Source organism: Harmonia axyridis, chromosome 1, assembly GCF_914767665.1.
Source record: "Harmonia axyridis chromosome 1, icHarAxyr1.1, whole genome shotgun sequence".
NCBI lineage: Eukaryota > Metazoa > Arthropoda > Insecta > Coleoptera > Coccinellidae > Harmonia > Harmonia axyridis.
The window spans coordinates 32,915,904-33,027,286 of NC_059501.1; the positions used below are offsets into that span (position 1 = coordinate 32,915,904).

General features: G+C 33.7%; 2 protein-coding genes and 1 pseudogene across 2 annotated transcripts; 1 reads left to right on the forward strand and 2 right to left on the reverse strand.

Annotated features, from left to right (window-relative positions):
* Positions 1-15,561: 15,561 nt before the first annotated feature.
* Positions 15,562-16,105, reverse strand: LOC123685154 (annotated as a pseudogene).
* A 2,131-nt stretch (positions 16,106-18,236) lies between these two features.
* LOC123688763 (ATP-binding cassette sub-family B member 6-like) lies at positions 18,237-42,878 on the forward strand. The gene is made up of 12 exons (XM_045627419.1): positions 18,237-18,588; positions 18,963-19,155; positions 19,209-19,384; positions 27,923-28,160; positions 30,597-30,772; positions 31,316-31,521; positions 33,302-33,506; positions 40,343-40,521; positions 40,693-40,807; positions 40,872-41,012; positions 42,159-42,280; positions 42,332-42,878. Exons 1-12 carry the CDS (start codon positions 18,583-18,585, stop codon positions 42,438-42,440), a joined length of 1,866 nt encoding a protein of 621 aa, XP_045483375.1. The 5' UTR covers positions 18,237-18,582; the 3' UTR covers positions 42,441-42,878.
* A 13,099-nt stretch (positions 42,879-55,977) lies between these two features.
* Positions 55,978-111,120, reverse strand: LOC123688810 (serine protease filzig). The gene is made up of 5 exons (XM_045627482.1): positions 110,756-111,120; positions 68,509-70,734; positions 66,561-66,932; positions 60,994-61,229; positions 55,978-57,106 (listed from the first exon to the last, which is right to left on the reverse strand). The coding sequence occupies exons 1-5, from the start codon at positions 110,835-110,837 to the stop codon at positions 56,942-56,944; spliced, it is 3,081 nt and encodes a 1,026-aa protein (XP_045483438.1). The 5' UTR covers positions 110,838-111,120; the 3' UTR covers positions 55,978-56,941.
* Between the last annotated feature and the right edge of the window lie 263 nt (positions 111,121-111,383).

Below are 111,383 nucleotides of genomic sequence, written 5' to 3' on the forward strand. Positions count from 1 at the left end.
GCGGCTGCCGTGGGCGAGAATTTCATTTAAATTGACGATAATGCCTGTCCACAACGTAGTCGTCTGGTTAATGAAGCGCTACAAACTCATGCTATTGATAGGATGGACTGGCCAGCTTGCTCTCCAGACATGAATTGCATCGAACATGTCTGGTCTGAGATGTCTAGACAAATTGTCAACCTTAGAACAACCGATCAATAACCTGGAGGATCTTTCTAACGCTTTATGGGATGTTTGGACGAATTTTCCCAAAATTTTATAAATCGTTTGATCGAAAGTATGCCTCGTAGGGTAGAATGCTTGAGACGAGCTCGTGGGGGACCAACTAGGTACTAGCTTAACCGAAACTTCAGCCTTCTTGTGGTTTCATCATAAATTTTTTATGTTATTCAAACACAGAATTTTGAGTGTTCCTAATAAATTCTTTTTTTCTCTCCAACTTTCCATTTTTTCATTCTTTTCTCAAGTGAACCATATTATCAACTGAAAATACTCTGATATCTGACTAAATTTATAATCTTGGAGCGAATATTTCAGAAATAAATTTAGAACAAGTAAGTGATCCCTATCAATTGTTGAGCAGTGTATTTCAAATTCTTACATTTCTCTCTACTAATACATTTTGTGCTAGAAACCTTGAAAAATAAATTTCCACTATGAGGTTTCAACAACAAGAAGAGGAATGACTCGACATGTCTGAGATGGTATTTGCATTTCTCCATCAAAGGAAGGCATGTTGAAGGTCTGTAATAGTACTTGATGGGTTTCTATTTGGAGCAAATATTTGATGAAACTCAGAAATCAAAGGAATTCACGCTAAAGTAGATGTAAGTTACCTACCTACACGGATCACTGGAGCGAGTATGGGAAATCATGTGGAGGAAGAGGTGATGCAGCAGACATTAGGAGAGCAGAACTCGAATATAAGAAGTTTGAGGAAATTTTCATCGAGTATATTTTTGCATCTTCCTCCTTCGAAAAGAGGAAGAAAAGACTTATAATTAGGAATATATTATTTTCTTCCACTTTTCAATATTCATTACCTAGTTATCGATATTTTTAATGATATTGTAACAAATTTCAAAGAAAATTATTCAGAGAAATCTGCAATCAATATAAACTTGCAACTTAATGAAAAAAAAAAAATAAGAGGAATTGTGCTAGATAGATCCAGAAATTGATAATTAAGGAAGAATGGGAATTTAACTAGTTGAGGGGAAACACCACCACGTGAGTGCTCAGGTCAAAACGAAATTGGAGTTATTTCTTCTTACAAATCACTTATTTTTATGTGGTTTTCACATAATTTCCTTGAACAACGATCTACATAGAAAAAAGTAAATATTTTTAATTTGCGAATGAAAAAAAGAAAAAAGTGAAATTGATGATATGTACTTTGTACAAAGCACAAAGCACTGATATATTTTTGAAATATTGGTGAAAAAATAACCTACCGAAAATTACTACAAAAGAGGTGAAAATATAATTTTGTCGTAGTACAGAGCTGCCCTCTACTTATTTTCTTCTAAAAACGATTTGCAATATTATTCGCAATTTCTGTTAATTCTGGTGGTGTTAAATCGACTTCGTTAGATATAATTCACGATTTTAATGCGTAATTGTAAATTATTTCAAAATTCGGAAGGTACGATTCAAATACAAAATCAGTAATCTGTCAATTTTCGTAACAGTCCCACCAACTGCCAAGATACAATACTAAAGTCACTATCATATATTATTTGAATTTTTCATTGAATTTCGACAATATTTCACAAAACTTGACTGAAATAGAGAAAATCTCGTCTAATACTCGTTGCAGAAGGCAATTCCAACTCTCATGCGTCCGAAAACTTCGCATTCGTGTTGAAATAGGAGCCCATTCTGCAAGTTGTTTTAGAAAATACTATTATGATTCACTGGGTACGTAATAATAATATGTGACTCTCTCAGATCTTTCGTCTCTCCCTCATAATTATTTCAAGTTACATTCTCAAATGAAATGTTCAAAAACGTAATTTTGGAGATGTTTTGGTTCAATTTTTGTTTATAAGGTTAATTCCCTATCTTATTGTGTAACGGATATGATTTTCATAAAGTGTTGCTTGAAGCTTGGGAAAGACGTCGAATAATCGTCGAGAAGTCACTAGGTGAACCATAGTGTATTATTTGTTCTCTAGAACCGAAATAACTTCCTTGAATATTACCCTGATAATTTGAAGTTTTTAATTGTTTTTGTTTGGGAGTTACCGACTATAAAGCTGGACAGATTGCCATAATCGTAGTCAGTGACGGTTTCGTCATTACTCTTGTCTTGTTCAAATCCGTAAATATTTCTTCAATTTATTTCAATTCATTTTATTCAGTCATCTGAACACCAATCCGAAGTCAAAACTTTCTGGTCTGTGGAATGTTACGAAAATTCGAAATGTGAGTGCCTCCCCCCTCTTTATTGGGATCTGCTCTGTTGTTTGCCGAGGAAAGCTTGATGTTCTTTCCCCCATTTCCCATCGCAAACTTTAGAAAATTAATTATAATAGAATTGATATTGTATATTTCTAAAATGTTCGTAAGTCGTCCATGTGGAAGTGAATAGAAAGCCTTTTTATAATCAAAATATTATGTATATATCTATGTTCATTATGGTATGAGATCGAAAAGTCACCAACTCTTCAAATTGAAAATTTCGGAAAAGCACTAATTTTTCCTCGTTCATTGGTGCGCCTATTGGACCTTGAAGACCAAGAAACTATCATGTCAATGTTATGGATTAATTAATCAAGAGAAGGGATGCTGATGATACGATTCTAGTGGAATTGATTATTTTACTTGAAAAACTCAAATTTTAATCTATACGCCATACGGAAACAAGCTCATATTTCCTGAAATATGAACTGTTTCCGTATGGCATTGGTTACCTGTAACCAATACGATCGTATTGACATTTAGCATGTTGATATAAACGAATAACTTCAAATTTGAGGGTAAATTTTGTGTTTGTGTTGCATTTTCTACTGCTTTGATTTCCTCCTAGAATTCAATTAATTCAAATCAACATCCGTGGGATGTTCTTTGTCCGTATTTGGTTTGTTATTTTGGTTAGTAATGAATGCTCCATTTTATGAACATGTGCTCAAACAAAATGTAGACCTCAAAATCTCAAACAATCTTTTTAGAATAATATTGATTTAGCTCTAGCGGATACAATGTTTCGGAAATGAATATTTCTCCTTCCATATTGGACTTCTTCATATCCTTAACATATCAAATTGGGATCAAAATCTTCCCGGAAAACTCACGTGAAGAAGAAATATTCCTTCAGTTTGAAGTGAATAGAACCCATTGTAGAGCTCTTTCGTCCAGAATGAATATATATTGCTTTTCATTCTTTCCCTTTGGCTCAACGCCTCGGTTTTCATATGTTCCGAAGGATTTAGGATGCGTTATGTTGTACCCGATAGGACTCAAGACAGGGATCAGGGAAAGCACATAGCTTACAAAGCGAAATATATGCGACCCGGAACTTCTTTTATAGAAAACGAGAATATCAGGGATGTGATGGATGTTATTCCTTCGTATAACAAACATTTCCGGAGGATGAATTGCAATCTAGGACGTCTGGATAATTCAATACCTGAAAGCTTTGTTCTCTTCCTGGATGTAACCGTTGGAATTTTCTGAAGAAATGAATGTTTTTGAACGCTCTTTCGCCGACCAAATCGCTTTATCATTAGATCACAATGTCCGAAATTTTTTAAATTTTGAGTAGGTAATAGGCTCGAACTCAATTTTTTCGATTTATTGAGGACGAAACCACCCTCAAATTCGATTCTGTCTTATCGTTCGGCCGATTACAATAGTTATTTGTTTTACTAGACAGCAAAGTACATTGATTGCCGCGATTGATAGTTTATAGGCACTCAATCTACTTTGCTGCCGAGTTGAACATATAATCTTTTCTCCGACTCTTTATAGTAATATACAGGGTGGCCACTTTTTTAATGGGATTGTATTGGTAACTTTTAAACCATAACAGTTAGAAAGTCGGTCAAATGGAGAAAAAGTTGCATGCATAGAAGCATTATCAAGCAAGATCGAGATTATCAGGGCCAGTTATTGAGATCTCATAAGAAAAGTAAATTATGTCATTTTGATTTTTCTTTTTTTCCCACTTTATTTCAAATATCATCAAAAAATGTCACAGGAATTTTTTATTCGACAGTAAATTATCCTCAATTTGACGTAATCAGATTTCGTTTCCAACGTTTCGTACTCTCTGGCACACCCTCAACCTCAATTTTTTCAATACGAACCTGCATATTTCATGACATTTTTCGAAATAACTTTTAACGCTGAATTCAACGATATATCAAACAATGTCATTCAAAGTAGATTTTCAGGTGATTTTGACCCTTATCCAATTTTCTTTGGGTCGGATCTGTATTACCATTATTCAGTTTAATTGACAACATGCAATTTGCAATAAATTTCGATAAGAAAATCAACTTACCCATCTTGAACTAAATGGAACATATTAGAATCAAAGCAAGAAACCAGTATACTGGTTTCTTGATTCGTCTTTTATAATAATCATTTAAATATTTCAATTAATAATAATTAAACGAAAGTATCAGTTAACGAAAAAAAATCAGATGATTATTCGAAAGTAAATGAAAATTAATGAAGTAAGTGTTTGAAATGTCCACCATTTTGTAAAATACACTTTACGGTTCTGGAACCCATACTTCTTATACATTTGCTTGTTTGGTCTCCTTGAATACCTTTCAAAACATTCTCAATTTTCTCGCGAGGTATCACTATTGTTGTATTTGTCATTTGTTCGTTGAAACAAATTACAGAATCGAACTTTATTTTGAGATCATTACGATATAATTTTTGCAAGGCTTGGTATTCAAATTTAAAATCATTGTATTCGCGTCTGTTGACTATTTTATTAACAGCAGTTTTTGAAAAATTCCATTCACTGGCCACAGTTCTCGATTTTTTTTCTGGGTTCGATTGAATTTGGGTCAGAACATTGATATCGTTAATAAACTTGTTTTTTCTTACATACACACCATTAAATTTGGATGAGGGTCAAAATCATCTGAAAATCAACTTTGAATGACATTGTATGATATATCGTTGAATTCAGCGTTAAAAGTTATTTCTAAAAATGTCATAAAATATGCAGGTCCGTATTGAAAAAAATGAGGTTGAGGGTGTCCCAGAGAGTATGAAACGCTGGATACGAAATCTGAATACGTCAAATTGAGGATAATTTACTGTCGAATAAAAAATTCCTGTAACATTTTTTGATAATATTTGAAATAAAGTGGGAAAAAAAGAAAAATCAAAATGACATAATTTACTTTTCTATGATATCTCAATAACCGGCCCTGATAATCTCGATTTGTTTGAACTGCTTTATAATGCTTCTATGCATGCAACTTTTTCTCCATTTGACCGACCTTCTAACTCTTATGGTTTAAAAGTTACCAATACAATCCCATTAAAAAAGTGGCCACCCTGTATACTGCTCCATAAAAGTTAAGGAAGTTCAGACATTTTGAGACAAAAAGTTTTCATTTTATTCACATTTTTTTGAAATATGAGAAATCTTTTTATGTTAACTCACTTATCGTGATCATTTTTTTGCCCATTCCTTTAATGATTTCACAGTTTCAGTTGAAAATTTATTTTCAATTTTTGTAGTACATAATCAGTTCCCTCAAAAAATTGAAAAAATGAGGTTCAGTAAAGATTATGGCCTCCTCGAACATCAATCACATCTTGACAAGGCTTTTGCATATTCTCGATAAGATTGTTGAATTAGCCTTGATAAATTTCTCTCCAGAGTTGCGGTAGAAGCCGTCTGAGTTCTTGAAGCATATGAGGAGCTGGTTGGTGAGAATGTAAAGCTCTTTGCAGCTGATCCCAAGTGTATTCAATGGGATGGTCTAGTGACCGACGGGGTACGACCAAATGCGAAATACTATGGATTTTCAGAGCTTCATCGACAATTCTCTCACGTTGGGGTGGTGCATTATTGTCCGAAATAAGAAATTTAGCCCAATACCAGCATGAAACTAAGGAATGATATTGTCAATGACTTGCTCCATGTGAACCTGCGCATTTATGGTAGCATCAAACAAGAATAATTATGTACATTCGTTGAAACAAATGCCACCGTAAACACGCATGAACTTCTGAACCGATCTGATTTCCGCTGATTATACGAAAATTGTCCATATCTCGAACTTATGAAATTTCTGACAGTTTTGTGTAAAAATATCGGTATAATTATGGACAATGATAGCTCAGATGTATTTACTTCTCCAGAAATAAGGGAGGAAAATATTGAGCAATTTTTTTTGCCGGAGAAGTCTCCGATAAAATATGAAGGAGATTATAAACGATTTATGAATTATTGCAAGGAGAAAAATGCGAAGACTTTTTCGGAGAATATATTACTAGCTAATTTTTCTGGATTATATAAAACGATGAAAAGTTCTACACTTTGGTCTGTATATTTCTTTTTGAAGGTAACTATTAATCTTAAAAATGGCGTAGATATGGGAAAATATTTGAAGTTGCAGGCATATTTAAAACGAGTATCCGAAGGCTACAAGGCGAAGACTTCCCGAGTTTCCGAAAAACAAGATACTCGTATTACAAACTTTTTACTGGTTGCCCCATATGATGAATATCTATTAGCAAAAGTAAGTTTTAAATGAGATATTCATTAAGTGAAAATACTTATATTCCATTCTTTTTGGTTATATTGATTTTTGGAATTGTGTGTGCATATCGCTGCTACGAACTATTGAATTGAATTGAAAGTTAGAAAATATTGAAGATATGAACAACGAACTATTGGTATCCTCATTCTACACGAAGACGGAGAATTCGAGGTCTCTTTTAAGAATGGAATATTCAAATGTTGGAAAATATATTATGAAGCGATTCAAACTGATATATGTTATCAGTGATTGTAAAGAGAACGATATATGAGGAAAGAAAAGGTGGCCAATTAATTCAAAATTATAGTAATTTCACTAAACTAAACTGAAAATATGTTTTTGAATTATTTTTAAAAGTATTACGTAATAATTATTGCTAATAAATGTTTTATTCCCATTTAGAATAATTATTTTGCTGCCTTGACAGGAAGATTAATACTTTGCTGCTTGATGAGTGTCCGTGAAATCAATATTTGCTCTCAACCGGAAAAAAATTAACTTTTGAACAGAAGGACCCAGATACTTGAAATTGACACTAGTAATAACATTGATCAAATTCATCAGAAAATGTCATGGAACTTTTATTGGTTAATCTTATATAGTGCTTTTCGTATTCCACCAAAAATCTTTTTTTCTGTGGTATGACGGTCCTTAGTATGCGAAATCTTTTTCTTCAGAAGTTGACCTATCATTACCGACTTCGAAAGTAACTCGAGAAATATATCTGATTGTAAAATATTCATCTTCAGTTTTTTTAACATGTGCCGCAGAATTTTGCCAACATCATTGTCGAAATCATTAAAATCCTTTTTCTCTCTCTCATTTTCTTGATGACTGTGGAATCCTTTGTCAATGTTCGATTTAATTTTTTTCAACGTCTCTATAACTCTTCAAACCAATTTTAAAGGTGAGATGTGGAAGATGAGCACAACTCTCACCAATAAGAGCAATCAAATTCCCACACGACAGCACGTGTACTATTTCGGGCAATGAAGGTGACCAAATCAACACATACTATCCCATATGACGATCAATTAGCATACTGGGATCTATTCAAATTTTTTTCTTGGTGGCTGTTTTCTAGAACTGAAGGCGGTTTGCTTGAGAGCTCGCCCCACTCGCGCAATTTTCGCGTTCAATTGCGCTCTGTTTTTGGTAGTGCGAAATTTCACTCACAGCGAGTAAGTTTCGCGAGGACGTTTCGCTAATGTAAATGCAGCTCAATGGTCTCTGAGTTTCATTGTAGCAGTAAACGTGAAAAGAACCGCGATAGTCACCAGCGTTTAATGGACTAGTTTAGTGATGTTGATAATACTATATTCGACACGATAGAATTAAAATATAGAGCAAAACTGATAAATCAGTGAAAAAATTTTGAAAATCCATCAATAAATGACCGAGAAATAGATTATTTAAATTTACGTATTTTAGCGCGGAACGTCTTTGGTCTGTGACGTCACGGCTCTTGCCTATGATCGCTACACCATAAATTACGTTTAAATACTTAGCCGCGCCAAGGTTCTCGCGCCGTTTGTGGTTGTACAGTGTAGTTTTAACTCGAGTTTTGTTTTTATGTCACCATAATGGAAGAAGGCTTCGTGAAAGGACAAACTGACAATTTGCCTAAAATAGATATATTCGCAGTGATGGAGTTTTTTTCTTCAAATCCATCTTATGTCAGTGCAGAAATAAAAGGAGTTAAACTTTTCAAGTAAGTATCTACTTTTGAGTTTGCTTCATCATGGTTCAACTTATAACGATGATTTATTTAAAAAACGTTTCATAAACAGTTTGTAGTTGAGTACTGGTTGTTGAAGTCTATCAATGGCAAAACATATTTATGTGAGGAGTAAAAAGTAAAAAGAGAAAAAAGTAATATATATGAATGTATATAGTAAGTTATTTCAGCCATCGTGTAACGAAGAAAACACGACACGAACGGCACAAGTGATTGTACACCAATGAATTCGTAAGCACTCTGCGTATACCAGTCGTCTAGTGTGTGACGTCACGGCACTTACACGTACTATGAAATTATACTTCAGGAATGCTTTGTGGCTATTTTCAAGTCAATATTTTTTATCTCAGATTTCAACATTTTCACTTCCAATTCTCATTTAAAACCATTATGAATAACCTTAGTCTTGTATCACTATATTTAACAACCTTAACTCTTTCAATTATCATAATTTCTTCATGGAATTTGCTGTGCTTGTGTCGTAAATACAGGGCCGTCGCTAGAGAGGAGGCAGAGTAGGCGGTTGTCTAGGGCGGCATTTCAAGCTTGATCAACAAAAATCACATGTGTAGAAATTCAAAGTGCCGAATGAGATTTGATTTGGTCAGCTACAACAGGAACAAATACCGACAAATTTAATTGACATAAAAAAACATCAAAGGTGCCGCATTATGTATTATACTCCATCCATATATCGCGTAATCCCATAACACATGCACTCATCAGACTTTTTACTTTTTGGCGTCTGCTTTGCTAAACGTTGCCGATTTTTATTGCCACTTCAGACGGCTTCTTGGTTATTTTTCTTTGCAATTCTCCAATCAGAATGTTCCTCATAATCGCCCGCTCATGATTTCATCATAATTTATTATTTTTTCTTCAATTTCAACGAATTTCACAAATGGTTTTTGTATCGAATTCACTAATCTGCAACATCTATTCAAATTAAAAATAATTCTTCATTCGGTAGTTTTATCAAATCATATTGAAGAAAAAAAATTGAATGTTTGAACGTTTTATGAAGTCGAAATTCAGCAGAAGGATATGAAACCTGAATTCAATATATATATTTCATCATCTAACAATTAAGTTGAGTACATTTAATATTCATTACATTCCACGTTTCCCAAATACTCTTTATTGTTATCTAAGAAAACAAATTCACCAATCCAACTAAGAACAGGCAGGGTCAGCAGAAACGCTAGAGCGGGCCCTGGACCCCGATTATTTTGTTAATTCTTAACATCCTGCAGAGTTATCTTCTGTTAGGGTGGCAAATTGGGTCTCTGTCTAGGGCGGCAGTTTGGCTAGCGACGACCCTGCACGGTAAATATGCGTTAAAAATGTTTTGAAAACAGGATGCCCGTTGAGCTAGATTTATGATGAAATTACTCTGACTTCAATATGTTGCCTTTTATTCGAATAATATCGATATTAAATTTTGAAGCCTTTGTAAATTATTTTGACTTTCATACATCCTTATGAAAAATAATTTTCATGAGAATTTTTCAGAATAGCTCGAAAGAAAGTAATTTTGCATATCATTTTTTCGAATGTTCGAATTGTTGAAATTTAACAAAATGTACAGAATTCCGCCCGAGAAAATACGGAACTTACAGAATATGATATCCCCATTCCTCCACATTATTCACAAACAGTTTGCGCTTGTAAATTTAATATTCTCTGCAGCTCGGTGCGAGAAAATTTCATTACGAGATAGTGAAAATCTCAATATTCTCCCCCTCAGATAGACATAACAAAGTTCAGCGTCCCTTAGATTTTCCATCCGCACTAAATCTTCATTCAACAAACCCTTACACTTTGCTTTGCTCATTTAAGTTGCAGGTATCGCAAACGGCCTGTCTGAGGCCCTACCGGTAGTCATTAGACATGCATGATCTAATTACCCAAGGCTTTCTTGGGAACCCGCAGAATGCTTTTAGACAATATGTCTTTATTCGGAGGGTAGATAAATCTCGTTCAGGATGATATTAAGGATGTGGCTCAGGCGGAATTTGGAGCTGAAAAGGCAGTATCCGCTTGATGAAAATCTTATTTCCTAAATGTGATTTTTGAAGGAGCGTTGGAAGAAACACTGAACTCGAGGTTAGTTGGCTTGAATGAGTCATTTTATCAGTATTCGTGGAAGCATTTCAAAACATTTATTTTTTGATATTCATTACAATTTTGAATTGATTAATTTTAGGCACTTTTTCTCACCTCATATGAAAAAGTTCATTACAATATACAAAAATCTGAGGTTTCAAAAGTAGCTGCTGAGACACGTTAATTTAAATAAAAAAAAAGTATCAGGTGTCAAAACTTTGCTTCCGCCGTTTTGCAATAGATGGCTGTAGCGGTAAATAGTAGTCGAAATAAATAGATCCTAGATGTCTTACAATAAGCTTATGTATTTGTGAACATAACACCATCGAAATATTAATGGATTTGTATTATTTTTCGGTAAAAAGGTGGAACAAAAACACGTGTAGCAATAGACTAATTGCTTTAATACACTCTCAACTGTTGGAACTACATAAATGAACAAGAATGACCGTTTGTTAAAAGTCCCGCAAGTAGCAAAGATCCTACCCATTCTTCGTCTGTTTTGAAGCCTGTTCTCCTCAATTTCTGGGATGTTTCAACAATTTGATGAATATAACTTTCCATCGAATCGTGGTCCTCTAACCTGGCAGAAATCAGGGTTCTCAACAGTCCTATCTTCCTGCTAAATCCACAATCATCGAAAAGGTTTCTCAGTTTCGTCCAGACCTCTTGGGGAGTTTTCGCTTCCCTAATGTGGGTATCTAGAGAAGGTTCCAGCGTCAGTATTAATTAAGCCTTCGCTATTGACAACAACACTGTGTCAGATTCGCTGCCATCTATGCACTTGTTTAGTCCTTCGAGCACTAGCACATTTTCTATGGCGAACGCCCATTCTTGGTAATTCTCGCGACCAATTAATTTCGGCACAGAGGCAAAGTAATTCACGGCCATTTTAGTTTTTTAAAAATCACGTCTTGCTACACAACTCTGTTAACTATTGATCACTTGTTTCACGAAAAATTAAAATGTTTGCTGATTCACGCACCTGGGCCCATAACCTATTATTTTTCGGTAAAAAGGTGGAACAAAAACACGTGTAGCACTAGACTAATTGCTTTAATACACTCTCAACAGTTGGAACTACATCACTGAACAAGAATGACCGTTGGTTAAAAGCAGGGGTATCATAGAGAAATATATATGAACACAGATGGGTTGAACAAAGAACTTCATAGTTCTTCTTTAGAAAAAGAATAATACATTTTTGTTATTTTCAACAATTTGTGTCTGCATCATAAAGTTATTCTCGATTAAACATACCAGCTCACGAGCCAAATTCTCATCATTTGCAAGAGATTTCAATTTTCTGCTTCAATATAAAGAAATCTGCGGCTGAGGCTCATCGAATGCTCTCAAATACCTATGGTGAGGCCACTATTAGTGAAAGAACGTGCCGAGAGTGGTTGAAATGCTTTAAAAACGGCGATTTTGACGTCGAAGACCAGCATGACGGTGTGAAAGAGAAGGTTTTCTAAGTTGCAGAATTGGATGCATTATTTGATCAAATTCGTGTCAAAAGCAACAAGAATTGTCAGGCTCATTGGAAGTGACGCAACTAGTCATTTCAAAACGTTTGAAAGTCATGAAAATGATTCAGAATCAAGGAAATTGGGTGCCATACGAGTTGAACGGCGTTTGTTTGCTTGTGAACAGCTGTGTAAATCTTCATCTCTGTCAGCATGAAGCTGGGTTGACATGGGTAGTGCATGGCGATCGTTGATTTATACTCGAAAATGGTATGAGGTTAATTCGTATTTCAAGAACGTATTTGCCAACTGTATGTTGTTTCTTCGTTGGCAAAGGGGACTCCGACGAGCCTTAATGATTGCACGTGTCTTTCAGTGTCAATCTGAATATTTATGAGTATGATGCGGCACCTTTTTGACGAGAATACTGATTTTTGCTAACCCTTTCTGCCAATGCTTTTGCATTTCGCTGTTGCATCGTATTCCCAAAGTGATCAACATGATCGAATTACCGTGAAAACATCACAAAATAAAAATATGAGAATACATCGTTATCTTTTCCTGCAAAATACTAACTCAGAATTCAAATAAACTGGATCTGATCATTTCGAATACGCTTACTGGTAATCCTTTCCCTCAAAGCTATGTTTGGAAGGAAATTGTTAAAATGACCGCTTCATACTATATTCATGTAACTAAGTAATGGAATTACATCTCTATTCCTGGCATTATAGAAGCATTATCAAGCAGTTCAAACAAATCGAGATTATCAGGGCCGGTTATTGAGATATCATAAGAAAAGTAAATTCTGTCATTTTGATTTTTCTTTTTTTCCTACTTTATTTTAAATATTATCAAAAAATGTTACACGAATTTTTTTATTCGACAGTAAATTGTTCTCAATTTGACGTAATCAGATTTGGTATCCAACGTTTCGTGCACTCTGGGCCACCCTCAACCTCATTTTTTTCAATACGGACTTGTATATTTTATGACACTTTTCGAAATAACTGTTAACGCTGAATTCAACGATATATCATACAATGTCATTCAAACTTGATTTTCAGGTGATTTTGACCCTTATCCAAATTTCTTTGGGTCGGATCTGTATTACATTGAGGTACCTTTAGTTTAATTAACAACATGCAACACATTTCGATGAGAAAATCATCTTACTCATCTTGCACTAAATGGAACATATCAGAATCAAATCAAGAAACAAGTAATAATTATTTACATATTTCAATTCATAATAATTAAACGAATTATCATTTAATGAAAGAAAAATCGAATGATTATTCGAAAGTAAATGAATATGAATGAAGTAAGTGTTCGAAATGTCCACCATTTTGTAAAATGCACTTAACGGTTTTGGAACCCATACTTCTTATACATTCGCTTATTTCGTCTTCTTGAATACTATCACTATTGTTGGATTTGTCATTTGTTCCGTTCAAACAAATTACAGAATCGAACTTTATTTTGATATCATTACGATATAAGTTTTGCAAGGCTTGGTATTCAAATTTAAAATCATTGTATTCGCGTCTCTTGACTATTTTATTAACAGCAGTTTTTGATAAATTGCATTCACTACAGATCCGACTCAAAGAAAATTGGATAAGGGTCAAAATCACCTGAAAATCAACTTTGAATGACATTTTTTGATATATCGTTGAATTCAGCGTTAAAAGTTATTTCAATAAGTGTCATAAAATATACAGGTCCGTGTTGAAAAAAATGAGGTTGAGGGTGGCCCAGAGAGCACGAAACGTTGGATACCAAATCTGATTACGTCAAATTGAGAACAATTTACTGTCGAATAAGAAATTCCTGTAACATTTTTCGATAATATTTGAAATAAAGTGGGAAAAAAAAATCAAAATGACAAAATTTACTTCTCTTATGATATCTTAATAACCGGCTCTGATAATCTCGATTTGTTTGAACTGCTTGATAATGCTTCTATACATGCAACTTTTTCTCCATTTGACCGACCTTCTAACTCTTATGGTTTAAAAGTTACCAATACAATCCCATTGAAAAAGTGGCCACCCTGTATAATATTGGTGTAATTGCTACTAAGCTACAAATACAATTGTCTTGAAATATACTCCATAATTTATCAATATTAGCTGAATTGCTACAAACCTCAGAAATTTGTTCTTATTGAAATATTAGAGTTCATGCTAACATAGAAGTTCTGTACTTTCCTTAAGTACAAAATTCATGAAATTTCAATGTTGCATTGTTTTGTGTCGTGATTTTGAGCCCGCCCAGAAAATGATTCCTTATTTTTACAATCAATCTGGAATGTATTGTAGCCCGAACAAATTATGACAACGTATAATATCTTAGATTGATATTCCTCAAAAAAGCTTTTCTCCAAAGCAAAATTGACTTTTTTTCTTCGTCGTTTAAACCTCAAAATCGACCTGTATTAGTCAGTACAGAAATATTAGCTGTGTCCTTCTAAATTTATTTGATCATTTGATCAAAATTGGAATTAGTACACTAAATTTCTTCACTATAGCCCATTGATCCTGATTTACAGAACTATTATTACTATTAAATCTTGGTTTTTGAATTTGATTTATTTTTGTGCGATAAATACTATAAGTGATTGATATCAATAATAAATTCAATATAATGATACAGGGTGATTCACCGCGATGCTCTGTTAGACGTTTATGGAGAATTAATCATAAATTTGTGGTGAAAAATGAGTGTCTTTTCAAATCTCTAAAACTTCTGGTTATACCGGATTTTATTATTATCTAGGGGAGACAGGGAAGGGTTGATACAAGGGGAGGTTTGATACACTTTCAAATTTCCCGTCTCGGTTCTTCAAAGAAGGCGTTATCAAAGACAGTGCCTCTATGAGTGTGGAAATAGTGTCTGTTGTTATCTACCAACGATCCCATCACGATTAATAGTTTTTAAGCTTAAAGTGTGATTTCTACTTATTCGGTGTAATAATTTGCATAACAAACATAAGGCTTTATATTTTTATGAACAAAAAATAACGAAATTCATTACTTTATTCTTGATGCGCATTTCATTTAGAGAAAAGTCGCCAGTAGTACAGATCTTCAATCGAATATCATAATATGTTCACATCCTATATTTTCTAAATTTGTCTTCTAGGGAGGTTTGATGCAGTAAATCTCCCCTCAAAAGAAAAATTTTAAACAGAAATGCAAAAATAAAAAAGTGTATTTGATGACTTGTATCCTGAGGACGAAAATGAAAAAGATCCATTTTTTGATAAACGAAAATAATGAATTGCAGTAGTGCAACCTAGGTCGTCATCTTCATCAGTGAATGGAGCGCCATTCAGGGTGTGCAAGTGTCAGTAGAAAAATAAAAATGTTCACGCGAATTATGTAAGAATTAGGTAGTGTTATGATAATAAAAGATAGATTTCTTATTATTACTGATACCCTATTTCTTATTGAAACATTTACTATTGATATAATATGTATTATGTTACTAATTCACCTAGAGACAGTTAGTGATGATCTTTCTCTGATTTCTCAGATTCTCCATCATCAGAACCATCATGAGGCCAGAAAGTTGATTGTATCCAATGCAATATCTGGGTGAGCATCTTTGAAATATTCCATGGTCATTTCACTATATGGAATAAGACTGTTCAAATGGTCCAATTCCTTTTGATATTGGGCAATATTTGCATTTGATTCTTTTTTGAAGGCCTCAATAACTGCCTTGATTTCTTTTTCTACAACATCAATTTGTGAAGGAACAGTATCTGGTGGGTAGGGTATTTTCAATGCACTATACTGTTTCTGGAACTCTTCGACCATTCCTGGTACATGAACTGTTGACTTATAAAGGGACCAATCAATTACTGGTGGATTTTCTGGGTAAGCTAAAACCCTTCTCAAATAATTATTAGACTAAGCTTTGAAAGCCTGATAAATTGGGCGTTTGTGCTCTGGTACTCTTTCAGCAAGTTGAGCCCAATTTATAGAACTTTTCACTATTCTTTTTGCAGCCATGACTACACTTTCTTTTTAATTCGCCAATATTGTTATATAATTCAAAGTTCCAGCTCTCTGTCTAGAGGTTACAGATTTGATGGCAATTGTATCAAACCTATTTTTTAGTGTATCAAGCCTCCCATGTATAGGAACGTTTGAGGCATTTTGTAACGATAATTTCAACAACTCATAATCAAGGTTGAAATTTTTATTTTCAGTTATTGAATATTGCTAAACGTTTAAGCGAAGTCTCAAAATTTCACTTCAAAAATAGGAGAAAAGAAAATAAGAATTTTGTAAAAAATGTATCAACCCTCCCCAGTTTCCCCTATATTTTATTCTTTCAGTTAATTCTACGAATGAAAAGAAAGGGGTTGCCTAAGCAAACCCATACCTTAAATGAAAACTTCAAGAGTTTTCGAAGATAAACGTGAAATAAGGAAAAAAATTTCTAACAATCTGCAACTTCTGGCAATTTGAAAATTTTTCTGGTCTATCAATTTTCAACAGTCCCAAGAAGAAATAAATACAATTCATGAAATTTAAAATTTAGTTATCGAAACACCGTATCTTTTTTCCGGGAATTACAGACTACTCCACTCAGTTCCAAATTGCGGTTTTTCCTTATTTCAACCGATAACTCTTGAAGTTTTCATTTTAGGTATAGGGTTAACTTAGGTAATCCCCCTCTTTTTATACATGAATCGAACATAAAATTGACTGAAAGAATAGAAAATATAGGTCGTAACTTGAAAATCTTGAGTTTTGATTTGTAAGTTCATGATCTCCCCATAAACACTCGGTATATTTTTGATCCAAACCGCAAAGAGTCCTATAATTATAAGTAAGTAGGTATTGACTGGATTGAAAATTGAAAAAGGGTTTTTCGAAAAAAACTTTTTCTGCAAAAATATTTGAAAGAATATGAGTCTTCCTCGCTACCATTCCATCCAATTATTATTATTTACTTATTATGAGTTTCTACCCAAGTTATGGTAGGAATATTGCTGGAATTATCATCAAACAAACCATCTAATGATGCAATAATATACTGGGTATGCCATTTGAAATAAGACATCAGTAGTCTGTTTTCGGTATAAACGGAATTTGTAGAAATCTGAAAATAACTTAGGCAGAAATATCATAGTCTTAAACTCCAATATTCGAATTTTCAGCACAAAAATAATTGGTTTTCCATAAACGTCTAATAGGTTTTCGCGGTGACGCATAACCATCCTGTATAGCGAGAAAAAGGAATCGTACAATTTGTATTACCTTTTTCTTGATATTCAGAAATTCAGAAGGATTGAAAATATCAAAACTTAAAATTCACTGAACTTAAAATTCACTGTACCTAAATACACATGAAATGTGATTTATTATTATTTCATTGTTGTCAGCTAGTTTATACAGATTTACAGTTTATACAGGATTCTGATTATACGATCGACTTGAATTTATGAGAAGTTATTTCAACTCAGTCGGATCTTCTACTGATGAAAAATTCATTAATTTTCCCCAATATTCAGCTTGAATTTTTACAGTTCTGGTGACGTATTAACATAAAATTCTGCATAAGTTTTGAAATTGTTAGTATACGTACATATAGAACTCGGGTAGATCTACTGTCACTCGAATATATTTTTTTTAGGTAATATAGTTTTTGAGTTGTTCTGTTGGCTCTGAAAAATTAAATTTAGAGATGCGATCAACATAAAATTTCGAATTAAACTTGAAATTACAAAATGAATATCAATGAAATATTTCATCTTGATGAAATAGGAACGTAGTTCACAAATAATTAGAATAAAACGGCCATATTATCGGAACTCCAAGTGGAAATTTTCTCATTGACGAACTCAATTGTGTTATTTGACATCCGAAACTACCCTGAAAATTTCATTTTTTTTAGGTTTCCCCGTTCGAGATGTACCTACCGTAGTTGAGGTTAGACCGGACGGATATAATTGAATTTGACTATAACAATGGAGTTGAACCATGACGTATTAGACCATTTTCGGCTCAAAATTTTGAAAATGACTTCTTCAAAACGGTTTTTTTTACAGCCCTCTAATGATGGATATGATGATTATTTCAATAAATAAAATAATCTGGCGAATACTATGTTCCTGTCACTTCATTAATTGAATTCGAGTCTATGTTCCTGTCACTCATTCATTGATCTTCTACTCGTATTGAATTCTGCTTATATTGTTTGAATATGATCCTCATTGTATGTAAAATAATTGATGATAATTACGCAATGTTTATAGAACGAAACAAAAGTCGATGTAAAATAATGTAGGATACAATTCGAGATTATAAAAGTCTAGTCATTCTAAGTAGCAATGAACAAACGGGAGTATGTATTTGAAATTAAGATCATTTGTTATCTCTCTACTCACATTGTGTAGTGTATCATCAATTGTTTATTTATGGATCCACGTTAGTGAATACTGAAAGTCGAATGTATAGAGTTGGCGTGAATTGATTTCTGTGTATATGAATTAAGAGCACATATTGTTGATATGAGGGTAAATATTTTCCTTATATGAAATTTATCTATTATTAATTAATTTTCATTTGAATATTGGCTTGTCATCTTGCCAATAATTTATTGACCGAGATATTTTCCCACCAACTAGTAAAATGTGCTAATTTTGTATTAGATTCTATTTTTAAAGTCCTGTACAACTAGCTCTTCCACATTTTTTAATTGATTCCACCTTATAAACTGAATTTATTTGAATATAGAGTTGAATTCCAAATTTTTATTTTATATTCTCTTCAAATTCAAATATCAATCGAAAATGTTTGTTATTTTACATATTTATGTGCCTTAATTGAAGATTTGTAGTTTTCTTTTTGGAAAATTTATATTTTCATCCCACATATTCTCATTCCTCAGAGATTTGAAACCAACTTAACAGAGCCAGCTAAGTCTACATGGAGTGGATTCTGGGGAAAAATAAAGGTATTAACACCTTTTTTATGGCCGAAGAAAAGTTACATTTTACAAATAGTTGTGATTATTTGTTTCATTCTATTAGCTCTTGGGAGAGTAATAAATTTATTTGTTCCAATTTACTCGAAATTGATAGGTAAGTGAATCGTTTTCATTGTATTTCTTCCTTTTATTAATCTTTTTATGCAGTTGACAGTTTGAGCCCCGAAGGAGATCAACCTGCCAAACTGAGATGGGATCTGATCGTGTATTATGTTCTTTTCAAGTTCCTTCAGGGTGGTGGAGTTGGAGCAATGGGCGTATTGAATAATCTAAGAACATTTCTATGGATAAAAGTGCAGCAGTATACAGAAAGAGAAGTTGAGGTCAGTATGTGTTTTATCTGGATATTAACTTGAAGTCATGAATCAGGTGTTCAGATGATTTTTCAATTATCGCAATACTATATGAGTATGCCTTTATTTCGTGAGCTTAGTTTTCTACTTGCAATTTAATTGATTTTTGGATTGAATATCGACGACTGAACTTCGGTTTCTATAGAGACAAGCAAAATAATAAGATGTTAATTATAATGGTACCAAGGCGAAATTAAAATTGAACAAACTACCTTTAATGCTGAGAAAAATAACATTCCCTTAGAAAATCTTATGTGAAAACTGCAATGTGAAAAATTCCAAAAGCATGACCTTTAATTAAGACTGGATTAACAATAGTAGATTTAGTTTATTGTTCTTTATATTCACATACGCTGATAATAATCCGGGTTAGGTCATATATAATTCATCATAATCTGAACATTTGATTTCGTAGATATCAGATTAGAATTCGGAAGTGTTTTCTTCAGTGTTTCTTCAGTTTTGGGGGTAGTTCTCAATGCTAGTTTCATGTTGACTTTCATTTTTAAGAGGTGATTAGTTTTTGTATCTACTTTTACTACCTTATGATTCTTAGAATTTTTTTATTTTTATTGAGATTTTCTCTGTTCAACGGAACCGTAAATAGTCATATATTTAGTGTTTTAGCCCTTTTTAAGTTATTATGATTTTAGTTTTGGCAACGTCGCGCATTCTGGGAATTCGAGACGTATGTTTTATCAGATTAAGTAAGATGTATCGGTTCATCGGCGGTCGGAAAGAAAAGTTAAAGGTTGTTAGTATAAAGTTTTCGGTGTTTAATATAACGGTTTTGGTTTAATTAACGGACATTTTGAATATATTAGGATTACAGTTCATTAGAAGGTCAGTTTGCATTGTATAAGTCCCATTTTGTTCCATTTCAATCCTTATACCCTGTTCCTTTACTTCCTTATACAGTGCGGTGCTGTTTGGAATAGCAGAGAACAGTTTATATTGGTAAGACAATTTATAACATCATTTTATTGGTTCAAATATAGGGAAAATGCAACATTTTTTGGTTCTTCGAGCACGGGTTTTTTGAACTTTAATTCAAGTTTCGGTTACATTTATTTAAGTTTCAATCGGTATACAGAGTTTCGGAACTCATTTTCATTTCATTCCTAATTGTATTCGGAAATATTAATTCAGTTTATTTTGTTCGTTCATACGGTATTGAGCGAAGTAAAAACGTGCGGTAGTTTTTGTATTTTTTCAGCGGTTATCAAATACGATTCGAGTCCCAGAGTAAGCCTTGTTGCCAAGCGTACACAAAAGTATTCAATTCACAGTTTAGACTCGTGGGGTTAGTTTTCGAGTATTCTGCGCACTTGACTTTCAACACAATGGGTGGAACGTCAACTGAACGGAAAATTAAGATGCTTATTGCTAAGAAAGAATCTTTATTTTCGATACTGCAGAATTTATTGGATTTGTCAAAATCATTAACAAGTGAAGTAGCTAAAACTAAATTTTTAACAATGGTCAGTTCAATCAATTCAACAAAGAATGACCTGCTGAAAATAATAGACGATATAACAGAGCTCAGTTTTGAAATTAATAATGAGTTTGAACCAGATTTCAATATATTCAGAACGATTGATGAAATGTGTTGTCACATACAATTTTCAGCGGCTAAATTAGAACGAGAACAAATTCAGAAAGATGTTTCTTCGGTTAATGTTGATTCTCAGGGAAGTTTGGGATTGATACGTAATCTTCCTACATTACCGAAGATTGAATTACCGGAATTTTCGGGAAATATTAGAGAATGGGAAACCTTTTATTCTATATTCAATAGTTTGATACATGAAAATAAGTTACTTACGGATACTGATAAAGTGAATTATTTGGTAGGTCGTTTGAAAGGATCTGCGTTGACTATTTGTTCTTCGTTAGCTCCTACTGGAGAAAATTATGAAATCATCTGGAATTCGCTTGTGGAAAAATATCAGGATAAGCGCGCTCTTGCAACTAATTATCTACGCCAAATTTTAGAGTTCAAATCGATACAGGGTGAGTCATCTAAGGGTCTCAATATATTTTTGGAAAAATTTGATTGTGCGGTACAGGCTTTGAAAAAGCTTAAATTAGATGATATGTCGGACTTCATTTTAATGCATCAGGCCCTTTCTAAGCTTGATTCTGATACGGTGAGATCGTTTGAAATGACTATTAGGGGTAATGGAATACCTACCTATGAAAATTTGATTAAGTTTGTGAAGGAACAATCGAAGATTTTGGCTCTAAATCAGCAATCAACCATTAGTAGAGGTGATAGCTATAAAACTCGTAATTCGAAATCCTTTTTTGTACATCAAAATAATTCTTGTGTAGGAATGGATCGGTCGAATATATGTATTTTTTGTAATCGGAAAAATCATTCGTTGAGTAAATGTGATAAATTCAAACAACTGTCGCCATCTAAACGATATGCTATAGTACGAGATAACAACTGGTGCTACAATTGTTTATCGCCAAATCACGGGGTGAGAGAATGTCCTTCAGACAAATTATGTTCAGAGTGTTCCAGAAAACACCACTTCCTATTACATTTAGGACGTATACGGGGTGAACTGGAAAAATATCCAAATTCGAAATCGGATTCGAATACAAATACGTTGGTTTCAACAAATAACAATTTTTGTGCTACTGCTATGGGTGATCGGGATACTCATACGGTTTTATTGTCGACGGTTGTGGTAAATGTTTTGAACGGTTCGGGTGGTTTGAAAAAAGCTAGGTTTTTAGTAGATAGTGGCAGTCAGGTTAACTTACTTACTTATAGGTGTTGTAAGAAATTAGGATTGAAATTTTCACAATGTTCAACGTCAATTCATGGGGTTGGATCTAATTTAAATTCAATCAAAGGTGTTACAAGTATTATTGTTTCGTCTAGGTATGATTTTACTAAGAAATATTCTATTGAGGCATTTTTAGTAGATAAAATTACGGATAAACTTCCAATAGCCAAAATTGATCGCGGTGTTTTAAAGAATTTTGGAAATATACAATTGGCAGATGAAAAATTTGACGAACCGGCTGAAGTTGATGGCATTTTGGGGGCGGATCTTTTCGCGATTATTGTGGGTAATTCGGTACCCTCAGCATCGGGATCTCCAGTGGCGGTACAAACGGTATTTGGTCATATGATTATGGGAAAGGTTCGTAAGTTAGAGTCAAAGGGGGAGTTCGGTGTATTCTTCAGTTTAGGGGAGGAGTGTCGGTTAAATGACTTGGTTAATAAATTTTGGGAGATGGAACAAGTTCCAAAGAATATTTTGCCGGACCCAGCAGAAGTAATATGCGAAAATTTGTTTTCGACATCTTTTAGTAGAGATTTTGAGGGACGTTTCACGGTAGCGCTTCCTTTTAAGAATTCTCCGAATACTTTGGGTAATTCTAAGACAACGGCATTGATTCGGCTCTATTCATTAGAAAGAAGGTTGGCGAAATTTCCGGAGTTTCGTTTGAGTTATAATGAGATAATGAAAGAAGCAATTCAGTTAGGTTATATGCATTTGGTTGAGGATGAATATTTAAAAGATTCAGAACCTGCGTATTACATTCCTCATCATGCTATTGTTAAACAAGGTAGTTCGAGTATGCCAATTCGTGTGGTTTTGGATGCTGGTGCATCATCCGATAATGATGTTTCGTTGAACGACATTTTACATGGTGGTCCAGAACTACAAACCGATTTATTTTCTTTATTGCTGAATTTTGGGTTGTTTCGAGTAGCGATTGCAGCGGATATTCGACGAGTGTATCATCAAATAAAATTGGTTGATCGTCGATGGAGGTTTCAAAGATTGCTTTGGCGTTTCAGTCCTGATGATCCGGTTCAGGTATTTGAATTTAATCGTTTAGCGTTTGGGGTGAAATCAAGTCCATATTTAGCTCTTCGTACTATAAAGCAATTGATAAAAGAAAATGGATGTAGTTATCCTTTAGCAACGAAAATAGTTTCGACAGATGTTTACATAGATGATTTGGTTTGCAGCATTCCTTCGGAAGAGGAAGCATTCAATGTGTATTCACAATCAGTGTCATTATTCGCAGAAGGAAAATTCGAGTTAGTTAAGTGGTCTTCTAACTCTCTCAATCTATTGAAGTTGATTCCTAATGATCAACAACTTGTAAATTCGGTAACATTTAAAACAGACACAAAAATTTTGGGTATGTACTGGAACCCGGAGACTGATCATTTAAAATTTTTCTTTCAAGTTCCAGATTCAAAATGTACGAAGCGTATAATATTGTCCACTGTGGCTCGATGTTATGATCCATTGGGACTTCTTGCACCATTTATATTACACTTAAAACTTTTGATAAAGGAATTGTGGAAACGGACTTTGGGTTGGGATGATGATGTAACGGAGGATATATCGAAAAAATGGTCAATATTGAGAAAAGAATGGCAGATACTTGAGCAATTTCAGTTTGCACGAAATTCTGGTGTTGTGACAACGTCTCCTATTATGTTGATTGCTTTTGCAGATGCGAGTAAAGATGGTTACGGTGCGGTTGTTTACGTGAGAACAATCGGAGATGATGGTAAAATCGTTGTTAATTTATTATGCGCAAAACCTAAAGTATCACCGACTAAATTAATTACAATTCCTAGGTTGGAATTAGCTGCGGCTGTACTTTTATCCCAATTAGTAAAACGTGTTACAGAAGAGTATGAAAAACGAATTATCATCTCGAAAATAATAGCCTTTTCAGATTCTTCGACGGTTATTCAATGGTTGAATACTGTATTTCTGAAAGACATATATGTGGCGAATCGGGTATGCCAGATAAAAGAAAATTGTCCAAAAGCACAATGGTTTCACATCTCCGGAGTAACAAATCCCGCTGATATTTTGTCTAGAGGTTGTATTCCGTCACAATTAATCGATAATCCTTTATGGATGTCCGGTCCAATTTGGTTTCAATCTTCAGACAGAGATTGGCCTATCACTAGGGAGACTTGTTTAAGAGATTCTGAAGAAGAAATAGAGCAAACTGGGTGTTATGTATCTATTCAAAATGAAGCGAATGAGTCGTTTTATACAATGTTTTCGAGAGTTTCGTCGTGGATTTCTGTTTTGCGGATTACGGTTTGGGTACTTAGATTTTTGAAGAAGCTTCCCAAGAGAAAATTTATTATAGCAGATGATTTGAAAAAAGCGGAGATCGTATTGATAAAAATTGTTCAGAATAAAGCATTCGGATCGGAAATAAGGTTATTGAAATCAGAAAAAGAGATCTATGGAAAATTACGCAAATTGACTCCCTTCATCCAAGATGGAGTTCTCAGGGTGGGGGGGCGATTAGAAAATTCTTCGCTCAGGTTTACTAGCCAACACCCTATTCTACTTCCAGGCAAAGATCCTTTTACAGTTAAATTAATTCAATACTATCATAAAATAAATCTCCATACTGGTTCTTTTCTTTTAGAAGCGTTGTTGAGACAAAAATATTGGATAGTGGGTGGTCGTAATGTTATACGACAGCAAATACATGCCTGTAATCATTGTTTTAGGTTAAAGCCCAGAAATAATTATCCTCTGATGGCGAATTTGCCTGCTTCAAGAGTGAATCCTACAAAAGTGTTTTCTCAAACGGGGGTAGATTACTTTGGACCGTTCGAAATATCACTCGGTAAAAATAGAAAGACTCAAGTATATAAGGGATATGTTTGTTTGTTTATATGTATGAGCGTAAAAGCAGTTCATTTGGAACTCGTCAGTTCATTATCTACGGATCATTTTTTGCAAGCCTTCAAACGGTTTATATCTCGAAGGGGTACTAATGTTCTGTATTCAGATAGGGGCACTAACTTTGTGGGTGCTAAAAAAGTTCTTCGAGAAATTAATGAATTTATTAATTCGGATCAATTCATAACTTCTTTTCAAAATGAATTAGCTTTGAATGGTATGGAGTGGAAATTTAATACAGCCGGGGCACCCCACATGGGCGGTTTGTGGGAGAGCAATGTTAAATCGGCTAAGAATCTGATTTATAAGGTAATAGGTACTCAAATTCTAACTTTTGAAGAGTTCAGCACTCTTCTTACGCAGGTGGAAGCTTTATTGAATTCACGTCCTCTTTGTCGTCTGTCATCAGATTCAAGTGCACCGGAAGCATTAACACCTTCACATTTTTTGACAATGTCACCATTAAAATGTATTCCATCGCATGATTTGTCGGATATCAAGTTGAATAGGCTTGATCGTTTTCAACTGATTGACCGGATGGTTCAGGATTTCTGGAAGCGCTGGAAATTACAGTATCTAACGACTTCACAAACTCGGGAGAAATGGCATTTGAAATGCTCAAATATTGAAGTTGGCACGGTTGTCATATTAAAGTGTGAAAATTCGCCACCACTGCATTGGCCATTGGCGTTGGTCACCGAGGTCCATCCCGGAAAAGATGGTATAGTCCGTAATGTAACGGTGAAAACGAGTAAAGGTACCTATACACGACCTGTAGTAAAGGTATGTCCTTTACCGACCCAGTAGTCAGAAGAGTTGACTACTATATATATTTTTTTTTGGTAGGTTAGTTTTTGTTTCTTTTTTGGTGAATTTTTGTCTAAGAGGGGATGATTTTGACAAGTTCATTATTGAAAGGTATTTGATTTCAAAGTGACTGAAATTGAGTTTTCAGGGCGGGGGGTATGTTTTAGCCCTTTTTAAGTTATTATGATTTTAGTTTTGGCAACGTCGCGCATTCTGGGAATTCGAGACGTATGTTTTATCAGATTAAGTAAGATGTATCGGTTCATCGGCGGTCGGAAAGAAAAGTTAAAGGTTGTTAGTATAAAGTTTTCGGTGTTTAATATAACGGTTTTGGTTTAATTAACGGACATTTTGAATATATTAGGATTACAGTTCATTAGAAGGTCAGTTTGCATTGTATAAGTCCCATTTTGTTCCATTTCAATCCTTATACCCTGTTCCTTTACTTCCTTATACAGTGCGGTGCTGTTTGGAATAGCAGAGAACAGTTTATATTGGTAAGACAATTTATAACATCATTTTATTGGTTCAAATATAGGGAAAATGCAACATTTAGCATATTTTCATTGAAATTTTCTATATTCAACGGAATCGTTAATAGTTGTGAGCTGGTCGATCAGTTAATGAGAGGCAGGAAGTCTAGTGTGGAAAATATCGTTTTTGAAAATGATTTCATCAAAATTTTAACCAGTTGAAATAATAGCATGCAGAAAAATTTTAATGAATGAAGAATGAATACAAGTTATCAGGTGAATAACGATAAAAATTCGAACACGGACTCAATACCTAATTTTGTAACTGATGAGATCAACTCATTTTTTACTTTCTTTCAGCATAAAATAAAATTTATTTCCATAATCTATGTAATACATACAAATAAAAAAAGAAAATGGTCAAAAATGTAAAAAATTAATCAATTATCAAGATCTGAATAGAAGAATGTTCCATGAATATGGTTCAATATCTAGGTACAATAAGTTTATATGTACTGTTTACATTCAATTGGTCTTAAAATTTTTCTTCAAAAATAGTAAACATTCCAAAACGTTTAGTCCTGGAAGCGAGAGCATGAAATTATTTCCAAAATGACGTCTACATAACTCTCTTTATCTTAACCCCAGTATGTTTCTGCAGAAGAAATGCTTTTTACTCTCTATATCTTAACCCCAGTATGTTTCTGCATAAGAAATGCTTTTTACTCCAAATGATAAGCCTGTATCTCAGATGTGGAACAACTTATTATATACGAAGCATTATTAAGCTTTTTGCTGAGCTGATTTACACGATTATTCCATCTGAGATTGAAGTCTAAAGAAATTCCCAGAAATTTCGTTGATGATAAACATTTTACCTGGGTATTATCTTCAGTTATTGACCGAGGATATAAAACCTTAGACCGAATTATTCGAAATAGCACGCAATCAGTTTTAGAGACATTCATAATGTAATTTATTTTGAGTGCACAAGGGATGTACTGAATTGAAAGTTAAGTATGCTCAGAACTCGAACCAAGTTATCCGCAGCGTAGGCATAATCAACAAACAGCAAGAGGTCTCGATCATTGATATACCTACATTAGGAACAAAAAAGGTCTCAGACTGCTTCCCTGGGGGACTGCTATGTTGACATATCAGTCCTCAGACATAGAAACCTCTCTACCATTATCGATACAAACTCTTTGAATTCTATTGGACAAATAGCTATTGAGTAACTGCAGTTGACAATTGCGTATTCCATTTGAAGAGAGCTTTCCCGTAAGCGTTCATGATTCATGCTATTAAATGCCTTGGATAATAAATCTAGATAGAACCCAATACGACCTTCATCAATTTCCAAAGTATCAACAATATCACAGGACAATTCGTATATCGATGTAGTAGTAATTCTGTTTTTAAGATAACCATGTTGTTTCTTCGAGAAAATTTGAACTTATACATAATTATTAGATAATAATACTTGAACGCTCTCGAGTTAGCATGCTTGATTCTATATTTTTCAGGTGAAACTGTTGGCACATGTCCATAGTCTGTCCCTTCGCTGGCATTTGAACAGGAAAACTGGAGAAGTACTGAGGATTATGGATAGAGGGACTGAAAGTATAAATAGTTTACTTAATATCTTCATTTTCAATATTCTACCTACGTTAGTAGACATTTTTGTTGCAATTACTTATTTGATAATCACCTTCGGTGTTTATTTTGGAATAGTTGTTTTCACAACCATGGTATTATATATAGGTAAGTTTTTTTTCACTTAGGTAAGGAAAATTATTTAGTAATGATTATTGAAATTTTTCGCGAATAATTGTTACTCTTAATTTCCTTCCACTTATCGATATAAAATTTTTATATTTTGAAGTACTGCAAATAGAAGCGCTTGTGTGTCTTTTCTTACAACATTCAGTATGATATGTGAAACGGGTTACAACAAAGTTTCCTAATGCAACCGTTATATTTGTCCACAAACATAGCCTAGCCATCTCTAAAACAATCAAATTTGAGAATTCCATTCAAGGAATTTCTGAATTAGTCTTCCTCTTCTTCATGGATCACTGTTATGCTAATTTAAAATGAATTCAGAAGATTTTGCGCTATTGTATAAATTAGAATTCATGTAAATTTTTTACATTTTGCAACAGCCTTAAACTTGGTTCGGTGATCTGATAGTTGAACTTCAGAACACAATTAACCAATAGAAGAGAGCTATTCATATCATGAAAAAATAACTTATGTTATACTTCCATCAAATATTTCTGGAACATACAGGATGGGCTTTTGGAAACAAAACAGACGACATAACAGAAGAAATAAACTAATTTCGGAAAAATGCTCGGACATGTCGAGTTTTGATTCGGAGGAGACAACTCTTCAGATAAAATTCACATCCTTATCATTTCAGCCCTTAGTGTTCATGCATTGGTTTTATAAATATTCATATGTAAATTTTGAACAACCCTGGTTTTCGCGGCAAGCATGCCGCGTAATCAATCGTATTCATCATTAATTTATTCTATAGTTTCAATGATATTCCTTAACTGTTATACACCAGACATCAAATAGTTATTTATAATACAGGTACAGAAGGCATTGATATTCTGAGTTCAAATAGAAAAAACGAGCCATGAAGTGGGGAGTTTTTGAATGAGCGAGTGTTGGTATGAGCCTTCTGTGTATTATACATTATTTTCTGTAATTCACTAGATTTCCATGAATACAGTTTATTCATGATTTTTTTTCATTGTTGGCAGAACAGTTTTCTGTATCACAAATTCGATAAATAATAAAAAAAATGAATGGTGAAATTGATGCACAAGCTACAAAACGTACGTTCTGTTAACTTGCTTTTCTGGGTGCACTTCATTAAATGAATCTGCTGTACGATTCTAACATTCGTTATTACTGAAAAATAAAGACGCCAGTCTCTCTGCCAAGTAATGAACCATTTTTACCCTTAGTGTTGATGAAAGGAATAAACAGTTATTATTTTGTTGTTTAATGTACGACAGTTACCGATTATCATCATAACCACAGAATGAATTGGTGAAAATGTTATAATTCAAATAGCATGCTTGTACAAAATTTGAATTTGAATATCGAGAAAACGACTGGAGCAAGGTTGACATGGGTAGTGAAGCACAATTCTCAATTTCGCTTCGTTATTCACGAAAAAAGTAGGAAGTCTATTTTTATTTTCCTATCGTATTTGTCAATTGTATGTAGTTTTTTTGTCGGCAAAGGGAACTCCGACAACCTCTAATGAGAGCACGTGTTTTTTAGCGTCATTCTGGATATTCATGAGTATTTCGTATGATGCGGCACCTCTGTGATGTCAATTGAATTTCCTTCCTGTTGTTTATGATCGAATTAAATCTCATTGGGTACTTTGAATTTCTACACATTTGATTTTTGTGGATCGAGGTAACCCAAACTATTGTTTTTTTGACACAGAATAGTTTTATATAGTTGGGCTATATATTTTTGCTGATTGATGTCTGTCAGATTTTCAAACAGTTCACTGATTTCCATTATTTGAAGAAAAAATTCTGAAAATCTGACCAGAACTAGACAGGACTAATGTAGAACAAATATTTTAAGCAATTTCCGTCGAAGGAAAACGAAATTGACTAAAGTCCTTCAATATTTGTTTACGAAAATGTCAACAATGCGTGCAACTTCCCATAAGTGTAGCACGATTTTTTAAACATATTTTCTTAAAAAAAAATCGGAATACAGATGTGCTGAAATGAGCTTTTTTAATTTCCTATGAAATCCAAACAATTTTATGACTAGAGAAAATTAGGTGCTGGCCTTTCTCTGATTTGAATTTTGAGATTTTCTCGAAAATTGGAGGAACTCAAGAAAAAATTCGAAAAGCACCTCCGCCTTCTTCATTAGAATTAAGAGGCGAGCTTCACTTTGTTTAATTTATGTTACTATCCCAGAACTTTTTTTTGAGTTATAAGCGTTAAAGGGAAAAAATAACGTAACATGCGTTAATATATATGGTTGAATTCTTTTGAGAAGAATAGTCCTTTCCTATTCTGTATATTTTTCCTATCCTGAATATTCAAAAATATTCAGTTTGAACTACTTGCTTCTGAGGAATTGACAATATTTTTCCAACTAAAATAAACTCCAATAATTCAATTATAACAAACAATAATGTATTTTCAGTTGCAACCGTCAGTATTACCGAATGGAGAACCAAGTATCAACGCAAAATGAATATTGCTGACAACAAAGCAAAAGCCAAAAGCGTAGATTCGTTGTTGAATTTCGAAACTGTGAAGTACTATGGAAATGAAGACTATGAGGTTAAAAGTTTCCGAGACGCCCTGCTTGATTTTCAGGTATACATCATTGAAATTATGTGTATGTGTATTAGTTGTATTAGTTTTCACCATTCTATAAAACTCTTTAATGGAGTATTTTCAAAAATATTTCGCATTTGACTGCCTATATCGTATGAATCTGTTGGACATATTTGTGTTATTTTTAAGAGGGATTACCATCACTTGACTTTCCGCGTATCAGTCAAAAATTGGGTGCCCATTAAATTCTTCTCTGACGCCATTGCGATGACCAAACTCTGTATGGTGTACGAAGCTGTACATTCACTTCATCTTTTTTCTCTTTACGAAGCATAACTAGAGGGCAGCACTGTACGGCGGTCAATTATTTTTTCACAAAATTACATTTTTACCTTTTTTTTAATGATTTATAGCACTATAAGCGATGTTTGATCATTGCCGATTGTGTTAATACGCTATGCGAAATATTTTTAGTGAATTGATTTTTTGTGTGGCTATATCAGCTATTGTGTAATGTTCTCAAAGTATTAAATATCTACATTATAAAATGATTAAACAACGTTACTATCTACATATCAACAGAAAGCAGAATTCAAATCAACTGTAACCCAGAATATACTGAGTACTACCCAAAATGTTATTATAAACAGCGGACTGCTATTGGGCAGTTTATTATGTGTTTACAAGATTGTGGAGACTAAAGAATTGACAGTTGGTGACTACGTTCTTTTCTCAAGTTATATAGTTCAGTTGTATGGACCTCTCAATTTCTTCGGAATGTATTATAGGTGAGTTATAGTTATTGAATGGAAATAAGGTTATCCATGAAACAAATGATTTTTCGATATCTAATTGCTTATGTTGAGCCTCTGAAATTGTTTCGAGAAAACTTAAATACCCCTTATACAGATTCAATATCAACATTTAAAAATTCAGCGCTTTTTAATTTACGGGAGTTAATTGAAATAATCGTAACAATTGATAGTCACAAAATTTCAACCAAAAGTAGGGAAAACCGAAAGGCAAACATGTTGTTTCTCCTTATTCACTTCGGAATAAGTTGAACTTAAATTTTTACCACGTGGATAGTTTCAATATGAATAATCATAATTCATTATAACAGGATGCCATATTGTGAAAACAGAACATTCGTTATTTCTCGGTTTATCAGAATCTTTGATAGGTTAAGATTTGGTATGATATGGCTACTACTTTTATATTTCTGTTGTGGTATAGAAAAATATGAAATTGTAATGAAGAGGGATTACCACCAGGTGGTTTTCCGCGTATCAGCCAAACTATGGTACTCATTCATTCCCCTCTGGCGCTCCTGCGATGACCAAACTTTGTACGGTGAACGAAGTAGGTATATATTCACTTTATCTTCTTTCTCTTTACGAGGCATATAAGGTAGAGGGCAGCATTGTAAGACGACTTTCACGAAATTATAGTTTTATACCTCTTTTGTAATGATTTTTGGTGGGTTTATTTTTACGAATAGATTAAAAATATATCAGTTCTTTGTAGAAAGTACATATCATAAATTTTTTTTGCTGAAAAAAAGATTTTTTTTCGATCGCAAATTGAAAATATTTACTTTTTTCCATGTAAATTATTGTTTGAAGAAATTATGTGAAAACCCCATAAAAAAACGGTGATTTGTAGGAAGAAATATCTCCAATTTCGATTCGAACTGCGCAGCCACGTGGTGGTGTTTCTTGAGTTTGTAAGAATAGGAATATTGTTTTCCTTGTAGTTGGAATATCTCTCAGGTCAAGACCAAATATTACATCAAAAGTGAAGAAGTAAACGAATTTAAAAAGATTAAATTGGTATGATACATTACTGCATAAACAAAATTAACCATCTCAAGGGATACCAAGTTTTTCCCTTTTTACCCCTCTATGAATGTTGTCCTGAATATTTTAGAGGTCTTTGAAAATCCTATCTCGATCTACATTATTCACATTCATGTTTCTTCTTCAGCTTTGAGGTTTTTGATAAAATAGTCGTAATTATTCCTCTATTCTTGAGTTCACAGTCATATCGAGAAATTAAAAATTTCTGAAGGTGAGCACATATTTGTAAAATCGATTCGTTAAAGGTTAGAAAATATTCTGAGAATTGGGGTATGGTTACTACATTTTCAGAATAAAGAAGCAATAATATTTTCCTGAAATTTGTCAGAACACCAAAGCTGGTGGAAGTTTCTGCTTCTCCATGTCGATTCTTTGTTGTTATTTTCTCCTTTCTGGAGTCTCCATCCTGAATTGATCACTTAGTAGTATATCTCAGATCTTATCGTCTTACATTCAAATGATTTTTTTTGAACGAAATTATAATTTTAAGGGGTTAGATTATCATAATTACTTTTTTTTTCAAGAGTAAATCAAGTACGAGAAGGAGTATTATCGAACATAGCATTATGACAGATTTTCAACTAATATATTTATCCTCATTTTGGAGAAACTTCGATAAAGTGAAGTGAATTTTCTTAATAATTTGTGCCATAGCATTTTATCACATATGAATAACTCAATTGTCTATTCACGTGAATGCTTGTTACAGATCCTTGCAGGGCAATTTCGTTGATATGGAGAATTTATTCGACCTCTTGAAGCAAGAACCTGAAGTAGTGGATGCACCAGATGCCAGAACTTTATCCATAAAGGAAGGAACAGTGGAATTCTCAAATGTTTCATTCGCCTATAATGCAGAACCTATTCTGCGGAATATTTCTTTCAAAGTACCAGCTGGTAAAACCCTTGCTTTGGTAAGCTTAAATATGATATTATACAACTAGTCATAATTTTCATAGTTAACATTTATGAAGATATAAATTTTCAAATCTGTACTGATTCCAAACCTTTTTTTTAGTTTCTTGGTATTTGCTTACTTTAACTGAAATGTTTTGAATTTTCGCTGAAAAATTATCTGTTCTAATAAGTGCTCGTTTCCTAGAGGGTGTTATATAATTCCGTTATGATGAAATATCATGGTGACGATGTCAGCCTTTTATGAACGAAATAAATTTCGAACGAAGAATTTAGAAACCCGAAATTGTTAGAGTTGGCTCAGATTTCGAATACCAGTGTTAGGTACATTTGGGAAAAATCTGACTAGGGGTTGAGTGAAATTTTGTTTTCTTAATAATTTCCAAACTACTGATTAGATCCAGATTAAATTTGCATTTGGGTTTATAATAACAATTATGAAATACCCGTCGTATATTATGTTTAAAATTATACTAAAACTGGGCAAATTAAAAAAACATACTGAATATTTCCGTGAAAGTAGATCGAGTAGTAGATCATGATAGTAGATCTGTACGCGTGCAGCTATAAAATACTAATTTTTGTAAGTTTTATCATACCGGCTTATACGACAACTAGAGTAAATGAGTGCCACAACAACATTAACAAAATAATAGATTTGTTTTGCCTGTCATGTTATCGCACGAGGCTTGTTTCACTGAGGAAGGAATCAAAAATATCATAATGAATAAACATGACAATGCAAAATTCATAGGCCATTAGACCAAGACGATTTCAGCAACATTTCAGTCTCAACGTTTGGGGTGGGATTTTCATCAATGATTTGATGGCAGTAGATGTTGTCAATAATCGTTTAAATGCATATTCGTATAAAAAACTTTCGGAGCATAACCTTTTAGATTTCATTGTTCTCTAGAACTCAATATTGTTGAAAAAAATACTTATATGGCAGATATCAGCACGATGGTGCACCACCATACAAATCCATATCAGATGATTATGAAAATTTTAGTGTTCACAATAGTGAAGTTGGTAACCATATTCTAACTCGCGGAAGCTTTGAAAACATTTAATGCACGTTTAACCATAGACTTGTCATCTTCATCAGATTAGGATTTTCAATATACCTGTTATGTTCTATTATCTCATTAGCCGTTTAATCGTTTTCTCTTTGTACTTTCTACCTACTTAGGTATATAATATTAGGTGGAGCTACGCTCAGACCAACCAATTATTGCATTTCATTAGAAAATTGTGGAAATTTAATTTTATCTTAATCTACCTAGATACAAATTAATACGCAATTACCTGGAAAATTGAAATTTTCAGGGTAGGTGAATATCGAATGCCGTAGTGAAGTAAGTTAACGGGCAGAATGCAACTAGGGTAGGGCTACATAAATGTTGGAACATTGACCGGGACAAGTGGCATAAAAATAGGTTGAAATACCACACAAATGTTTAGAAATAAAGTGTAAAGTCATGATAAAGAGCCATAAAAAAGTCGGTTATAGCTTTTGAGGCCCTTTCTTCAGCTAATAATTTTTTTTTCGATAGCACCCACAGCTTCAGCAATTGTTCAATAGCTGGTTGTTCTGGAAGCCATCGAATTCTAGCTTTCTAGCTTGTCTCTTGAGATTCTTAGGAAACTTTTGATTTCTCCATGGGCTGGTCCAAAAATGGTGAAACACGATACCACCCTGACTTTTTGACGTTTTTCTAGGGTAATTTTCTAAAAATCGCAGTTCCTGTTGCATCTGTAAAGTGATCTGTAAATTCACAGAAGACGTGAAAACTTTTCAGGAATCCAATAAAAAAAAATCATACAATTATCTCGAACGGTTTCCACGGTATGTTCTCTAATTTAAACCATTGAAACTAAGAAATTTTTTGAAAAAGGGGCCTACGTCAAAAACTATCACAGATAGATGATGACAACTGAGATATTTCGAAATCGGAATTTCATGGAGATTATGAATATGATCTAAAAATTACGCGTTCCCATTCAAAAAAACCGAGGTTTTCTCTTTCGGAATAGCCTGTAGAGAATATTTCAAGCTTATGAACAAAGTTATGTCGATTCCGTCGAAATATTCAAGAATATTTGGATCACTTTGATCATAAAGGATTAGTATAGCTGATTTATATGAGCTTCGTATTCTGTTTTTTGTTATTTTGACATGTTCTTCTACAGGTACCCTTCTGTACATAGATTTCGGAATAAAATTATTTGATTTGATATATTTCGAAGATATCGGTTTTCTAGCGGTTCGTCAGAGAAAAACGGCGGAGGAATGTTCATTGCTGTTAAGAATGGTAAGTGCTACGCCATTGATGGACTTCAACAGCGATGCTGAGGATTTGTAACTGCTAATTAAGGTTAATAATGTAAATATTTATCTTTGCTGTGCGTATCTTCCCCTGGTGAAGATTATGTTTCTGCTTCAACGTCATTCGCTCATTTGATAGCAAATTTGAAACTTATTAGCAAATTATTCGTGATTATGCTGTTTTGCTGTGTGGGGATTTTAACTGTCCTTCGATTGCATGGGTGAGTTATAGTGAAGATAGTTTGCTTGAGCCAATGAACATTGACAATAAATACTCAACCTTAATAGATATGTTCAGTTTTTCCAAATTTACTCAATGCAATAATATCCTTAATGGAAGTATTGAATTATTTGACTTTGTAGAATATTTCATTTCATTTGTTTTAATACCCTGTAATATATAATAATTGATTTTTTAAAACGAAATGAAATGCCATTTGTGGTGATGGACAGTCATCATCCCTCGGTCGAATTTTTGTGTAATGTTATTCTTGAGAATGTCCTTGAAGTAAGATCAATAGGAAATTTCCTCAATACTAATCGAAAAATTCTATCAGGGGTGTTAAATAATAAAATGAACTCGAAGAAAAATGAGAAAATATCAAAATTATCGTGATGTGTGGGTTTGAGCTGAGCTAGAAATCAAAGAGATTTGGATTTTGGGGATCTCTTAGCAAAGACTGAGCAAAAATTTTCAAGAGAATCCTTAAGATTTGTTTGTGAATTCATTCTGGCTTGATTTAATATTATTCTTGTTGTTGATCTTGAAATCATTGATATATAATTTTATTTTCTTTTTGTTTTGATCACATGTGATTTGAGTTTATCTCTCCACCATGGTGTGAGAGGGTATGTCTTAGGCAGAGATCGCTGGACAGCCAAACTGATGAGTCCAACAGCGATCTCGGGACGAAACAAAGTAATTCTTTTAAAGAGGGCGCACATACACAAACTTGGCTCTACAATGTCTCGCCAAATCATAAGGATTTTTTCACGCTATCCACTTTTTTTACGTACCTCATGACAAAAGGTGGATATAGAAGAGACCCTAAATATTATTGATGTGTTCTGTGTCTACCATGGGTCTATAAAATACTTACAGGAGTGCTCACTAAGCACATCAATAGGCACCTTAAGCCTACTACTTATTCACACGCAAGTCGTCCAACTTGGCATGCCAAGTTAAGTCGACTATATTGTTCGATGCGATCTCTACATATACCAACTTACTTGACAACTTCTATAATTACTTCAGTACTTCGCTCGGTAGCGCACAGAGATGGTCTTGTTTTATATTTCTCAATGACAGCCACATCATTTTGAGAATCAAGAAGGAATAGATATAAATTGATCGAATGTTATACTGAAAGGAACTACCTTTTATATTCAATTGATTTGTGTTATTTTTCCTCCTCAAATACAATGAGTCTCCTCGTGAACATAGGCGATTATCATAGTAGAACGTAAGTCCCACAACTGAGGGTTCTTGGGGATTTCTACATAATATTTATGTTTATTAATTTCTATTAATGGTATCCAAGATATGTGGATTAAGGTTACGATCGATGAAATATTTCACCTCATCTTCATCATGTTTGGATCAAGACTCAATTTATTCGTATATTTTGTTATGATATCATGAATGAATAAAGGTTCAACGATAGATTCATATCGTTCAGACAATAGGTACAATATCCCTGTATTCGAAAAGTTTACTTTACTCATTAAATATTCTTGTTATTTCGGTGGTAAAATGAACTAATAATTTATTGCGAAAATTCCCATGCTCTCAGAGTTATGTAACGAGCAAACTTCTGAATATAGTAATGGCCGTACTTACGTTTCGAAATTCTCGTTTTGTTTGAATATAGTTCAACAACAACAACTGTGCATTATCTCATATGGAGATGAATATTACCATTATTGTACCTCCTCATATACTTTATTTTAACGATATTCCCCGAGCTTCTACCAAAATTGATAATATTTATTTCAGTTACAAAACTACCTGATGAAACAGTTAGCAAGCCATATTACATTTCAGTCATATCGATTGAAAACATATTCATTTTAAAAAAGAATCGGCATTGGAGGGATTAATATCTTTGGAGAGGAAAGATGAAAAGAGCATTGAATTTCGAATGTTCGAGGGCATTGTAAACCATAATTTTTCTAAACAGGTTATTCTTCAGTTAACGATAAAAATAATATTGGCTTGAAATTTCAATAGAAACAACCTGTCAGTATTTTCATACTGAAACATACATGATATCAATATATCAATGATACCATCGGCAAGCGAGTTAGCAGCAATTTTTCTAATGCACTATGAATAGTTTTTGTTTTTTTTTAGTTTTTTGTTTGGTAATTTGAAAAATTGTGTTTTTGATAGCATACTCACCAAAAACGTATCTCAGAAATAAACAATAATTTGTTAGATACTTTGTAGATTTACCCTTCATTTTTGATCAATTTCTTCATGGTACCCCGAAAAAGTTTGAAATGTTTCTGATTAGATCACTTTACTTCGCCTTGTTCACGAATTCAAACGTTTTTCATTAAAATCAATTCAGATGATTGATTCACTTTGTTACAAAGTATGAGAATCAAATACGTTTGAATTATATGCATTCTGATTATTGATTAGTCGAATTGTGAACCTGAGATTATGGTCTAGATATGTAATTTATACTCTTGTCATATTATGTTTTCTTATTTCAGTCGAACTACACGCTTCGAAATTCTTTAGGTACTACCATTATTTTCCTGACCAATAACATCTCTTGGCCAAATTCTTGCATAAAGAAATGAATCTCGTTTTGTAATTTCTTTAAAAATGAAACAATATCTTAATAATAATCCTTCTCACTTTGTCAAAACTTCACTGATACGAAGTCATCTAGGACTCCGTAACACCATATGGTTTTCGTTGATGGGATTAACTGATTGCTCCTTGTGTGTAAAGGAGAGTTAAACGGATGAAACTATCGTAAATATTCTGTTCGGCTGTATTAACCCTACTGAGTTAAGGACACCTAGGAATCCTACACCTTCCTATGGTTAGAGGGACACCTTCTTATAGGCTCTTCTAGTTTAGTCTCTCTCATCTCATATGGGGAAACAATTGGTCACAAGTTTTCAGTTCGATCGGCATGGGCACCGCAAAATAAGGAGGAAGAAGTGAAATACCATCGGTCACCATGTATTATTCTACAGCGCTATTAACTAGCAAAAAAACAAATCTCATCGAGAAAGTAGTACCATAGGTGTCTCTTCCTCGCTGTCAAGTTATCTTTCTCCACAGACTATTTGATCTGGTTGGTCTGATGTCATATACAACCAAACCTGATGTTATGTACTGATGAAATGTTTGGATCAGTTCAGTTTGGTTAACCCAAGTATTGATTGTCCAGATGAACAATGTATAATGTTGAATAGAAATAATTAAAAATAATTTGACGCAATCAACAGCATCATTATCCACATTAAAACGAGAAATAAAGGCGAACATATTTTGAATGAGAATGAAAATCATTCAGTCACATGTTACTTCGCGAAGAGTTGAATATTGATGTTTTTCGCGACAACTGAACTCTGAACAGAACACAAGTGAAAAACTAAATATTACTCTCCAGAGTAATATTTAGCAAACGAAGCTCAATTCTCAGCAAATCAAAATATTCAGCAAACTATCATCAAAATATATTCAAAAATGCATCAAAAATAGGTTTTAACATTTATATATTTTTGCTAGAAATTTTTCCAACAATATTCTCAATATTTAGATCAAAAATTACTTTTTCCTACAACTGCTATGAAAAGTAGCGTATTCTCCACAGCTTACTCAATTCCAAAACTATGTGTTGCTCATACTGTGGGAAATATTATTCCCCACGGCACTTTGCCAACATCTTGCTTGGTAGACCAATGAAATTGGGCATTTGAGTCGTTTCTATAGAAACGCAATAAATTAGCACATACTGTCGACGAGGGCCATTTTGATTTGAATCAAGTCCATTACTTGAATTATTGAAATATGTGCAGTTGTAGGAAAAGTATAGTGTGCAACATGTGGAGAAAGTCCTCTTCTCGCTTGTGTGTTTGCGGTACTCGCCTTTCAGGCTCGTGCCACAAACTTCCACACTCGCGAGAAAAGTTGGACTTTCCCCACTTGTTGCACAATATACTATTTTCTTTATGATAGACTGACTTTTGACTGATTGGCCTGTGGAGTTCAGTGTTTTTAGAAATGTATATGTGACAATTTCACCAAACCCTAATTTTTTGCTTTTCCTTTTTTTTTGTGCAAAAGTCCACTCGTTATTGAATTTAGTCTGCCGCTGAGTTCATAAGGAAACTGAGTTCTTTGAAGCAAAAACAAGTCTGTAGGACGAGTAGTGTTTTTGAGCAACTCAGTTTCGTTATGAAATAAATCGATAAACTCGTCGAAAATATTGATGTTATTTCAAATGGATCATAGAGCTATGATGAAGTGATTTTTTTCAGGTGGGGCCATCAGGTAGTGGCAAAAGTACAATCATCAGACTCCTCTTTCGATTCTACGATATTCAATCAGGTAGAATTTCAATTGATGGAGAAAAAATTGATGAAGTTACTCAAGAGTCTCTGAGGAAAGCTATTGGTGTTGTTCCACAAGATACGGTTCTCTTCAATAACACGATCAAGTGAGTTTACTCAGTATAATATTTTAATGACTTACGATAAAATACTCAGTTCAACTGCATTTAGTCTAATCTCAAGAAATGTACAGAAACTTCAAAAACTGTTTGATACTTCAATATTATCCCATGATCCATATTTTCGGATTATATTTCTTTCATTCAATATTATTATAGATATAACATTCTTTACGGTCGTTTGGATGCTGAAGAGGCAGATGTTTTGGAAGCTGCAAGAGGTGCTGATATTCACGAGAAAATCCTAACCTTCAGGGATGGTTATGAGACCACTGTGAGTTTAATTCAAAATCAGTAAGGAATTCTTCATATGATGAATCTGTTATTTTCTAATAAAGGTCGGAGAGCGAGGTTTGCGACTGAGTGGTGGAGAAAAGCAGCGAGTTGCAATTGCTCGTACTCTCTTGAAGGCACCGAAAGTTGTGCTCTTGGATGAGGCAACTAGTGCGTTAGATACTCAAACTGAACGGAATATACAGGTAAGTCGATAGTTCATAGCGAATGAGTTAGGGAAACTTTCGTTTTTGCATTTGTAGTTTGAATAATATCTAGTGAGACGTTGGTGTTTGCTTTCACTCTTGTCTTAAGCTACGCTTTCCCTTAAAAAATCCATGACGTAATATCTTTCGCATGAAAGTCAAATGGGTAGTAAGAATTGAAGAAAAAATGATGTTAAGATGGTGACATCCTCCTTTCCTTAGGCAATTTTCTAATCTGTCCAAGAAACTGCTCCACACTGGTTTAAGTGTGTCCCCAGTGAGCGACGTATCGCTGCCACAAGTTATCTAAAGCACGGGGCTTATGTCGATAAACTTGCTGCTTCAAATGTAAATCACATATATTGAGGATAAGATATTGAGGCAACCATTGCTAATCTCCAAATATTGAAATCAGGTGGAGTAGAAACAAGTTCTGCAGCAATGAAATTCTGGCAGTGTATGGTGAAAGCTACGTCGTTTTGCAACTTCAGCCTTTGCAGTCGTGGGAGAATAAACGTGTTGATTATATCCACGTACCTATTCGAGGTCACTGTTATCACTACTACAAACTCTCAAAAAAAAAGGGACCAATAACATGCTTTCTCACACCATTCGGTTACATAGGTTGAAGGCAACGATGTCTCATGGTGCTCTCTTGGGTTTTACACTGCCCAATTCTGCTATTTTGTTGTTTTTTTTTTTGTGAAAATGGGCTTCATCGCTCATGAAAATGAGAGCACATGGTTCATCGTAAATAATTATTTGCATTTGTGCAGCACAATTATACCGTTTGGGGTAGTCAGTTACTTCCAATTCCTTCACACAATCTTAAATTTATAGGTTAAAAGACCCATTTTCAAAATTTTTTTAACGTCTCACCAGAACCACCATATGAAATGGATATAACTGCTCTCTCGTGCTAGGTTAGTTAAAAAAAAAGTTGGGTATGAATGAACTGGTAGAAATACTACTACAAAGAGTAGTAGCACATGTATCTACTAGGTCAGTAATAAGCAAGAAGCCTGCTATTGAGCTTTGTCTTGCGAGCATGAGGTGAAATACCTCATTATCATTAAAAGAACCATGATACAAATGTCCACAATCTTGTTTATTTATGGAAATGTCTTATATGATTCATATTTTCAGGATTCCTTGAATAAAATGTGTTCCAATAGAACAACTATCATCGTAGCTCATAGGCTATCAACAATTGTACATGCTGATGAGATATTGGTAATAAAAGATGGTGTGATTGTTGAGAGGGGAAGGTGAGAATGCAATATTACATCGATGAATATCTAATTGAATTTTTACCACAGGCATGATGATTTAATTGAAGAAGGAGGTGTTTACGCTGCAATGTGGCAGCAGCAATTGACTTCAATAGAGGATCGTATGACTTCAAATAAAATACATGATGGGAGCTGAAACAAGACAATGAGGCATGAAGAAGATGACATGTTATCAATCACGGAAAAGTACGAGATGCATGATATGGTCGAGAAATGATAGTATCATTGAAAATTTGAAATTTAAAATTTTTACTATCTCAATAATTATTTTTTTGTGTCTATGAATTGTTTTCTCTATATAACCTCAATCCAAAAAATCTTGACCACTTAATTCCTAAAAAAAAATAACATGCTCAGTGAGATTGGGAATCAAGTTATATTCAGTTAATTTCACCAAGAATTCAACATATGATAGAAAAAAATCCACAATACAATTTATAATAGTTTCAGAGGAAAAAAGTACAGTTGGTTTATAATATTATGTGTACAACTTTTCTCCCGACGTTTTGCAATAGATGTATGTAGCAGTAAGTGGTAGTCGAAATAAATAAATCGTAGAGGTCTTACAATAAGATTAGGTATTTGAAAACATAACGCCATCGAAATATTAGTCCATTTGTGTCTACATCATAAAGTTACTGTCGATTAAACATGTCAGCGTAGTGTTTTATGAGTTGTTGAAACTGACTGAAACAATCACAGGCGATCGTTATTGAATGCAATTATTGCGTTTGAGCCTAGCATTGAATGACAAATGGCCGTAACGAGAGACATGAAGAAGTAATTTTAAAGTAGACAATGCTCGACCCCATGTTGCGAATTTGATCAATACATACTAGTAAACGTTGAAATGGGAAGTCCTACCCCACCTGCCGTATTCTCCAGACGTTGCTCCCTCGGACTATTACTTGTTTCGATCAATGGCACATGGCCTGGCTGATCAGCGATTGGATCGATTCGTTGATCGCTTCAAAAGATGACCAGTTGTTTCAACGCAGGATTTGTACACAGTATGAAAGTTGGGAGAAAGTAGTGGCCAACGATGGACAATACTTTGAATCATAAATGTATAACCGGTTTTTTCAAAAAGAGCCTCGAATTCCGAAAAAAAAACGGCAGGAACAAAGTTGTACGCCTATGTATTGAAAGGAGAAATTATCCAAAAAAAATATGACAAAGTAGAGTCAAGCAATCAATCTGATATGCTATGAGTAAGAAGACCTTAAAAATGAAGTATAATTAAAAGAAGAATCATAATTCTTGACAACAATCGGTTTATTTCGCTGTTTAATGAGAAAAACACTTTTTCCTGAAAAAAATTCAATGCTAAGTATGCATTTATGAGCTATCCTGTAATATGAGGGTGTTTCTTATAAATAGTTTTCAGTTTTGAAAATTTTCAAAATAGGATTTTTCTTTTTCAAATAGAAAATCAATAATTGATTTCGAATTATCAAGCTGAACATCATTGCTGTCATCGTGATATTCGTTTCATTCTTGCTATACCATCTTCCGAGTGGACGTTGTTGATATTTTTTTAACATTTGATCCTGTCGACTACAACAAATGTTTCCTCGGTTCATCCAAGTTACGAAATGTTTTCAGATAAAAGTTCAGTCATCAAATTCAAATTTTCAATGAAAGTTGACCTTTGTTCTTCGAATGATGCCAAAGGTTTATTGTTGGAAATGAGATTCCGAAAGAGTTAGCGGTCCAGAGCACTCATAATTAAATGCGTCATCACAATCACAAACTTTCCTGCAGTTCCTTCCAATTGAGTGGAGGTTGTAAGACTTGCTCTCATTTTTTATTAAATTCAGCGTTTTATTTTGCTTTTCCAGCCCTTTGAAGAGTTTGACCTTTGAATGGCTGAATGAATGTGGAAACATGCTTCTGATCTATTTAGAAATTAATTCGCTTCTATCATTAGGTATGACGTCGTTTGTATAGTAAATATGAGGCTAATTTAGACTTTTATTTTCGCAATACACGTCATAGTTTATTTTTGGAATAGAGGATTTGGGGAATGTCAATAGCTGAGATATGCTTTTCAAGCCAAACATTGCCATATGGTTGGTATTGAAAACGAAATACGAGACTTCATTTCACTAGAATTTTCCAATGGGGTGTTTTTAGAGGGAAGGTATATGGGATGTTATCATCCATTTCTCGATGTGTTTCGCTCATTTCTGTAATTCACAAAGAATTTTTTATGTTTTGACTCAGTGTTAGACAACATTTTTTGAGTTAGGTATTGAAGTTTTGAGGAAAAAATTATATTTTTCCATTGATACGAGAAATACGAAGTTTGTGTATAAACTCTTAATTATTTTTATCAAAGTAATTGATTCAATTCGATAAAATCTATAATTTTCAAAATTCACAGATATTTAATCTCTGGAACCAAATAGCAGATTTAGCATATTTCAAGTACCTACAAGAATTTTTAAATGATTGTAACATCATAGTGGCCCTTATTACAAATAACTATTCTATATAATCAAATTTTGAAATTGATAATCAATTGTGTGGGTAATATAAACTTTTATTCAACATTTGTGAACGTTTCTCAATCCGTCGAGGTAATAATATTTCAAATTCCACTACTATGTAACAATCATTTATGAAGCCCTTGTATTTTGGCTCAATACAGACATTCTAACAGACATCTGTTAACATGCACTATGATCAGTCTTTCAGAAAATGCTGAACATATCTTCTATCGAAAGTTGTGATGCGTAGGATATGTTCGAATGCTTATGTCAGACTGAATTCTTTATAACTCTTGTCCAATCTGATTGTTTTCTATTATATAGGTTCGCTGAAAAATTCATATGAAAGGCGATAAAACAGATCTGAAACAGAGGCAAAGTGGAATAAAAAATTACAATATTGTAAGAATTCATTTCATAGCATTTTATCGATGTGACCTACACTCATTTCAAAAAGTGAACCCCATGTTTTTACGAATAGAAACGAAATGTATTCAACCTTTTCATATTGTTGAGATGAGCATCTTTTGCACAACTAAGAGGGGAAAAAATAATTGAAAAAATGTTTGGAATATTTCTTTAATGTAAACATTGTAAACGATGCCTAAGAATGCAGTTCTTTCAATATACGTTATGAAAAGAGTCATTCCATCAATCCGTCAATACGCTGAGTGTGAATGAAGCTGCCCTATAATAATCTTTGCTCTATGGCAAAAAGGTTGAACATTTTCAAATATAAAAATTAGAAGAAAAATTTGTAGCTATTAAGAAACTGGAGGGGTACAGAGCAAACTTCGATCTGGTTGTTGATTTGTTGCTCAATCAGCCCTAAGAAATCTATCATTCACCACACCCTACTGGGATCTCAGTTCCAGGAAACTTATCACTGCTTATAATTTCTAATTATAATCCTCAAAAGGGTTATGGCTTTCAAAAGCTTGTTCATCAACACCTCATTACGTTTGACGTTTGATGGAATGGAGAAATGTGCTTTTCAGTGACGAAACTTAGGTTGGCTCACTGAGTGATGACTATCGAGTCAAAAGAGGACACAAGGGTGCAGGAAGAGATACGAGACAACCATTAAATTCTTCCTTAAGGTTTCGGAACCAATTATTATAAAAAAAAATAATGCTCAATAGAAAAATCACACTAATTCTTATAGCAGGTACAATAACAGGGTCCATTACCTTTGAAACATCATTTACCCAATGAATGCAGCTCGACGTAATCAAATGGTATCCTATTTATCTTTATGGACGATAAAGCAAGGTCACATCGCAGGAGAGGTATTTAAGAATGATGTAGATCATATGTTGGATTGCGTATCAAGAAACATTTTCAATCGAAATAATTCATCTAGTGGTCTCAAAGAACATTGGGCTTATTCGAAGGAATGCATAATAATAATATTTCTTTATTTCCTTAAGACAGAGTACACCGTATAGAAAACGTCAAAATGAATATGCATACAACAATAATAATAATACGAAAAAAGAATTAGTAACTGAAACCGAAAATTTGATTTACAAAAGATTCAAATTCCTTAAACAAAAGAGTAATCCAAGTATTCGCTGACACTATAAAAACAGTTCATTAACAACAATTCCTTAATGTCATTCTTAAATTTTCTGTACTCCAAAAATTTCAGTCTCTCCGGAAGATGATTGAACAATCTGTTACCATAGTACGTTGGCGAGTGCTGAAATTTTGTTGTTCTATGTTTTGGAATACAGAGAATATCTTTATCTCTAGTATCGTAATCATGGTAATCAGAGCATTTTTTCAGCAACCTTGAGTTCTTTTTGATATGCAATAAACAATTTAACATGAAAACGCAGGGAAAACTCAACAATCTGTTGGAAATGAAGTAGGGTCTACAGGACTCCACTGGTGAAAAGCCGAAAATGAGCCGCATGATTTTTTTCTGTGCGATGAATGCACGATGACTCAAGGAGGATCCTCCCCACAACACGATGTTGTAGTTAAGGTGAGAGTTGGCCAAAGAATAACAGCCGCAAATTAGAGATTCCTCCGAAAGGACTTGCTTGAGATGTCTAATGGCGAAAAATGTACTACTCAATCTCGAACATACTGAGTCAACGTGGTTCCAACTCAGAACACCGTCAACCTGCAGTCCAAGAAACCTCACACATTCGGTACACCTCAACTCACCCGACGGAAGCTCCAAGATTAACTGGCGAACCATTTCCCACGACTGAAAGTACAAAAGATCTGTTTTATTGACATTCAGAATTATCGAGTTACGAAAACACCAATCAGTGAAACAGCGCAACAAAAGTTCACACCTGGCTGTGAGTTCCATCAGACTTGATGCGGAAATTATGAAGGATGTATCGTCAGCAAGGAAAAATTATCTTGATATGGGCCAACATAGCTGAATACACATTTATCTACATATTCATCAATATGAATATCAATTAATAATAATAATAATAATAATAATAATAATATTTATTAATTCCATAAAATTACACAAAGTAAAAATGGAACAGGTCAGACACAAACATAATTAACTTCCAGTACAGTTCTCTTTAAATTCACAAATACTATATGGCTCACAATTCAGAAGTAAAACATATAGGGCCTTCTTAAATTTAATATGACTCGATAGATTTCTGATATTTAAGGGCAACCCATTTAATAGACTGATTGCCATAAATTCAACATTTTTTTCTCTCAACGTAGTTTTATGTGTTGGTACAATAAGAGGACACATTCTTCTTGTATTATTCAAGTTTTTATATGGCTCAAAATACTGGCTATGTTTACTGACAAAGATTAACAGTCTATAAATGTACAGTCCATAAACTGTAAGTATATTGTTACTTTTGAAGAAACCCCTGCATGATTCCCTATATCCAAGATGTAACATAGTTCTCAAAGCTCGCTTTTGCACAACAAAAAGACCACTCACATATGAGGAGTTACCCCAGAATATTATACCGTATGACAAAATGGACTGAAAATTAGAATAATACACCAGTTTTAGAAGCTCAAGGTCAATCTGATTCCGTAACATGAAAAGCAGGTAACAAACAGAATTTAGTCTTCCTCTAAGTTGTTCTGTATGAGGTCCCCACTTCAGATGTTTATCAACTACAACCCCCAGAAAAACAACACTATCTTCAACCATGACATCTTTGCCTGAGATGTTAATTGACAAAGGATATTGTAGCTTGGATCTTTCACTATAAAAAAACATACACTGGGACTTGTCAATGTTCAAAAGAAGATTGTGGTTACAAAACCATTCTCCTACAGACGTCAGCAATCCTCTAGATTCCTCGGTGGCGGTGGAAACATTGCGGAGTTTTAGTAGATAATTGGTGTCGTCTGCAAACATACCCATTGAATGTCTCACTGCAACTCTAGCCTTTGGTAACCGGTTTATGTAAACAATAAAAAGTGCAGGTCCTGGAATGCTACCCTGTGGCACGCCCATAGATATCTCTCTTTCATCCGATATAAGAAGCTCACCATCCACCTCCATGACAACCATTTGTTTCCTGGATGACAAATAACTCTCAATGAGTCTCAACTGATTGTCTCTTACTCCACAGTCATCTAAAATTTCCAACAGTCTTTTATGCTCCACACAATCAAAGGCCTTCGACAGGTCCAAGAATAGGCCCATGGGAACCTCATCTTGTTCAATGGTCACGAGAACTTCCTTAATCAGCTCATAGACCGCAGTTTCTATATTTCTGTTTTTCACAAAGCCATGTTGATGCACTGAAATAACATTAAACTTATGAAAAAAAATCATTAATCTATTAGTCAAGATTTTCTCAAAGATTTTTGAGAACGATGGCAATATGCTGATTGGTCTGTAGCTATTCGGATCCCCGATAGGTCCCTTTTTGTAAAACGGTTTCACCAAGGCAATTTTCAGTTGATCAGGAAAAATGCCCTCCTTGAAGGAACGATTTATTATAAAACAGAGAGGTGATAGGATTATATCAATCGAGGATTTAACAACCTTCATAGGGATCTCATCATAACCCCAAGATTGTTTATCTTTTAAAGACCTTACCGTTTTCAGAACCTCCTCGTGAGAAACTTCAAACATGAAGAAAGAGTTTTCAAGTCTTTCTCCACTCGTTGTAGCCGTTTTATTCAGGCCATCTGTCAGTGTAGAGGGAAAATCAATGAAAAAGTCATTTAATTCATCTGGCAAAGGAGTATCTTGATTGCTGGAAACAGATGATGAAATCTTGCTCTTCGTGAGGGAATTTATGACCTTCCAGGAGGCTTTTGATCTATTATCGGAGTTCCTAATGATGTTACTGAAGTGCTCTTTCTTTGCTTTGGACAGAAGAAGATCATATTGTTTTTTAGTCGAGTTATATGTGGCTTTTAATTCAGGTCTTGAAAAAGAAATAATATGGAGTATGTCAAGTTGCTTCTTAATATCAACCAATTCAGGTGTTAGTTTAAACTTTCTATTTGACGATGAGGCATTGATCTTTACTTTAGGAAAACAGAGTTCAAAAGTTTCAGAAAATCGTGTATGGAATACATACCAAAGTTGATTTGGATCGCCTGGATGAGTAAAAATATCATCCCAATTTAATTTAGATAGCTCTTGCAGGAAAACTTTGATGGAATCGTCATTTATTATTCTTCTTTTAAGGGTTTTTTCTTTGTGATCATAAACTGAACAAAAAGTTGTGGTGAACTTCAGAGCTGAGTGGTCTGAAATATGGCACTCGATCACCTGAGTTTGGCCCACAAGAGATGTTACCACATTGTCTAAACAACTACCAGAAGAGGGGCGTGTTGGCTGAAGATTGGTGACTTTCAGGTTGAAACATTCCAAAAGTGATACAAACTCACTGACATCCTTGGAGCAAGACAGAATATCTAGATTAAAATCACCCACCAAAATGAATTCTGCTCTTTCCAGTGTACACCGTTCCAGAATTGTTCTAAGTTTCTCTAGAAACAGATCTACATCAGCTAAGGGCTGGGTATTAGGTCTATAAATACATATGATCAGAATTTTTCGATTGTCTAGAAAAACTTGGGCAGCTGAACACTCGATAACATTTGGAATTGAAAGTAAATTGTAATCTGACCTTTCAGTACAGTTGAGTTCTTTCCTACTGTATATTGCAGTTCCACCATGGCTTCCTCTCAAACGGCAAAAGCTCGACACTAGGTTATAATCTACAAGTTTGTATATCTGAAGTTCCTCCTCACACTTCCAATGTTCCGTGATTGCTAGTATATCAGCTTTTTCTTCCTGTGCCATCAACTGCAGCCCGTTCAATGCTGTGCCCAAGGACCTAACATTTTGGAGGATGAGACTGAAGCTTTTAGAAGGCTTTGATTTTCCAACTGCATTGGAGGAAATTACGTTTTCTCGTTTTGTCTGTTCTTCCGAAAAAAATTTCTGTCAAAAGAAAAATCTCTCAAAACAACCCCCTGAGGCCAGAAGGATTCACAAAACACACTCTTGTAAGCATTTTCATTCGGTAAGCCAATACTAAAAGATGAATTTTGTCCAAGAGTGTTAAGTTTCTTTATAATGATATTCTCCTTACCTTCGATATCTTTCAAGAAAGTTAGTATATCCTTTTCTGAAATCTCTTTACCAGCAATTTTACCTACGTACATCCAACGTCTTCGTATTGCACCTTTAATTGTTGAGTTATCCGCACTATTTTCTTTCGTTCCAAAACAAACCTTAGTGTTTCTTGACTGACGTTTTTTATTTCGAACCGTGATCCAATCTTCCATTCTATCAGTGTCCTTAATCTTATATACGGAGGTAGAAATATTTTTATTTGAATCGTTGATATTTATTTCAGGAATCGCCGGAACAGAATTGTTTACGTTGTTAACAATTCTTTTCGGCTCTACAAATGACATTTGCGCCTGCGGACGGTGCTCATGCGCATTACTTCTGTTTTCATGCACCACAGAACTATATGTATTCTTGAAAGTTGTGGCTGAGGCTACGGTATCAGTGACAACTGCAGGTACCTTATCTTGAAGCGTGTTGACAAATTTTTTTGTTGTGTTTTTACCTGATTTTATTTGGTTTTCGAGGATGGTGATCTTATCTTTCAAAAGATTGTTGTTTTCAATTAAAATTGAATTCTTACTCTTTGTTTCCTCCAATAAGAGCTTCAAATATTCAACTTCCGTACGAAGTGACTTATTTTCGGACTTGGCTGAAATTTCCTCTGCTGAAGCATGATGACAGGTGGTGTTTTTTCTATTAGCTGCTTTAACTAGGCAAGAGGGGTGAAAAATATCGTCACACTTGATGCATTTAAGATATTCTCCCACTTTCCGATTGCAATAACTGCAAATTTTATCTGAGTTTTCACTTGAAATACTCGGACTCGCTGAGCGATCATATTGCACATCTTCACACGTGGACATTCTGAACCGGAATGATCATCATTATGAATATATTAGAACCTATATCGCTCAGAAGAATATCAATATGTATATTGCAGTATCTCAATACTCTTTGTATTTTCGAGATTTCATTTGTTATTAATGTTTTCCGTCTATTTGTATTTTACTCTTTGTCCCGTATACAGGGTGTTACCAAATCAGTGCTGCACAGGTACAGAGAATGGCTTTTCTTGAGCATATTTAACCAATGGAAAAACTTGACAGCCTCTACTAGAATTATCCGATACTACTAGAAGAATATCCGTTCACGCACAATTGTGTAATTTATTTTGTTATCAGAAAATTATTCGCAATGGATTGTTTCTTTCAGCACATATTTCGTTAAATTTTGTTATTAACATATCTGTTATTCTCCGTCGCTGTTGAGTACCAACTATCAAATCTCATCGAGAAAGTAGTACCATATATGTCTCCTCTATGCTATCAAATTATCCACCTTCACAGACTATTTCAGCTGATCGATCTGATATTTATATTATCTTAGAACATCATTATCTGTTATTCTCCGTCTCTGCGCTAAGTACCAAATATGAAATCTCATCGAGAAAGTAGTATTATATATGTCCCGTCTATGCTATCAAGTTATCCACCTCCAAAGACTATTAGATCTGATCGGTTTGATATTTATATTATCTTAGAACATCATTATCTGTTATTCTCCGTCGCTTTTAAGTACCAAATATCAAATTCCATCGAGAAAGTAGTACCATATATGTCTCTTCTATGCTATCAAGTTATCCACCTCCGCAGACAATTTGATCTGATCGATCTGATATTTATATTATCTCAGAACATCATTATCTGTTATTTTCCGTCGCTTTTAAGTACCAACTATCAAATTTCATCGAGAAAGTAGTACCATATATGTCTCTTCTATGCTATCAAGTTATCCACCTCCGCAGACAATTTGATCTGATCGATCTGATATCTATATTATCTCAGAACATCATAATCTGTTATTCTCCGTCGCTTTTAAGTACCAAATATCAAATTTCATCGAGAAAGTAGTACCATTTATGTCTCTTCTACGCTATCAAATTATCCACCTCCACAGACTATTTGATCTGATCGATCTGATATTTATATTATCTCAGAACATCATTATCTGTTATTTTCCGTCGCTTTTAAGTACCAACTATCAAATCTCATCGAGAAAGTAGTACCATATATGTCTCTTCTATGCTATCAAGTTATCCACCTCCGCAGACAATTTGATCTGATCGATCTGATATCTATATTATCTCAGAACATCATTATCTGTTATTCTCCGTCGCTTTTAAGTACCAACTATCAAATCTCATAGAGAAAGTAGTACCATTTATGTCTCTTCTATGCTATCAAATTATCCACCTTCACAGACTATTTCAGCTGATCGATCTGATATTTATATTATCTTAGAACATCATTATCTTTTATTCTCCGTCTCTGCGCTAAGTACCAAATATCAAATCTCATCGAGAAAGTAGTATTATATATGTCCCGTCTATGCTATCAAGTTATCCACCTCCAAAGACTATTAGATCTGATCGGTTTGATATTTATATTATCTTAGAACATCATTATCTGTTATTCTCCGTCGCTTTTAAGTACCAAATATCAAATTCCATCGAGAAAGTAGTACCATATATGTCTCTTTTATGCTATCAAGTTATCCACCTCCGCAGACAATTTGATCTGATCGATCTGATATTTATATTATCTCAGAACATCATTATCTGTTATTTTCCGTCGCTTTTAAGTACCAACTATCAAATTTCATCGAGAAAGTAGTACCATATATGTCTCTTCTATGCTATCAAGTTATCCACCTCCGCAGACAATTTGATCTGATCGATCTGATATCTATATTATCTCAGAACATCATAATCTGTTATTCTCCGTCGCTTTTAAGTACCAAATATCAAATTTCATCGAGAAAGTAGTACCATTTATGTCTCTTCTACGCTATCAAATTATCCACCTCCACAGACTATTTGATCTGATCGATCTGATATTTATATTATCTCAGAACATCATTATCTGTTATTCTCCGTCGCTTTTAAGTACCAACTATCAAATCTCATAGAGAAAGTAGTACCATTTATGTCTCTTTTATGCTATCAAGTTATCCATCTCCAAAGATTATTTGATCTGAACGATCTGATATTTATATTATCTTAGAACATCATTATCTGTTATTCTCCGGTGCTTTTAAGTACCAACTATCAAATCTCATCGATAAAGTAGTACCATATATGTCTCTTTTATGCTATCAAGTTATCCATCTCCAAATATTTGATCTGATCGATCTGATATTTATATTATCTTAGAACATCATTATCTGTTATTCTCCGTCGCTTTTGAGTACCAAATATCAAATCTCATCGATTGAGTAGTACCATTTATGTCTCTTCTATGCTATCAAATTATCCACCTCCACAGACTATTAGATCTGATCGATCTGATATTTATATTATCTCAGAACATCATTCTATGTTATTTTCCGTCGCTTTTAAGTACCAACTATCAAATTTCATCGAGAAAGTAGTACCATATATGTCTCTTCTATGCTATCAAGTTATCCACCTCCACAGACAATTTGATCTGATCGATCTGATATTTATATTATCTCAGAACATCATTATCTGTTATTCTCCGTCGCTTTTAAGTACCAACTATCAAATCTCATCGAGAAAGTAGTACCATATATGTCTCTTTTATGCTATCAAGTTATGCATCTCCAAAGATTATTTGATGTGAACGATCTGATATTTATATTATCTTAGAACATCATTATCTGTTATTCTCCGGCGCTTTTAAGTACCAACTATCAAATCTCATCGATAAAGTAGTACCATATATGTCTCTTTTATGCTATCAAGTTATCCATCTCCAAATATTTGATCTGATCGATCTGATATTTATATTATCTTAGAACATCATTATCTGTTATTCTCCGTCACTTCTAAGTACCAAATATCAAATCCCATCGATAAAGTAGTACCATTTATGTCTCTTCTATGCTATCAAGTTATCCACCTCCAAAGACTATTTGATCTGATCGATCTGATATTTATATTATCTCAGAACATCATTATCTGTTATTCTCCGTCGCTTTTAAGTACCAACTATCAAATCTCATCGAGAAAGTAGTACCATTTATGTCTCTTTTATGCTATCAAGTTATCCATCTCCAAAGATTATTTGATCTGAACGATCTGATATTTATATTATCTTAGAACATCATTATCTGTTATTCTCCGGCGCTTTTAAGTACCAACTATCAAATCTCATCGATAAAGTAGTACCATATATGTCTCTTTTATGCTATCAAGTTATCCATCTTCAAATATTTGATCTGATCGATCTGATATTTATATTATCTTAGAACATCATTATCTGTTATTTTCCGTCGCTTTTGAGTACCAAATATCAAATCTCATCGATTAAGTAGTACCATTTATGTCTCTTCTATGCTATCAAATTATCCACCTCCACAGACTATTTGATCTGATCGATCTGATATTTATATTATCTCAGAACATCATTATCTGTTATTTTCCGTCGCTTTTAAGTACCAACTATCAAATTTCATCGAGAAAGTAGTACCATATATGTCTCTTCTATGCTATCAAGTTCTCCACCTCCACAGACAATTTGATCTGATCGATCTGATATTTATATTATCTCAGAACATCATTATCTGTTATTCTCCGTCGCTTTTAAGTACCAACTATCAAATCTCATCGAGAAAATTGTACCATATATGTCTCTTTTATGCTATCAAGTTATCCATCTCCAAAGATCATTTGATCTGAACGATCCGATATTTATATTATCTCAGAACATCATTATCTGTTATTCTCCGTCGCTTTTAAGTACCAACTATCAAATCTCATCGACTAAGTAGTACCATATATGTCTTTTCTATGCTATCAAGTTATCCACCTCCAAAGACTATTTGATCTGATCGATCTGATATCTTTATTAACTAAGAACATCATTATTTGTTATTCTCCATCGCTGTTAACTACCAACTATCAAACCTCACTATAGGCCACATAGGTACCATAGGCGTCTCTTCTATGCTATCAAGTTATCTATGTATATCCTCAGACTATTTGATCTGGTCGGTCTGATATCATATCTGATCTAACCGGATATTATGTACGAATGTGATGTTTGGATCAGTTCAATTTAGTTGTAGAGATAAACAATGTTTCGAATGTTGAAATATAAAAAATCAGAGATTCGGAATTAACAGCATAATTATCAATATCGAAAAGAGATATGAACACGAAAGGAGCCTCTATGAATATTGAAATAATTTATTCACATAAATAATCCTGCTCATAAGGAGAGCATGACATTTGAATGAAATTTTTCCTCGTCATTGATTGTGACCCTAACAACTATAGCATAATGCATAAATAAACATTTTTAGAAAAATCAGTTTTTCAATTTACGTTCAAAAGTTTATATTATCATTCAATGGCACTCTTCGTCTAGTCGACATGGAATTCAGAGCTTATAATGTTTCGGTGGGTTTTATCTGTATGTATTGGTTATAAAAATTCCGAAGGAAATATGGGAGATTTTATTTCAATGAATGAACAACTAAAACGTTATGAATATATTGAATAAAATAAATTAAATAAATACATAATTACAATTATACAATAAGTCGTAAAATAAAATAAATATTTCAGGTAAAATATAAACATCACAAAATATATTTTTCAATTCATGTTTGGGAGGACAATAAACGATAATAAAATATTTATTTATTTTTGAAATTTTTCATAATCTAAATCACTGTACATTCACAAAAGAAACATTTTCTGGATTCGAAATATACCTAAGTTTCGAATGGATAATTCGTATATTATACGAAAAATAAATATTAGGGAAGATAATCAACAATGATATTTTATTATATTTGTAAGTTTTCAAAAATCGGATATTCACAAAAAAACTTCAAGTTTTTAGGGTTCGAAACACTGGCTTTCGATAGATATACGAAGCAATTCGAAGAGACCTTTCAAAATAAATGATGCATCGCATCTGTTCCCACGAAATTTGCTGTTTTGAGATTCATAAAGTTTGAGTAGCTAATCTGATGGGATAATATATATCAGTTTCGGAACACCCTTATTCGATTAGCCAGCCTTGGTGTATTTTGTAAATAAATACGCGAGAGCAGTTTCCGTTCATGTTTTGAAGAATCAGAATTTCATATCCTCTGCTGCTGGGAGAGAATATAAAAATGATCGGTAGAATTGACACATATTACAATTTAATGTTATACAGATATTAGCCAGTTAATAATTATTCTCGTTTTAATTGGCTCCTGAAAAAACAATGATAACCTCAATATTCAAAACAATTCCTTGAAATTTTGTGAATTTGTTATTATAACTGTTCTACAGAAAATATTGGTGGAACATAGAGTGAAACTTTGGAATTAACTCAAGTAGTCCATTTACTCAGAACACATTATGCTTCTATAAAATTCTTCTATATGGAACAGTCTTTTCTGAAGTACTAAGAATACGTCCAGCTTGATAACATTAAAAAATCAATAGGTTCCATCCAGGTAGAATATTTTCTTTCCCTACCATCCTCGTAGTGCCGTAATCCACAAATGATTCTCATAATTCTAATAGGTCGTTCAGGGAATTGGAAAGGATCGGGTATTCTGAATGTGGCATCAATTAATTCCAGTAATGGACTCGATCCAAGGTTTGAACCATTGCGTCCGCATATATACACCCGGTAAGTAGGGGGATGCGCATTTCACCCCGTGGGATACCGTTCCAGCCAACTGATATCTGCCATCGCTGCGTGGAAGAACCAGTGGCCCTCCTGAATCACCCTGGAAAAAAAAAACGAGAATTAATTTCGTGTGGTTTGATTAACGAGATGTTCGTGAGTTTCAGAAGGGAATGTCTTCATGAAACGAATGAGTCGAATTGTTTCGGACATTCCCTTATGAACTGTTTTTTTCGCTACTGTTACGACGTGTATTGTTTGTAGTATGAGCAGGAGTTTGATGAGAATTTCATATCTTATTTTGAAAGAATGATGATTAATTTTTAATGAATATGATGTGAAATCATGTTCAAATTTGTGTTCATATTATTTTTCATGATATTTCGCATAAACCTTCAGATCGTTATTTTATAGTCAAGTTATCGCTTCTACTGAATCGTATTTTCGTGAAATAATATTTCCTACAAAATGCACTTATTATTGAATTCTCCATAAATTATTAGTCTCAAAGTGCTTTCTTTAAGAAATTATTTCCATTTTCCTAATTCAAGGAACTCAAATCTCCGATTTTCAACTCCACTTTCAAGGTGTTAAAAAGGACACCAAAAGTTATTTATATAAGTAAATCTAACAAAGAGGTGTCTGTAAGTATAGACAGAACAAAACCAGTATATGTTCTTCAGGAAAGTTACGACAAAGAAACAGATATTGGTAGATTCCAAAAGGTAACCTTCTCTGTTAATCCCGTTGATCATTTTTAGTACTTTTCATTCATTTTTAATACTTTTTTTTTTGGCGGGGAGTAATATACACACCCTGTATATATTTATTATTTAATCATCTACGTGAAGAAAGTTTGACAGACATAAATAAATATATGAAAACTTGTCAGATGTCGTATCTTGAATTGCTAAATACCACTACAGTAGCCATCGATTATTATTTCTATTGTATTACTTTGCAATGCACTTATATTGGCACGATGGTACTTACTGAAGATAATATTTTTACCGTAGTCGATCTCGGGATTAAGGAGGATTAGAGGAGTCTTATAACACTGTTTTTTTTTTCTGTACTTGTGTAATTTTCAATTTGTATGATCTTTGTGTCAATCAATCAATCAAATTTTATTCATTCAGTTTCTACATAATTTTCTACAAACTTTGAAATAAAATGAATCAGTATACACTTTAACCCATCATGAATAGCATAAAGAGAGAGCATTGCCTGATACAATGTCAATGTGTGGTTGATAATTTCATATTTTTTCTTTATGAAGAGATTTTGTACGGTTTATTGAATAAATGAAAAAAATAAATGAATATCAAAATTTAAAATGTACTTATATTTAGGTGGAGAGAAAGCCTGCTGAGACAGCTGTTTCTTTGGATGATCCGAATTCCTTTTGAGATTAATCGTGTAGATAAGGATTGCTCAGAAAAACACAGAGAATTGATTTTTAACTTTATATATATATATTTAATTCTTCTTCTCAAAATTTTGCAATTTACCGATATTTTAGTATAGTATATCACTTGGAGGAAGTCAGCATTAATTCGATTATACAAGTGTTGTCCAAGTTTCGAGAAATTCCTTTGGAGCCAGTGTATTTATTGCCTAACAATACTTTTAAATAAACCCCGGTATTTAGCGGATCGCGGCATTCACCTCAAAGAGACATATATGGCTAAGCGTTTTTATGGACTAGTTCAAGTGACTTTGGATATACTATACCTACTATGAAAGCCTGTTGTTTCTATGGAACATGCGCGCACAAATAAATCGCAGATATTCAATGTAAAATGCAGGGTAATTTCAAGGTTAATTGAATTTTTTGAATGAGGAATAAACATTTTCCTTCGAAGAATCTCACTCTTCATAAAACCCTAGGAAAACCCCACAGAAATTGTGGGGATATGAGTGTTTAATGCTTGAAATGGTTATGGTCAAAATCTTCTACTCACTAACTTGTGAGCTTATTTGATGAAGTGAGTACTCATTTTTCACTAGTTGAATGTTCAAAAGGTTCCCCATGACTAGCAATGCATAGTTCAATTCTCTGTTCAAAGTTTCAGTTGGTTGATACGAGCATCAATTAACGAGAAAAAATAATAAATAACAAAAAATGAATAAGAAAAAAACGATACTAGAGAAAATTGTCTGTTTACAGAGGTAACCATTTCGGAATTGGGGTTGTGGTGAGATTTTATTGTCGCGGTGTCTACTGATGCGTGGGGTTGGAAAAAAAATTCGGAAAACGAACCAGTATTCATTTTTCATTCATATGAGAATCAAGAACACATAATTCTGTTAGAAATTACATTGAAATACTTGATCATGACCATCTTAAGCATGACACAATTCATTTTTTCACTGTGAAGTATACTGTATGAATTTTTTTTTATAAATCATTTCTGCATTCGATGTCCTCTTGAAGACTAAAAAACTTTCATTTGAATCATTTTTTAATCCAGGCTATTTTTAAGGAGCAAATCTTTTGAAATGGGCCACCCTGTATATATGTTGTCCAATTCGAAGTCAAGATCATATTCAAAAATTCAAATAGTAAACGTGATCTAAAGAAGTCTAAAACTGCAAACCTATTAATTTTCCTTTTTTTACCACTTGTAATTCTCTACTTGAGCTTCCATAGACTTTGAAGGCGACCTTCAAATTGAACTTGTACTCAATTAGATAAAGGTAGACCATGAAAAACTCATACAGCAATGTGTGAATAAATCAATCCTCCAAAAAGGAAAGTTGAAATTGATAAATTTTTTGTAATAGGTAATGGCTGCTATATTTTATATATTATCAAGCGTTTGAAGGTTTCCACTACTATTAATTACTCTATATTGAAATGAACTTTTATCATGATTCCATTGTATCAATTTTCATAATGTTTACTCTAAATGGTTATAAAAAAGGTCTACGAAGACTTTCGAAAATACGTTGAAATTCGATAGTGAACCGAAAGTTTGAAACTAATGTTTAGTTTAATAACTGTTTTTCAGTTACACTACTGCAGTAACGTGTACAGTAAATAATAACAATAACATGACGAGTCGAAGCGCTAGGATACCCAAGGATCTCTTATTAATTTTTTTACTGATTGGACTCAATTTGCATAATGAAGGTATCAGAACTTTGTTAGTTAAATCCTAAGTGAAATTGAACTTTGTTTTCATGTTGTGAATAATAATAATTGGAGAGCACAAAAACGTAGGACCCTCATAGAATGGTGCTTTTCAATTAAGCTGGGTTGAATATCGATCTACTTCTCCGCTGATGAGATGATGAGAATGGAATGAAGACTGGAATATGAATATAGATTACACTTGGGATCATGTAAATAATATAATATGGACCTCATTTGATAATCATGCTTCCATGTTCTGTCTGCATAAGGTTTTAACTGACGTGCTGATCCTTATTGATCTGGTGTGTCGAAAATTTGAGCAGGCTCTAATCTATTATTTCTTTGAGCATGAAGTGAGTGAATGGATGTGATGTTGCGAACGTTTCAAGATGTCGCAACATAAAAATGGGAAAGTAAGGAGATGAATCTTCAAATTTAAATCACTGTAGTACAATTTATGAAAACTTTTTCGAAAGAAATTTGGAATTATGGTTTATCAGTGAGATATGTGGTTAATACTGAGTTGAAGACATGGATGAAGCAAATGATGGTCAAACTGAAGTATTTAGGATATTTCCCATTTTTCAGACGTTTCATTCTCCAAACAATGTTACAATGCCTGTAATAAGGTAGAAAATTGTAGGTCCCGATCTTGCATACTGAGGTAAAGTCCATAATCGTCCAAATTCTGACTAAGGGTTTAGCAAATTATGACCGTTAGAAGTTTTGTTTTTCTGTTAATAGCTAAACTTCATATTGGATCGAGGTCAACATTTGCATTGTATTGTAGAATGACACAATCAACAAGTATTTCTCCTTAAAATATTATCAATGTAATAATCTTAGCTCACCTCACATGAATCCTTCTGTCCATTTGCATATCCTGCACAGAGGAAAGAGTCTAGAATTACTTTCGAATGAGCGGCTGTTTTGAACATCTCCTGGCATACTGAATTCTCCATTATAGGTACTTGGACTTCCTGAAGTACCGATGGAACTCCTCCATTGTATTTAAGTCTTCCCCAACCTGTTACTGTAGCCATTCTTCCAGTGAAATCTTCATTGTCTCTCGGTAAGCATATGGGTACTGAAAATTGTTATCTTCGTTATACTTATGTCCTTATGATGAATTATTGAAAAATATTTTTTTTTATGAACAGTTTCGAATATTCTGAAAGAATAAAGATAGTTTCTAAAAAAATTATGTTCTACAAAGTAACTTTTTCTGATCTCAACTCGAACAAGCTAGATCTATTTATAAAAGAAGTTGAGAAATATTTGAGACTAATTTACTCTTTCGTAGTTTTGAATGAACAACAACGCATGCCATAAAATCGTAGAGAATAGCACAATTCCTCTATAGGTAACCACAACCGTAGAAAATTCAAGAAGAATATTGAAAAAAATTACAATATATACTAACTGACAAAGAAACCGCAACACCCAGTAGGATCTGTTTAGATTTAAATTGTTTTTTGGTGAACATAGATGGTATAGCAAGGAGTAAATAATTGAATTTGGAGAAAAAAATCGTGAAGGTTTCTTCATGTAAACAATTTTTGTTACTTAAATACATATTGTAGTCGTTTTTTGCAAGTTTTTTTGAAATTTACAACAAACCAGCTGTTCAAGGAGATCCAAAGTCGATATTTAGTTGTTGTTTGAATACCTAGAGCACGTGTACGATGAATTTATCGCCAGATAAGTGAATTTGAAAGAGGTCGAATTATTGGTCTACGGGAGGCGGAGTTGTTATTTTGAGAAATCGCTAACCGTACCAACAGTAATCCAACTACTATTATGAGATGTTGTCATACGTGATTGGATAATACCCAAAATAGAAGAAGAGTAAGCAGCGGACGTCGAAAGGGCACAAATGAAGTTGAGATCGACGTTAAAACTTATGACCATTAGAGACCAATTTGCGACTCTTCGATCTTTGGCAGATGGGTGGTTTGGAGAACAAGGCCATCCTGTAACTGTCCGAACGGTTTAACGTCAGATGAGGTCTTTTGGACTGTGTGTTACCTCTGATGGTTGAGCATCGCCGGCAATGATTACAGTGGTGCAGAGAACGTCAATAGAACGTGGAATGGCATCAGGTCGTCTTTTGTGATGAATCTCGATTCTCCTTGGGTGCACATGATGTCTGGAGAAAGATTAGACGAAGTCGGGGAGAAAGATGTGACCCTCAGTTTGATGTTGAGCGTCATGTACACCGAACAGTAGGTGCTACGGTTTGGGGTACTATTGCACATGCAAGTAGGTCTCCTTTAGTCTTTATTCGAGGTTACATGACAGCGCTGAGTTACATTCAAGGAAAAGTGAAGCCATATCTTCTTCCTTACGTTAACCGGATCGAGAATCCAATATTTCAGCAAGATAATGACCGACCTCATGATGCCAGAGATAGTTTAAACTTTTTCGGAGCGACCCATGTGAATCTTTTGCCATGGCCGTCCAGATCCCCCGATCTTTCGCCTATAGAGCATGTTTAGGACATCATGGGTAGAAGGCTTGGAAATTTACCCCAGCCCTCACAGACTTTGGCGGCTCTGAGACATGAAATACAGGTAGATTGGGATAGTATCCCTCAAGAAGATATAAACCATCTTATTGCATCAATACCGATACGTGTTGGGAAGTGTATAGATAATCGCGGTGGACAAACACATTATTAACAAATTTATAAAAATAATTGTAAACCCTTCATTTTTTCCTCCAAATTTCAATCATTTACGCCTTGCTATACCATCTGTGTTAAAAAAAAATAATTTAAACAGCTCCTTCTGGGTGTTGCAGTTTCTTTGTCAGTTATTATATTTCCGTTACCAAGAAACTCACGGTGTTGAGATTTTGGGTGTTGTTATGAAATTACAGTGGAATTGTTTCAACTCAACATGGTCAGCTTGTAAGGGATATTTGTGGTGAATCAGTCTGAAGGATGAACAAAAAACTCATCAATTACTTCCGTTGAAATATTAACGATAAGTTATAATGAGCATAGAATTACGTGCAAGCTGATGAAGATCTTCATGAAACGATTAGATACAAATGTAATTGAAAAATTCTCAGAATTTCATTGGTTACATTTTCTCATTGTGAAATTAACCTTTCATTTGAATGTTCCAGAATCCAAAGAAATATAATCAGAATCAAATTTCAAGAACGCATTCCGATTATGTTTGCTAATAAATCAAGGACCGAGAAATATAACCAACTCAATCAGTCATGAAATGTCCGAATGAAAATCCTGAAATTTTGAACAGAATGAAAAACTCAATTCTTCCCCTCATAATCAAATGAAGAGCGGAAAGGAACAGTTGAATCAAGTCAGCAAATGAAATAATTGGATTAATCGTCCCACCTCAACTTCCGTTTCTTTACTTTCGCTGACCTCATTTGGTCTGAATGAAATATGAAGCTAGGCATATAAAAGAACCCCAAATTATGAGGTTTGCTAAATATCTGCTTCAGATCTATAGAGGGTATGTCATCGCTCAAAATTATATTTTTGAGTTATTCAACAAGAAGACAATCAGAAATTGATAGTGTTGTATAATGAATTAATATTATGTATAGTGAAATATTATGAGAAATTAATATTCTGTATCTGAATCAGATCGTTTTTGAGCCTTATATCATTTCTTGCCAATGTTTGTATTTTTCGAAATTTTGGCCGAAAATAGTTTCTATTGTTGGACTCGGTAATTATGAATATGTGATCAAATTCAATTTTATCCGACCGTTCGGCAGGTAGTGAAAGCGAAAACCCCTTCTGGAAAAACCTAGTTGCTCGAAATTTTCTGAATATGACCGTTAGAAATTTTGTTCTTTTAAGAATTAAAACTCGATAAAGAACAAATTTTGGACTGTTATGTGGAATAATAACTTCTTGTTTCACGCAAAATTTTATATCGATTGCATAATTGGAACAAAATAAAATTCAAGAAAAAATCGAAAAAAAATTCAGTGATTTTGAGTTGAGATTTTGCATGTAGTAATACATAAAATAATAATTTCAAGATAGGCGAGAAATGTCATGTTCATTGCGTTGTCAGAAGCATAGAACATGGAGAGAAAAATCCGATATTTCCGTGACAACCTGCAGGTTTGACACAGATTTTGCTCACATATATAGATTCGAATTTTATAGAAATTAGTGAAAAGCATAGAAATAATCAGATTGACGGAAGGACACTGCTCTTGTTATAGAAACCTCAATATTTCTGTGCTCATCAACTGTTGAACCATAGAAATATTGGGACTCTTAGATAAAAAAAGTTTTTGAGTATTTTCTATCATTTATATTAATACAAACCATACGATGTTATATATTTTTGAAATCAGGAAAAATTAAGCCTTCAAAAAAAGGCACAGAAATATAGTATTCTCATTTAAAAAAAAAATAACCTTGGGTCATAGCTTCGTAATTGAAGACCCTTTTGAAAAGACGAACACGCCACTGGATTCTACGAAAAAGTGCCTGTATAATGTTTTAATTTCAGAGCTCTATCATCAGAATTAGCGGAGATATAAATGTTTTCGCCATTTTTCCAATTTTCGCTTATAGCTCGATAACAAAAGAAGGTGGCAGAAAATGAATACTTGTTAGTTTCTCAGAAAAAGAGACCGAGAATAGGGTATCAGAATTTGTTTCCTCTGGTTTAAAAGCTGTAGTGATAAAACATCGAAATATGCCCACCCTGTACATAGGTAGGTATTATATTCATGTTAGTCTCTGAGTTCATAAAGCTCGAGCTGTGCTTTAATGAGAAATATGCGGTAGCAGAAGGAAAATATTTTTCAATTTACACTAGCCTGAGTGCTAACTTTTTTCATTTTATTTATGCCAACAACTTTCCTAGTCTTTTTATTTTCTTTCAGAATTTATTCGATCATTCAATTATTTCAGTAATATGTTATTGAATTTGGGGAGTAGGAATTATGTGTATTAGATATACTGGTTGAATTTTTGAAATGAATCAGTCAGAAATCCCGAAAAGGAAATATCGGAAAAATGTTTCGAAAAAAAGTTTTGTGGTTTTTAGGGCAAAGTCCACTTGCTAAAACCTCTTTAATTTATTTCAGCCTTGGAGGGGAAAGGAGGTCAATTTTGGGATATCGAATAAGAACTCCTGTTTTTTTATGGCTGATCCGTATTCTACTAGAAAACATCAAAAAGTTTTGTACAAACAGTTTTTAACGATTCGTCACAGATGCCTCTGTAATCGAATTTGAATTTTCCGTCTGAACGACCCTAATCCGTTGCATTGATCATTCACATGAAATTTCAGTCGGAAATTATCCAACTATTCGTTGAAATGTAATATTAACCTGCAGAAAATGTATGAATAAAATACGGATTCGAAATATTTCGAGAAAAGCAACTCTGTCCTCAACCCTCAAAAATGCTTGAAAATAGTGACAGACATTTGTTAAAAATCTGCTGATGAATAGACATCAAAATGGACACTAAAGCCCAGTGTTCTTTTGATTGAACAGTCATCTTATTAAACAAAAACAAGCTGAGTAGGTACATTGAAAGTATCTGACAGTGAGCTTCAATTATTTATTATCCCAATAATGAATGAAAACTAATTCATTATTCAGAGGTCATTAACATTATGATCTCACATTAGAATAGATAGTCATTGAATTACATTGAAGTGCGGGGCCAGTGTTTGCGTTTACGATTTTTTATTTTGATATTTGTCGATAATATTTGAATATTTCGGTGAAATTCGTTCATTTGAGACAGGAATGAAACCAAAAATGAATGAATATATTATAGGACATACAAAAATTCCTTATGAAATCTTTCGATCAGTTACAAGGAGCATGTATTATATAAAAAAGCACAAAACTATAAGCATGGTATTATTAATTATGTCTTCGTAACTGGTCATGATATTTCTGAATAATCATTTGACCTTATGAATTTTTTGAAGAGAATGTTTTCAAATGAAAAATGGCATGTTTGGGTGGTTGTTCTAACTCTAAGGGTTGAAGCGATATGATATTGATTTTGATCTTGTCTGCTTATTTTCATTTGCCCTCCCTGTATCTTTATACAGTTCGGTTGTTTCAAAAGGGATCAATGGTCGTATCAATGAACGGGCGATAAAAAGCTCATGACTTCATAATTTTGCTCCCATTGGTTCTACTTAGAGAGTTCATACCGTCAATATTTTTTCCGATAGTCAATGAAATTTAGAAACCAAGCTGAAATGTAAGAGGTGAACACAGGGATGATTAAATTATAAAATAAACGAATACCATACTTTTCCGAACTTCCATGCAACCCCTCAGATATTCTTGAAATCAAACATACCTTCTCTTCATTGAATGAGGCAGAAAGAAAGTTCAAATCTTTACGAAGTTACTGGTTAATATTTCATACCCTCTGGCAACTTACTTATATGTTGGTCGAACTTTATGGTACTTTCCAACTCCAACAATGCCAGATCATTTTCGAAAGTAAGTGGATCATATCCTCTGTTCACGATAACCCTCTTCACGTTTCTGCTTTGTGACCTCTTGGACTCTAGTTCGCCGGAAATGTCGAATTCTCCAAAAACTGCTACCAGGGATGCTAGGAATCCTGGTTGACAATGAGCAGCTGTCAGAACATATTTGTTACTGATGAGAACTCCTCCGCATTTGTTCTTGGTGAAAAGACCCAACCATGTGGACTCCCTGACAAGAACCTGCCAGGGCCATTTTCCAAATGTGGCTTCTCTTCCTCCAACGATACGGCCAGTTTTCATCAAAGGCCTACGACCGCATTCTGAAAGATTAAATACTGAGGAATTCTGGAATTTTCCATGGCATTTCTTTTTCCAATTATTTTGTTTTTTTAATTTTCAAAACTTATTACCATTTGAATATTTTTTCGTTACTCTATATTTATACATATAGCAAAAATGAACACAAATACATACTTGCATAGTGATGTTCACTAAGTTCTTTCATTCGAGAGCTTTGCCTCATGTCTCTTTCGAATCAAAAACCATCTCGAATTTTGCAGTAGTCTTCTGGTTTTGTAGTTTTTTTAATATAAATTTTGCATTCAAACTCAAAAGTGATTAATATCTATACTTAATAACCGAAAAAGCGCTAGCTACTTCTACTCAAAGAGTCAATCGAGTTACCTGTTTGAGAGTTTTGGAAAGTATACCACCACTAGAAAATAATGAATCAAACCTCATCAATACATCACATAATTGCACAATAATATACATTTTGACTACTATCACAACTCATCACAACGCTGCTAATGGTGAATGATAATTTTATTCGGTGGTCTTGATTTCTGCTGTTTTTTTTAAGATAGCTGACATCCTTGTGAAAATCACTATGCAGTACCATCGTAGAGTCTTCATGACAGTGTACAAAGTACTCACCAATAATAATATTCATAAGACCATAGGACATAACTGACATTTTTTCTTTATAATCAACTAGTAAAAAATTCCTTTCTGAACTTTAACGAAAAATTTTCCTATTTTTCATAAGAAGTGTTTACCTAAGATTAATTTTGAAGTGAGTTAAGCTAGCACCGGGGTCTGTCTTTTCATAGGCGAGATTCAGAAAATTTCGACCATTTCATTATTTCATCATATGAACTTTCAAAAAACTCATTATATTTTACGATATTCGATTATGAATGATTATATTTTAGATTAATTTATATGTATAATGAAATTGAAAATAATCCAGGTCCGCTTGAGGTGAAAGTCTGCAAATTCTGCAGCTTTGATTTTTCCATATTTCCTACATTCGAAAAAATATAATGATATTATGAATGAAAAACCTTCTTTTTCAGTATGAATAGAAAATATAAATACTGCTTTTCTTTGGTATAGCCAAAAATCACATAGGATTAATTTATTATTCAGTTGTAGGTACTTTTTTTCGACTGTTGCTTTTCACCTTATAATTCTGCTTCGCTATTCTTGTAGATTACTATATTTGGGATCATCCTTAGACAAAATTTTTCAGTGAAATAGGGATATGAATACTGAGGCAGTAAAATGACATAAGCCTTAAATCTTCAATAGTCAATTAATTCTGTCAGATTATCCTTGATGGAATTGCAAGAATATAAATATAATTTTGGAGTACTTATGAGTCTTTTGAGTAGGATTAGTCGCATTATACTAAAATTTTTATCAACGAAAACGGATTATTTTCAATTTCATTTAAATTTAAGAAACATAAAAAATGGTCAAAAAATTATAAGAAATGAAGAAATAGACAAAATTTTCCCGCAGTACACATTCTCACTTCCTATACATATTACATCTAATACGAAAAAAATACATATTACATTTGATATGAAAAAATTTAAATCTAACACTCACCTCTTCTGTAATCGTCAGTGAAAATACTGGGTGAGATTGTATCTTTTTCAATCAAAGATTCCGTTGTTGTTGTTGGCCTTCTGGTGCCCTTTGATGGTTTTTTTGAAGATGTTGAAGGCTTTTTTGTAGAAGTTGAAGGTTTTTTCGTTGAAGTAATGGTCGTCTGTGTGTTAGCTGGTCGTCTTGTTGGTCTTCGTGTTGTCAATTTAGTAGTAGTTATTCTGTTAGAAGTAGGTCTTGCTGATGGAGGTCTTACAGAAGAAGGTCGAACTGAAGACGGACGAACTGGCGGTCTTCCAGATGTTGATGGTCTAAGAGAAGTAGGCCTGTAGGATGAGGGTCTAGAAGGTGATAGTGGTCTGACAGATGAAGGTCTAACAGGTCGAATGGTAGTTGCTGGTCTAGCAGGTTTTGCCACTGGTTTCTTAGTAGTCGTGCCTTGCTTTTTTATTGGTTTAGTTTTATTTTGGTTGTAAACTACATCTTTAAGATCTTGGAATGGTTCCTGCAAGCCCTGAATGATTTTATTCACGAAAGATTCCATCTTTTCATCAAGAAGCTCATCTTCAGCAAATTCTGGTGTAGTGACATCATTATCTCCATAAAGTGACATATTCAAATTGGGATTTCTAACTGGAGGAAAATTATTGAGTTCATCAAGAGAAGGTTCTACATTGATACCTGCTGTTACGTATTCATCATAAGGTGTAGGTCTTCCTGAAGATGAAACAATGTTAGGCTTAGGGGTGATAAGAACAGTCGGTGATGGTTTCTCACTAGATCCTATATACCCGTTCGATGATGGACCTACGCTCGATGGCCTAGTTCCTGGATATATATTTTGAGTGACATGATTATTGATTGTTACATGATTAACTGGTTTTCTTGGAGGTTTCGGGGAAGGTGTTTGATAAGTTGAAGGATAAGGAGAACTGAACGATGGAGCTTGTGATACTGGTCTAGTATAGGGATCTTCCTCTGTTATTGGACTTAGAACGATAAGCGTTGGCGCAGGACTAGGGTATCCTGTGCTACTTGAAAACTGCGGAATAGGATCAGAGGAGATAGAAATTCCAGGCCCATTCACGCCAATTGTTGATCCAGGTCGTCTAGTTGGAATGGAACTGTAGATGTAAGATGTTGATGGTGGTTTCTTCGTCGTTTGTGTGTACGGTCTTGTCGAATCTGAATATATTGATTGATTTGGTTTAGTCGTCTTCTTGTTCGAGTTTTTCGTAGGTTTACTGCCCTTCTTCTTCGTACTTGATGGTTTCAACTTAGTGGTAGTTGTTTGGGAACTAGTTGTTCTTCTTGGAGGAATTGCTGTGCTGAAGACATACGACGTAGATGGAGGTTTCTTTGATGTGAATGGCTTATAACTTGTAGCTGCACCATAAATATAAGAAGTAGAAACAGGATTTTTCGACGTGGTTGAGTGTTGATAGACATCTGATGTCCCATCATTGTTCAACAGATGAATAACTGGGTAATTATCACTTGAAGGTTCATTTGGTTTTGTTATGGTAGGAACAAGTACATACTTGTCAGTGTCGAATGGTTTCTGGTGAAACATTGGTCGTACAAAAGTAGTTGTCATAGGTTTGGCAGTATAAGATGGCGATGAAACGGAAACCGTCAGTAGTGGAGTGTCGCGGTCATAAGGATGTGTCGATTGTTCAATTCGAGTAGTGGTTGTTTTTCTACTTTCAGTTGTGGGCTTTTTCGTCACGTAACCATTAGATGTCACCAGCGTTACGCTTTCGGTGTTTAGTGCAGTATCTGGTAGAGGATGGTGTAGTAGTCCCGATGTGCTGAACCCGTTTTCATTTTCATTCACTTGAACTATAGCATTATTATCTATCGTCTGAAGCAAGTCTTGGTTAAGTAAGGTTTGCGTTATTTGATGTATTCCGCTGGATGTGATATCTACTGATGGACTACTGGGTAAGTCAACCGGTGGCTTTTTATCCATTGGTTCTGGTTCTTTCTCCTTCAGACTGTTCGTGGATGCGTTTTGAATGAGTTCGCCAGTAGTACCAGTACTGAGATGGCAGCATGCTCCAAATAGAAAACCATCCATGCAAGCTCCAACCACTTCGCCTTGTCTGAGTATACATTCGTGGTTGAACATGCAAACGTTTGGTCCGCCGGTATCATTGAAAATTTTTCTTGTTGGCTTGCAAAATCTCGGTGTTATTCTGTATCCTCCGAAGAGCAATTTGGGATCTGAAAATATAAATAAGTATATAAGTAAAATTCAGTATTTGAATTCAAGGTAAAAAATGCAAAATTAAGTGTATTGTACGTATTTCTAATTATCACAATACGAGGAAAATAGCAAATAATAAGTCATGGAATTTATCAATCATTCGATATGTTTCGTTTTTAATCGGAGGAGATTCCTAGTGAAAAAGGATATGAAACAAATCGTCATGATATTAATTAGACTGAGAAAAATAGATTTTTTCGGCTCGTCCTGCAGGACGAGCGTAAGCGATTCTATTCTATTCGTCTATTCGTCCAAAAAAACCCTATTTTCCGGACTTGTTACGTAAATTACTATTGCTTGAATCATGAGTTCATTTGCATAATTTCCAAAAAAAAAAATGCTACTGGGATCAGATCATTATATTTCGAATTATACATTTGCCAATGTATCTTATTATAATATATCGTCATTGACACCTAAAAAGGAATCATTTAACAGTACGATATTTTCTATCTAGTTTCATTATCATTCGCATATGCAGCGAAAAAACTAAAATTCTTATACAACCTTTGTCCCAACCCTATACTCGCCCTATACCTATACCAAATTTCATCAATATCGATTAATTTAATTTGATATGTTATCAATATCGATCTAGTAGAACGAGATATATTGAGATCTTGAGTATTACACGTTTGCACATGAACAAGACGTACCATTCATCTGAAAGAGCTCAATTTTTTATACCTTTCTGGTGGACTCTCACCAATTTCATAAGAATGAGAGTTGTAAAGTTAAAGCTGGTACAATGAATGCGGACACACAGGTCGACTGACAGAAAAGAAATGCATTCTGCGAGAACAACTGAATTTTCAGAAGCGAACCGTTTTTTTATTCCTAATAATATCTTTTATTTTCTCCAGTTTCGATAGACTTTCGATATTAGGAATCATGGCAGGAGAAAATTATGTACTCAAATCTGTTCATTTCCAAATTTTTCAAAACTAATTGGAAAGTGCTTTTTTTCACCATGAACAACCATTGAAAATTCTGGCTTTATTTTCTCTTAGCACTTCTTAGAACCTTTCTGCAAAAATCTGAAATGAATCCCTTTTTTGGAAGATGTAATAAAGTTCGAGCGTTATCAGAACAGAAACACTTGATTACTTTCTGCCGTTTTGATAACTCACTTCATCTGTAACCTTTGGATCAATACAAAATTTTAGTAAAGTCTGACAAATATTTTCTGAGATAGCGAAATTTTACATTTCAAAAATGTTTGAAGCTTCGATAATCCGATTCATCCCTTTTATTCTGAATTTCTATTCGAATATCTGGGTATTTGATCAATTATTGCGCTCAAAAATCAAATGACAATTTCCATCAGGCAGATTCCGTCCATTGAGAATTCAAAATAATGTTTAGACCTCCAACTCTCAAATCTATTTAAAAAGTTGCCAGTCTTTGTGTTTACCAAATAATGGCCTGTTTGATGGAAAAACGGAATTGTTCTTCATAAGGATGTGCAATCTGATTATGCGAAATCAGTTTTCCCTATTTTGGAGATCGATCACGCAAAAATTATATGGGGATTTATATTCAGTAAAGAAAATCTAGATTGAATTTAATTCGATAGTTAATAACAAACACCCATCTTTAAAAAAGAAACACGTAACAACTCTAATGTTCACCACTTAATCTAATACTGTAATACTGATTGATTTCAAACTGATGGCTAGAATTTTGAATTTGTTACCACACATCATTCCTCATTATGTCAGAGATGCCGTCAAAATTTGTTCAGTGGCGAGTGTTATCCATCTCTTTTACTGCCAGTCAAACCTTCACTACTAAATAGATATATTGGAAATGACAGGATGATCCGCAGGCTTATTTGATAAATTTGAATATATAGCATCTTAAAACCTTCATATATTCTACACGTTGGGATAGGTAGTTTATGACGGAAAATTCATACTGAAACTCAAGAATGATTGTATATTCCCGGCATCCCTAAACTTATTTCTTCTTCAGTTATTATAAATTTCGAATATCTATAATAACTCAAGCAATCTATATATCTGATAGGAATAATTTACTGGGTGTCTCATATGTTTTTGAGACAGTTTTCAAACAAATACATTTATGTTTTGAATAACGAAAACTATGTAGTTACAATTCCTTCGAAGATAGAAGGATCTTAGTTAAATTTAAATTTTAAATAGATTAAAGAGCATGTGATACATAGTTCGGAAGCTCTCTTGGGAATCCTTTCAGAAAAATGGAATAATTTTCAATGTTTTTTATCCCGATTCTCCTATACTCCAGTAGAACTGAGAAGTTCAGAGCATGTTTGACTTAGGACTGTCAAAACAACTGGTTACGTTCTATATAAGCTTTGTTACTGTTTTACAGCGCCACTTCAGGCACTAAACTATTCATTTTTTGTTGCTGAATACATTCCGTCACCAGAAAATTTCTTATCCGGTCTGATTCTTGAACTCCAGACCTTCGTCTTAGGAGTACGAGCTCCTACATTTTACATTTGCAAGTGTATAAAGCAGCAACTACTGAGTTGCTTCACTGATGGTTCCATCAGAGGTCCCGGATTGAAACACCAAACTTCCTCAGAAGAGATCCTGTCCTTAATATTGATAAATAATGCTCCTGGCGTGTTTATCGAATATCAGCAAAAAAGGTGATTTGAATCACTGCCACTTTATGTTTTAGTATCGCAGTAACAGCTCCGAGTGCACACCAACTCATGCTTTCATTCTTTATATAAGGTGAAGTGAAAAAAAACTATTATTTTTGCATGAAAAACAAGGCTTTAATCACCATAGTTACATAGAATGATAACTTGTTGCCATAAAATCAATATGCCTCTCTCATAGAAGCCCTCCTCCGTATTGGCAAAAAATTGAGACAGTCGATACTTACAAAACTCTGTTGAGAAGCAAAGTTTTCACCAGCAAATTGTTCCCCTTGGAGAGGAACAGATGGTAATCACTTGGTTGAAGGTGGATGCATAAGAACCTCTCAACCAAGCTCCCGGAGCTTTTGACGAGTCACTATGAAAATGTGTGGGCTGACGTTGTCAGGATGGAATACAATTCCTCTCCTATTGGCCAAATCTGGCCGCTTCTGGGCCATTGCTTCCTTCAGAAGGTCCAATTGTTGACAGTACAGTTCTGAGTTGAAAGCTTGGCCACCGTTTTCGCCGGCTCAACGTATTTCGACTACGACCGTTTTCGCTTGACGTTGCCGTAAGTGATCCACTTTTCATCACCAGTCGCCGACCGCTTCAAAGTTGTGTCGATTTTTTTGAGATTCAGCAGTGATTCGCAGTTGGAAATACAGTGCATGAAGTTTCTTTGCGTTACCGAGAGACGAAGTCCAACAAGGTGCTGTGTTGTTGTTTGGGAGATTGGTGCACTGAATGGCTCCACGGAGATTAGTCAAACTGTCTTAATATACAGACGTGATATCCCTGGAATACCCCATAAAATACTTGGGAGTCATCTCAGAAGAATCTCTCAAACAAGTACCAGTTCGAAAGGATAAAATGGTATTTTCCACTAGGTCTCCGCTGGTGTCTCGTCGCAGCAACATGTCCATTTAGAATAAAGTTATCTTGTATAAAATCATTGTCTGTCCTACCGTTTTTCATATGCTTCAACGTGTTGGACTTTCGAACACTACACAACGATGTTCAATAACGCGCCCTGGGTTTTTGGCAATATCCAACTCTATCGTGAGGTAAACCTTCCACCAATGAAAAACTTCCTTCAGGAAATCACTCCACTACGACGAATCTGCCACCAGATACAAGCGTCCAAAAATTGCACTTCAAATCGAGTCTTTTGGTGATCGTCATTCACTCAATATTCTCCAAAAGACCGTTCAGCCCATGTATCCTTTTTAAAAGCCTCACTTATCCGTTAAAATTTACTTCTATGAGGCATTGGCACTCATGAGGAAGTAAAGGTGCCTTTGCAAATATGTAAGATGTCGCTGCACTCTGCGCAATACTGGACAGCACGGTACCGTTCGATTTATATAATTCTGGATCAAATATTTCAGAAGTATGCCACTCAACATATCAATGCCTCATGAATAAGTAATATCATATGCACGATCCATAATGATTCATCACGAACTGCTGATCGTATTGGGTATTTCGTATTGAATGTTCAATATCTATTGCGATGTAAAAAAAAGGAAAAACAAATATATTTTTTCCTATTTTATACTACTAGCTGCCGTTAACATGATTATTAACAAAAATGTCGTTACCAACTATGGAAACTACAATTTCTTAGTTCTGTATTATAAAATTTGTGACATTGTTGTGAAACAATAGTAATTCCACCAACGCACTTACATACTGGCTAAGCGAAAAAGAGAACAGTTCACGTGTTTTCTAATTCTACTCGAGAAATAATTTCAATTAATAATTAATACAATTGTTAACTTGCGTGTCACTACCCATTTTGTGCTCTTGAGTATAGATAAATTCTTGAATTAATATCAGTGTGCGTTTCTTGTAGGTGAAAAATAAACCGGTAGATAACGTTATACATCAATTCCTAGATGGTGCTAATTATCGACCTGTTATTTCTCGGATACGTTAACCGCTCGTTGCTCAAAGCATAGAACAAATTCAGAAGTAAATGACGAGCAATGAAAAGATGCGTTCATTCAGGTCAGTATTGAGCGGCCTATAATTTCGGAGATGAATAGATTAGCTTCTGTGAGAATAAAAGGCGGAAGCGGGGCAGATTTATACACAAAAAATTTACTGAATTGTACGTGAACAAAAATGTTTCAAGATTTGTGTATTTGTTTTGATGCGTGTATCATACTATAGTAATTTACGCAACAAGTCCGGAAAATAGGGTTTTTTTGGAGGAATAGACAAAATTCCAGGACGAGCGTAAGCGAGTGCTGGAAGTCTGTGAGTCCAAAAAAACCATTTTCGGGCGTGTTGCGTACAATATTTTTTCGGCAACCGTATAGAATAACACTATCGCTGCTCCTTTCCATATTTTATTACGATTTCGATCAAAAAACATGCAAATTGTTGACAACTAATATCATATGAACTGTCAGCCGTTTTCTCGGTTGCTATTGTAATGATCAATTGCATTTATTAAAAATATACCTATCAAGATTTTCAATTTCAGAACGACACAAACAACGTGATTCTTTTCCGGCCTAGTCCGGGAAGTACGTACTTTCCGGACTAGGCCGGGAAATGCTACTTTCTCAGAGAAAAAGCGTCCGGGAAGAGAGCATTTCCCGGACGGTTGCCGAAAAAATAAATTTCAATATACGGAAAGAATTTATGTTTTGAATTCATGGGTTTTTGAGTTGAAATGATTTCAACGAACGTGGTTTTGTATCTTTCTGCCCCAATGAAGGGACACTTTGATACATAGGTTGGGCAGTTTGATACTGAGTAAAAATTAATAAAACGTCTAGCTCTACTTGAGAACACATTGCCTGAAGTCTAAAAATGAATGATTAAAAAAAACAGTTCAATGTAGTAATTTTTAGAGGAAAACAACGATAATATAATCTTCTGAAGTTATGTTTCAAAGGTGTTGAGTATAAAAATCTAAGGAAATAAACTAATCCATCTGTCACTATGTCAAGTGAAGTGTCAAGAAATTCTCTCAAACTGATCACTATTTACTACAGGTGGTCTAGATTTTGGTGCAATAACTTTGGCATCGAATAGAACAACTCTTTCATAAGAAGAATTCTTATAAGTATATATCCTAACGAGCTTCGTTTTCGAAATACAGGGTGTCAAAGTTTGAGAAAAAAATCAGTCTCCTGAATTTTTTCCTAGAATTTACTATTTTCGAGATAATATAGTACAAAAAAAATATTATCCACAAAATCTTCAAATATTTTTATTTTCAAATATTCCCATTAGTGATAAATGAAAGAACAAAAATTGACGTAGTGTATTAGAACACTATCAGAAGGCATTTAATTGTACATTTCTGAAAGACACTCAAACAATATAAAAATTTGTGAATATTGTTAAAGTGTCTGATGAATATTCTGTCTGAAATATAAATAATAAATAAATATAATAAATAATAAGTTTATTGAAGCAGAAAAATATAACGAAAAACAGTTTCTGAAATACAATTAATTCGTAAGGTACGCATCAATAAACAAATTACAACCCACAAAAGTATATACTTGTTCATTCATGCTATCTCTTCAATTAAATGCCATCTGAATATAGTCATGATACACTACGTAATGTTTTGGTCTTTCATTCATAACTAATGAGAAAATTTGAAAAATTAATTTTGTGGATAGTATTTGTATACATGATTATCCCGAAAAGGGTACATTCCTTAAAAAAAAATTGGGGGAACTTCTTTCGTAATGAAGCCCTTTTGATTTCAGAAATGAAAAAAATGTTCCGAAAACAGACAGGGGTAGGGATTTTCAATGAGGAAAGAATAATCGCACCCCTATATCTACGCCACTGGATTATTTTAGCAGGAGACGGTAACCTAATTCGAAACATTACGTTATCATGACTTAAAAATCAAAAATTGAAATAATGAATGTAATGATGCCAGAGTTATAAGAAAAAAACTGATATTTTTTTTCAAACTTTAACACCCTGTATCTCTGTATTCTCAAATACAGGTACATCATTCAATATGTCTGAACCGATATGTTAACATTATTTGCAAAATATTAGGTATACCTCTTTGAGGGGTAAAGATATCACCACAAATAAGACCCAAGTGTAGCAGAACTAGAAAAATAATGTCATACAATGTTGGTACCTATAGAGAGTTTCGATATTCGTATTTCTTTAATTTTTATTGCAAATGTAATGTAGAGTGCAGAAGAACTTGAAATGCAACTGAATACTAAGGATGAATAAGCTTCATCGAAAACGTGTAAGTATGAGTGGTAGAGTAATTAAAAATCGCTTAATATATACTAACTGACAAAGAAACTGTCACACCCAGAAGATTGTATAGCAAGGAGTTAATTATTGAAATTTGGAGAAAGAAATCGTGAAGGTTTTTTCATGTAAACAATTTTTGTTACCTAAATATTATAGTCGTTTTTTGCAAGTTTTTCAAATTTTCCAACAAACCAGCTGTTCGAGAAGATCTAAAGTCGATGTTAAGTTGTTGTTCTAGCAGACTAGAGCACGTGTACGTGGAATTTAATGCCAACTAAATGAATTTGAAATTGAATTGAATTGAATTTGAAATACTCGTTTGGGTCTTATGGTCATAACTGCTAGAACCAATTTGCCTCACAAATCAATTTGTGAAGATATATTGACTTGTAGGGTAGAAAAAACCTAATCGAAGCCAGAAGACCTGATTTTCTACGAGAACTTTATATTGTGAAGTTCATTGAAGATACGCTACAGAATAAATTCCAGCACCACATTTATAATGGCTGATGATTTCTTAAAAAAGTTTTCTCTAATTCTGTGGTTATTCCGTTCATTCTTCCACATCTTGTAGAACAAAATCGTGCGAGAATATGTCAGAAACGCACAGTTTTCATGGTTATATTTTATTATTCTATGTTGGCACTCCGAACTTTCCGCCACGGCTTTATCTGTCAATTCATCAATTTGCCTTAAAGAAATCTGTTCTGCCAACCAACATTTTTCAATGCAAAAATCACTAAATTATATTTATGGAAATATTTCATTAATTTCAATGAAAATGCAATGAATTAGAGAAAATAATGTATAATACTCGTACAGAAGGCTCATTCTACCACTCGTTCATTCCAAAACTCGCCACTTCGTGGCTCGTTTTTGAATTTTTAACTCGTGGAAGAATAGCAATGCCTTCTGCACTTGTATTATAAATAACTATTCTCTAATTCTGTGGTTATTCCGTTCATTCTTCCACATCTTGTAGAACAAAATCGTGCGAGAATATATCAGAAACGCACAGTTTTCATGGTTATATTTTTTTATTCTATGTTGGTACTCCGAACTTTCCGCCACGGCTTTATCTGTCAATTCATCAATTTGCCTTAAAGAAATCAGTTCTGCCAACCAACATTTTTCAATGCAAAAATCACTAAAATATATTTATGGGAATATTTCATTAATTTCAATGAAAATGCAATGAATTAGAGAAAATAATGTATAATACTCGTAGAGAAGGCATAAGATAAATGTCAATTGGATATGAAATTTTAGTATAGTTATTTATAATACAAGTGCAGAAGGCATTGATATTCTACCACTCGTTCATTCCAAAACTCGCCACTTCGTGGCTCGTTTTTGAATTTTGAACTCGTGGAAGAATATCAATGCCTTCTGCACTTGTATTATAAATAACTATACTAAAATTTCATATCCAATTGACATTTATGTTTCAATTATCAGGGTTATTTAGGTAGTTTGAATTCTCTTGAAACAGTGGGACAATAAACTATGAATATTATAAGAACAATATGTGACAGCTGGTGAGAGCTCAATGATAGATTAATTGAATAGATTTTTCTCCACGATAACGCCCTATATCACATCAAGTTTTGTGTATTTGTGAACGAAATTCTTGTCAAAACTCGACAAATCTTATTGAATAACAATTGAATTTCCCTGATATAGCTCCGGCCAACTCTTTGGTTGTCCAAAACTCAATTTATCGCTCCTAGGCACCCGCCTCCAGTTGATAGCGGAAATAAAAGAGAATCGCGGTGAATACGAAGTTTGAATCCGGAAAATGCATTCAGGAAATGTTTCGATGACGAATGAATATGTAAATTTGCACGTCTCTTCCATGAAAATAGCAGGCTATCATTTTGACCAAATGTCTGTATTTTTGAAACAAATTTTCAATTGATAGGGTTTGAATCACTGACAAAGAATTGGAGTTCAGAATCGATTCTCTTTATTCGTCCTACAGGGCTAACTGCTCGACCTAGTGTACAGGTTGTCCCAATTTCGATGCTCACTGAAAACATCCCGAAAACTAGAAGATCCTCCGATCACTTTAATCACTTTTAATAATAAATTATCAGAAAGCAAAATATAGATTCAATTGTTTCGTTCTCTAGTTACAGCGTTTCTGAAAAATGACCGTTTCAAATATTTCACTATATCTGTTTGGGATATTCGAAAAATTCTAAAACGTTTTTAATTAAATATCATGGTTCATACAATACTCATAAAAGGTCATAAAATCAATTGCCGTTTTATATATATAGAGGAGGGTTGATGTTTCTTGAATAGGACACTATATTTTTCAACGCAGTTTTTCAGCCGCATATTTTTAAGAGCATTCCGTTTCAAGGATATTGAATTTTTTGACTTCATTTTTACCTTATCTCTAAATAGGGTGTCACGAACACATCTCTGGGATATGTAGTAAACTGAAAAATAATTGGAGTTTGCTCAATAAAAAATTTTCGTAACTCCATCCGTATTCGAGATAAAGGGCGTTGAAGAAAAAAAACAACTGACAACATCGTAATGAAATTTCATACGAATGAATATGTTTTGGAAGGAGATATATCCATTGAATTTGTTTTTATATCTGACTCTCATAGAAGGCGCTTGTTACACGGTTTATACCTACCAAGAATATAATTTTTTTCTTCCAATTATCTTGAATACGGACGGTGTAACGAAAATTTCTTACTGAATAAACCCCAATTATTTTTCAGTTTACTACCTGTCCAAGAGACGGGGTCATCTTTTCTCGGAAGACCCTGTATATCTCTTAAATTGAAATTGATTTCTAAGATCTGTTATGACTATCATATAAACCATAAAAACGTTTTAGAATTTTTCGAATATCTGGAACAGAAACCAAGATAAAGCGAAATATTTGAAACAGTCATTTTTCAGAAACGCCTTATAATTGGATATATATAATTTTTTTTCTGATATCTTATTATTTCGATAAAACAGATAGGGGCCCTCGAAGATTTTCTTCTCTAAGTCTTATAGTTCTCGAATTGCTTTCAGTGAGCATCGAATTCAGGACCCCCTGAACACAATAACCATGGAACGGAATGTGCAACAAACTGCTCATGGTATTAATTTCGTAGAGGGCAAAATCCACATGATGATTATGGAGATATTTTCATTTGATATTTTTGTGTACGATAACACGTACACAAAAATATGTACACGATAACTCTCGAGCGGAATGTGCTAGATATAGTAAATCCAAAGTCACTTGAACTAGTCGATAAAAACGCTTGGCCAGTGGTCCTTTTGAAGTGGATACCCTGATCCGCTAAATACCGGGGTTTATTTTGAAGTATTGTTACGCAATAAATTCACTGGTCCTAAAGGAATTTCTGGAAACTTGGACAACCCAAGTGACTTTGGATATACTTTGAAATTTTCAGTAAGTTATTCGGAAAAATCTATTCAGACAGTCCACACGGACTTTGTGGTTATTAAGTTTATTTGTATAATTTCTGTGAAATTATTTGTAACTTAATGTATTATGTATTTTCCCAAACAAACTATATTATTAATGATTCCTGAGTTAAATTTGAACAATAAACTCAAAATTCAGCATGTATGATAAAAATGAAGAAAAATAGTCAATCAACAGTGAAAATAATAACAAGAAAGAAACAATTTAAATTTCATAAAAAAGTTTGATTTTTCCAATAAAAGATAAATTTCAATGAAGAATGGTCTTCTATGATTTGATCACGATAGATACTAGCATTTATCGTTTCTCCGAAAAAAATTGTTCTGTAAGGTGATAAATGATATTGTGTTGACAGTTTCAGGTAAAGTGCTGAATTTACGAGGCATGTCACAGTTTTGAGTAATTAATCTTAATGTATATTAATTATTAGGACTAGGTTTGAACCTACATTACACTGAACGAATTCATGGATTCACCTTATTATTATGTAAAATGATTCTCTTTTTTTGGCATAGTCAGTAGATTTGATGTAATATTATATGATAAACCTAATTAATATTACAAAATATGTTCTATAATGCGAGGTGCTAATTCTTCGTTCTCTCGCTCTCTCTCTTTCTCTCTCTCTCTTTCTCTTTCTCTCTTGAAAATACGTAGCTCTTGAAAATATCGTAGCTGGGTAAAATTTGCCCGATGCATTTTTGAACGATTGACTTCTTATTAAAATCAATTGAATAGATTATCAATTGCCAGGAGAATTTCGAAATAGATCAGAAATTCCAATATGTTAAAGCTCATTCATTCGCAAAGACAATAATGGTAATTTTATCCATATCCAAGATGGATTTGATGAACAAATTTTCGATAAATATGCTGTTCGTAGGCAATTATTTCTTATAATTTTTCTCGGTTAATTCTGTAACCAATTATTTTGTACTGAATAATCAGTTTCATATATTGTCATAGACAATAATAAGTTTCGGTTCGAATGATTTATTTTCGAATGATCAACCTATAAGTTAAAAAAAATATTGAAATGTCCTCACTTTACTTTTTTAAATGCATCTATAGAATTTAAATATCGAATAAGAGAAGCTTATCTTGGAATCTTCATGCGATCTTCTCGTGAAATTCAGGTGAGTGTTACTCAATCAATATAAGTGACATTGATGTCACATGTTGTAAGTGAAACAGTGTTAAATAAATATTCCGTAAATAAAGTTAATTTAATTTCAATCAATGTCACTTACAGTTTCTTTATAATATTTTTCTTCTGATATAGCTACTCCAATAACATATCTATTCTAGGTTTAGCTGTTATTTTCCAGTAAGACATTTTATGGCTGTCTGGTTTTCCTAAACTTGTTACTATATTGCTGATATTAAACCAAGTCTTATGTCTAATCCTTTCTGTTTCTTTATACGGATGTGAGAGCTGGACCCTGGATGGGAAAACAGAAAAACGTATTGAAGCGTTCGAAATGCACGCTTACATGCGAATGCACCGTGTGTCTTGGACAGAACACAGAACCGGAATAGACGTTCTGCAATAAATGGGAAAAATAAAGAACTCCTCCTGAAAATCAAGGAAATGGAATTACAGTATTTAGGATCCATATCATGAGAGGCGGCAATACGAAATTCTCCACCTGATAACCGAAGAAAAAATTGAGGGAAAACGATCAGTTGGTTGAAGGCAGAACTCGTGATTGAAGGATTTGCGTAGGTGGCACGGAAGGACATCGACAGAAATTTTTAGAGCTGCGGTTTCCCGTACCTACAACGTTAGCCATTTAGATCACCAACCTCCATAGGGAGACGGTGTCCTAAAGGGGAAGAATTCCCCGAAGAATATTTCGATATATTCTGCTTATTCTTTTCAACAGGAAAGGAGTAACAAAATTGAGATTGACGTAAAATGTCTTTGGTAATTTTGGTGGATTCTCGTGTTTTAGGTACCTACTGATCCTCAATTTAAGTAACTCAATATATAGCAGGTATATATCATGATTTTGATGAGATGAAATTAAAAATAGCAATGAGAAATATTTGGGATATTGCTCCTACTTATACGATTGGGTATCTTCGTATATCTCGAGGTATATCTGAAATAGGTTCCTTATGATATATCATACCTAATCAACAATCACATAATCACCTGAAGTAAATATGCTATTTTCTCTATTTCAGTATCGTAATGAGTTCATGACAGTACTAAAAACAGTGCTGTAATGAACTCATTACAGCATTGTTTTCATTTATATTTTTCTTTTTGTGATTGTCTAGACTGGCTCCCGATCGTATCGAATCTCAAAACACGTCAATTATCAATATAATATAATTTGTATAAAGTGAAATGATTTGCAACATTATTCGCAACTTCTCTTATTCTAGTGGTGTTAAATCGATGTCGACACACATAATTTCACGAATTCAATGCGTAATTATAAATTATTCCAAAATTCGGAACGTACGATTCAAATTCAAATTCCAATTCTGTAATCTTTCAATTTTCGTAACAGTCACACCAACTGCTAAGATTCAATATAAAAGTCAATAGGATGTATAATCTTTATTTTTCATTGAATTTCGTAAATTTTCCAAAAGAATCGAATGAAATAGAGAAAATATCGTCTAATACTCGTTGAAGAAGGCAATTCTTCAACTTGTTTTAGAATAGACTATTGTTTAACTCAATTGAAACTCACAGAGAAGATTTCATCTTTTTCGTAAATCATAAAATGAATAATTACGAATATTAATCATTGAGTTGGTCCACACATTATAAGTTCTACCTTCCCTAGGAACTATTTTTGGTAAATAATATAAGGTTTAGTGAAGTAACCTTTACCTATGGAAGAAGTCATCATGAAAATGTTAAAAAATATAATTCAATGAGTAAATATCTCTTTCAAATATTTCCCAGTGGAACTCCTTTGACTGGTATTCCAATTATCGAATGATTATAAATTCTTTCAGTAAAAGTGATTATACCATTCCCTTCAAAACTTCAAAGATTTCCTATAACAGCGGTGAGAGTTCATATAACAGTTAAAAATACACGGAATGAAAATGGAGAGATGATGAGAGAATTGCAATTTCACCTCAAATAGGCAACTGAGTCAACGAATCGACTTATAATTACCCGATATTGGAATGTATGTCAATTCGTTGTTTACATAAAACTCAACTAACATTTGCATAGCGCGAATATCGATGTGAAACTAAGCAAATTATTCGCGCATCTGAAGCGTTTACTTTTTACTTTCTTCTTGAAGATGCTATCACGCAGTAGGCAGAGAAGACCTCGATGCAAAGGTGACTCGAACACTGGCTTCTTTATGATTTCCATCCATTTTTCAACAGAGTTATATTGAGTTCATTATAAAGCTTTGCTTTTCACATAATTGTAGACAAAGGGCCAGGCTCCTGAATGTATGAAAAATGGTTAGGGTTATTTTCAAATGTTAATATTGTCTTTGTAGACCTTTATGTCCTTAATAAGAAAAGATTTTGGTCAACGCTAGATATGAAGTTATAGGATGTTCAAGGTAGACATAGACATAAAAGCTACAAATACTATAACCTAACCTAACATAACATTTGAATGAGGGAACATATTGAAATTAATTTTTCCGTTACTGTACACTTAAAAGGGTTGAAGTTGTCAATTTACAGGTTTCCAGATTAATCTTGTACCATTTTACTTTGAATATAGGAAACGAAGGAGCCAAATTGATCTGATAGACTACAAGTTGTTGAGTAAATGCGGAAGGGCGTCTAGTTATTTGAATTAGCAAATTGCTTTACTTGTCATTAGTGTATTCATGCTTCACAAAACAAACAAAGACAAAATTTGAGACAAAATCTCAATCGATCGGATATACAGGACATACATGAATTATCTCTTTTAGTTTACTAGGGACGGACTAGGTTGTACATTATAATGCTTAGATTTTCAACACTCTATATGATAAGGAGTAGAGAAAAACAAATTTGGATAGCTTGAATATCAAGCTAAAAAAAAGATACTCTTGTTTATCGTCGATAAAAAGAACCGTTTTCGAAAAACAAAGAAGAAATGAATTAATTTTTTTATTTCTATTAAAAAGAACCATGAATCCTAATTTTTTTGTCTGCAACAAAGTGTGATACGAGAGTCATTCAAGGAACAAAAAAGTTCTAATTTATGTTATTGAATTCGACACAATTACAAAGATTCTTATTATGCAGTTTTGGCACAAAAAAGCACGTTATATTTTATAGTTACTAAGGGGTTACTAAAAGAGCTAATTCATTATTATTATTTAAGGGCAGAATTTTAAGAGGTCCTTACTACTGTTCATCCTATCAAATTTTCTTTAAATTATATTGAGTAGTTTGAAATTTATTCCATTAAAATGGATTTCCAGTGACGCCATTTATGAGGCCGTATCTCCGTAGAGAGGGCCGCTAGAAAAAAAAATGAAAACTTGTCATCTTATTTTCTTATGTTTAATCTGAATCCGAGAGATTTCTCACATTTTCCCGGACACCCTGTATAATCACGTAGTCATTTTTCATTCTTGTTGAAGTTTCTTGGATTCTTATCATCAGCTTAAGATTTTAATCAAAGCTTAAAATTCATATTTAATATCAAAATCCGAAATCTCAACTTTATCGGTTTTATGGCCACGGAAATATTGAGTAATTTATCTCGATATGTTTCTTCAATGTTTTCTAGTTATGACGACACGATCAACTTACAATTCTTCACGAGGGTTTCAAGTATCAATCTTGATTAAAATGCAAAATTTCCATTCCAATCAAACTTGCAGTTTCTAAATTAATAGGAGCACATTATTTATGACACCACAGCTGAGATTGTCAATCAACGAACTTAACTGCTTTATTCAAAATCCAAATCTAAGCTGAAAATTTCAATTTCGCAGGTCCCTCAATTCGATATCTTCCTTATCTTGTGTTCACAAGGCCGAATATCTAATTTGTGGAGGGATTCATCATTGTTGAGTCGAACGGTCGAACCTTATTATTTGAGACCATTCCCTCCTCATAATTCGAAAATTACAGACATTGTGATGAAATGATAGAGCGATCAGTTCGAAGATGAGCGCTCAGAAAGATAAACGTAGTAAAATCTCGGAGGATTAGAATCTTCCTATTTCCTACCACCAGAAGGGAAATTACGTTGAAATATTCATCTCAGCGTAATCTTTTCAACCTTTTAATATTATATTCATGTTATATTCCTACGTCAGCGGTAAATATAATATTAGAAGGAAAATTCTCGGCAAGATGATTGACGATGTGAGATGAGTTCATGTCACACGTACGACATTAAACATTTTTATGGTTCATAAACGTTTGAAAGTTTCGATGAAAAAAAAATTTTTTTTTTGTAAGTGTACATACATATGTTTTTGATTTTGTGTTCAAGCTATGAAGAGATTTTAAGTTTGGTTAGATATTGATCTTTGAGAAGATAGGATAGGTGCAAAACAAGTCACTTGCGCTTAGGTTGCCCAGCCTCCCTTCGATGTGGTATTAGAGATCTTTTCCTATCGATTGTAGGTATCACATCTGTATTACACATAAATAAATACATAAATAAAAAACGACCATTTAAATAGTTTAGGTATGATTTGAGCAATATTCGAACATCGAAAGGAAAAATTATTATTGTAACAAATTGATTGGTTAATGAAGAAAATTGACATTATACTATCATGACTCGCCTAATAAACATAAAATTTTTTCAAATGAGTTCCAACATTCTGTATAATGACTAATGACAAAAAATGATGAATCATTTTGTGAAGTTCGAAATGTATTGTATCGTTGTTCTTTCTGTTGGGTAAGTTTATAGCAATTGATGAATTTAGAGGGATCCATTGATGTGTTGTAAAAACAAACAACTTTGAGGGCGCTATATAAACATGTGGAATTGTAGCTCTTAACCCATTTTATTCGATAGCTTGAATAAATAACGATGCGATTTGCAGCCCTTCAAATATTTATTCAATAAAAACGAAATAGTATCTACGCACCTACTCAATTATAATGTAAGATGGTAATCAACTTTCGATTTGAATGTTGAATATTTAGGTAATATTCGCCATATTCAGTGAAAATACAATTTCGTTTTTATTTATAGGTTCAAGATGAATTTGTGTAAACTCCGAAACAATGAAATGAAAACTCTGTCATTTTGTTTCTCCCTTCTTGATAACTCGTTCCCCGAACAGAAAGCTATATCAATCCGCCACGATGACTGTATGGTCTTAAACGATAAGTTTCGCTTGATTCTTATTGAGAATTTTCCTTGATTGAGTCACCAAAATCATTGATAATATCGAAAAAAATACCCTAGTATTCCAACAGATTCGACTGGGTCTCTATTTAGTTTGTATGTGTGCATCATAGTAGATATGTGCATTAGTTAGTTAGTTAGTGTATTGTATTGACAAGCACTTTGAAGCTTCCAACTCCGAGATAGTGCTCAAAAATGAAGTGATTGAAATAATACCTTGCAATTTTATTTGAATATACAAGTATATGTATTGAACTTAGAACATTAATAAGAGGAACGGAAATCGCCTTGTAACTGATGCATTTGTTTTGATGCCAACATTTGTAACTCCTTGTCTGACGGGACACTATAGCAGTAGCGTAACATAATTTGATTAATTCCGAAATTATCAATTCATGCCCAAAAATAGTTCACAATGTGATTTATTCATAAAAATTCTTTCGTATTTCAAAAGGGTCAATGTTTTTCTCAGTTTGATGATTAAGCTATTGTGAAGTTATGAAAAAAGTATTCCTAATAAAGCATTCAACAATTAAATCAGGATTCTTCAATTCTATAGCTGCCACTCACAATCGGCTGGCTCGATTGTGATTGGTTATACTAAACTTCCATCTATCTTGTATTCAAGATCGAGCACGAATATTTACTTTCCGTTCTTTCTATCTATATTTTAAGGTATTGAATAAGTTCCCAAATTTTTGATGAAAGTTAAATATTACCCAACTATTTTCTTCCTGACCATTTAAGGTCACTTTGAGATCGAGATGAGCTCGTTTGAATTAAAAGAACCATTTTATTCATTCGTTTATGGTTTCTATCCCAACCCTACTAGGTCTTTGTGAATCTACCATAAGCTTAGACCGTGTTCGAGTAAGAAGAACCGGCTGTTGTTCTGTGTAGGCTTTATAACTGTGTATAATATATCCAAAGTCACGTGGAGGAGCCAAAATATTTCGAATATACAAGGATTGCCCAACTTTTCAGAAATTCCTTTGTGACCACAATGAATTGATTGCTTAACAATAGTTTCAAATGTCCCCGGTATTTAGCGGATCGCGGTGTCTACTTCAAAGGGATATCTGGCCAATTCTTTTTATGGACTAGTTCAAGTGACTTTGGATATACTATACCATGGCCGCTTCAGAAACCAAACTGTTTATTTTTACCCCTACGAGAGGGGTTGGGCGATCCCCAGTAAAATTCATTTCTCAACCTTTTCTCAAGAGTAAGTGGTCCTCCCTCAATGGAGATTGATGAAGGCTCTGTTACTCTATTCATCCATTCAAGTACAGACATAGTGGATGTTCACATCACAGCTGAATGGCAGAATGATATCGATGATATTTCTTTTATCGAAGAATTTCCATTTCTTGTAATATTTATAGCTAATTCGTAGAATATTCCAGTTTTATGTTTGAATTTTAAAAAACTTCAAACGCCCTGACTATAAACCCAAAAAAACATTAACAGGAGTAAAGGGTTTTCCAATAAGCTCATTAATATATTTTATATAAGAATTGTTGCATTTGGGCCTTGGAAAAATCCGAAATTTGATTATCGAAAAGCCTCTTCATCCTCAACTACCAAAATGTTCATGTTTGATGCGGTTTTTCGGCATTCGAAAACGAGGCTGATGTAGCTGTTATGGTGAATGGATTGGGCTACCAAACTATAATAAATAATTTTTAATGTCGGAATTAGAAGATTGTGCATGATTATTATTCCCAACAAGATGGCGCCATGTGCCGCCCAAGCAACGAAACAATCACAATTTTGCAAGAGAAGTTTACTGGCCATGTTATTCCTCCAAAAGGATATCACAATCAATGGGGACAGAGATCTTGTGATTTAACACCTTTAGACTTTTTCCTTTGATGCCACGTGAAAAGTGAGGTCTTTGCGAATGTTCCACAATCGATTCAAGACCTATAAGATGGAATTCATGAAGTTATCGAGGACATACACTCGCATGGCTGATATCGTTTTCCATTGTTAACGAGAAGAAGGTATGACTTCTTCACAATAAAATAAACATCCTTCGATTTCTCGTGAAATATATTCTTTTTTCAATGTCTTTTTTTTAAACCTCTTATTGAAAAATCCTTCACAACTTCTGAGCTGAACCGAAAAAATATTTTCCGGAGAAGTCCGTGTTACTAATAATAATGCTCAAATAATTTGGGTTATTTTTTTTTTTGAAGATTTCTCTTCATCAAAAATATATTTCATTGTAATCTGTACTATTACTGCTAATGCAAATTTCCCTCATAATATTCATAACAATCCTAGATGAAACTGGTCACAAAGCCCATCATGATTTGCTGGTGAAAGTGGAAGACGAATTGAAGTTCATTTCTCACAATGTTCAGCCGCCTTACGAATGACTCAAGTTCGTTTTCGATCGAGGCATTTAGAGATTGGAGTTTACGTTAGTGGGTCATAGCATAAATCAACGTGATATACCTGTACGGAATAGTCGGTCCTCAGGTGCACATCATCTCTTGAATAATATCTGTGATCTCATTAGAAAGAGTGTTTCGATAATGGGATTAGAAGGCCCACTTTATCATTATCTTTGTGATTTTCAATTGGTACCTATTAGGCTCACGAATGAATCATTAGAGAAAATCAGTTAGCTCATTGAATTTGTTGATTTATCTTCAGGGAGTTCTGCGCTTGGTAAGAGGTGAAGATATTCGGTCATTAGGTATTTAATGTGGATGTCAAATACAAAAGATATTTATGGAAATTTCCCATTGATTTCATCAAAAATTCAGACTAGCTAGAAAAAATACTAAAGCCCCATTTTAACACTCTTTTATTCAAAAACTCATGTAAGAATATCAATGGCTTTGGCACTTATATTATAATTTTTTTGCGGCGAATATTTCATTAACAATTACAGAATTTTGGTGCACCAGTAGCTGGAATAATTTCTAGTCCAGGTATGATTTTTCAATTTTTTCGTTAATTCTTATGATTAATATATGTCAGAATGTAATTTGTATCAAACATTCATGAGGTTATGGTGAAACCAATTATCTATCCAATCAGATGAGTTGTGAACACCTTGGGCCTAGTAGTTACTGCTGTAAAGTTATGTTCAGTAAAAATATCATAGTTTTCGAGATGTCGGACAATTTCATTTTTTTCTAAAAAGTGCACCTCTACTCATTAATCTCAATGCTGTGATCACAAATCTTGTTATTTCTATGGGCATTGTTTTTTATTTTACTCTCAAATAGGGTACTATGAGATAAATTCCTGTAGGATTCAGTTATTGTTCCCTGTAAATAATTGAGATGGTCAACCGGATGCTTGGAGACCTATTAGTTTCTTCAAGTATCGATGGCATGACAGTTTCAATGAATTTACAGGGAACGAATTGTTATTGTACATATAATTTAAAAAGGATGTGTTATTCTTCGAGGTGTCGAAGATGGAGTTGTAAATCTTGAAGAGATTTACTAGGGGGTTGTGAAAGTTCGAAGACAATACGGTCGTACCAGATGTGTCACATCTGTGTATCAGGTTCTAGTCCTTCGAGAATATTCGATTTCCAGGAATCCGCGAAGATCTTTGTGGGCGGTACGGCAAAGCTCTTATTGTACTAGGGGATGATACTTTCCCTAATGGTGTGGTCAAGACGAAAGAAGGGAGGTCGATATTCGAGACAGGGTAAGTTCCAATAGGCGGAAAGACAGTTCAAGTTAAGTCTAAGACGAGAAAAGTTCGGTCGGTCAATCTAAGTCGAAGTAAAAGTAAGTCTAGTCAGTTGAAACTTAACACGTAAGACGAAAAGACGGTTCGCGGACTAGATTAAGACGAGTCGCGAACGAATCAAAGACGAGACATCCGAAACTTGTAATAAGACAAAGACGTGATATTCGAAGACGCTTTGAGTAATTAACACCCGAGTCAAAGATTAAATTCAGTACCGTAGTGAGAAACTTGTTATTTGGACGTTATAAGGATATTCTCAATACTGAGTTTGTACTGAATAATTGTGGCTTTGTAAATAGATGAATAATTTAAAAGAGTTCAATTATTACAAACCCGAACAAAGTCACGAAGAAGAAGACGTAATCGAATCATACCTCTAGACGATCGATTAACCAAGCCTACATTCCTACCATCTTGCTTAATTAAGAAAAAAAAAGTAGAATAATCCTCATGTTTGCAAATTCATTTACTTTTTGCTTTAAGTTTCAGTCGTTATGGTGCAAAAAAAATTGTATTGAGACCTTTGTGAACATTTCATAAATAAATTGTCTATTTTATTGCGGTTCTAAATGGTATAATACATGTTATTATTTTACGATGCAGCGTCGGCCATTATGCAAGAACGCAACGCATCGCAACTGGTACTTTGCGTTGCGTTGCGTCGTTTTGCCTTAACGAATCATCGCATTGTAGGGCACACCTGAGCTGCGTCTCCAAGCAACTAGTCATCACGTGTTGAGGGCGTTCCTAGCCTTAAATTTGGGAGCGGTCACCGTTATGGGCTTCAAGTTTTTTGATGGGACCATTTCGTACATTATCTGCTTGAAACGCATATTGAGTGTTAGGTGTTTCCATTTGAGGGGGGTCATGACCCCCTTGACCAACACCCCTGGGACTGCGCTTGTCACGTGTCATCCGTGTCGTGCGTTCGTTGCGTGCTCGACGCAGGGCATTGATGTGACATGCCATAAAATGTATATGTTAAACGACGCAATGCAACGTACCACTGAGGAGCCCTTACCCTGATAAGTATCGATTGCTAGAATTGAAAATCGTTATCCTAAAGCAAACTTCAACTAAAGTATCCATGTCACAAAATTATTTTTGTAGAGAACTATTCTAATATGATGATAATAATTCAATATATTTATTGGGGCAGGCCATGAAAAATATTCATACATTTTCACATATTTCAAGCAATCAAATGCTGAACAGAGACTAATTTGGAAAATTATGCATACAGAACACTTTTCGCCATAATAACAATTAAATGAATCACATACATCAATAAAACTCTCATTATTTGTGTCAATAGATTCAAGATGATAGTTATAAATCTAGAACGTAGTCATCTTATTGAAATGCGAATTAAGACGATTTCTATTATATTTTCTTTACTCATATTAGGCCAATGCTCCTGGAGCAATTGAAATAATCAAAGCTTTGTGCCTATCTATTGTTCGAGGACTCATTTTTGCCACCAGAAGAAAATTCGAATATCTGACAGGTCAAAGTTTGCTAGGTCTACAGGTGTTCATTAGATATTATCCCAATATGGATATGGAATCAAAAATTGACGGTGAATTTTTCTTCTCCAAGTATCTTGAAAAATTTGAACGTTCACCTCCATTAACCCGAAGTTTATCATGAGTGATATTTTATTTTAATGCCTTCAATTTCTGCCAGTGATCTGATAGTGATAAGTTTTTAGAATCCAAGGAACAATTTTCAAGATGTTCACACAAAGTTAGAATTAGTTTTCTTTGAAATAAACGTGAATCACTCAACTGCTATGAGGTATGTCGTTTGGAACCATTCAGTTCGGAACAGTTTCTTTCCATCTGCTGGAGACGTAATAACAATTCTGAAGTTGAATTGGATGAAACTCCCTAAAGAGTTATTCATACAGTTGACAATGAGATGTCTGGGGAGACAAATGAGTCTTACTCAGTTTGTTATATTTTTTATTTCCGGTTCCACAATATATTGTGCTCTTCCAGTCCAATGGAAAATTTAACTTTGTGGTCACGAGAATATGGGGTAATTTTTTTCGATATTATCCTAGAATTCTCTATGATTCTCATTGAGCCAGTCGCGGATTCAGGCCAGATTTTTGGGGAGAAGAGACTTTTAGACATCTTTGTTTCAGAAATTGAGTCTAATTAAATTTTTGTTGATCTTGTACATATTTTAGCCTTAGGTTATCAAATTCTAGGAGAGGGGCAACAAAACTTTAAGGGAGCCTTGGTCATTTGGCCTGGTCTTTTTTCTTTTGGGACAAGTGGAAGATATAAAGCCGCAAATATGCAAAAAATAGAAAATTCTAAGAAAAGAATATGATGATATAGTATATCCAAAGTCACTTGGAGGAAACCAGAATATTTCGATTAGGCAAAGGTTGTCCAAATTTCCAGAAATTCTTTTGGAGCCATTGAATTTATTGCCTAACAATACTTTCAAATAGCCCCTAGTACTTATCGGATCGCGGTATCCACTTCAAAGGGATATCTATGGCCAAGCGTTTTTATGGACTAGTTCAAGTTACTTTGCATATACGATACAACCTTAGTTGTAGCGGCCTTTAGGCTGATATCGTTTTCCATCATTAATGACAAACCTTTCTCTTGACAATGAAATGAACATCTTTGGATTTCTCTTAAAACTTTTCTTTTTCTTCAATATCGAAATGAAACCCCTCATTGAAAAACCTTTTGTAATGACATATGTCCATAATGGAAAAATCTAACCATATATGGCATTTTTATAAGGTTTTTCGTTTATTAAGAAATAAGTGATAGATGATTTTTTGTTGAGAATATGATTCAATGTTCATAGTTTTTTACTTGGCGGATTATCTCATTATCTGAGTAATTCAATTCGTGCATCCGAAATTTCAAAGAAAAAAATCGAATGGATATACGAATTTGAACATGCTCAAAACAATTCCTGATTTTACGTCAATACTTTTTTTTTCGTTCACTGATCGTATCTATCATATGGTCAAAATGTCTGAATTTTTTAAGTTTTGTGTCAAAAAATGTCTCAAACATTGAGATTTCACTCAATAATAGCGAATTTTTGGTCGAATTCAAGCCAAAAATTTGAAAGATAAGGTCGCGTTGACGTATGTATGAACGAGCACTCAAACGCTCCTGAATTCACGTGCTTTCCTCATTTTTCAACCATCATTTGCAAATTTCATTTGTCAAATTAAAGAAAGCTCTCAAAATGGAGGACTATACAGGGTTGGGATTACGTATGGAACCAAGGAAATATCTTTTGAACTAAAAGGACAATATTTAGGAAATTTTTCAGGAAAGTGCAATGGTGCAAAATGCATCTGAAGTGAAATTTTTTGTTGACAATATACTTCCGGTTGAACCGTAAATAGCCTAAACTTTTTCAATTTATTTGGACCTTCTGTAAACGTTTGCAGATGTTCAAAGAGCTTGGGATTTTGAATGCTCACATACTGGGTTAATTGTGAAAAATGTAATAAAAGCGAGAAATTGTCAGTTCTAAGATAGCTTAATATTAATTATTGTGGACAAACGAGAATAATGTTTTAAACAAAATTAAATCAAATGTTAAAAATGCCCGCCTTCTGACAATGTGCCATCCTATCAACAAATTTTCAAGTCACTCTTTCCAAGACCTCTCTACGGTTTACATTCATCATTAATATCCGAACATTTTAAAAAAATTGAGGGTATCTCCGTTTCAACTGGAAGTATTATCAACAAAAAATTGTACATCAGATGCATTTTGCGCAATTGCACTCATCTGCAAAAAATTATAAATATTGTTCTTTTCGTTCAGGACTCGATCCCATACTCTATCCCAACCCTGTATATGAGATGTCTAAAACACTGTGTGTCTTCACTTACCCTTGAAAAACCTTGAGATTAAAGTGGCGACTATTGAAGTCATCCGCCTTCTTGGATTCTAATGCTATTGGTCTTTTTTCATTTGATTTCTGCATCGTTTACTATGGCCCTCACGTCATCCTTCTGTCAATCTCATGTTTTGAGGTTGAATCAACAATATTTTACTTTTGACATAACAAATGAAAATATTAAAATGAAGTCTATGATTGGTCAATCCTTTCTATAGTACCAACTTAAAAATGAAAAAGGGACACTAGCCGAGTTGCCAGAATTACCTGGAACAAAATGTAATCAGTGACTACACCATTATTTCAGACATCTTAACTATACAAAATTAAACCTTCAAAACCCCTCATTTCACAGTAAAGAATGTGGATCAAACCTTTCCGGAAAAAGAAATCCATACGGTTACTGATGAGTAACACCAAATTCAACAATTCCTAAAAGGATGCAAATAGCACCGAATTGCCCAAGAAGGATATTACACGGCTGGCATGTTTGTCAGTGGTCACGGACAAGGCGAAGGACACGCGACTGGAGACTAGCTACGTCGACCTGGTGGCACACATTACACGCTGCCTCTGGTAACGGTGGTCTTATTCGGTTTCGGTTCTGTGAATTCGACTCGGAGATTCTCTGAATGGGTGTTGGTACACAATAAGAGCGTTGCCTCACACTTCACGGAGATATTTGGAGGATCTCCGGGATGATTGATGAATGAGAGTGAGTCTTCAGTTAATAACAGTACATATTTCTCCCTTTTGTACTCTTCAAACATACGTCGTGCTAGAAATCTTCTTGATGCCGGCAGCTTGTATGCGGAGTTCAAACACCTGTTTTGGTCCATTCCATAGTCTGGCGTCAAAGTCAATGAGATTTGGTCTCGTATTTGGTTTATTGCAATTTCTCCGCGAAAAAAAAAGTTTTGTGTCGTGAATGTGACTTTAGAGAGCCATTATTTGGAAGAGTGAATTTAGGAGGAAGTTCTTTTCTCAAATGAACTAGATCTTTTGCTTTTATGATTGCCTAGCCGATCATATCTGATTGAAATGGAATCAGATATTTCATATTCTTCATATTCCTATATGGTATTTCAGTAGAGCAAGAATGCATTATTCAATTCATTTAAATCATTTCGAATTTTACGAATCATGTTTTTTGAATAAATTCAATTTTTCGAACTCTGTCCAATTTCAAACATTCACGAAAAAAGAATTGTTGATGTAACAACTTTGAAATATACTGCGTATTGAAGCTGAATTTATGTGTTCTTTTGGAAATTGAGATAAATCCGAAATTAGAAATGCAAAGTGACATTTTTGAAATGAACACTTTAAATGAGGAAGAATGAGTCGGGTCTTGGAATACCTAATGAAATTATTATAATCTTCCGGGACCTGATCCCAGCATGTTTCAATAACATCCCAAGTTTCAATAAATTCTGCCCAGTTTGGTTCTGATGATTTTCTCAGTATTTCCATGAATATAAAAACTTACCCAGTATCTTTCTGAGGACAGGCAGAAATTAAATTTTTATAGTCACTCCGTACTGACCTAGTCTTACTCTACTTCTGATAAGAGTATGTACATTTACTCCCGGGACACCCTGTATATAAAGGAACAGAAATAAGGGGAGAACTCTTGTAATGACGAATCAAATATGACTGCTATGGATCAACCACATAATGTTAAAAATGCAAATCAAAACGATTCAGATGAAATGAGAAAATTATTGTGATATGCTTCAAAATTGCATTTCTGAATGTTTTCAGTGGAGTGAGCGAACTAAAATGTTCAACAGATCTGCCGAGTTAACTCTGCTATCGATAATTTTATGCAGAAATAAAAGAGGCACTCAACGGCGATTTTACAACGATAAGATCTTGAACTCATTTCCCAGTTGGATTGATCTTACCACTCAATAGTCGGAATATAATTTTTAAATATACGTATTCTGTACCTGATTCTCTACCGTTACATATTCTTCCGCCCTAACCTGTTTACATTACATATATTCAACTACCATTGACCTGTATTACAGAACATCTCTGTCAGGTGATAACATATTTTGAATTCACTCTGTTCTTAAAATCCCGGATGTTGAATAGCTCTCTGAAGTCCCATAGAGCTTCGAAGCTTCTTAATTGGCTTGAAGCACTACAAATCCTCCCCAAAAGTAACATATTCTGAGTCATTGAACACATTCGGTAGGTCATCAATGAATATTATGAAGAGGAGAGGTCCTAAATTCGATGCTTGAGGAACTCCAGATAGGGTGCTGAGCCCATCTGAGACGCCATTCTTAACCATGAATAATCTGCTTTGCAAATACTTAGTTCTTGATCTGTCTTTGAAATTTATTGGAAAGCTCAATGATAAGAGAAAAGTATACAGAAAAATGTAGTGATGAATTCATTATACTGGATGTTTTTGTATGTCGCTCATTATATTAACTCCCTAATAAATCTCATTATCGACTATCAACCTTTCACCGTTGCCATCTTCTTCTTGAGTATACAGATTCGGATTCATATTTTTCTCTTGCATCCAAAAATTTTTAAACTCCATCAGTCAATATAAATATTAATTTATAATATATAATTGGCTAACACCTGCTTTTGGTAATGAAAGATGAAAAATATAAAAAGAAAAAGAAGTACGATTTCTAAGTGTGTAATATCATACGATATTACATTACATTCTAAGTGTGTAATATCATACGATATACATTATTATATTATTATTATTATCATACTTCAGTATTCCGGGTGACTGATGATAAATTCCAGGAATACATAAAAATCAATTGCCTGTTGCCATAATTTAAACCTCAAATATCTAGAATGAACATTTTTATGGATTCTGAAGAACACCCCATCGTTGATTCTGATGAAAATCAATTATTATTCAGAATACGAAATTAATTTCCCAGTGGGTAAACTTCATTATGGTTATTGTGTATATCAAATGTGTTTCGACTTCGATGTATATTTTTCATTAAAACACAACGTAAACATCAAGTCTTGCTCACGATGTTATTCAACACTTTCAGTTAGTAAACTCTCATTAATTTTTGAGCAATTTTCAAGCGATGTTATTTATACCTCAATCGAATTTAAAAAATGGGCTCTGTTGGGGTTATTATTTGATCAAAAGTGTCAACTTTCAAGTGCATAGCTATTTATAGTTTCCGTATATTCTATATTAAATTAAATATTGGAAGTCTATTGTCTATTGAATGAGAGATAATATCGTGGGTTAGGTGGATTATTAAATATTCGCAACTTAACGAGTCGTATATTTTAAACAGTATGTAATTATTATCAAAATGAAAGCAAATGTGAAAAGTGGAATAAGAGATACATTTGACATTCTAAAACATTAAAAATAGAGTAATTTATAAATGAATTTAAATGAAATGAACATTTCAAGAATTACTACATCAATTTGAAGAATTGATATTTATTGATTGACTTTCTTTTAATGTTGATAATTTTTAGCTGTGTATATCTAACACACTGAAGAGATGGATACCATAATATCATACTCATCATAATTATAAAAGTTTGGCAGATAAAGCTGAAGGAAAATTATCTGGTTTTAGTGATTTCGAAAATTTTAGTGTTTTTAGCTCAGGGAAGAAGTGCTGTGATGTGGTTGAATATACAACTAAGGAATCACAACATCATTTTTGCCTCAGAAATACGAAACATCTTATCAAACTACAGTGGACAATGCCTTATTATTGTTATTGTTTGATAATTTTCCTATACGAGCCAGTAATGGTTAATTATGGAATATCGCTATGATAAGCAAGTTTTTTTTCCTCACTCAGAATGTATTCTGGGCCTTATGGCCCTTTCCTGACGGTGGTACTGTATAGGTGAGCTCTGTGTACGACTCCCTACGTTGCCGAGTTGACGAAGTAAAATAAAGTGCATTTCGTTCATCTCTTGAAGAGTTTTCTGATATATTCGGTAAATGCAGCAACTGGAAGAGTGATACATAGACCTTACCCATCCCAAGTCTCTATTTGACAGATATTGAATTAGAAGCTAACGTATAAATATAATAAAGCATAACGTGCTACAATTTATTTAGTTTGGGGACCAAGATAAAAATTATTTCAATTTGAAGTCGCAAAATCAAAAGAATAATGTGTTGAAGTCAGAAGCGTCTGCGCGTTCGTTCAAATTCTTATTCATATGTCATCACGAAATATCGCATGAACCTTGAAACCGTTATATGTGATTTACGTCTGCTGCCAAGTAATGGAATATGTATAAGTTTATCTATTCAAAATAAGATCGATTTTTCTATCGAAATAAATTTTTGAGTGAGTGCTTCATTTTTGTTCAATGAACTCGACAAAACACGGTGTATCTTCTTGCATCTTGTCATTTCTTTTTTCTCCCCCTAAAGATGAATCTGTGTTCCAGAAGGTGCTGGGTGATAGATAATTCATAATTTCATCTATCCGTGTTGAAGCTAGATGGAATTGATTTTGATCTTTAATTTTTCTTCATTTCGTTGAACCCGTATGGAAATTCTGATAGCTAAAGTAATTTGAAAGAATTGATAGCTTTTTCTTGAAACAAGCTGGCAAAAATTAATAATACTCTTATATGCTTAAAATTTTTCTTCGATAAACGGGAATTTGTCTGAAATTGTTTCAGTTGATTACTTTCTCTGATTGAATCTCCAACAAAATCATGAAATTAAAACAGTTATCTTCAGTTTCGTTGGCAACGAACTTTCTTTGTGCTTTTCGTTTTGTAAGACAATATCATGAAGATAAGAAGAAAGTTGCACCCGATATTTTTCCCATTACGTTCGAAGAACTTATCAGAGTTGTCGCTCTCATTTCGCTCTCTTCTTTCTCTGAATGAAAGGCATAAAGACGATCTACTGTCAGGTCGAGTTTCTGATGGTAAATTCCATTGTTACATTCCTTCTTCGGAAGTGAGAGTAGCTGATAAGAAGCTTAGTTAGCTTAACCGTAACCATCTATTAATAGGTTGAGCATGATCGCACTTAGAAATCCAATATTTTCGACAGACCGTGAAAACGTGTCAAAAGTAATTGTCCGAAAATTTTGCTCGAACATGTTAACAATTTTATCGTCTGTTGGGTGCACGACGAGATTCCAATTTAACCCATTTATGGGAGAAAGTTATGTTAAGATGTATTGAATCAGGGATGCATTCGAAATTACATCCAGTTATGGGCAAATCAGTGGAAGTGAGCGGATCATTACACCAATTTGGAATTTATAGCATGGTGTTCATTTGGTGCAAAATTGGCAATTTCACGATACGCACATTGATCAATCTTTATTTATGACTCGAAAAATAATCTGATTCAGTTTCTTTCAGCAGCAGAAATTAGGGTCTGAGAATTGAGAGAAAATAGGTGCAAAAAAACGCAAATATCTGAAGGTTGCATGTGTTGGTTTTGTGGCGATACCTATCTACAAATTCGAATGTCTGCCTTATTTTTTCGGGAACCGTGGGAATATGAGACGCAATCGTACTAGAAATCTAATCAGCTGCGATTGCGAAAAATTTTAAAGGAAGGAATAAGCAAAAATTTATCCTCGAAACAATGAAAAGTTATTTTTGCAACAACATCAAAAAAATACTTTCCTTTGCACGCGCTAAAAATTTTTGTAAGGAGAAGTAGGTGAGTTTGAATTTGAAATCCAAAGAAGTGCAGAAAACAAAGGTTTATATTCAAAATGTTCAGGATTTTGAGGTCAAAATCAGTTCTGTGTAGTTGGTTGGCGAGAAAAGTACATATAAAGTACATAAGTAACTATCTATTAAAATGTTTAAGAAACTCAACTCTTCACGGAAGGTTCAGGTACGAATAACTCAGTAAAGTTTTTCTCTTTGATTCCTCAATAATTGAAAAAGTACCTATTCGATCGAATTAAAATTTAAACATATAGCCGAAATTTTGTGAGGAGTTAAAAAAAATGATTTTGAAATTTACGGTATCTCACAATTTATTACTATCTAATAAAATGTTTAAGAAACTCAACTCTTCACGGAAGGTTCAGGTACGAATAACTCAGTAAAGTTTTTCTCTTTGATTCCTCAATAATTGAAAAAGTACCTATTCGATCGAATTAAAATTTAAACATATAGCCGAAATTTTGTGAGGAGTTAAAAAAAAATGATTTTGAAATTTACGGTATCTCACAATTCATTCATCCGATTTTAGTGCAACTTGTGTCTATATGAAGTTCATCAAATTCCACATACCTATGTAGCTCATATTCGGTTTTGGTTTTTTCGGTTACTTTCAAGAATAGATCGAAGAAATGATAGAAAAAAATATTTAAATGAGGAAATTTTCGTGAGGTGCCGGGTCCATATTCGGAAGATGCTTCATCACTCCCAAAATGAATGTCAATTTCAATAGGGATTGATTTTATCTGAAATGAAAATTTGGATGCAAAATGTTCTTCTGTGAATATGGCATCGTCATCATATGAGAAGAAGGGAAAGCAAAAAACGAAAAATTGAATCTTCCAGGCATATGCCCATTATTTATTTCTATGATTTTTCGTTTCCCTAAGAAAATTGTTTCAAATTATATCTACATGATAATGAGTTGAAAATAGCATTTACATCTATGTTTTTATTACTTCTATTGAAACGGTAAAATGGAAAAAAAATACATGTCTGTTTTCATTTTACTAATTTTTTCTTGTGATATAAAAGTAAAAATAATCTTTTTGAGTTGTTGTTTATCAACATTTTGAAACTTATTTTTATTTCAAATTTTTCAAGGTATATTGGGCAAAATTATTTAATCGCAATATGATGGAAAAATTATAAAAAATATTGAGTTGTCAATACAAGTGTATGTATTATGCATTCCATTGAATTTGAAAACCCAATTGATTTCTTAGACATGATAATGATGAAATTGAGGTAAATATAAATTCATCCAAAATAAAATGACAGTTATTATATTTCCATTCTTCAATTCTATAAATTACCATTACAGCTTTTCGGGAGATTTTTCAGAAAAGTTCTCAGTGGTATGACATATTCTACAAGTTCGAGATGGATAAGTATTTATGCATGATATATTGGAATTCATCCTCAAGGTCATTCTCCAATGCTGATTGGAATTTATCAATAATTGTTCAACATGAAACATGCATTTATTTCGCATGAACTATTGGTAGATATGAAAAAAAAACAAAAACCTAATCGATTTCTGTTAAAATAGAAATAAGATTACATACTCAACTGAATCTGGTAAATTGGGCTGTTTCTGACAATCTCTCTACAAGAGAATAACACCACTTCGAACAAGGATTGAATCTTTGGTATGTAAATTAGGGAATGCTAGTTTGATTTTTCTTTGAATGCTGAGCTTTCGGTCTTCAGTAATATAGTATAAGTAAAACATTACTTGAACACACAAACTGAGTTTATGAATTTATGGAAATATAATAGAGCTTCATTGCAGTTCTTCAAGCTATTTGGATAAATCGAAATATCACTTTGAGATGATCGATAATAGACCTCAACCAAATGTTCTATCATAATTTGTAAAGTAGAAAAATATCGAGAATGAAAGCATAGGTATTCTTTAATTAATTGCATAAATCATTCATTAATTGATAACTAATAGTGATGATATAATGAGATATTTATTTATTTACCAATACAGACAACAAGAATGTGTTTGTTAACTATAATACATATCAGCCACCATTGAAAATCTGCGTTTTATATTAATAATTCTATTGAAACAGAAAGATAGAATACATTGAATAAGTTATTTGTCGGTCAATTAGATACCTACTGATGAATCAGTGATATCTCTGAAGAAATGAAAATATAGAATCGAAGAATATTTCATCAATAATCTGTGCTTTCGTTAATGCTGAATAACTCATTCCATAAAACATGATGATCCTGATAATATTTCATCAATACATTGAAATACAGTGTTTATAATTGCATCGGTTAATAATCATCTACTAGGTCGTTTGAAGAAATGGCACAAATTCTTCGGAAATCTTTTTCAATAATTATTGAAACCTGTGATACCAGATGAGAAATAAGAAGTGTTGATCCACCGGGAAGTTGTCAGTTCAAATTTCACTGCACTTTGGTTCAATAAATGTGTGATACTTTCGAAGTAGGCTGCTAGAATCCTGAGTTCTCATTAAATTCCATCAGATGCATCGATATTACTCGTACTATCTAGGTTGATCGCGTCATCTTATTTTGAGAATTGTTACGTTGCTTCTATCCACTAGTTTGAAATCTTCTTTTTCATTGAGTAATGAACTAAAAAAACTGATGAAGAACTTGGATGACAATGGTTTTATTATTATTTGGATAACCATTTCCGATAATTAAATGAAGAACTATTTATTCCATCCTTGGATCCAAAGAACACGAAGTCACCCCTGAATTTCTGTACTTAAAAACACCATCCAGATTCAAACAAGAAATAAAGTCAACCTCCTCGAAAAAAGGAAGTATTTATTGCTTTTTTTTTGTCTTAAGTAGGTACGATGAATAATTTTCGTGACGTCTAGCTTAAAACATCTTATTCGGATCAATGACTTTTTTATGATATTCCATAAGATGATTTATACAATACTTCTATTATGCTTGAATTGAATATTTATTTAAATCTTCAAACCAGCCACTTATTAGGAGATGAGTTGACCTCTCTAACCGCAAATTCACTAAATCACCTTGTAATATTGCATATTCTATAAAAGTTACACTATTTCGAAGATGGCATCTCAGCAATACGTATAGGGTAAAGAAGCTTTCTAGTCAATAAACACTTTGAAGCATAATAAATAAATAATCCTATATTTGAAACTTCATATACCACTTAGGTGCAGATCATGTTAATTAATAGCAATGAATCTATAAAACAACAATTTACATTTTCATTGAAGTTCACTCAAATCCTTTTCATCCAAAAACTGATCCATTGAATTATAACATTTTCTCATCAAAAACATCTTTAGTGATTTCTTCTGATTATCTGCGTAAAATACTATATTTAATAAAAAATGACTTCGGTTCAATCGAATTTCTTTCAATGAAAGAAGTTGCTCGAAGCTGATCTAAGGCAATCTTCTTATCGTTCATTTATCGATGAATTCATGAGAAATTCAGAAAAATCAGAATAAAAATGTAAAAACTTCAGTTCCGCTATTCTCTTCTTATTGTTCATTTATCGATGGATTCATGTACCTACCCATAATGTGCAGATACAGTTTTCCTTACTTCTTATTTATAATATTGTCATGAACGGGTTGGTCAGAGAATGTTAACCAACGTTCACTTATCTCCGGTTGAGATGTTCTTTTAACCCCTGGAAGAGCGGCTTTCCAGAGGTCTCGGAGAGTTAATAATTATGTAAATTCACAAAGATGTTATGGGTGAATCCGGCCCGTCGCTTCAATGGATACGTCTTTTTAGTTGACTTTCTTTCTCTAGGGACAGGATTAATTTACTGGGTCAATAAAAATCGATTTAAATTTTAAGACTAAATATAATAAAGAAAAATAAAAATATCCAAAATTGCAATATCCCCGCAATTTCTATGTTGACTCAACGGCAAAAACTTAAAAAAAAAACAAAAAATGTCTCAAATAATCTGTTATTCAAACAAAAGAAACAAAATACCAACTTTGAACTTGGGAGAATCGGGACTACTCAAATAAACTTATTTTCATCGAAAAAGCATTCAAACATCAACAAATAAAATAAAAATTAATTAGCCAAAGGACTTTCCCTTATCCCGCGATGCTAGGTGAGTATTTTAGGCCCTGCCTAAACCTAGTTTTAATTTTTTCAAACTGTTCACTCGAAACGTGTAATTCCTTTTTATAATAACTCCACTCCCGATCCGCGAACTCCGATCTAACCTAATTTATTCCAAAAAAATTCTAAACTTTATCCCAAAAAAAATAATAATAATCCCTATTTTTCTATTTCTGACCTAATTCTTCCTTTCTCAGAGCCAAAACAATCCCTTTTCCTGAATACTTTAAATCTCGGAACACATATACCAATTTACCGTCTATTTAACTTATCCTTATTAAATATTACTCTGATATTGAAAAGAAATTGTTTCGCTCTAAGTCCGGTTTCGCGACCGATCTTCGAATTCTCAACCCTTCTCAATAAAAGATCCTAAGCGATCCTGACTTCTTACTTCGACCTCAACAAAAATCGTAACATAATACTTATCTAAGACCGCCCCAACAATTCCTCAAGATACCATGCCAATTAGATCATTGGTTAAAATTTTTTTTTATCCTTTTTCAATGAGAGACCCTACCTCTACTTCAAACTAAATTTTTCTGTCGATCTCAGCAAGAAACATACTTCGCCTACCGACCTTTTTGCTGTGTCATCTGAGAACGACCCTGACGGTTTTTCGCATGTATCGAACTCAGATAAGTCAAGATTTCCCCATATCTAAATTATTTTTCTTATCCGTAAAAAATATATCGATTTCACCAACGCAGTGAGACGATTACTAAGAAAAGTCGATTGAAAAATAAAACATCCTTATTCTAAAATAAGATCAGTTTACACAAGTCACGATCGCTCTTTTGAATTTTAACGTCCATCCTTCTGAATAATAATTCCAATAATTTCCAAATTTACGATTTACTACAATATAAATCAGGCTATGGGCAATTATGTTCAAATTTTACTTCTGACAGCAACATTGTCAGTCATTTTGAATTACAGTATTGTTCAAGTCCCCAATCGAAAGTGAATCTGAATCTCAAATGCATTGGAAACCACTTTATGAGATTTTAATTATAGGAAACGGATTAGGTGAGTGGAGAACTCTGGATCATATGAATCTTTATAATTATTAGTTCTCGATTCGGAAAACGGAATATCTTAGCGGTAGAGAAGAATCATCCGCTATTTCGCGAATGAGACTATCCATCGATACAAATGCCGAGCTACCGAATGTTTTTTTTTTCAACTGAAGATTGAAAAATATCAGAGAAATGTTGTTTGATAAGCATAATAGACTTTCTAGTTCTTGCTTCAAATCACATTTTTGAACGCTCGTTCTTAAGGGTGTTCAATACCTTGTTCATACCACTGCTATTTCAGTGCTAATCAACTGCATTTGAGAGACCAAAATACAGGTCGGATTCATTTCATTTTTTGAGTGAACAATGACGTGATAGTGAGCTTGAACGTATCGTCTCGATTTTCAAAGAAAAATCGATAGTATTCCGCAAATTGAACTTTGAAACTAAACACATTCTTCAAATGACTATTCAGCTTTAGAGAGACTTCTCATTTCAAGTAACTCATCGTTAAATGTTCAGTGATATTATGAGTTTTGAATTGGTGCAAACATTTTTTAAAAATTGCTTGATTTGCTCTAGTTATTGATGTTTTTCAAATAGAATTATGCTTTTGGGAAACGCCTCCCAAAGGTTTACGCCTTTTTGCAGCATGAACGCCAATAGAATCTTGGACCGATCTCTTCACCATCTCTTCGCAATGCCTGCTTTATAGAATTTTGAGCAAATAATGGTCTGAAACGATAAGGTTCGACACACTGATGACGAATCCGATTGCGAACGTGTGAACGATATCTTTCGTACGTAAGGTCCTAGAATATTGGAAGTTTCAGGGCACTTTCGGAATCCTTATATTCAGAGTTATAGTCGGTAATAAACTAAACCTGACTAGGAATTCAGTAAATATGGCTGTTTTATATTTTGTGTTCTTGTTTAATAATTCTGTTGCGTCAAGTGAATTTCACAAAAACTTTACGGGCAGTTGAATATTCAGAGATACGCATTTAGGTCGAAAAACCAACCCCAGTAGGTACAGCGAGGGCTAAAATTAGAACAGGAACATTCTTGGCGCTACATATGGTCATCTTGAAGTCACATCTAAGGGCAAGGAATGAAGACGTGGACCAATCAGGGACTTGGATTGCGCTTTGGTTTGCAAAATCCAAAGCGACGCTTAACATCCCCAGGAAATTGGAGTACAATATTCAGTACGCTCGTAGCTGTGTAAACACATAACTTGTACAGCCAAATTCAATATATTAGTTAAAAAATCCGGTGTTTCATTATCTCAATTTAATAGAATTACAGTTGATCGAGTCAACCAAAAACAAATTCAAAACAGCAGATTCGATCGAGATGAAAATTTGCGTTAGGATATTGAATGATAATATGAAGTCTCGTGCTATGTTGCATGTTAATTACGTAGTCAGAACATTATGAAATATGGAATATCGAAAAAATTACATCTACGCGGTGATCACAAAACCGATCGAAATGAGATTTTGATTGGTGATGACTAAGTTTTGAATGAACAATTTTTATTTCAGATTCACAATGACGATTAATTTCTTGCGATTGAAATATAAAAAATTGTATCCGGCGTCCTATATTTGAATGAATTCAATCAATAATTCTCAATTCTAATTGAAAATTTTCGTTTCCGTCTGAACTGTATCTATTATCTTTTATTCGATATTCACACTAAAGAGTAGATGAATATTTGTAAATACTCGTATAAGAAATATATGTGCCTAGGTACTAAATTTTGGCGAATGCAAGGAATTATTGGAATGTATTAGTTTATTTGTAAATAATATTTACAGTTGCCTTGTTTCCGAAGAAAAGACAAAACAAAATATGTCATAGGTCTTGAAAAGTAAAATCATAAACGAAACTTTCTCTGCAGTTTGGGTGCTATTCAGGGTGTGCGATTTCGTCACCGCAGTACTTTGATCCAGATAATTTCAAATGTTTTGTATCGTTAACCTGAATTGACAATTCGTTGTTCGCTTCAAGCAGAACAAAATTAACCTCAAGTATGTGTGTCACTTCTTTTGTCGTCTACTGAAACGTTTTACGTATTTTATTTATGGTAATGAATTCTAGGCACACCAATTTTTGAGGAGAGCTAGAGTAATGAGTGTGGGAATTGCGAAGAAAGTTTTCTTCGATGAAGTGAAATTGTTTCAAGACTTGATTTAATATTGTTGGTAATGAGTTGAAAGGCAATGCCCACGTATTTTGTCGGAATATACATTTTGAAAATATATCAAATCCGACTGAATTTCATAGTACCATTTTTATAATTTCAAACCATTCATATCATTTTGATTCAACTGAATTTCAACCTTTGACCTTCATAGTTCAGATTGTAGAACTGAAAGAAATTTCATGCGAATATTATAAATATAGAGGTGGAGAAACTTTTGGAAATGATAAACCAAAATTGAATACGAAGAACAGTTTGTCGCCATTCAGAGTTGTTGTGGGGAACTCCAAACCTGAATAAATTAAATTTGGAACATAAATCAAGAATCACATTTATTCAATGTGCAGAAAGCATAGACGTCGAAGAATATAATATTTTTGGGAGAGGTACAACATGAAATAATTTGATGTACCAGAAATTTTGGTGTTTTTCTAAAGTGTACGCAATGCGAAAAATATCTTTTTGAAATATTCTGAACCTTCTGTATCATACAATATGTTCAGTAACGTACTCGTGCTGGTTGAATAAACATGAAATATGAAAATGGTATTGAAGTCTGGTCCTTTATTTGCACTCTCATTCAAATTCGTATTGATGTAGATAGTTTTTTCACAAAATTTTCCATAAATTAATGAAAGATGTAGAGATTGTAAAGACATATCATGAAAACATGATACTTCCAGCAAAATATCATTCATGTCTTTTTTGGAACAATATTGTTGTAGAATCGGAGAAGCTAATGAAAATAATGAATGCATGCTCGATTGTTCGATTTTATCCTATTGAATATTGGCACGAAAATATAGAAGGTCATTCCGTATTAAAAATTTTCCGGTTGAAATCGAATGTCTGAATGAAGTTGGTATTTTTGTTTTGAAAATAAAAAGTGCGTCCTTGCCATGAACTCGAAACTCATCCTCTCCTGTATCTCAGTGCCTGTAGCTTGTTTTTGATCCTTTGAGTCCTTTCTGCGAAATATATTCTCAGAGGGTAATGCGGTTAGAAATTCTTGATAAAACATTTTATCAATGACAGAAATTAGTGAAATCTGATTCTTCCGTTGATCTCTCAATCATATATAATATAGGACTCAATTTTCCACGAATATCATTCTTCTCTTCTGCAAACAGTTTTCCAAATACCGTTCGGGTGTATGGGAATTTTCGCAACTATTGATAACAGAAAATAATATTATATAAGGATTTCACACGTTAATGAACTTACCGTTACATTCGAACCCTGAACCTGCCCTCAAAATTTCAAGCCTTTAGCACATTTCGGGTTATTGCGTACACGGAAAGAAGGAAAGAATTGATTTTTATCTCAAATTGTTCTCCAGTGTGTCCAACCGATTTATTCGAGCTCAATATCGGTCCAATTACAAATTACAGAAAGTGACGATAGCCCGCTGTTTTGTGGAATGTGACTCTGGTCCAATTTTTTTTAGGAAATTACTTCATTTCTGACATCTAAGTATGTACAAGGTTTTATTGAAAAAAAATCTCCTGAATTTCATCATACTACCTATGTATCCTTTTCAAGATAATCAAGTACAAAGCTAACACTTTCCACATAAATCTACAAGAATACATTTTTCAAAATTTCCCATTAGTGGAAAATGAAAGTACAAGAATTGACGTAGTTTATCATAATGTTTTCAGATGGCATTTACATTCATCAGACACTTAAACAATAAAAGATATTTACAAATATTATTCAAAATGTGCAACATTCGTTTCAACATACACGTCGCACCGATGCAAAATCGAAAGATTCAAATTTGCTAAATGAGGAACCATTTCATCGCAAGCATTTCTAATTTGAATCATTTATTTTCGTAGATATTGTTTGTTTTATACTCGATTATCTCGAAAACAGCACACTATAAAAAAGATTCAAGAGACCTTCTTTGAGTGAAGCTCTGTTGATTTTAGAAAAGCAATAATTTTCTTAAAAACACAGTGGCGTAGATTTTCAATAAGAAAAGTAACATCTCATTCCTATATCTACTCCACTGGATAATTTTGGCAAGACACACTTACCTATCTAATTTGATACATTACATTATTAAGACTTTTATACTCAACAATTAAAACTATGAATTCTATATTACTAGAGTTATAAATAAAAAACAAATTTTTTTCTCAAAAATTTAACACTCTCTATCCCAAAAACGAAGCTAGTTAGGATATATGTTTATATGAACTTTTTTTCATGAAAAAAAATATATGACGCCAAAGTTATTGAATTAAAATCTGGACAACCCGGTATATTTAATCTGAAACTGAAGATCGATCAGATTTTTTTTTGCGATTCTGTAAAGAGAAATTTTCTTCTATACTTTGTGAATGCAGAAGTATTTTTTTGATATTCTAACGCAATACCATCTTCTTGAAAGTGTTCTACTGCGCAATAGAGAATTTAAATATCCTTATGAATGAAAATAATTCAAACACTGTAAAATGATTTCAAAACATTTAGGCAGGTTCACATAGTTACAACTTAAAAAATGTTCTGGTTATTGAAGAGATAACTCGATGTATTCATATTATAGTACTTTAAGGAAGTACCTAGACCATTTAAATTTATTATATCATAAATATTCAACGATTGGATTTAATAGGTATCAAAAATGTTGAGAATCTCACCTCTACTATGCCGGATCTCAATGGAGGAAACAACCAGAAAATAGTCGATTAAACACAAGAACACTACAACATAAAACCTCATCGTAGTAATATATTCAACTTGTAATAAACTAAAAACAACATTAACAAAATTCAATAGAATGTACACATTGAGTTCATTTCAATCGGAAATAGTTCATAGAATCCTATTGGTCATTTTCCGGCAGAAAGAGGATTCAAAACGTGTGTGCGTACCACAGGAATTCTTATGCGATCGACGACCGACCTTCTCACGTGGTATTGACAGTTCTAAGATGAAGAACAAGGTGATGTTAGGCACGATTTGGAGCCGGTAAAAGACTGAAGAGTTACTTCTGGTCTGTCGGGCAGCAGAACGGCCCATCTGGGTCACTGGGACAGTGTAGCGGTCTCCCCATATAACGTCTCATGCCCCTCTTGGTACCACGGTACAGGGACGGGTCGTAAATTGGACAGTACCAGAGATTGTGTACGTCAGTACCGGAAGCGATTGGAATTCGGGACTGCAAGATGTTGAATAATTAACATCATAAGCAGTATGTGAATGATTTGTGATTTATCTATCATTACGATTGAATATTTCGAAATTTATTGAAAGTATTTTGTTTCA

Bases quoted from the DNA above. Each gene is read 5' to 3' on its own strand.
- LOC123688810 (XM_045627482.1), bottom strand. From the start codon at position 110,837: ATGAGGTTTTATGTTGTAGTGTTCTTGTGTTTAATCGACTATTTTCTG. The intron at 66,933-68,508 runs GTGAGTGTTAGA...TTAATCTTTCAG, and splicing joins CACTGACGATTACAGAAGAG to AATGCGGTCGTAGGCCTTTG. The intron at 61,230-66,560 runs GTAAGTTGCCAG...AACAATTTTCAG, and splicing joins AAAGTTCGACCAACATATAA to TACCCATATGCTTACCGAGA.
- LOC123688763 (XM_045627419.1), top strand. The intron at 19,385-27,922 runs GTCAGTATGTGT...TATATTTTTCAG, and splicing joins ATACAGAAAGAGAAGTTGAG to GTGAAACTGTTGGCACATGT. The intron at 42,281-42,331 runs GTGAGAATGCAA...TTTTTACCACAG, and splicing joins GTGATTGTTGAGAGGGGAAG to GCATGATGATTTAATTGAAG.